This window comes from Ictalurus furcatus, chromosome 16 (genome assembly GCF_023375685.1).
Source record: "Ictalurus furcatus strain D&B chromosome 16, Billie_1.0, whole genome shotgun sequence".
Lineage (NCBI taxonomy): Eukaryota > Metazoa > Chordata > Actinopteri > Siluriformes > Ictaluridae > Ictalurus > Ictalurus furcatus.
This window is the reverse complement of record NC_071270.1, coordinates 11,023,535-11,127,740: the sequence shown is the minus strand read 5'-3', so window position 1 is coordinate 11,127,740 and position 104,206 is coordinate 11,023,535. Positions and strand designations below refer to the sequence as shown.

At 37.9% G+C, this 104,206-nt stretch overlaps 3 protein-coding genes and 1 long non-coding RNA gene across 11 annotated transcripts; 1 reads left to right on the top strand and 3 right to left on the bottom strand.

Moving 5' to 3' along the window:
* Positions 1 to 2,250: 2,250 nt before the first annotated feature.
* On the bottom strand, positions 2,251 to 45,439 carry trim3b (tripartite motif containing 3b). 3 transcript variants are annotated; one of them, XM_053644616.1, is made up of 14 exons: positions 44,978 to 45,439; positions 42,133 to 42,200; positions 22,816 to 22,997; positions 20,721 to 20,961; positions 17,125 to 17,276; positions 16,504 to 16,684; positions 13,990 to 14,722; positions 13,665 to 13,765; positions 12,218 to 12,385; positions 9,531 to 9,699; positions 6,653 to 6,712; positions 6,190 to 6,260; positions 5,875 to 6,015; positions 2,251 to 3,301 (listed from the first exon to the last, which is right to left on the bottom strand). In XM_053644616.1, the coding sequence occupies exons 3-14, from the start codon at positions 22,959 to 22,961 to the stop codon at positions 3,149 to 3,151; spliced, it is 2,316 nt and encodes a 771-aa protein (XP_053500591.1). In that variant the 5' UTR covers positions 22,962 to 22,997; positions 42,133 to 42,200; positions 44,978 to 45,439; the 3' UTR covers positions 2,251 to 3,148. The 3 variants fall into 3 exon arrangements, with proteins under 3 accessions (XP_053500591.1, XP_053500590.1, XP_053500592.1); XM_053644615.1 differs by lacking the exons at positions 42,133 to 42,200; positions 44,978 to 45,439 and adding an exon at positions 26,894 to 27,168; XM_053644617.1 differs by lacking the exons at positions 6,653 to 6,712; positions 42,133 to 42,200; positions 44,978 to 45,439 and adding an exon at positions 26,894 to 27,167.
* Positions 45,440 to 45,495: 56 nt separating this feature from the next.
* Positions 45,496 to 61,413, bottom strand: fhdc3 (FH2 domain containing 3). Its single transcript, XM_053644614.1, has 12 exons — positions 61,058 to 61,413; positions 59,806 to 60,231; positions 56,670 to 56,731; positions 55,533 to 55,632; positions 53,730 to 53,815; positions 53,407 to 53,507; positions 53,051 to 53,121; positions 51,197 to 51,304; positions 51,025 to 51,095; positions 50,822 to 50,939; positions 50,576 to 50,740; positions 45,496 to 47,679 (listed from the first exon to the last, which is right to left on the bottom strand). The coding sequence occupies exons 2-12, from the start codon at positions 60,151 to 60,153 to the stop codon at positions 46,492 to 46,494; spliced, it is 2,418 nt and encodes an 805-aa protein (XP_053500589.1). The 5' UTR covers positions 60,154 to 60,231; positions 61,058 to 61,413; the 3' UTR covers positions 45,496 to 46,491.
* Positions 61,414 to 64,301: 2,888 nt separating this feature from the next.
* arfip2b (ADP-ribosylation factor interacting protein 2b) lies at positions 64,302 to 90,188 on the bottom strand. 6 transcript variants are annotated; one of them, XM_053644645.1, is made up of 10 exons: positions 89,691 to 90,188; positions 84,820 to 84,930; positions 81,581 to 81,637; positions 78,125 to 78,233; positions 75,836 to 75,931; positions 75,444 to 75,556; positions 72,440 to 72,661; positions 72,019 to 72,176; positions 70,989 to 71,163; positions 64,302 to 66,160 (listed from the first exon to the last, which is right to left on the bottom strand). In XM_053644645.1, the coding sequence occupies exons 2-10, from the start codon at positions 84,916 to 84,918 to the stop codon at positions 66,005 to 66,007; spliced, it is 1,185 nt and encodes a 394-aa protein (XP_053500620.1). In that variant the 5' UTR covers positions 84,919 to 84,930; positions 89,691 to 90,188; the 3' UTR covers positions 64,302 to 66,004. The 6 variants fall into 6 exon arrangements, with proteins under 6 accessions (XP_053500620.1, XP_053500615.1, XP_053500616.1 ...); XM_053644640.1 differs by lacking the exon at positions 75,836 to 75,931 and adding an exon at positions 77,189 to 77,251 and having other exon boundaries at positions 89,691 to 90,183; XM_053644641.1 differs by lacking the exon at positions 75,836 to 75,931 and adding an exon at positions 77,189 to 77,251 and having other exon boundaries at positions 81,605 to 81,637; positions 89,691 to 90,182.
* On the top strand, positions 88,810 to 93,269 carry LOC128620039 (uncharacterized). Its single transcript, XR_008388056.1, has 3 exons — positions 88,810 to 89,072; positions 91,528 to 91,594; positions 93,230 to 93,269. It is a non-coding gene; the product is annotated as an uncharacterized LOC128620039 (long non-coding RNA).
* The last annotated feature ends 10,937 nt before the right edge of the window (positions 93,270 to 104,206 follow it).

Genomic DNA, 104,206 nt, shown 5'->3' with positions numbered 1-104,206 from the left:
CTCCTTAAAATGTCCACAGAGCATCTCTGATTAATTTTTTTAACATAATCCATTTCAATATTAGGCTTATTATTAATAATGTTTTATATTTGGCTACTTATTGGAGCTGTAGAACACGTTAAAATTGCCATTAGAATGAAGTTGATGTTGTTGATAAGCAGACTAGATTTTTTGTTTGTGAGGTTTGGATTAAATAATGTTCAATTTGCAGACCAGTGGATTATTATAAGAACTCAATAAACCATATGCTTTTGATAACATGGGTTGGGCCCATGGTTTCACTGAGACAAGCTCCAGCGTTGGTTTAGAAAGTCAGTGAGGCTTATTTTGGGGTGTGTGTGGGTGTGAGAGAGAGCTATTCTGAGCCACAGAGAGATGCATAGGTGTTTAAATAACTTTATATTTACAATTTTTAATTACACACTGTTAGAATTGATCAGTGAACACATTGAAAATTTCATGTGCTGTACAAGACTTTTATTACTGAACGATTTGTAATTAACAATGGGTTCTAATTTATGTTCTGGAAGGAGTTAGTGATGATTATCTATAGTGCTGTGTGTGTGTTGGCCATCTCAGAGATGAGGTTCAGCTATTTTACTCTCTTTTTACTAACACCGAATTATGGAAGACAGAAACTGACTATGGATCAGTACTGTTACTCAGAAACTAGTTGCTTTGTCCCAAATACTAGAAAGTCTATGCTTAGTGTCCTCACTAACAGATCAACTATTTTAAGAACGCTACAATTCATAGAAGCCATTCCCATAAAGCATTGCAGGCAAACATCAGCCTTAGCACTGAGAAATAATTGAGAATAGTGAGTTGATTTACACAATTTGCAATAGGTCAGGAAATAAAGTGTAAAAATTAAGCTACAGTATCAGCAGCATGTTTAGTGGCCCTCTGTGTTCCGTGTCCAATTGAACCAAATATGATGACGTGTCAATGTCTCAAACACGTTCTTGTACACTGTTGTAAAACATTTCAGGTGCTTAAACTTCAAAATAAATGTTCACCTGTCTAAACGCAACTTGAAGAGAACATTTGTTTCAACTCAGAATGTTGTTTTAACAAATCAGGATAATGGATTACTTTACGTTTAAATTTTGAAAACTTATGAACTTGAGTTCAATATCCAAAACTTATGACAATTGGAGTTAAAGAGAAGAAACAAGTTCACATAGTGCAATGGGGCTGTCCTGTTTTATAGTGTAAGATTTTTAAAACTTGTGATTGAATCTAAGGAATGGAATACTCGTCACACACACCCACACAAATTTGGGGACCTGCCTGAAGGATTCTAAGGACTTGAAGCCTGATCGTCATGGAAAACACACAAGCGTACAGAGCAGCATGTCCTCACTACTGAACCACTGCTCTGAGACGACTGACATGTCACAGAAATACTTTTCATTTACAGTTATTAGATGTAACAAAACTGATTAAAAATAAAAAAAAAATGAAAAAAAAGTCAACAGTGCTGGTACAGCCTCAACGTGCATAACTTTCCCAGCATTTAACTGCAGTCCAGAAACGGATAAAATGTTCATTAAGCAACAGCTACACACAAAATGCTTTCACAAGACACTTCCTTTAACTCACACACACTCGATATGACTGTAATGAGTGTAAGTGGTAAAAATAATGAACTTCTTTTATGCCCTAAACAGCACCTTATACCTCAAGACAAATGAATGAGGCTCTGAAAAGTGAACAGAAAAATGTATAAAACAAAACAAAAAAAATGACATTACTGAAAGCTTTGGCTGGTGAGAATTATGTGGATTATGTATAGAGAACTGTACAAAACATCAAATAAATAAAAACAATTAAATACTGATAAAAAGACGGCCTTTCCACTGCAACAGTATGCACTATAATGCACCAGCTGTATAAATGGAAATGATTATTTACAAAGATATTCTATATATAGGACTCAATATGTGCAAACACATTGCAATGTGATTAACGCAACATTTATCTGAACCCTGCTTTTTTTTTTTTTTAATCATCTCCTCAGTCACCAAGGTTCTTTTCTTTGTTACAGGACAACTCTAAACATAAAGTCGCATGATGAAATAGAAAAATAACTCTTGCTGTTAACACAGTACTCACTCGATTACTTTGAGCACCTGTACAGCTGAAGCATAAGACCAGATCAGAACATTAATCAGGGGATGACGAGAAGCCAAAGTGTGGTACATTTACAGATTACATATATATTCTCATACACACACACACACACACACTATGCGCATTGATACAAATACACAGGCATAAAAATCCACGACTGGTGTTTGCACTCAAAAGACAAAGTGTGAGTGTATTCTGAGAGAGACGGGAAGTAAATCTGTCAGAGGTTTTAGTTCTAATGTCTTTTTTTTTTAATCTAAGAAACTAGCAAATCTTCAGTAAGGTAACTGGATTTAAAAATGCAAGTGGATAATAAATAACAGATAATTCTGTGTAATTTGGTAATAGTGTTCATAATTATATAACGCATAATGCACCAGTATAATTTATTCCTTAATGACATTTAATTTAAGTATCCCCATTTATTATAAGTGCTAAATTATGAAAATCCCTGAAAAAAAATATATTTATGAATTTGAATTGCAGAATTTTCTAAATTAAGCTGCAGGACAGTGCATGCGCTTATGTACTTGTAAGTTCTGTAATTAGGTTGCAGTTAAATGTTTACATGTTATCGTGGAATTAATTATAGAACCTGTATTTTTAGGAGCCATTTTAAAATTTCTTTCTTTTTTTTTTTTTTTTTTTTTTTTTTTTTTTTTAACAAACATCTGTAGTTACCAAAGTGCAGAAATTATAACACTAGCTTTATGACTGCATGCCGTACACAAATTCTTCTCAATTTTACCAATTTCTTAATAAACCTAGAAGTGAATTATTGTACAATGTGTGCTTATTAGATCACTCTCCCACATCCACTCTAAACATTCATAAGGTCTAGGTCACAATTATAATAATAAAAAAAATAATAATTAAAAAAAGTATTATTTGGAGCACTGCACTGTGAAAGAATAATGCGCTTGTGCTTTCTGCTCAAACTATATAGTTTGGTTAAGGGGTTTGAGCTTAGCTGAACGTGCAAAACAGAAGGAGAGAGAAAGCAACTGGAGCACTACTGCAGGTAGCGATACACTTTAAAGCAGTGGTTCCCCGAGTCTGCAACAACCACGTGACCTTCAGACGTGAGCGCCAAACCCTGTGGCCCATACAGCGGGTCTGCGCTCGTGTTGATGTAGGATAGGAAAGAGCCCGAGCTGTCAAACACCTGAGAAAAGAAAGAAAGCGCACTTTGAAGTTGGAGTTAGGAAAATCACAACTGCCTATACTTTCATCACCATTTCTGCTAAAACATTTAGGGAGGAAAAAAAACATTAGTTACTTGTTGCTGCTGAACCAGCTCTGTAATCATTATTTTATTTAAGATTGTATTTATCCATGAATTCAGTGCACACCACATTGCATGCATTAGACTACATTATCAGCATGATGGCACACTTCATTTTTTAATCAAGAAAACGATTGGTCATAACTAATTACAACACAGTAGAACATTTTATCAATCAATAAGGAATAAAACACAGTGGGGCATGCTGTAGGAAAATAATAACAGCTGGTGCGATGTGTTACCACCCCAAAGTTGATTATATTCCCAAAACAGCAGATCCTGAATTGTTTTATTTCTCTTATAAACACAACAATTACAATATTTTATAAATTAAAGAATGACACAGTATACTTTTCAAATCTATTTAGAGCTACATTTAACATTGTGGAATGTCTGCAAGGCCAGTTAGTTCATGTTATCAGTTGTGATCTAGCAAATATTCTTCACCAGCCTGTCAGTTACCCTCTCTGAGTTAATTACAAATCATGCAGCTTGTCATGTTATGAAGAAACAAACTGCACAGTCTTCAGTCTTGAAAACTTTCATGTGTTGGAAAAAATGACAGTTACAACTTTATCTCTCTCTCTGTTACAAAGCACTGACACTGGAGACTCATTCCAAAAATACCTAATAAACATCACCTTACAAAAAACTACACCATAATAATTACATTTTATATCTACTTATCAAAAGTGCCTGCAATACAAGTCCCAGTGTAAGTTATAAATAGACAAACAATAACCTCTGGGTGGTTCAATACAGGTTGCTCGACCATTTTTTAATTTTCCTACATTTTTTGGAGCGATTACCTGTATGTACTGTCATTGCAAACAACCAGTTTTGTTTTTTTGCTTGGTTTAAATATGACTGCCATCTTTCTGTCATGGCATAGAACAAATTTTGGTTATACAGCTGCTTACAGAAACCTCAATATCTCGGCTCAGGATGGTCTTAGCTCCTTGGAACAAAAAACTGATCTTTAAAAGCACATTACAAGGTAAATGTACATTTATAAACATTTTGCACATTCTTGTTCCTTAGATTTAGAACTTAAGTCCAAATGTAATGCTCAACATTGCTCACCATTCCACTTCTAGGGTCAATTTATCATTGGAAGATTTAGAGTGTCAGTCTTAATTTCTTTTAGGTGGTATCTAGGTAAGTATAGTGTGCATGCAGAACATTTCAGGTTTGAAACGTATCTTTTTTATGTTTGCAATATTTAAAAAATTTCCCTCAATTTAGGGTTGAATATCTCTGGTGGGGGAGCAGATATGAATCTGCTCCCCCTAAACAGGTATTCTGTTACAGAGCTAGGGCCCTGGTCCCCCAACAAAGATATTCAACTCAAAAGTGAGGGGAATTTTTTAAAAATTGCACTCTCACACCCCACATTTAAAAAAAAAAAAAAAAAAAAAAAAAGTCCCAAACTTGGAATGTTCTGCATGCACACTATACTTACCTAGAGACCCCTAAGAGAAATTAAGACTGACACTCGAAACCTTCCCATTATAAATTAACCCTAAGAGTGGAATGGTGAGCAATCTTGAGCATTAGATTGTTCTAAGTCTAAGGAACAAAAATGTGCTAAATGTTTATAAATGTACATGCACTGTGTAATGTGCTCTAGAGATCCGTTTTTGTTCCAAGGAGCTTGAACCACCCTGAACAGAGATATTGAGGTTTCTGTGAACAGAGGTATAACCAAAATTTGTTGTGTGCCATGACACAAACATGGTTGTTGTAGTTAAACAAAGTAAAAAATAAAAAAATCCATGGTGGTTTTGCAATGCCAATATATAGAGATAATCACTAACAAAAATGAGAAAAATTTAAAAATGCTCAAGCAACCAACTTTACAATTATCGGACCACTTGAGATGGACTGATCCCTATTAGAACAACCTCATGTCAACGTGCAGTCAGCACTTCCGTCAGAAAATAGAAAATGATTCATTACAACTTTCATTGTAATTCAAAGAAGCATACTCATGCTGAGTATTCAGCAGCACAGGTGTATACTTTTTTTCTTTTAAATAAATTTTGATGTTTATAAATTCACCGTTCATGTGTGTGAATTCACTAAAGACAATAATTTTGTTGCTTTACCACATTATACCCAATTTTCCTAAAAATTAAGAAAATCTTCATTCAAATGTCGCTTGCTGATGTGCTGGAATTACAGCTCTGTGTTGCTTACATAACCAGAAAAGGATTTTCAGTGTGGTCAATTTACAGACTATTACAGAAATAGCACAATGGGATGGATTACACTGTAGAACTGTAGACAATGAGACACTATTATGTGCTTTTAGCCTTGAACTTTCATTCTAGAGCTCAACCCCTACATGTTTATCCAATGCTCTTTTTTAGGCACAACATTTTGAAGCCAATATGCAGTGTGAGATAGACAGATAGACAGAGAGAGAGAGAGAGAGAGAGAGAGCTTATTACCTGTATCCTGCTGTTACCCCAGTCTGCTACAATGATGTTCCCATTTGCATCAACAGCCACTCCTGTCGGGGCATTAAACTGCCCATTTCCTTCACCATGTGAGCCAAATTTAAAGAGGAACTCGCCATCTGCACTGAACACCTGAGTGAAGAGCAGAAATCTAACTAGCACATCAAAGCACAATCACCAATACACCCAACAGCTCCCTGAAAAGGTCATTACCATGCTGGTGTAGAATGTGTGCAATTTCTGGTCTTATGAATAAAAACATTTAAAAAAAAAAAAAAAAAAGTTAACTTATAAGCATAGCCTTACCTTAACTGAGTGGTTATGAAAGTCTGTAACTATGATTTCATTCTTGTTGTTGACAGCCACAAAGTGTGGACCTGAAAAGACACATGGAGTAACACAATAAGACACTAGACATGAGCTGCGTTGAGGTCATGTGATCTGACAGGAAAAAATTGTCCACCGAGTGATCAAGAATAAAGACCTAAATCAGAAGAGTTAATCAATGTAAGCACAACCATTATGATAAATTAAATTGCTACCTTAAATGATTCAGTGTTGTACTAACTTATACATTATAATAAATAACATAATAGAACATACTAAATTTGTGTTGATATACAGTATGATCAAAGGATTTGATTCAGATTAAAGCCAGGTATCAGAAACATGATGATTATACTCTGATCATAAATTTCAATTCAGATTTCAGTAGTTGGGGATGAAGGTTAGACACAACATGACACGTCGCACTGCGCTCCATACTTACTGAACCCAGGGCCAGATTTACTAAGCTTTTGCTCCTGTGCAAAGTTTGAACCACTTTTTTCTAAAAGGAATAAGGGACAAAACACAAAGGGTCAGGGGAAAAAAAGAGACTAAAAACAAGCAAGGGCATCTGCCAAAATATGACTGAACAAAGTGAGCAAAGTCCATAAAGCAGCTACATTTTCCTAAATTTTCACACACTAAAGGGGGCAGTAAGACATCCACATGCACTTTTAGTTAGGGTTAGGAAAACTGGACAATACAGTAAATGATGACACACAAAAAAGCACAATGAAAGGGGTTAGCTGAGTAAACTAAAGGTGGTTGCAAATGTTTTAGCTTTACATGTCCTCTCCATTAAATGGTTTGGCAGTTAAAGCAATCCAAAGACCATCTAATGATTGTGCTTAGGAATAGCATGAATATTTTTGAATAACAGAGCGAAGGGCAGAACAAAGGCACTTCTACATTCCTTTACACATTGGAACTGAAGCCTGGGTAAATCTGGCCATTAAAATGCTTCCTATATACAGTATTCAGTTAAACTCATTCTGCAACACGGTCATAAAATGGCCTGGGCCCGGCTTGTTGCTTTGTACCATAAAGCAGAGGTTCTCAACTTTTTGCAACTAAAGCCCAACCAAGCCTTCCTTATCATGTGCCCCCCCCACCCCCACCCCCCTCCCATTTGGAGGAGACCAGGTATAATGATTATCTATCTATCTATCTATCTATCTATACCTAATCTATAATCTATTTTTGATAGATAGATAGATAGATAGACAGATAGAGATTTTTTTTTTTTGCTTTTGTGGTTTTTTTTTACTTTTTTAATTACTTTTCATAACTTATGATTTTAAATAAATTTTATGAAACTACATAACGGACAGGTGTGGAACATGAATGATCAAAAATTTTTCTGAACACTATAACTACTTTGAACAAGAGAACTAGGCTGTAATAACGTGTACTGTTTTACATGTTGCATTACATTCATCTTGCGTTTTAAAAAATATTCACATACGAATGATGTAAATTGGGACGAAGGGCGCGTCTCGTTATCCATGACATTGTTAAATCTCAGGCTCTCAGATACTCACTGAACAGAGCAGACAGAGAGAGGTGAGAGTGCAGCGGGAAAGCAAGACCTCGCACTTGCAGGACAGTACTGGCGACATTTGGAAAGTTGATAAGGTTTGTCCAAAAAGTTGCTAGATTTGTCGCTAAGCGCTTTTTATTTTTTTGGCAAAAAAAGTTGCTAAAGGGGTCTGAAATGTGACTAAGTTAGGAACACTGGTCTGCACTGACAGCTAGATAAAAAGCAGCTAAGCTCTGCCTCTCCCCAGCAAAAAGAAAATACAGAGGGAGAGGGAACATGGGGGTTTTTCATTTATGCACATTCTATTTGAAAAGCAATAAAATACACCTAGTACCCAAATGATGCCCTATCTGAGTTTTTCTAGAAAAAAATTGCACCCCCCTGGTTGAGAACCACTTCCACAAAGGATTGTTGTTGTTTTGTTTTGTTTTTTTTTCTTTTGGATATACAAAAGTGATGTATAAGTATTCTCCCCCTTGAAATTTTCCACATTTCCACAGTGTTAGAACCTGGAACTGAAATGGACTTAATTGGGATTTTTCCCATTTGATTTACACAATATGTAAAATTTGATGGTGTCATTTTTTTATTATGACACAACGGTACTAAACAAAAAAAAAAAAGCACACATTTATTGGCCATTCAAAAACATTCAGGTTCTTGGTATTAAACTATTGCAGTGTTGAAAAAGACCAGCTTTCTGGCTTGTCCATGCTATGGTTGTCCTTTGAATACAGTAGCTTCTTCTATCGGAGCTTTGGATCGCAACATTTCCTTCAGAGTTACCCTTGGCCTCTTGGTTGCTTTTCTGACTACCTGCATCTTTACCCAGTCACTGATTTTTGATGAATGGCCCTAATGGATCTAATGATGCTCTGTAGGATGTTCAAAAGTTTGGGATATTTCTTTTTATAACCACACCACCCAATATTTTTTCCCGAAACTTCTCCCAGACCTGTTTCGATAGCTCATTGGTGTTCATGACACTTTTTGTTGTATTCAACACACTCTGGGGCCTTCCAGGAACAGGTGTATTTATATTAAGACACAACACTTTAACTGCATACAGGTTTCCTTTCAATCAATTATGTGTCCTCTGATAGCAACTGATTGCACTAGAACTAATTTAGGGATTTAAAAGCAAATAAATAAATAAATGAAACCTTTTACTTTTTCAAAGTAAACTGATTCCCCCCATTTCAACACAGTGGTGTTTGTGTACACTTGTGACATATAATCCATTTAATGTCCATATTGAACAATACAAAATGTGTTCAAAAGGGTTTATTTATCTTGAAATAAATTATACTGTAATTTATGAGAATTTGTCAAACAATGTCAAACTTGTCAATCTCCACCATTATCTGAGGAACACTTATACATACCACATAATTTAATTATTACATAATAATAATAATAATAATAATAATAATAATAATAATGTATTAAATTATTATTTAAGAATGAAAGGTTTTTGATTATATATAATGAATATACTTATTTGTTCTATATGGAATTTCCAGCTAGGCTTTAAAGAACATTTTCAATATGCTTCACAGTCTGTTTGTTCTGTGTAATGCTGGTGTTCAAAGCCAAACCACCGAGTGAAAACAGTGAATTAGGTTGGTTATTAGAAAACAAAGTCATCACAACACACATCACCAATCATTAAAAAAGCTGGTGTAAAAATCACACAAACACCTAATGCTAAGAACACAAACCTTATGTTAGACTGTAAAAACCTGGAAACCTGCTATTTGTAAATGTTTTTCATAAGTACCTGCAAACTGTCTGTCCAATGAGCCTCTTGCCCCAAACCTGGTGACCAGTTTTCCATTGGACTGGAAGATGAAGACGCAGCATGCCTTGTTATCGACGGCGATGATGTGACCATTACGATCCACTGTAATTCCCTTCGGCCCCATCAACCTCCCAGAACCGATTTTATTCTGAGCACAAAAAGTGGGAGGGAAAAGTCATGCAATATACAGTCATGTGAAAGAATAAGTACATCCCATGGAACTTGATGGCTTTTTGATATATTTGGACAAGCAAACATTTGATGATCTTTGAAACAGCTTCTATTAATAAGGTTGAGATACTTGAACAAAACCACTTAGGAAAATGAGCTGTTTCAATCAATTATTCAACAGAAATAACGATAGATGTGATATTCTTCTGTGGAAAAAGTAAGTACCCCCTTGGTCTCAGAAGCTTTTATTGCCCCCTTTAGCAGAAATAACTTCTTAGAGGTGTTTTGTATAATTGTCCACATGACTTGCGGGAATTTTTGACCTCTTTTCCATGCAATATTCTTTAAGTTGCAATATGGTTGAGGGTTTCTCACATGTACTGCCTGTTTCAAAACATGTCTGCTGTTACTGTGGCCAGAGCAGATTATTCCAAAAGACCTGGTCTTCACCTATATGCTCGTTGGCAAACTGTAGTCTTGCCCTATTGTTCTTTATGACAGCAAAGGCTTTTTCCTGGCATGCCTCCCATGCAGGTGAAATTTGTGCAATCTCTTTTTCATTGTAGAAGCATGCACTTTGACACCAACAGACTTACTAGCAGATCCTGTGATAAATTTTGGGGTTCTTGGAGACTTCTTTTTGCATCAGTTGGTCTGCTCTTTGGCTGAATTTGCTGGGATGGCCAGTTTGAAATCTGCGTTATTTGTAGATTATTTTCCTTACAGTGGAATGATGTGTTTTATTTAATTTGGAGATCTTTTTAAATCCCTCGTCAGACTCATAAGCATCCATAACCTTTTTTTCTGAAGGCCTTACAGAACTCTTTAGATCTTGGCATGAAGACACTACACACCTCGATAGCAAAGGGAACACCAGACACTAGATATGAGAGGGGTATAAATAAGACAGGTTTCACCTGCACTCCCTAAGCAGGTTCTAATCACTGGCACCCAATCTTGAATACCTGATTCTAATTTTATCGATTTGAAGTTGTGATAAATGTAGGAGTGTACTTACTTTTTTCATGTGACTGATCTGTTTTGTTGTTGGTTTTTTTTTGTTAATTTAAATTGTGAAAATTACTACAAAATATCAATTGTGTTTGCCCTTTGTCCAAATATCTCCCAGAAACCAACAATTTCCATGAAGTGTACTTATATTTTCACATCAGTGTATATACAGAATATACAGGAAACTGTCCCTCTCAGCCATGGTCATTGTTTTTTTGGCCACTATTTCACTCAGGAAGAGGGTGTGATATGGCGTGTGTGCTACTGTTCCACACATAATAGATCTGACAAACATAGACCTGTAATTGGTTGCAGCAAGGACATTTTGGCATTTATGGGGAAGAGAGTTTAAAAGAGTGAAAAGAGTTTAAAAATGGAAAAGAGTGAACCATTTAGCTCTGTAAATCAAAACACACATGGGGCTGAGTGTCCTATTTTTGCTATTCTTGTTTACTCCATGGTTATGTTTAGACTTGTGATATGTTTAGTCATTTGCGGATGTTTTGAATTACAGGTTAGGTAAAAATTTGTATTTGCATGCTAGTTTATTTTTAATCACAGAGCTCACACCCAAACGTATTCCTCTTCATTGTAAATCACATGGATGGACTGTTGATAAATATAACCTGGTTGATAAAAAAAAAGGAAATAAACTAACAATAGCCCTGTCTTCTGCTCATGCTTTGGTAGTATATTTATGCATAGTGTGACGTTTATGCCTTATGAGATAAGCATAAATAACTTTTTTTTTTTTTTTTTTTTAAATCAAATCTGTTATAATCCCATTGTACTACAGATCAAATCAGCTGAAAATCTGACCTGGTAATTTTCTAGAACAGCAGCTCTGACAGTGGTTCCAGCTTTAATTTAATTCACAAATTGTTTCATGTAAACATTGTTTATATTAATGCACTAAATTGTTGTTTCTATAGTAACAGCTCGTTCACAGAACTTGTACAGCGGATGCTCTGCAGAATCTAAGGATAATAATAAACGTGTTGTTATTTAACAAAGAAAAACACATGACAGTTGAGTAACCGTGAAGCTTTCTGTAAGGAGGTGTTTATTTCATGTTTTTATGGAAGGAGAGTCAGGTGTCAGCGATTTGTAATACTGAAGATTTTACAATCTTCAATATTACAAATATTGAAATAATTGATTATTTAAAAAATAAAAAATAAATAATAAAAATAAATAATAAAAAAGTGCACCCTCCAAAATTCTATTCTTTATTCAGTATTAACATAGAAACTATCACTCTGTATGTAGACTCCTGTGATATATAATTCAGATTAAATAATAAAGTTTTTCATGTACTGCTCATAAGGCATGAGACAGCTGAGAGATGGGAAAATGAGCACTGATGATGTAACAGAACAGAACTCTAAATGTTTTGTTGTTATATGCTGTAATCTTGTCAGAAATAATGACACTGATAGCTATTATAGACATTTGTACTTTTCTGCAGTCACCCCATTTCGTACCTTAAATTTCCCTTCGGAGGAAAAGATGCTTATCCATCGATTATCATAATCAGCTACTATAATGTCTCCATTGAGGTCTACTGTCACTCCTGTGGGTCGCTGCAGTTGCCCTGGCGAGCGCCCTCGCACCCCGAATCTCAGCTTAAACTGTCCATCATTAGTAAACACCTACACAAAGGAAATATAACAAAATTGGGACTTAATGACCAAATTTTTTTTTTTTTTTTTTTTTTCACAGTGTGTGGATTACTAGGCTTTCCTTATGTTCTCTTTACACTCTGCATGTTGTTAAGTTGATAATTCTTAACTAACCTTCTTTTATCAATTGCAATTAAATTCAATTCAACAAGCTTTATTGGCATGACCATATACATGTACAGTATTGCCAAAGCATTACAGGAATGTAAAACTGTTATTAATAAACAGTGTGTAAAAAAGAAAAATGTATACAATGTTTAAAATGTAAACATTTAAAGAAAAATCTAATGCAATAATGTCAAATCCAATTTTATATATATTTTACTATAAATATATATATTACACTCAATCCTTTATCTTTTATTTGTTTCATGTACTAGCAATTCGAATATCATTTATTGAAAGAAACTGCATGCAAACTCAAACTAAAATAAAATACAAAGTTGACATGAACTACTTTTTGTTTTTGTTCCTGAGTGAATAATTTGATTTACTTGAGGTCTAGACTAGTGTGGAAAATGCAAGGTGGCAGAACCCACTCCAAAGATGCTACAGAATTTTACAAACAATATCAATCCATTTCTCTCTACAGCTAAAATACACTTTAAAAAGTTCTGTAAATATATATATATATATATATATACACACACATACATACATACACTAATTTCACCCTTTATTATAATTTAAATTGATTGGTGTTCATATGATATGGATCTCTTTTTGTTTCATATATACAGAGAAAATTATTTTCATGTCAAAATGTAATTATTATCAGTCATTACAGGATTTCATGGAGTTTTTTTTTTGTGTTTGTTCCTGCGGCTTTTTTCAAAATTTGTGATGCAACTTGAGTTTTTTGTGGAAAACTTCTTGAATTGGCAAAATTGCAATTGCACAAAATTGTTTTGAATTTTTCTGAATGTGCGCTTTGATGACATCTCATGACGCATTTTGGCCAAATCTGCAGAAAATCTGCGGTAATTTAAAAATAAAAAATTGCAAGCCCCTCTGAATATTGCAGAGTTTGCTTGATTTTGTGTTCATTTCTGCGATCACAAAAACGGAAAATCCTGGAGGGAGTGTATTATAAGCTATATTTTATAATTGTGGTTTTTAAAAAAGTGAGATCATGTTCACTGAAGAAAGCACAATATTTAATGTGATTTTTTTGTTAGTGTTTATTTTTATTCCAGTTATTGACCTAAACAGAACAGGTACTGCAGGATAGCTAATAAACTGGACTCACCTGTATACACTGGTTGTTGCTGTCTGCCACTACAACTCTGCCACTGCAGGTGGAAATGCCTTGAAGATTAGTGAACTCGCCCTTCTCCCTGCCTCTTGTGCCTGTTACACACACAGTCAATGTTTCCACAACATTTAAAAATGCAGCAGGGTCCAAAAGTCTGAGTCAACTGCTGACCAATTACGAATCAACTCTTCACTGAGAGAAGATGATGTAAAGACAACATATACATGTGCACTTATTATTACTACATGGCATAAAGACAGCTTGAAATAAATGAAGCAAACTCCTGGAGAGACTATCCACTGGACTTCAGTGGGCTTACCTACTCTGTAGATCAGCTCATCCTCAATAGGATTCTCCTTCTTCTTAGTAGTGCTGTACATACTGGAAGGTCTTCGCACAGCTTTCTGCCTGATGTGTCCTCCGCTTCCACTGGGCGACTTCACCCTCCTCTTCACGTCTTCAGGAGACTGAGGCACGTCGCTAGGCTTCACGCCACGCAGTCTGAATGGACTCCCTCTCACAGGCTGGCCATATAGCATCAGTGAGAAAGAACACTCTCCTTCGCTCCTCAGCGTGTAGCCCACTTCATATGTGCCATTTTTATTGTCGACTACCTCCGCCTCAACTGCTTTGCTTCCTTCTGGCCCCGTGATGTCCGCTTTTAGAAGTGCATTTCCACTTCGCACCAGTTCTCCATCCTTGTCCTTGGTGGTGACGGTGATGGTGCTGTGCTGGCCGATGACTGCGTGCCTCAGGCCCTCGCCGGTGGCCACGCTAGTGTGCCCGACAGCACTAGTGGTGATCAAGACACCCAGGTTCTGGATGGAGCGCCGCAAGCCCTCTGTCTCTAGGCGGCACTGCAGGTGTCCATTCTCATGTGGCCGTTCAGGGAAGGTGTGACACGCCAGAGCACCTGCACGCTCCCCCATCTGCTTCTGCACAAGTAGCACCTCGGCAGCACCACCGTGACTCAGCGCCTGTTCTGTGAAGCTGCAGCTGCTCTCGATATGTTCTTTTGCCTGCTGCAGAGATGACAGCTGGGACTGCAGAACCTATTACACACATCAAAGAGGCAAGAGGGGGGATATGATGCATTTCTCAAACAGTCCACTAAAGGGCAATTTTATATTCATTCAGTGTTTTAATTGAAATTTTTACAATTTTATTCTCTAATTGATACAAACACAAACTAATATCACTATTTAAGTATATTATACAGAAACCATTCCTTACAGCCCATTCCCACATCTGATCTAAGCCATACATCCTCTGAACAAATGGACAATCAAAATGGAGTTAGTTAAGCTACGGTATAACCAACTACACTACACAAAATATGTTAGCTCAGCTTCATTATAACATCTATGTAAATGGCAAGAGTAGCATAACTACACTGAAGCGTGTCATCTCATCTGCCTCATACAAATGGTGATTAATAAAACTGGCCAACAGGTATTTGTTCTTTTATTTTCTTAATTAACGAACAAGCAATTAGCAAACATTTGGCCAGCTATGCACAAGGCTGGTCACCATTATCCATTAAAACCAGCCTCTATAAAAACTTGAACTTGTTAATCCAAAAATCTTTTAACATTTTTACCTCTGTCCATCATCAAAACCAGCATCAAGTACATATTAAAATACTACATTATGGTAACATCCAAATAAAAACACACTACATGCTATTAAAGATGAATGAAGGCGCAGACTCATTTGCAGTCATCACACATGATCTAGAAAAAAAAAAAAAATCTAATTACCAGTCCACATTTCCTCTCTTCCCCACAGGTCACTACCAGAGCACGAACTCATTGGTAGCCAGTAACCATGAAACAAATTACATTATGCTGAAATGAAATATATGACTTAGACTAAAATCTATACATACCTGTGTATATTCATGTTAAGAAACTTAAACCATTAACAATATCAACTACTTGCAAGATGTGATGTGATCAAAACTATTGATGGAACCTCAAAAAATTTTAATTCGTTATCTCCACCTTATATGCTCATAAACTGTTGGAATTCTGGAATCTGATTGGTCAGAAGTGTTAATTCATTTTCTGGAACAGCAGCTCCAACAAAAGTGCTAGCACTAATTCAAATCAAGGTTCATATTAACTTATTCTGATACGTTATTGTTCTATATTAACTCATTCACAGGGACTGGTGTGGTAGCCGCTCCACATACAGTAATGTAAGACTAAATTAGTTAAATCTATGAATCTGATTATAAATGGATTAAAATGTGGAAAGAGGGTTGAAAATTAAAAGATAAAAAGTTTAAAAAATGGATTAATAAGTTTTCTGTAAGGAGATGTTTATTTGAACATGTTCAAGATCAAGGCCTTTGCTGTTACTCAATAACAAGACTATTTTTGGGAGGTTTTTTTTTTTCCTTGTTTGGTTATTAAATTTAAAACAGAAAAAAAGAGAGTCTGGTAAAGGAAAAACTGCTTATATATGTTATAACATAAGATGCCAGGAATCAAGTTGTTTTTGTGGACATTATGCAAGATGTAGAATGTAATTTAAAACTGATGTGTTGGTCTTTAATAAATTCTAAATTGTAAACAGCTGTGGTATAAGTGGAATCAAACAGTTTGGCATGTGCTGTTATTGAAAAAGAAGTAACATAACCATTGTTGAAACAGCACGCACCGTCACGTATGATTCCTTACTTCTTATCTCCAAACACTGACCATTTTATCATCATGTACACGTCCATACAGTTGCATTTACAAAGTATACAATTACTGACTGTAGTCCATCTGCTACATATTATTTATATTATAATATATATTTACTGAGGTAAAACTCTGTTCCTGACCTTCTGCTTGGAACTGCAGATGTTCTCTAGGTCAGTGATGAGGGCAGTTTTACGTTGGTGCAGAACCCGCTCTAGCTCCTCAAACGTACAGCTGATCTCATTCACTGCTTCAGTCTTTCGATCCATCAGCTGCCTGGAGATCTCATTCACTAGTTCTATTGCAACTGTGAGCTGAGGCAACCTAAAGGAATAATAATAGTATTTAGTAGTGCAGTATTTTAAAATATAGTTAAGTGCTAGTAAAGAGCATATCACCAGGGACTGTTTTATTGTTGTTGTTGTTTTGATGTTTACAATTACTTTTAGCATAATTTTAGCATTTAGGCAAACCCAATTATTACCCAATCATTTTAATGATGAATTCCTTTAGAATCACTCTTGAATTAAAAATGTTATACAAACGGCTACTGTATGAAGGTGCAATGCAGGTTGAAAATCTGTTTTTTTTAATTATTATTATTATTATTATTTTGAGGAATCCAGAGAGCTGTGATTTGTATATGGTTTGATACCATACGGTTCTCCATCAGCTTTTATTTGTCATCTTAAAGCATTTTTTCACCTGAAACCGACATTCTTCTGGTTCCAAGAACTTGATTTCTCCATGAGGGAGTGTGCTACCTGTTGCGAATAGCATCCAGCTGATTCTTCAAGGCTGCTTTGTGCTGTTCCAGAACGTCCCTCAGCGGGACAGTGACATGTTCTCGGTGTTCCCCCTCTGTGCAGTCTAAACACATGGCAGTTTCACACGACTCACAGTAAAACTCCATCACCTACAGAGGGAAATCAGTGAACACCTGTACTCAGGGCTCTATGGTAACAATTACTTTTAGGAGCACTTGTGCTCCTAATTACAGAAATTTAGGAGCACAGTCAAAGATTTTGGAGCACGGTTGAAGTTTTGTTTTTTTTGCTTGTTTGTTTTTTGAGAGATGGTAACGTTAATGTGCCACAATATAACACACAAGTAGGCATGAGAAAACTTGAGCTTGTCAATTATGACAGAATTTAGGAACATAGTGTGAGCCATGACAAATTAATTTACCTTCTGATAAACTAAATTTAATATTTTCAGTTAATTTTACAGACTGTATGCAAAAAACAACCGTTAAACTGTTCCAACTTGTAAACAAATACAATAAACCTCAATGTTCACTGTTTGAACTCTGCTCCTCTTAAATATATTTAAAGCTACACTATTAGACATTTTCCTCTGTCATGGTTCTGGGCTGGAGTCAGTTCTTGAACCGCTCTGTGTATATCGTGTAGATATCTGAATAATCTCATATAGGATGTGATTGAGTGAGTTCATTTACCCGTCAGATGTAAAGCACTTTAGTTTAATGGTGTTCATTAGGGATGCTCCGATCAGGATTTTTATGACCGAAACGGATCCAGATACCAATCCTTTTTTTGTTTAAGCTTTAATCAGGAAGTCTATCATAAAAAGTTAAATGTAAGCTCTCTGCTCATGGTCACTGTTAATTGAATTAAAATAATAGCAATGAGAAATACTCTTGGTTAATTGATAAATAAAGAAGCATAAAATATTTATTTTTAAATATTTTAAACAATAAAGAGTCCTAATTAAAAGTAGATTAACACAAGCATGATCCATATTAGGAAAAAGGCTAATAGTCTTCTAAGGAGATAGCGAACTAAGCTTAATATCAAATTGATATTAAATGCCACCTATAGTAATTAAACATTATTTCATTTCTCATTTTTTTATATTTTATGAAGTTATTATAATATCTATTTTTTATATTAAATGATTTATTTATAACTAAGCACATTTTCTGTCTTTACATTTTATTAGTTTTTTTGTTTGTTTGTTTATCAGTTGTTCCTTTTAGATCGGTTCCCCCAGTACAGTGTCCCATGTCTGCTGATAATATTGTGTTTTGGGGGATCAAATCAAAACATGGAAACTGGAGTTGACTTTTCTACTGATATCTGGCAACCCTGAGTTAAATGAAGTAAATGCACTGTGAGTTGGTGTAGCAGGAGAGCGGCAGTGTACTATATGTTTACAGACTGGACAGTTGCTACTCTTGATTATGATGGGTGAGGAATTATTTAGTAAAAAATTTTGGATTAAAACCCACCTTGTAGCGTTAACATTATTATTCATTTACGGCTGTCTCTACTAGGGCTGCACGATTATGGTCAAAATGATAATTCCGATTATTTTGATCAATATTGAGATCTCGATTATTTATCACGATTATTAATTGATTTTAGTGACAACATATTTTTATTGCACTTTCACATTTATTAAGTTTTCTCACGCCACAATATAACACACAAGTAGAAATGAGAAAACTTGAGCTGGTCAATTATGACAGAATTTAGGAACATAGTGTGAGCCATGACAAATTAATTTACCTTCTGATAAACTAAATTTAATATTTTCAGTTAATTTTACAGACTGTATGCAAAAAACAAATGTTAACCTGTTCCACCTTGTAAACAAATACAATAAATCTCAATGTTCAGTGTTTGAAGTCTGCTCCTCTTAAATATATTTAAATCTACACTATTAGACATTTTCCACTGTCATGGTTCTGAACTGGAGTTCTCGAACCACTCTGTGTATATTGTGTATATATCTGAATAATCTCATATAGGATGTGATTGAGCGAGTTTATTTACCCATCAGATGCAAAGCGCTTTAGTTTAATGGTGTTCATTACTGATGCTCCAATCAGGATTTTTACAGCCGATACCGATGCAGATACCAATCTTTTTTGTTTGAACTTTAATTAGGAGGTCTGTCATAAACAGTTAAATGTAAGCTCTCTGCTCATGGTCACTGTTAATTGAGTTAAAATAATAGCAATGAGATACTGTTGGTTAATTGATAAATAAACAATCATAAAATATTTATTTTTAAATACGTTAAAAACAATAGAGAGTCCTAATTAAAAGTAGACTAACAGAAAAATGATCCATATTAGGAAAAAGGCTAATAGCTTTCTAAGGAAATAGCTTATTAAGCTTAATGTCAAATTGATATTAAATGCAACCCATAGTAATTAAACATTATTTCATTTCTCATTTTATTTATATTAATGAAGTTATTATAATATCTATTTTTTATATTAAATGATTTATTTATAACTAAGCACATTTTCTGTCTTTACATTTTAGTAGTTTTATTTTTGTTTGTTTATCAGTTTTAGATTGGTTCCCCCAGTACAGTGTCCATGTCTGCTGATAATATTGTGCTTTGGGGGAATAAATCAAAATCGGGAAGTTGAGAGAAGCAGATGATGTACAGAGTTACTCTCGTCATCATAACGGCTTCTTTGCAGTATTTACACACTTGTTTGGTTGACTGAGGTGATGAAAAGCAGTGTGAAAGTAACTGTTGTGCAGTGTAGATGCATGTTGGAGTTTTAGTTTTTATTCCGATTGTATTATACAACTCCGAACAGGTCACTCGCACCGGTGCGAATAAATATTTTTTCACAGTCGCACAAAGAATTTTTCAGGCGCAAATGCGAGTGAAATCGTTGCACTGTAGAGCCCTGGTACTGCATGTTGTCATGGCAAAGCTATCCAAAACCAAGGGAAAACTAAGACTAGCATGGTTTATCAGGAGTTGATGTTTCAGCTAAATGTGTGTTTCACTTCTATAAACACTGGCTAAAGAAAATAAGAGGATTCAAGTCTCAGCTGAGGTACAAGGCTCTCAGTTTCTCCAGTAACCTGCTTTTTTTTCATTGTTTAAAGTTATGAGAAGCTTCCACTCACTTAATTTTTCACCCTATCAGTTGAACTGGTCCTATGGCTCTGGCATATATTTTTCTAGTGCTGTAATAACTCAACCTTGTTGTCTGAACCTTACATCCACCAGAAGTACTTTCATTCAACCCACGGCATAATCTTCCATGTAGATTTTTAGCCAGCAGTGTCACTTGTTAAATAAGCTTGCTGAGAGCTAGCTATACTATATAATATAATTATATATATATCATATAGTATAGCTAGCTCTCAGCAAGCTTATTTAACAAGTGATATATGTGTGTGTATATTTTATATAATCTCCACATACACGGCTAGGTGCCAGGACACACCTTAACCTGTCACACACACACACACACACACACACACACACACACACACACACACACACACACACTAAACTTTTCATTTTTCTGGGGGTTCCTAAATTTCTTTTCATCTGGGTTCTTGACTGGTAAGAAGCTTACCTTGCCCTCGTGATTTGGGCAGGAAAGAGGCTTCCCGGCAACTGCTGCACTCACAGACTCCAGCATGTTGCATGCCTCAGGACGGGAACATTCCGGATCCCTCTGCAGCACCTCCATCAGATTGGTGATAAAGAAGTTATTCTGCAGTGCTGCTACTCCTTTTTCAGGCAGGATGGAGGTCTGTCGGCACACCGGACAGGACAGGGTCAGTGACTGGGGTGGGATGTAGTTCTGTAAGCACCTATGAGAAAGGAAAGAAGAAAAAAAAAACAGAGAGAAGGAGTGATATCAAGTGAAAAGTAGATGAATGTGAGAAAGATGTATAGTAAAAGAAGAAAAAGACAAATTGGTCAGCATAAAAGCATGAGTCAGAGTAAGTAAAGAAGGGTGTGTAAGAGACTGGGAGGATGTAAGAGAAGGAATCTTTTAGTTTGTCAAACCACAGAGGCACAGGAGCTAAACACTGGCCAAGGACACACCACTGGGAGAGGATGCTGCCTCTCTGTCAAAGCAAGAATTTTTATTTATTGGGTTAGTTTGGCTAGTCGGTGGCAACCATGAGGGAATCCCATGCCCTGGTCATGAAAGTAAGTGGAATTACTTTCATTTGGAAGAACAGGAAATTATTTCAAATACAACTCTAGTATATCCGTCTAATCAATCATTTGACTCACACAGGCATGACTCAAAATACAATCTACAAACAATGTAATAAAGAACAAACGTGATTATATAAAAATTGTCTGGAGCCAATCAGATGTCATGCATCAAAATCAGCATTTATTTCAGTTAGATTAAACAAACATACATTATATGGCCAAGAGTATGTGAACACCTGATCATCATACCCATATGTGCTTGTTAAACATTCCATTCCAAAGTTGGTCCCCCTTTGCTGCTATAGTACTCTCCTGGGAAGGTTTTCCATAAGATCTTGGAGTGTGGCTGTGGGGATTTGTCCATTCAGCCACAAGAGCATTAGTGATGTCAGGCACTGATGTCTGGCAAGGAGGGAGGGTGCACAGTCAATGTTCCAAGTCATCCCAAAGGTGTTCAATGGGGTTGAGGTCAGGGTTCTGTGCAAGCCACTGGAGTTCTACAATAGTCTTGGCAAACCATGTTTTATGGACCTGATATTCTGCAGAGGGGCATTGTAATGCTGGAACAGGGTTGGACCCCTTAGTTCCAGTGAAGGGAAATATTAATGCTCCTACATACAAAGACATTCTATACAACTGTGTGCTTCAATTTTTTTTTTTTTTTGACAACAGCTTGATATCTTATGGGTGTCACATATGTGAGTGCAAAAAAAAAAAAAAAAAAAAAAAAAAAAAAAAAAAGGAAAATTTGCCACAGTCATCTTTGGCCAGGAGAGAATGGGGCAACATTGGCCATGCTCTCTGTGTGGAAGGGATTGCATACTCTCTCCCCTGTCAGTGACAGTGACGCTAGCCAATTGTGAGTTCATGTACTGTATGAGGAAGGTGGTAGATAACACTTTCCTCCGAGTGTGTTATGCTGCCCTGTGATGCAGCATGAGCAACAGTTGGTGAAAAGATGCAGTTGGCTGGTTTTGCATGTCTCAGTTGGCAGCTGTCATATGATAGGGGAGAGCTGACTGGTAGATGGGAATTAGAGGTGATAAAATTATGGGAAAATGGGTGGGTGGGTGGGTGGGGATTAAATAAATAAATAAATAAATAAATAAATAATAAACAGGATTAGCGGTGGCCATGGCTGCACTCAAATAAATATGAATTTACCAAAACTTTGCACTATTTCAATAAAATTGTTATGATTTTTGCTTATATTGCACAAAAGCAAAAATCATTATAAGCAATACTGTTAAAATAGGTCAGAGACTTCCTTTTTACTTTTTGGAAATATGTTCAGTAAACAAGCTTCAAGCGTCACTTAATTTAAAAAAGAGAAAACACTGTTATAGCCTGCATCATAAAACTACTGAGCTATTTTGGTATCTACACCATGTATTTACAAAGTTGAACCACAGGGGACTGGTCTAATCAAATACTGGTAACATCTAAATATCCTCTTACAGACTGTTAGTCTGTGTGGAGTGTGTGTGAAACTGTACCGTTCGCAGAAGGTGTGTAAGCAGGGCAGCACTTTGGGGTTGTGGAAGTGATCGAGGCAGATGCTGCAGACCAGGAACTGCTTGTCTATTTGCCGCACCACTGGACTTGTGCTGCCAGTCTCACGCTTAGCCATGGCAACAGACATTCACATACACGGCTAGGGGCCAGGACACACCTTAAACTGTCACACACACACACACACACACACACACACACACACACACACACACACACACAGAGAGAGAGCCATGGTTAATCATGAATAAAAACCACTATAATAATTAGAGTACTAAAATGGTCTTTGAGCCTTGAAGGTAGCTTTCTTACTTGAATGTGTCAAGAGCCATCCTAACTGCTCGAAATCTTTTATTTTTAAAATCTATGTTCAGCAAGACCAAACATAATTTGTAAAAAATAATTAAAACAATGTACCCCAATGCTTTACCTCCTAATCTCTTCCATAAAAACATAATTTTGTCCCTTGTTCCTTTTCTTAGAACAGATTTTATAGCTCTAATTATTCACCTTCCTTCAGTCACACATCAGTTTCCTCTCTGGCTTCAGTATATCTTTCAACAACAACAACAACAAAAAAAAAACAGGACACCATAATCTAAGTGGAAAGAATGAGAATAAGCACAGAGAGCAGAGGTCTTGACAAATATGGAACAAAAACACACTCAACACTTGTCTTTACAAGCTTACATTACATTTACATTACATTCATTGCATATGGCAGACACTCTTATCCAAAGCAACTTACATTCATCACATTTATACAACTGAGCATTTGAGGGTTAAGAGCCCAGCAGTGGCAGCATGACAGTGCTGGGATTTGAACTCACAATCTTCCGATCAGTAGTCCCACTGAGCTATTTGACACTCACATACTGAAACACAGAGGCCATTGCAATACTGAACAACGTTACCTAATCATGTATTCTGTTTAGATATTTTGGCAACACTTTCATAAAGCTATATAAGGCTACATGTGGGAAAACCTTCATAAAGCTTGTTAAAGTCTTATTCCAACAGGCGTCAAGTCTCACAAAAACTGCGATCAATTTTGAATTTAAGAAGACGTACTTTATTTTCAAGTCAGTGACACAAAAGAGAGTATTGCTGCTACCTGACTTTCAGTGGCACACAGTTTTATCCTCAGTGGAAGAAAAATACCTGTTATAAGAACATGGACTGGGCTCTGGAGAAGGTATAGTTAAAATGCTCTTAGGAAAGAAAAAAAAGTTCAATCTATGACCCTTTGGAAGGAATCTTATAGGTATCATGTAAAATTCAACAACAGGTTTTTCCCTTACAATAGCATCAAGAAGATCTGAACATTTCTATACACAAAGGCCATGGGGGTGCTTGTTCAGTCCCATGTCATCTTGAGGGTGGTCTCCTGTAGTTTGCTCTTGGCAGGTCTGCCCCTGCATGCCATCCGACCCTGGCAACCGATCAGAATGCATCTGTAAGACTTGTTTTCATTTTTCAATTTATCCCATACTACTGCATTGCTGCATTTCCTCCACTGGTATTCTGTAGTTACCCACATCAGATTTAAAACACTCACGCTTGCTTACAAAGCCAAAATCGGTCCAGCACCCTCATACCTTAGGGCACATTTTACACCCCATCTAGAAAGGCTCAAATGGACCCACCATCCCTTAAGGTACATGGAAGGCATGCATCAAGAGTCTTTTCCATACTGGCACCCGAGTAGTGGACTGTACTTCCTCGGACTGTCCAAACAGCTGAGTCACTGAAAGTCTTCAAACAAAGAATAAAGACCTGCCTCCTCACTAAGCACTTGACTTGTTTTCATTTCATGTGGGACTAACCTCCCCCTAACAAGGTTTAAACTTGATGGCATTCAGAATACCTGGCCTAGTGTACTAGCACAAGGATACATTTCTGTTAGAGAGTACAAAGCACATCTGTAAGTTGCTCTGATTAAGGCCATCCCCTAAATGCTGTAAATGTAAAAGTAGAGGGATACTGTTTCAGAAAAGGCTCCAAATAATACACTTTTAGAAATCTAAAGCCAGAAACCATCCAATGAACCCTTGACAAAGCCCTGATTTTCCCCTTTAGCCTGTGTGCAGACTGTCTCCAGCATATCAAGGTCAGCAGGTGATGTGTGCTCCCTGCCCAGAGATGGCAGGGAATGAAAGCATCAAAAGAAGCAAAGACAAATATAGGCCCAACACTGGTAGAAAAAGATAAAGTACAATATATATATTGTACTTTATATATATATTGTACTTATATATATATATATATATATATATATATATATATAAAGGTTCTGTCTAGTACCCTACAGGTTGCTTGAGGGAAACTCTTAAAATATCTGTAGAACCTGACAACTGAGGGTATTTTCATTTCAGAAAAGCTTTCAATGAGGGCATCTGCATACTACAACCACCAACTGTCCAAATAATCTTTAAACAGCCCCTCAAAAAACATGTGGGACCCAGTGTGAGAGCCACTGAAAACTTTGACCTCTTTGCCCCATAAGACGTGTTACAAACAAAGCATTTCTATCTAAATCCAGATGTGCAGGTCTAGCATAAGCATTAGCATGAGCTGTTGTTTGGGCCATTACATTTCTCAGTGGGTCATGGGCAGATTTATTATTTATGCCTCACAGTCTTTCTCTCATATACACACACACAAACAAACCTCTGTCAGCACATCTGTCACAGTTTCCAAATGTGCAACAGGAATTAAGCCCTTATTTTTACACACAAACAGTCATGTAAGAATTAGACTGCCTCAAGAACAGGACAGACATGTGACTAATAAGGGTAGAAGGGCCTCAAATGGTAAAGCGGATATCATACCCCATTACACCCCCTCTTATTCTCCATCAATCTGTTTTGATGGGATGATATACCAAGGCTAAAATAAGACTGGGCTCACACTAGAGAGGACTTAAACAGGGTCAGATACCCCAGTAGATGGTTGGGATTCATGAGATACCAAGTTGAGAGAGAGGCCATGTATACTTTGATGGCTTTCTAGAATAGGCACTGGGAAGAGGTGTATAATTTAAGTTCTCTCAAGTCTAAATACTCTTATTGCATGGGTTTTAAACAAATACTTACAGCAAAGACATTTAAGGGCTTTGTACTTACAGAACTAAACGATCGCTATCAGCATCATTCTCAAGAATAGGATTTTAATTGCTGTGTGCTGGTGACAGAATTAGGATTGGCCTGGTACATAAAGAGGATTGGTAAACCTGAAACCAAAAAGAACCCACTCTTTCCTGAAATAAAATAAAACTACTGCTTGAAAAGTAAGGCATTGTACTGGCCATGCTGGCTGTGACACAGTACTCTTGGCATGAAATGAAAATACGGTCACTGTTTATGAACCAAAAACAGCAACCAAAAACAAATCAGCACTTGACCCATTATTCCACCCTGTAATATCTTGTGCATGCACTTGGTATTAAATTTGTTTGAGATCAAGGACACCCAGATGACCTGCCCATAAAACCCACTTAAAGGCAAATTATAACTAGTGTGTAAGCGGACATTTTCAAGTGAATCAGGATATTCATGCAGGAAATAACTTTTGGTTGGACTTTTATCCATCCGGATTCACTGGTCTAAGAAAAGTAGGTGTACTAAAACAAATACTGAGTCAAGACCTTGTCTGGATAAAACATGGCATGGTGTGATCACATAGTCAAAAGGATTATGGCCAACATGGGACAGTTCATGCACCTGACAAACATGCAAGTCTCAATACACAGGATTATTTACACTAGAGAAATGTAATCCTAGATGGTCTAGTGCATGAATTGTTAGCTTCTGACATACCACAGAACACACACACGCAGACTCACAAAAGCCTCAGAAAGTTAGAGAGAGACAGAGAGGACTGTTGGAAGGATGGTCTCAATGACAATGAAGAAAATGATTTAAAAATACTTGTCATTAGTGGCTATAAAGCAGCAGCTGTCCCTGTGAAAGACCTGCAACAATGGCATTCTTCAGCACCTCAGTCCTGTACTCTGCCCACACACACACACACACACACACACACACATACACACAGACTTACACAGAAGAGTTGGAGAAATCTCAGGCTGGTTTCATTCCTGTTTCCTGTCTTCCAGCTGGGCTCTTTAACAGAACAACAAAATGAGATCCTGTGTCACTGTCACTGCCTACGCCCCCTAAGCTCAACTCTAAACTCTTTACCCTCCCTCTTCTTCTCTCCTTCATTCCGTGTCTCTCTTCCTTCTTTTCCCAGTCTCTCCAACCCACGCCTGAGTGCACACAGGCTTTCTCCAGCCACCACACACTGACTGAAGCACAGCTCTGACGTGAGGCTGGATTTTAAGCCACAACCCACACAGGCTATTCTATTGGCCGGCACAGAACACACACCAAGTGCTCTTCACATGGACTCTTCCCTCATTGGTTAGTCAGCAGAAGCCTGCTGAAAGCATGGATTGCCTCACAGGCTAACAATGCCTGCTGACAAACTGGGTGGGGTGAGACAGCATAAGGGAAAAGGATATAGAGAGTTTGGCCAAAAAATGTCTGGTGAGACAAATATTTCATAACAAGCATAGCCGTTTATTAGCTGGTAAACAAGAAATGGATTGTGTAAATCCCGGTGTAACATTTGAACTGGAGAGATAAAGGAAATGAGAAAGAAATGGCATTGGATAACAGGTCACTGTGCCAGGAAAATAAAAGTATCCCCATTACATCATTGTACAGCATCTCAGGGCAATCCAGTGAGGCTAAATATGTACTGCTGCACTGAAGTTCAATGAAGCGTAGTAAGCTTTCCTGCACCCTCATCCTCAACACGTCCAATTGGTCTGAGCTGATTGTGGGACAAATAAAGGCATCTTCATGGTTTTTAAAAATACATTCCCATAATATTAGTGATTCTCACTATAATGTATAATAATTAGCATAAACCTGAAAATCACTAATAGGTGAAATGATTAAATGCACATGGCAAAAAAAAAGCTTCTCGTCATCCCTCCCTGCCCCTCAATCAACCACAACCTCACAGCTAGGGTCAACCACACTCAAGCCAACCGGGACGGAGAGAAACCTTGGAGTGACTTTTGATGACCACTTGAAGTTTACAGACCACATTTCAACAACTGCATAATCCTGTAGGTTCATTCTGTACAGTATCATTAAAATCAGACCCTATATCATGGCCCCTGCCACACAGCTACTAGTCCAGGCTTGTTATCTCAAAACTGGACTACTGCAATGCACTACTCCTGTCCTCCCAGCCAGCTCCATCAAACCCCTTCAGATGATTCAGAATGCAGCAGCATGCCTTGTTTTCAACCAGCCCAAAAGGAGCCACGTCACACCCCTCTTCATCTCCCTCCGCTGGCTCCCTGTAGCTGCCCACATCAAATTCAAGGCCTTGATGGTCACGTATGAGACCTTGCATGGAATGGCACCCCTACCTAAACATTCTTCAAGAGGTTTATGTTCCCTCCCGCCCCCTGCGATCAGTAATGACCGACACGCTGTAATGCCTACTCAGAGAGGTATGAGGTCCCTTTCCAGAACCTTCAAACTGACTGTCGCTAAGTGGTGGAATTAACTTTATTTTTTGTTTACTCAAGCTTACGATGAATAGACTTTCTTTTACACAAAGTACATGGTCATCCATCATCAGATAGTAAGCATACCTAATAATCTCTGTCTCTCCTTCTGTCGAGCCACCCATGATGATATGGAGATGCCAGTGATCCTGACCTGCCTGATCCATCCTGATGCCCTATCTCTGGATGGAGCTTTCATCAACTGCAGGCTATAGCCTGGAGATTGATTAGGATGGTACCGCTTGAAGTACCATGGCAATGGTTTTGGACCTTAATTCCACATGGACATTATCACTGAGGTTGCTGGGATTACAGTTGCTACTATGGCCTGGGGACTGCAATTACCACATGCAGTTTTGCACTCAGGTCTCTTTTGGTGAACAGTGGACTAGTTCAACAATCAGACTTCATGTTAAAACCATAATGAACTTTCTTTTACTTTCACACTATCCGTTGTTACCCAGATGAGGATGGGTTCCCTTCTGAGTCTGGTTCCTCTCAAGGTTTCTTCCTCATATCTTATGGATTTTTTTTTCTTGCCACCGTCACCACCAGCTTGCTCAATAGGGATAAAGTCACACACTTACAATCTGTATCCTGTGTTTATTTGTTTCTGTAAAGCTGCTTTGAGACAATATTGTTAAAAGTGCTAGATAAATAGAAATTGAATTGAGTTGAACTTCCAACCTGAAACCAGACAGCAGAATCTGTCACTATATTCAAAGAATGGATAAAGACCCTTGCCTGATAAGACAAGCAAGAACCTGCCATGACTGCACAAGTGATAAAAGTTACATAACCTATGATGTCACTGGCAACAACTGTTGGGTGGCACCGGATCTGGGGATTAAACAACGATAGAGTCTGTAAGTCTAGGGATTATTAAGTACTATAAAAATATGTTTGTGATGACAATTAAGACGCACGTTGGGCAGCTGTGGCTCAGGTGATAGGTTGTCCACTAATCATAGGGTTGGCGGTTCGATTCCCGACCCACATGCCAAAGCGTCCTTGGGTAAGACACTGAACCCCAAGTTGCTACCGATGGCAACCTAGTGCCTTGCATGGCAGCTCTGCTTCCATTGGTGTGTGAGTGTGTGTGAGTGTGTATGAATGGGTGAATGAGAACCAGTGTAAAGTGTTTTGTAGAACCACTAAGGTTAAAAAAAAAAAGCATTACATAAGTGCAGACCATTTACCATCTTTCTTTAAACAGAGACAAGCAGATTCATGTTTCTGAAAAACCCAACATTGTTACAAGGGACAATGCATGAACAATCCTCGCTTCAGATGGGAGACTCAGCTCTGTTATTGCATTTAATCCTTAGATTAAAATACACAACTCTCTTAATGCATTGACCCCAAGCAAGGACACACCATCAGACAACTACAGGTCATTTTATCATGGACAGAATGCATAATTCGCCTAGACATGGGCTTTTGTAATTATCATGGAAGAGGAATATTTGATCTATGTGGTCATCTACTTGTCATTTCTTGGCAAGTCCATTAAAAATTTTGCAGCCATTGCCAAGTCACTGCGGCTTATGAACTCATTTAATTAAGACAAGTCCATTCCTCTTTGCTCAGACAGAGACCGTAGGCTTATCTTTATGTGTAAACCTGTCAAGAAGATAGTGCAAAGGAAAGGAGTCTCAACATGAGTGTCCCCAGAGAGAGAGAGAGAGAGAGAGAGAGAGAGAGAGAGAGACAGAGGGAGACAGAGGGAGACTGGCAAGAAGTGAGGCTGACCTTATTGGAATGTTAATCTAAATCACATCTGTGATTTTTAACTTTTATGATTCATACTCCCTCAGTATCAAGGATGTTAGGGTTTTATAACATTGCACCAGGTGGGCAAATTTGTAAAACACAGTTTATATTTAGTCAGTGTATGAAACGGGTATAGAATAGCTTCTGAGGTGCAAACAAATTCATACAGCAATCTATAATTTGACAAATGCCTCTTCATGGTTTCTCAGCATCAGATCAGTGATCATGATGGCATGTATCATCAATGAAAATGTTAGACCGTTCACTTAGCAAATTCTCACATGGTGGACAGTGTTTCGTGGTGCATGAGTGTGCACACATGTCTTCTAATGCTTTACTTTTGCTTCTCCTACCCCTCTGTGGGAATATTCCTAGACGATATGAGGCAGAAATAATCTGATTCTTTAAATAACTGTACGTGTGTGTGTACGTGTGTGTACGTGTGTGTGTGTGTGTGTGTGCACAGCACCATGGACATTAAATCAAACCACTGCATGGCTCTTGGCTCACTCGTGACCATGTGCACCCTGAACCCACAGTTCTAGAAAAATGCATTTCCCCTGACCTCGTAAAAATAATCCACGTGAGCTGGCTGTCTATTTACCAGAGGGGCATGTTGAGTCACCATGCAGATGGCAGGCCAGATGATGGTGTGCTGAGATAAAGTCGCTCATATTCAGCAAAGCTGCCAGGTTGGAATATGAAGTATGCATGGCCATCCTCATTTTAAAATTCAGGAGTGGGTAATTAGGAAATTTGTTTTATGCACATGTTAATAGAGATGGAGGAAGAGAGGCGAGTTCACATTGGGGCAGACAGTATGAACTAAAGATGATTTGACATCCACCTTCCGCAGTAAGAGAGGCATTCAATTATTCGCTATACATGGGGTGGGGGTGGACCTGAAATGCAGTGTGAGCGATACAAGAAGCACAGATTGTCATATAGTGCTGGGATATTCTACTGAATTAATGATGTAAGTAGGGGTGGAAAATTATTTCTGTATTGGAAATAAATTAGCTGTGAAAATCCTCCATCGACTATGCATACACTGAAGCCATATGCTATGCTTGGGGCACTCATTACCTTTCTGCTGCTCTCTCTTTCTCTGCTGAAGCACGTCAATTACCCAGAAACTGACAATGAAGTCTGCAAAAAAAGTACTGGAAAGGTGAACATTTGCAGTGCGATTTTTTGTAACATACTAGACAAAATGACATAAGTGCATAAGATTTAAATAGAAACAGAATGGATGAATGAATGAACAAACCATTTATAACTCTAGAGAACACAAAGACTGGACTCCGATCAAAGCTCTTAGATATGTCCTTCAACTAAGGTGGTACAGGGTTATATTCTTTAATGAGAATTACAAGATCTGATGCGCGCGCACACACACACAGACACGTTTTATTTAGTACACTTGAATTGATCTTGAAATGGTACGATGGGGAAAAGTAAAATACACACTACTGACTACATACATAATGCACAACATGGCCACTTTGAAAACCACCACCTTGTCCTTTATAGAAAATGACTGCTGAAATTTAAAAATGGCAGTACATACAGAAGGAAAATTCCCGTTAATGGCAAACAATGTTAATCATGTAATTCCAACCAAAATACCTCGCAGAAGTGGCATCTAATGCAATGTTGTACATACCTGTGCTAAATTTATATTGGTTTTATTCTAAAAATCAGCACATCAACATAGGAAGCACATAAAAACAAAAATAAAAAGCCCTAAAACACTCTAGAGTGATACGGTACAGTGGGACTACGTTAATACTAAAACTGGAGTTACATCATGGTGCAGTGCACCATGTTGCCTATCAAACTGGTGGAGTATTTGTGCACAGTTACAGGTGAAGTTCAGCTGCAACAATCCTTAATGTAAAACAAAACATGGCAATATCTTGTATTTTTACAATTTAAACTTTAAAAGGCATTCTGTAAAAAATTAGTACAGTAGAGAAGTATTGATTTCTTCTGCTTTTGTACATCTTATACTAAATATCTTAAAACAAAATACAACATAAAACAAAGGCAACCTGAGTAAACACACATTACAGTTTTTATTTATTATTTTTTTTTTTAATTGAAGGTCAACACCTGAAAAAGTAACTGCCCCCTTAAACTTAAAATTTGGTTGCGCCACCAAACACTTCCGATAAGTGGAGATCAGTCCTTCACAGTGCTCTTCTTTGCAGAGCCCACTCTTCTTTGCAGAGCTGCTTTAGTTCAGCAACATTGGCGGGTTTTCGAGCATGAACTACCTGTTTAAGGTCCTGCCACAGAAGCTCAATTGGTCAAGTCAGGGCTTTGAAAAACTGTTTCATGTTTACTCAGGTTGCCTTTTATTATCTTAGATTTTGTTTTAATTTCTGAAACAAACCGTTTAGTATGAGATACACACAAAAACAGACGACTTCACAGTTACTGTCACTGTAATGATTCCCACACAGTCTTCCACAGATCAGACATAACATTAAAATCACCTGCCTAATATTTTGTAGGTCCCTGTGTGCTGCCAGAACAGCTCTGGCATGGACTCTACAAGACCTCTGAAGGTGTGCTGTGGATCCATTAAGTCCTCCAAGTTGCAAGGTGAGGCCTCCATGGATGGACATGTTTGTCCAGCACATTCCACAGATGTGATCGGACTGAGATCTGGAGAATTTGGAGGCCATATCAACACCTGGAACTTTCCTTCATTCAATCATTCCTGAACAATTTTTGCAGTGTGACAGGATGCATTATCTTGCTGAAAGAGGCCACTGCTATTAGGGACTACCACTGCCATGAAGGGGTGTACTTGGTATGCAACAATATTTAGGTAGGTGGTACGTGTCAGTAACATCCACATGAATGCCAGGACCCAAGGTTTCCCAGCAGAACATTGCCCAGAGTATCATACTGCGTCTAGTGGCTTGACTTCTTCGCATAGTGCATCCTAGTGCCATCTCTTCCCCATGTAAGCGATGCACACACACACACACACACACACACACACACACACACACACACACACACACACAGCACACTTTTACATCCACATGAAGTAAAAAAATAAATTTAAAAAAAAAAAAAAAAAAAAAAAAGGTAATTCATCAAGACCAGGCCACCTTCAGCCATTGCTCCATGGTACAGTTCTGAAGCTCACTTGCCCATTGTAGGCGCTGCCTACAGCTACACAGCCTCATACACACCACCACAACTTGGTCCTTGCCAAAGTCGCTCAGATCTTTACGTTTGCCCATTTGTCCTGCTTCCAACTCATCAAATTCAAGAACTCACTGTTCACTTACTGCCTAATATATCCCACCCCTTGACAGGTGCCATTGTAACGAGCTAATCAATGTTATTCACTTCACCCGTCAGTGGTTTTAATGTTATGGCTGATTTATGTATCCTGATGTTTATAGTTATATCACACAACACTAGCACACAATACTGATTGTCTCAGCATTACAGATACACAGGATTAGGGGTGTAACGCAATGCCACCATCTGTATCTCTATAGTGCTACAAACATTTGTGTCTGTATTTAGATTCAGTTTTAAACAAAAATTTATTTTAGTGAGACCGCAGAAGAGAGACGCCCTGTGCACAGTGAGTGGGCTATATGGAGTGGCAGCCCTAAAAATGCTCTATAAATACATATTTCTTTTGTCAGTAAAGAAGTATGGTTTTATTTGGAGCACAGAAAGTGTAGGACAGGATACTGATGCAAACCACTGACATGAGTAAAAAAAAACCCAATAACACCACCACCACACAGTGCACCTCCTATTTGTATATTATTAATGAATAACATAATAGTGTTCATAATGATGGTCCTTTGTCACCCAGCATAGTTGCCAGGGTCGTGGTTTTAACACTAAATTAGGTTTGTTTTGGATCAAAGTAGCTGGTGGAAAAAGCATTTCTGTAAACATAGGACACTGCAAACAAAGGGAAAGTGCAGACAGTGTATCTACAAAACAGAAATTGTTCTGTACACCAAGATATATTGCAAAGACAGAGAGGAAAGGGGTTTATGGAGTGGATAATATCCGTGTATTGCAGATACTACAAATTTGAAATGTGTGTGCATCACTGTGTACTTGTTTGCCATGCAAAGACTGAGAAAAAAAAATGTTTAACAGAAAATTTATTTTATGCTTTTTAAAAATGCACATCTTCCAAGATAAATGTACTGTAAACACTAAACATTTGACAAGAATATCAGTTCTAACTGTTAATAACCTCCTTAATCAATAAAATAATTGATTGTAGAACACATCAGGAGATAATTAATTTGAAGGGACCTCATAGAATGCAGTAGATGAAAAAAAAAAAAATGTAACTTGAATTGTTAGTCTGACTTGAATTTTACAGCTTTAATTTTACTTACATGAGTGTGTACAGGGTTAAAATTGTACTGCAGTCAGCTGCTAGAGGGCACCAGAGAAACAAAAACAAAAAATCATTAAATTTAATGTATTAAGATAAAACTACCTGTATACAGTGTTTGCCATGTGCTTAAACGCTAAATATCATTAGTTGCATGTGTTATTGGTTTTGCATGTTTTCAGGACAGGTGCCAATAGTTCTGCAGGTGACAATAATACTGACAGATCTAATACTGTATAATGATAATGAGTCTTTATTGGTCACATATACGTTAGAGCAGAGTGAAATTCTTTTCTTCGTATACCACAGCCTGTCAGGAAGCTGGGGTCAGAGCGCAGGGTCAGCCATGATACGGCGTCCCTGGAGCAGGGAGAGTTAAGGGCCTTGCTCAACAGCCCAACAGTGGCAGCTTGGCAGTGCTGGGGCTTGAACCCCCAACCTTCCGGTCAGGAATCCAGAGCCTTAACTGCTAAGCCACCACTGCCCATATAAGGTATGATGACATGTTACAGGCATTTGTAAAATGTATGTTGACCTGCACTGTAATTCTTACTTGTAATTCCTTTGGCCACTGGAGCAACACTGTTCAGAACTCAAAACTCATGGACCTTCCTTCATTCTTGGCCAAAAGATGTTCACCAGTTCCTTAAAACTACTGACTGGTGAAACCCACTTCCCTGCAATTGTTAAATTGTTCAGTCTCCAGCTGTGGCAGGTTCAGGCATTTCCCCATTCATATCTACACAATGGCAGCTTAACCACTAACATCTACACACTGCCGGCTAATCCTATGAAAATCAAGATCAAATGATTGCAACAGGGTTCATACAAGCTCTAAGGTTCAGCTGCCGAGACAGAGAGAATTTAAATGTCATTTAAACGTGGATTTGACCATCAGTAACTGACACACAAACAACGTGAAGAAATAAACCATGCTTTTACAGTTTAAAAATTCAGTCTCCAGGCACTGGACTACTCCATGTCAACAAATCAGTAGCCATGAGTTCATGAGCCCACACACACCATACACAGTAAAACAGCCTGTAGGTGACTCAGAATAATGCAGCCCATGTTCATTAGGTATTTTATATATATATATATATATATATATATATATATATATATATATATATATATATATATATATATATATATATATATATATATATATATATATGTGTGTGTGTGTGTGTGTGTGTGTGTATAAAGCCATTTATATACTACTGCTGTCCTCAGCACAATATCACAATGCCAAAATCAACCACAATATCAGGGGATAGTGCATGCGATTTTCAGTACTAGTCAAAGTTTGAAAGAGCTACCTAGAGCTCACGTGTCCGCATGCTGCAGAGGCCATTACACTGGAGGATGTATTTATTTTTTTAAAAATTAAATAAATAAATAAGTCAGTGACTTTCAAATTGCTTTTGTGGTGTCCATGCACTTTAATATTTCCCTCTACCATTGCAGAACATGGTTAAGTGACAAAGTCTTATGACTTGACTCAAGTTTCTGAGCCACAGCTACACACACTAAAAAGCTAGAACAAAACCACCTCATAAGCCACACCCTGATAAATATCCAATAACTTTACTATATACACAATAAGTGTTATATGTTTAGTAGTCAATCATACACTTGGCCCACATCTAATATTTCTCTTCTCTTAAAGTATTGGCAGCACAACCCCTTACAGGACACACACTCAGGCTGCACGACACAATAGTTTATATGCAGAGCTTCACCACCCATTGTGTTGAGTAAGTTCTTCTGCAAAAAGGGTATGTGCCAATTTTACCAGTTACTTAAATTCAAGAAAGATTAACCCCAGTAGCTAACAGTTTTAGGAAAGTCACAAACTTTCTGGATGAGACTGGATGAACTGTTTAAAGAGAATTATTTAGGATCACCACCAAAAGGTGCATATTATTCACAAAAATTAAATAACCAAGAATGTTCTTTCAGAGGGTGAATCAAAAAATCAGCTGCAAAATAAATAATAAAAAAAATAATAAATTCACAGATGCCAAACTAAATGTCAAACCACAGATTTGAATCTATTCTTGAACAGAAGCCATGACACGAGACAGACAGTTCCCTGTGCACTATGCTGTGTTAGACAGCACTGAATCACACACACACATGCAAATCACATATGCGCATCAGACAGAAAGAGTGCAATACAAAATATAACAACCCACATACATGGAAATTAACAAATTCACAGCCTGTGATTAAACTATTTGGCAGAGAGTGATTCAAGGAAGGCATTTCAGGCTCGGAGAAAATTTTGCCTCAATACATTGGCGTCAGTAAGGACATGGTAGCAACCACAGGCAGCATTTCACACACACCCTACATACATGATCGCAGAAGGGGCCAGAGGAGTGCAGTGTGTTTTCCAAGAGGAACACTGCATCACATACACCCTACTGTTCTACCTCCTCTCCCTCTGTTGTCTTACATAAGTGGATTTTGGTCTTGTGTGTTACGCCTGTGTATCGATGAAGCATACTGACTGTAAGCTTAGAAGCCAGACACTTGTGTAAATTATTCATCTCAATCCAATACAGATACAAATACAAAAAGAACTAGGTTAACTGGAGGAAGAGATGAGAGAAAAAGAGTAGAGATTGATAACTGCATAGTGGTACAATATATGAGAAATCAGGGGAGCTCCCCAGTGCAGGACTCACGTGAGCGTTTGCAGAAAGACAGCGAGGAAGGAGGGGGAAAAAGAAGAGAGCGCAAGAGAGATCAGGGCAGCATCAGCACAGGCTTCCAAACATGAATGAAGTCCTGTCCATCCTTACACATCCACATTCCAGGAAGCATTTAAAAAGCCTAACAAAAACAGCAAGAAAAAGCAGCGAGGAAAAGAGCTGAAGGAACAGGAGCGTAGAGGGAAGCAAGCAGATGGGTGTGAGCCAGCGTGAGTGTGTTTGAGTGAACGAGAGAGAGAGAGAGAGAGAAGGAGGTAGGGAGGGAGGGAGGAAGCGTGAGCGATGGTGGAAGCATACTGGCTCTGAGGAAGTGAGGAGGGGGTGTGGAAAGCAGAGGCAAGGTGCAGAGAAACCATAATGGCAAAGAGATACTAACAGACTGGAGTGAGAGAGAGAGGGGGCTCATCATCTAGTAGCAAACATTACTGCAGTATAGAGAACTCTTTCAGTGTGCTACTGAAACACAAACAAACAGGCCAAATCTTTACAAATAAGAGTCAATGAAAAGCCAGGTATGAAATATTAGGTCGCATAGTGACATCCAAAAGAGTCACACTTGCGAAACCCATTCCCTGACAAATAAATGGCTCTCCTTGTATGATGAAGGCTGACAGCACTGAAGATCATGTGAGACACGTTGTGAAAGATTCTTTTGTTTGCAGCAGGCCTTGAAGGGGTGGCTCGATTATTAGCATGCATACTCCGACTTTGAGGGATGGATTTGGGGATAGTCGGGAAGAAATAGAGGAATCACAGGAAGATAATGGAGTTCACTGATATGGGGGAAGATGTGTGGTTCACTGGTGTACACAAGCAACAACATGGGACAAAGAAAAGGGTTGTTTAAAACACTTTCAAGTCAAGCTAAAAATATCATCTGTATCTGTCGTGGAAAGATTTGAGCAGTGCTGCACAGATGAGGATCTGGGAATAAGTGGAGAGGAAGCAAACAATATGAGGGCAGAGTGCAAGGCTTTGCCAATGAAGAACAAGAATGGAAGATGGTGTGGAGATAGAAGAAAGTGGGCGGAGCATAGACTCATGCTTGAATATGATTGCATGAGTAAAGTATGTTGCCATAGAGACTGCATCCAGTGCAGCAGAGCTCAGATGGCTGCTTGTCCTGTGTCCCCTCCCCTTTCACCCCTCCCTCCCAGTTTCTCATATTTACCTCCTCTGTCTATTTGCAGTCAGGAGCAATCCCATGCTAGAAGAGCACAGAGCTGCTACTCTCCTGTAAATGTTTGACAGTAACTGCCACACAGAGACATCAAACAACCCAGTGATTGACTGAGAATGAATCTGTTCTCACAAAAGCAATGACACCACAACACATCTTCCCCAACATTACCTCCTGTAGACCACTCTACGACTCAAAATGCCATGAAACAGAAGAGCCATGGATTGTTTTTATACTAGACTCATTCTGTATCATGCTGTTTTTGCTTAACCTATGACATTCCCAGTCTTTCAGTCATGCACATTGATGTGTACAGTTGAATCCAACAACAGTCCCGAAAGAAATCAAGTCAATAACTACATTCTGGTGGCCTTCATAGTTTTGCATAATAATGTACAAGTTTTCAGTTTAATCATCTAAAAATATATCTGAAAATAAGTGGACATAAATGGGCATAAATTTAATTAGAGCATGTTACTAAATGTTGGTTACACTGGCAGTGGATGTAAATATTGGCAACCACAACTCAGCCACACATTAATTAATAATTAAAGTAATTAATTATTTGGTAATGAGTTATAACAACCATTAATAAGTGTGTTGGTTCACACTGATCATTGTGGATCATTGTGGCTGGAATAAACACTGAATAATGCAGGTGCTGGTTATTTAGTTTACTATTTAGAAAAACGTGTCTTAATGACCTCCTTTAATATAACTAAAGCCCAAAATAAATGCATCAATAATTTCCAATGTTTGTGGTTTGTTTATATTAATTAATGCAGTTAAGGAATAAAACCGTTTAAAGCATGCTGTTATAGGAAAATATATGTGAAGGGCCATTAAAAGAGCAAGTGCAATATTTTCCCATAATAGAACATCACAATGTTTACAATGTTATATTTGATGTTTAACTGAGACTTTAACAGTGCTGTTTTATATATTTTATATATTTATATATATATATATATATATATATATATATATATATATATATATATATATATATATATATATATATAAATAAAATATAAACATGTTTACTTTAAAGTAAAGTGTTTCCACCTTATTAGACCAGTGATTGATACTAGAGATATGATCATTGAAAGAACATGGCATGCATTCTTTTATAAAAATTTGTATAAAAAATTATTAAATGCTCATTCTAAACATATTCTCTATTAATTACCTCAAACATCAAAGTACATTCAAAGTAGCAACACCAAGTCCAACAGTAAATTATTCTAGTTGCTTTGACATTAAAGCACATAGTGCATGACCCTTAGTTTTGACCAAATCCAAATTTATCAGAGTGCTGTTGATACAGTGAGGGGAAAAAAGTATTTGATCCCCTGGCTGATTTTGTACGTTTGCCCACTGACAAAGAAATGATCAGTCTATAATTTTAATGGTAGATTTATTTGAACAGTGAGAGACAGAATAACAACAAGAAAATCCAGAAAAACGCATGTCAAAAATGTTATAAATTGATTTGCATTTTAATGAGGGAAATATGTATTTGACCCCTCTGCAAAACATGACTTAGTACTTGGTGGCAAAACCCTTGTTGGCAATCACAGAGGTCAGACGTTTCTTGTAGTTGGCCACCAGGTTTGCACACATCTCAGGAGGGATTTTGTCCCACTCCTCTTTGCAGATCTTCTCCAAGTCATTAAGGTTTCGAGGCTGACGTTTGGCAACTCGAACCTTTAGCTCCCTCCACAGATTTTCTATGGGTTTAAGGTCTGGAGACTGGCTAGGCCACTCCAGGACCTTAATGTGCTTCTTCTTGAGCCACTCCTTTGTTGCCTTGGCCGTGTGTTTTGGGTCATTGTCATGCGGGAATACCCATCCACGACCCATTTTCAATGCCCTGGCTGAGGGAAGAGGGTTCTCACCCAAGATTCGACAGTACATGGCCCCGTCCATCGTCCCTTTGATGCGGTGAAGTTGTCCTGTCCCCTTAGCAGAAAAACAGCCCCAAAGCATAATGTTTCCACCTCCATGTTTGACGGTGGGGATGGTGTTCTTGGGGTCATAGGCAGCATTCCTCCTCCTCCAAACACGGCGAGTTGAGTTGATGCCAAAGAGCTTGCGGGTGTTGCAGGATTTCAGTCCTTCACGGCGTAGTGTGTTACCAATTGTTTTCTTGGTGACTATGGTCCCAGCTGCCTTGAGATCATTGACCAGATCCTCCCGTGTAGTTCTGGGCTGATTCCTCACTGTTCTCATGATCATTGCAACTCCACGAGGTGAGATCTTGCATGGAGCCCCAGGCCGAGGGAGATTGACAGTTCTTTTGTGTTTCTTCCATTTGCGAATAATCGCACCAACTGTTGTCACCTTCTCATCAAGCTGCTTGGCAATGGTCTTGTAGCCCATTCCAGACTTGTGTAGGTCTACAATCTTGTCCCTGACATCCTTGGAGAGCTCTTTGGTCTTGGCCATAGTGGAGAGTTTGGAATCTGATTGATTGATTGCTTCTGTGGACAGGTGTCTTTTATACAGGTAACAAACTGAGATTAGGAGCACTCCCTTTAAGAGTGTGAGAGCTCGTTACCTGTATAAAAGACACCTGGGAGCCAGAAATCTTTCTGATTGAGAGGGGGTCAAATACTTATTTCCCTCATTAAAATGCAAATCAATTTATAACATTTTTGACATGCGTTTTTCTGGATTTTCTTGTTGTTATTCTGTCTCTCACTGTTCAAATAAATCTACTATTAAAATTATAGACTGATCATTTCTTTGTCAGTGGGCAAATGTACAAAATCAGCCAGGGATCAAATACTTTTTTTCCCTCACTGTAGCAAGTGCAACCTCACCAAAACAAAATCTGGCTATGTAGTAAAAACTGTGCGATACTAAACAAAAAGCAACAAAATCATGGTAACATAGCATGACAAATGCTTTTAGGAAATGTTTTCACAGAGCTACTTCCATAATACAGTTTCCTACCAAACAGGAAATGATGTCCTCCAACCAAGACTGCATGAACTTGTTCTTGCTTGCATTTCATTCTCTATTGCTTCTAGATTAATTTCAGCTTTGTCTCAACAGGTTATATTCATTCCGCCTAGCTATGAATCATGCAGTGGAAGGAAGATAATTACAAAAAATGATCTGCAGCCATCACTTCTTAATCACTTTGAAGGGTTCCATTGAAAATTCATTGCATTTCTTTAGCTAAATGGTCATTCAAAATTAATTAGGTTAGCGCTATTAGCCAACTTCTTGAGACATGTGTAAAGCTACATGAACAAATTGTTACTCCCACATTCATCCTTAGTAACGGTTTTATTCTGATCAGGGTCCCAGTGGATCCAAGGCCTTTCCCAGATACACTGGGTGCAATGCAGGAATACAACCTGGAAGTGCATCCCAGGGCAGCAAAAACACACACACACACACAGCAAATTTAGATTAGCCGATGCACCCACCAGGAAGTGGATTTGAAAAGTGGGAGGAAACAGAAGAACAAGAGAGCATGGAGAGAACTTTGCACAGATAGTAACCAGAGCTGAGGATCAAAACACTGGGCGTTGGAGCTATGAAGGAGCAAAAATGTCCATTGTGCCACCCACAGATTACTTTAAATAGAAATCTCACTCAATTAATTTTTAAGGCAGAACTTACCAAACCATTGTGATGTCTCCGTCAAAGCTCATATCTTGAATAAAACTTTGGTAAGCTCTTGCAGTGACCTGTGTGCAAAAGAGACACCATATATGATAAACAGTGACACCAACAAAAGATTAACCATAGTGTGTGAATGCATGTGCGATTGTGCCCTGTGATGGGCTGACCCCCTGTTCAGGGTGTCCTCCGTTTCATGCACCAAGTACCCTGGGATAGGCTCCAGGCTCCCCCGCAACCCTGTGTAGGATAACTGGTATGGAAAATGGATGAATGGATGCATCATAACATTTGCTATAAATTGTTTTCTTTGTTAAAAGGGGCATCTCTGCAAATTGAAAATATATTAACTCATTCACAAGCACAAAATCTGCAATAATTAGCATAAGAAATATTTGTGTGCTGGTCTGAGAACACCCATCAGACTGTGCTGTTGCTGAATTCTGGCAAATAAAAAAAATAAATAAAAAGTCTGGCTTCGACCAATATTGAGGTTTTAAATCTATAATATATTTAGCCGAAAAAGTTTCTTTTTAGAAACTTGCCGCAAAAACAGTTCATCTATCTAGCTGAACCTTGCTAGTTAAGTGTGATTTCCTCAAACAGTGAATATCCTGCATTGATCAAGTTGCTGGATAGCTATGGCCATAGCAAGAGACATAAGCCTAATTCATTCAGTTTGCAATCAGATAGCAGTGATGCTCATGCACCACAGTCAGAATGGCATCTTTATAAATGGTCAGAGGTGGGTAGAGTAGCCAAAAGTTTTACTCAAGTACAAGTAAAACTACTTATACAAACAAAGTACTCAAGAAAAAGTAAAAGTAATAATGTTAATAATTCCTTGAGTAAGAGTAATAAAGTATCCAATGAGAAAACAAGTTACTTTGGATCTGATTAAAACGAAGGGCTGAATCTCAGACTACATGAAGTCACACCTCTCCTTGGAAGTCTGTTTGTTCTGTTTTCATGATATAAAATCTGGGTTCAAGATGAAGCAACATCCCAGTCCTCTGAATCTAGATTTAAACAAGGCAAAAGAACAGACTATGGAACAGAACAGAAGAGAAAGCGTGTGTACAGAAAGAGCGTGTGTGCGTTAGCGTGCGTGTCCCCTGCCTTTGTCGATACACTCGCTTCTTCACTCATTATTTTCCAGGACTGAGCTGCTAAAAAGGTGAGTGGTTGTTGCGGAGGCATTCTGATTGAGACCAGTGCAGCGTATCACAAGACTCATGACTTCAAGTGTGATATAAAATAATTATCGAAACTAACATTTAACAGTAATGGAGGAACACCACCGAATGTAGCGAAGTAAAATACATTTCTGTGATTTAAAATGAACTTAAGAGTATAAGTAGGGCCAATTAAATCTACTCTCAAAAGTCCACGCATAAGCAGTAAACAAAGTGATGCCATGATCTGCCCTGATCCTCCATGATCAAAATGTGGAGATCAAGAGAGGGGTACAAAGAATTTCCAAAACTTAAGAAATACCATGGAGCACTGAAGGCCGTAATCAACAAGTGGAGAAAACGTGGCACCACAGTGACATTATAGAGAAAAGGATATCCCTCCAAAATGAAAAAAATCAAGGGGGAAAAAGAAAAAAAAAAAAAAGGTCAAGATGAAAGCTTATCAGGGAGGCTGCCAAGAGACCTACAGCAACATTAAAGGAACTGAAGAAATATCCGGCAAGTACTGGTCACACTCTGCACAGGACAATAATCTCTCATATTCTGGGCAGGTATTCTATAATGTGTGGGCTGTGGGGTAGGATGGCTGGATGGGAGCTCCTTCTCCAAGTCCATCTAAATCACCCCAAACCATGTGGCAAAATGTGTTATGGTAACATTTTGGGCATATATAATTCTAAAAGATGAGATGGACTAAGTGTATCACCCAAAGAACACCATACCCAAGGTGAAGCATGCTATAGGTGGCTTCTCTTCAGCTGGGACTGGGACTCAAGGGATTCAAGACGGAAGAATCATGGATAGCTCCAAATGATAATCTATTTTGGTAAATTATTATTATTTTTTAAAAATAAATTTCACCTTTCAACATGATAATAAAATGCTGATTTTAATGTTTATCAACTTTTGTTAACAGCAAGACATAAGTAAAGAATGCAGTCATCATTACAGGCAGTATAAATGTAAACAGGTTTCACACAGGGCCATCACAGTCACCTCCTTGAACCCCATAGAAAATCTCTGGTGGGATTTGAAGAAGGCAGTTGCAGCACACGAACCCAGGAATATTACTGAACTGGAGGCCATTGCTCATGAGGAATGGGCTAAGATTCCTCAGGAATGCTGCCAGAAGCTGGTGTCTGGCTATGCATCTCGTTTGCAGCAGATGCTCGCCATAAAGGGGTTGAATAATTTTGGAACTGGAGAAATCATTATAAGTTGCATTTTCAGTTGAATTTGGGGAAACCACTTGAAGCATTCGTTGTGCTGAACTATTTCAATTGGTTGTTTGATTTGTTCATCGCAAACAGCTGAAAGTCTGTAAATTTTGACAATAAACCTGATTTGCAATGGGGGTTGAATAATTGATTGCAACTGTATTTTAATTACCTTTATATTGTATATTTTAAGATTCATACATTACAGCTATATACACTAACCATTCCAAACCATTACAGTTACAAATTAGACCTCTTCCTGTAGGTCTAAAGAGAAGTTGTTTATTAGATGTGCATTTGATTATTTCCTTGAACTTTCTACTCTTCAACACATCATCCACCTCAACACTGCATAACAGCTATGACAGATCATTAACCAAGATGAATAATTAAAAATATGAATCTTTAAAATGTAAAACAAAATTTACTCACCTTTTAATTATAGAAAGTAATACACTGAGAAATTGAGCAAACACGCTCTTGTAGTCCTTCCCTAAAACTCCTCCAAGTCACCTTTTCGAATGATTCTTCCGTCTCAAGTTGCTTCCTCTCTGATGTAGCTCAAATTTCTCATGTCTGCCTCCACCCCCTGACGCACGCGCACACACGCGCACATGGACACACACACACACAGTATTCTGAGTAAGACACTTTCTAAGTCAGTCATAGCATTGTGGTCAGATGTACTTTTGAAACATCTTTCACTTAAAAAACACCTTAAACAGAGAACATTGTGGAAAAGCCATTTTGATTTGATGACCATTGTCTTGAAAAGCCAAGTTTATGACTTGGTGTTATATGTGCAGTTAAATGCATGTCTATTTTAGGTCTATAAACAAACAAATCTCCCCATGGCTAGAGGATTTTCAAGAAGTCTTAAACAAAATGAGCTTTATCTTAATCTCTTAAACCTCTTCAGTGGAAGTGAACTAGTCTGTGGCTGCTTTATGAAAGTATGAAAGAACAGGCACTGAACTGTAACAAAAGAAGAGTGCGTGAGTGTGTGGGGCCACTTTTTTTTCCTAAACGGGTATTATTTCACTGTGCCACTAGCCAAATGAGATCATGCTGTAAACAACTCTGTCACCAAGGAAACAGGACAAGTGCACCCTGTTTCAACCTCACAACAGCAGAGAAACTGGGGGGGGGGGGAAGAAAAGGCAAACTAGAAATAAAAGATGGAAGGAGGAAAGTTATATATTAAGCCCTGTCGAGAGGTCACAGCAAGGACCAGAACATGCAGCAAAACAATCCTCAACTGTTGTGTGGAACGATAAAATACTTTAGACCAAACCAAAAGAAACCCCGACAGCTATTAAGCAGTACAAAGACTTGGGTAGAATATAGCCCCTGTATTTGGAGGACAAAGCCCAAGATGTTCTTGAGTTGAATGCTCATCATCTCACATGTACAACGATATTTAAAAAGACATTTTCAGAATGTCAGCAAGTGGCAAAAAAAGGGATTTAATCACTTTTTATACCGGATATGACATTCCAAAAATGTGATATGTAAATTGTGCAAGCAGGAAAGATGTGCGAAAAATATACCTTCAAATATTAAGGTGGAATGCCACACTTTATTATACAAAAATATACAACAAAAAACATAAAATAATGGAACAAACAAACAAGTGTTTGGTTAATATTGAGGATAGATCCTCAGCAGGAATTTTAAAGTGCATAAAAAAAAAAAAAAAGAGCTAAAACATATGAGGTTTCTTTAAATTAAAAAAAGGAGTAAAAATAAATAATAAAATCACTTTTGTGGACAGGATTCATTTAATGCCACAATGACCACACTCCAAAACAAGTCCATATTTGTCTTGGGTTACAGTGTTCATTGTGCAATGCGTAAGAGCGCACAATCCTAAATCCTTTTAAAAACTGGGAGAAAAAAAAATTAATGTAAAACCACACACACAAAACACAGAACGGAGCAAAAATTCAAGTTTCCGCTTTGCACGAGTCTCCTATAGAAGCAGGCCTTCCTCTTTCCCCAAATCGCTGGAAGAAGGACCTCAGTGACGATGGCTCTTGTCTTTTGATTTCCCGTCCACGGCGTCTTGGGAAGAAAGCACCGAAACGAAAGCTGGGTATGGATTCAGGGTTTTCGCCCACCGAAGCAGACCTTAATAGAGTTCCGTGCGCTGATGTGCCTTGCAATGGAGAATCTCTAATACCCACACTACTAATCACAGAGGTAGACATGCTGTGCTCATATGACCTGCACATGTGTGCTAGTAGAGGGCCCTTTGAGGGCGTATCAGGCAGTGCCCACACTCCATCCTCTGATTCTTCATCTTTAGTGGAACCAAAGGAATGCCTGCGGCGCCGCATGCGCGAGGGTGAGATGTGAGGACTGAGAACAGTCCAAGGTGATCCAAAGCCATTCTGAAGGGCCAAATCCACCTCTTGTATTCCTCTGTGATGAGGAGAGGAAACATCTGGAATGGGGCATCTAATCCGGTGTGGCTCCGTCACGAAGTCCTCCTGTGTTCGATCTGCATCTTCGTTCTTCTTCTCCTGCTCATCACTACATAGTCTTTCAATTATGCTCCTACGACGGTTTATTTTGCTGCTCTTTGGAGTTGCTTTGTCTTCTATGCATGGTGCTCTTTTTGGACCAGCTGGTGTACCCTGTACATTCATGTCACAGGAGATTTTTACTGCGTTTAAGCATTTCTCTTCCTGTTTTTCATGATGAGAGACAACAGTCTCTACCTTTACAGGGCTATCCTGGGCTGTCAGACAGCTCTTGTCCTGCTCCTCGTTTTGTTCCGTCTTGGCAGGAATTTCAAGGATTATCTGGAAGCTCTGGTCCTGATCTTGAAGTAAAACACTTGTATCCTTTTTGTCCATATTAACAGAACTATCCAGAGCTATGCAAGACCTTTCGGCCAGTGGGTGGTTTTTATCCAGTATCTCTGTTGGACTTTCTCTGTTGGATGAGGGTTGTCTTCTGCGGGAAGGACGGTTGCTCAGGAAGCTGGTGAGGATGGACTCCAAGGCCTCCTGTTCTGAGCTTTGCCTAGAGCAGGTGCCAACTGAACGGCGCTTGACTACCCGGCTCAGTTTCTCTCTTTCCCTCTGCTGCCTTCGGCGCCTCTCCGCTGCCTCTCGTTCTGTATTTTCCTGTTCAACACACAAGAAGTTTAACAGTCTGTTAATATTCAAGTTACAAATATTCTAATGCATATTGTGTAATGCAATAATCTTGTTCCTGACAAGTACTTCATGTAGCACTTTGTCAGAATAAGCAAAGCAAGATTAGATCAGATGGATGGTCCACCACCAATAATTATACCATACATGGGTTGAGGCAATCCCTAAATATTCCATATATTATTTTATTTATTTATTTATATATATATATATATATATATATATATATATATATATATATATATATATATATATATATATATATATATATGGAATATTTAGGGATTGCCTTAACCCATGTATGGTGTGACAACACTTAAGAAATGACACTTTTCTACAATGTAAAGTAGTGAGTGAACAGCTTGTGTAACAGTGTAAATTTGCTGTCCCCTCAAAATAACTCAACACACAGCCATTAATGTCTAAACCGCTGGCAACAAAAGTGAGTACACCCCTAAGTGAAAATGTCCAAATTGGGCCCAATTAGCCATTTTCCCTCCCTGGTGTCATGTGACTTGTTAGTGTTACAAGGTCTCAGGTGTGAATGGGGAGCAAGTGTGTTAAATTTGGTGTCATCGCTCTCACACTCCCTCATACTGGTCACTGGTAGTTCAACATAGCACCTCATGGCAAAGAACTCTGAGGATATGAAAAAAAGAATTGTTGCTCTACATAAAGATGGGCTAGGCTATAAGAAAATTGCCAAGACCCTGACACTTAACAGGACAGGTTCCACTCACAACAGACCTCGCCATCGTCGACCAAAGAAGTTGAGTGCACATGCTCAGCGTCATATCCAGAGGTTGTCTTTGGGAAATAGACATGAGTGCTGCCAGCATTGCTGCAGAGGTTGAAGGGGTGGGGCGTCAGCCGGTCAGTGCTCAGACCATACGCCGCACACTGCATCAAATTGGTCTGCATGGCTGTCGTCCCAAAAGGAAACCTCTTCTAAAGATGATGCACAAGAAAGCCCACAAACAGTTTGCTGATGATAAGCAGACTAAGGACATGGATTACTGGAACCATGTCCTGTGGTCTGATGAGACCAAGATAAACTTATTTGGTTCAGATGGTGTTAAGCGTGTGTGGCGGCAACCAGGTGAGGAGTACAAAGACAAGTGTGTCTTGCCTACAGTCAAGCATGGTGCTGGGAGTGTCATGGTCTGGGGCTGCATGAGTGCTGCCAGCACTGGGGAGCTACAGTTCATTGAGGGAACCATGAATGCCAACATGTACTGTGATATACTGAAGCAGAACATGAACAGTATGCAGTATTCCAGCATGATAACGACCCAAAACACACCTCCAAGATGACCACTGCCTTGCTAAAGAAGCTGAGGGTGAAGGTGATGGACTGGCCAAGCATGTCTCCAGACCTAAACCCTATTGAGCATCTGTGGGGCATCCTCAAACGGAATGTGGAGGAGCACAAGGTCTCTAATATCCACCAGCTCCGTGATGTCATCATGGAGTAGTGGAAGAGGACTCCAGTGGCAACCTATGAAGCTCTGGTGAACTCCATGCCCAAGAGGGTTAAGGCAGTGCTGGAAAATAATGGTAGCCACACAAAATATTGACACTTTGGGCCCAATTTGGATATTTTCACTTAGGGGTGTACTCAGTTTTGTTGCCAGAGGTTTAGACATTAATGGGTGTGTGTAGAATTATTTTGAGGGGACAGCAAATTTACACTGTTATACAAGCTGTACATTCACTACTTCACATTGTAGCGAAGTATCATTTCTTCAGTGTTGTCAACTGAAAAGATATAATCAAATATTTGCAAAAATGAGTGGGGTGTACTCACTTTTGTGAGATACTAATACACACACACACACACACACACACACACACACACACACACACATATATATATATATATTTTTAAATATACATAGAATGTTTAGAGGACAGTAAATACTAAGAACTGATTTTCCTTTGTCTGGTTGTTAAACAAGGAGAGGTGGGATAAAAAACAAAACCCTCCAGTGAATGTTAGCCTACTTGTCTGCACTTCTTCTTCAAGGGGTCCAGGCTACAGATTTGTCCATCCCTGCCTTCTGTTTCACTAAAGGTTAGGGTTGCATGATATACCGGTACTATGGTAGTATCGCGATACTAAAGCTTCAAAATAGCACCAATGCCAATGTATTAAAAAATATATATATTATTTAAATAAATAAATACATACATACACAGTACTATCGTTAATACGGTAGTACCATAAGTAATGTATGTGTGGCAGTTAATTCTATTTGATAAAACACCACATCTCACTGCTTTTGCAGAATGCACAAAGGTTACACTTCATTCAACCTAAATTCTTTACCATAATCTTTGAAGATTTCCTGTTTGCTACCAACCAAGCTAACTTTATGCTAACTGCTCTATCTAAAAACTAAAATTAGCCATGTTTGCTAGTAAGTGAACTAACGTTTATGCTAACCCAAAAATTAGCTGTGTTTGATCGCAAGCGAGCTAACGTTGTGCTAATCACTGTTTGTAAATACTAAAATTAGCAGTGTTTGCTAGTAAGTGAGCTAACTTTCCCAATTTCATGATTTCTTTAGAGTTCATTTCAAATTCAGTTATTTAGTCCTAATGTTGTGTTCATTCTGGAAATGTCCATTTTTATTTGCATGATTTCATTTTCATTTATATCTATCCATTACCGTAACTGGTTTATTTTGTAGATTTGAATTATGAATTAACACTATACTGCATGGTATCATGATACTTCAGCTGGTATAGTATATGGTAGTATGGTATATAGTTGTTTTTTTGTTTTTTTTTTAAATAAAGAAAATTGATTCTGACATTGCTCTTAGATCAACATATAGAGTTGTAAAAGTGTTACAAGACTTACCTTTACAGCTCTCTCAAACTTCTCACAGAAAGAGTGGAAGATTGAGCAGCATTCCTCCAGCTTAAAGGTAGCAGGGTCTTCACAGAAATACTCAGCCACTGAGTGACTGATTGAATCCAGCTCCCTTAGAGAGGCCTCCATGTCTGCAAGCTGACTTGTGGCCATCTACATGAAGGATAAAGCTGATCACCACCCAGATCTCAGATTTTACATCAGACTACTCAAGTGACCACAGTGCAGACTCACTTGAAGGAACTCGTCCATTTGATGTTGCAGATCAGGCTGCATGCTGGCATAGGCCTTGGCTTCTTTAGCTTTTGCCATTTCTCTCTTGAAGTCTGTTTCGACTTCATGTTTTTGAATTCTGAGAAGAAAAACAGAATATGCAGAGCCAGTTGGGTGTTCCAGCTTATTTTAAGTGTATAAATGACTACTCCTATCAGAGTTACCTCGACGCATCACCGATGTGTTGAAGCTGTTCTGTAAACTTTAATAAGGCGCAGTCTATCTGTTGAGCTTGCTGAAGTGGAGAAATGATCCAGAATAAGAAATGAACAAACAAAGCCACTAAAGTGCATTTTAAATGAAAAAGTATGGTAATTTCAGTGTGATCTACATTACCATAGCCACATAGTGCATAAGGTTCATGCCAGGTTTGTTAGCTTTGGTGTCCACAAGCCTCAGGAGAGAAGCCATTCTGAAACCTAACGCACGACCAGCGTAGCCATCCTGAACAAATCCAGACAGAAACAAGACTGTCACGTTAAAGGAAAATTCATATCAACACCTTCAGTGGTATCCAAAATTGATTTCATAATTTTCAACACCATGTTAATCTATTTTCACTTTCGTTAATGGTTTCCTGCATTACACACAATGCTGTTTGACAACCAGCTGATAGCTGCGGGAGTGGAATTTAGCATTTGCTTCATCCTTAAATAATGAGACCCAGCGGCACTTTGGTACTTTCGTCTGTACGATTCTCTCAACTCCTCACCTGTACACTGTGCCCAAACACATAAGGTTCCAAAGCTACAATGTTTAATATCATGCTTGTCATTTCTATCTAGTCAGGCCGAGTGTCTGCCATAACTCGTTTGAGAAAAGACAGCACAAACCAACACATTAGTAACAGAATCCCGAAGTGCCTCAAAATAAAAAACAAACAAATGTGTTTCAGGGTTAAGTTTTCCTTTATGAGATGTAGTGCAAACCCATTAAGAAGTTACATGGAGTGCTTATAGTGATCATTATTCTTTCTGCTATGATGTATTTGAGAATCTATGCCATATCTCTTCAGAGGGCTTCCAGTTTATCCTCCTACACCTTCACACAAGCTGTACATTCCAACAGCTCCGTGAAGTGTAGAAACACTGCCTGTCTGCCTGTTTTATCATCAGTTAGTTCTCAAAACAGATGACCTTAGGGATGTGACAAGATTAGTTAGGAGTAGGCATGCACGTTACAGACAGCTGGTGACCTGGGCTTTTCACTCAGGACCCCTTCAAAGTTGATCAAGAATAGAGCACAAAGCATAAAACTACAAGTTTTCAGCAATCTTGAAGACAAAAAAGTTTGCGGATCAGAAGAATCACTTGTGCAAGGAAAAGTGAGCTACAACAAGGCAAACTGCATCCAAGATTATCCCTTTATTTCTGCATTGTGTAACATTACTGCAGAGATCCATCAGATGAATTTATGCTGTTCTGAAGACCAAAACAGGCTCAACATTATTTGATAAGTGAACCTAATTAAATGGAGGTCAATACTTTGTGCTACCTCCCTTTGCCAAGATAACAGCTCTGAGTCTTCTCCTATAATGCCTGATGAGGTTGGAGAATACATGGCAAGGGATCTGAGGGATCCTCTTCACAGTGCATTGAGACAATGTAGACAAGTCCAATTCTAGGTTGATTCAGAACATTTACAGTTGACTGGAACTTCTTAATTATTGCCCTGATGGTGGAAATGGGCATTTTTAATTATTCTTATAGCCACTTCCCATTTTGTGACGCTCAACAACCTTTAGCTGAACATCACAGCTATATTCCTTGGTCTTACCCATTGTTATGAACGACTAAGGGAATCTGGCCTGTGTTGCCTCATATTTAAACCCCTGTGAAACAGGAAGTCATGGTTGAACAATTTCCTGTTCCTAGTCACCCAGGTGTACTAAGAAATGTAAAATATCAATGGAATATACTTCAAATACATTTCTCTCATAGGAATTCATAGGGGTGCCAAAAATTGTTGCACATCTATATTTGTTTTGTTGTGCTTGCAATTGTTTGATATCCATGAGAACAGAGTACTTTTGTAAATTTTTTTAACAAAAGATCAAAAGGTTAAACACTAAAGACAATTTTCACAGCCTTCTTTGCTCATATTTATCAAGGGTGCCAATATTAGCGGAGGGCACTGCTTAATATATATCTAAAACAAACCAAAAAAAAAAAAAAACCAACAACAACTCACAGCATTCATGTAGTTTCCAGCTTTGAGCACGAGTCTAATTATAGAGTGTAGATCATCACACTCCAGCAGCTCTGTGAGAGTAAGAAAGAAAGGTTTGTCTGGCATCAATACGCTAATTAGGAAAATATTCCTCAAATCATGTAATATCATAATCAGTGACAAACATGTTCTATATTTTGGAACAACTCATGAAAAACTCTTCATCATGCACCATTTTGGCTAATTCATCAGAATTATACAAAATACTGATTGTTTTTTTGAACTGTAAAGTATCAAAACTAATGAATAAATAACACTAATGAATAACACAGAAATAAGTATTTAAATTATTTATTTTTAAAGATAATGCACAATACCATTAGCTGCTGCAGTCATGATGGAAATGGATTTTCTCATCTCCTCTATAAAGGGCATGAACTCCTCTCTGAGGAGCAAGCTTTTCAGTCTTTCTTCATATCTGCAAACACAGAATCCATCAACAACTCAATCTGACCCAGATCTCTGGACGGCTGCTGTGAAGGGCTTTTAAACCCTAATAACTGCAGGGCGGAAGCCAGATCAGCAAACCATATTCTGACTAACAATTAATAATCTCCAAAAACACATGCTTAAATATAATGAAACCAAGTACAGATGCTAATTGTTAATCCTATGGAAATTTCGGAGCCATTAAACTCACCCTGGAACATTTACCAGCATCAGGAAGAAGCGGTCTGCCTCTGCAAGCTGAGACGCATCACCATGGAATGACAACAGCTTCTTCACCTGCAAAATTCAGTTCACTTCTTAGCAATGAAAGTGCCAGTGAGATGTTCAGAGCATCCCTTTTGAATGTATAGCAATACAAATATAAATATATACACACATACATATACACACACACACACACACCCCCACACACCTACCAAACACATTCTTACAAGTAAGCAATGGGAGTTATGCTTCAGGTACTTTCCCTTTTAATTTTCAGAGCTACAGTGGATATTTAAAAAGTCTACATGGCATTGTTAAAATGGCAGGTAAAAAAAAAAACTCAAGATAAAATCAGCTCAGATCAGAAAACATTTTTGGGAAAAATAAGAACAATGTTTTTTTTTTTTTTTTTTTACAATAACCTGGTTGCATAAATGTGCACACCCCCAATATAATACTTTGTAGAAGCACCTTTTGATTTTATTACACCGCTGTCTTTTTTTGGGCAAGAGTCAACCAGTGTGGCACATCTTGACTTAGCAATATTTTCCCACTCTTTCTTGCAAAAACATTCTAAATCCATTAAATTGTAAGGGCATCTCCTGTGTATAGCCTGCTTCCGGTCACCCCACAAATTTTTTGTTGGATTCAGGTCTGGGCTCTGGCTAGATCATTCAAAAACATTTATATACTTTTCAAAGGGTAAAAATAGCCCTGAAAATATTAACCCATTTATAAAATAAAATTAACCCAGCATTTTTGTAAAAATGAAAACCATCATTTGGGTTGAAAAACAGCCCATTTTCTGGGTTAAAATTAACAACCCAGATTGATGGGTTAGTTTAGTCCAAAATGAGTTTGGTCCTATATTTACCCAGCTGTTGGGCTAAAAAAAAATTAATTTTTTTTTTTTTTTTTTTTTTTTTTAAAAAAAGAGTGCATAGAATAATCAGTACTTGTCAGATATTCCTGCAGCTCCTTTAATGTTGCCGTAGGTCTCTTGGAATCCTCCCTGGTAAGTTTTTGTCTTGTCCTTTTATAAAATATGGAGGGACGTCCTGTTCTTTGTGATGTCACTTTGGTGCTCCATTTTCTCCATTTGTTGATAATGGCCTTCACAGTGTTCCATGGTACATCTAATGTTTTGGAAGTACTTTTATACCCCCCTCCTGATTGATTCCTGTAGACAAATGAAATACCACGTATGCTTCGCAAGCTGTTTGAGGACCATGGCTTCAGCAGTCAGATGAAACCAAGAAGATGTGAAGAAACAGCTGGTCTTTATTTGGTGTTAATCAGAATAATTTCACTGATGACAGCTGTATGATAATTACTTTTGAACCTGAGCTTGAGTGTGATTGGTTCATTCTGAACACAGCCACATCCCCAATTATAAAAGGGTGTGCACACTTATGCAACCAGGTTATTGTAACTTGTTTATTTTTCCCTAAAATGTTTAATTGTTGTTCAGTTAGTTAGTATGTTATAATTTCACATTGAGGGTGGAAAAAGTTCAGACATGATTAACACAAAAACCTACCATTTTAACAGGGGTGTGTAGACTTATATTCACTGTATTGAGCAAACCACAAAGAGGAATGTCAAAATTTTTCATATTATACTTAATATTGTTCAACTTTTTTTTTTTCCTGAATGGATAATTTAAAATTGGATTAAAGTGGACAAAACATCCATTCTGTCCACCCTTAATTTGTACCCAAGTGATCAATACACGAGAGAATAATGCTACAGTTTCATGCTACATAGTGCTACAAGCTGTACAGTGTACCTCAACATCATCAGGCAGCAGCTTGCTCAGCTCTCTCAGTCCACCAGCAGCAAATCGCATGTTTCCCTCACTGATGTCCTCAACAATGTCCTGAATTGGCCTGCAGGGGGAGTCAAAGCACAAACATAACATTATGAACAGAAATAGTCTTCTGTAGTACTGAACGGACAGGAGGTGCTCAAGTCTTAAATTCCATAACCACATATCCACCTCCACACTTCAGTGATCCATGATTTTCATAAGCTCTAACAGAAATTGGGGAAGAAACAGAAACTGGCAACATTGTTGTTTTGGAATAAATTCCTACAAATGACAGGCTTCAATGGGCCATGCAGAGATTCATAATGCACGGACCTCTGATGATTCTCATGAGAAAATAATCTCATGAGAAAATGTTTAATTTAATATAATGTTGTCCACACAGCAGAGTTAATATTTCAGCTCAAGACAATGTGGTGTCAGTGTGTCGTTACAGCATAATTTGGCCACCTGGATACATAAAACATTTGATCTCTAAGAAAATTGGTTGCTCTTATTAGTATTTCAGAAAACTGAAAACAACTATTTACAGGAAGCAAAATAATGATCAAGGTTAGAAATGTCAGATGGTGTTATTATAATTAGTTAATTAATTATGTCTGTTAAGAATTTAATTTCATTTAGTTGTCTTAATAATTAATTCAATTATAAGTCAACTTATAGGCACTCACACGAGAAGTGTGCTTGCATATGTAATTGAATTTCAATTTTCTAATTAGCATTTGAAGTTAAATAAAGTAAAAAATTATATATATCACTGCTGTACACATCAGTAGTATAGACTGGGACATCAGTGTTTACAGTGTTCAGAACATGTTCACTATTTCAGTATTGAAAGTAATCATTCCAAATTATATGTACTTCCTCATACATTTCCACAAATATAAATAAAGGTGATGGTATATATACACAATTACTTGTAACCTGAATGTAAAATAATAGTCTCTACGGGGGGGGTGACACCGGAAACAATTAATTATTTTTTAATTAAACATTCACCCTTCTGACAAAATGCTTGAGGGCCATGTATGACTGCATTGTGCTCCTAGAGTAAATTATTAATAAGCAAGTATGATCTACTTCTGTACAATACCTCACCTTTTAAACTGCTTAAGGAGAATCCCAATATTCATACTTCTCTTCGAGTTAAGGATCGAGACCTGTCAAAGAGAATGCAAACAAATTCTCATTTGAATATCTATAAAGGCTTGTATAAAAAAAGGGAAATTTTAATGCCACCATCATCAAGGTAATACAATAAAGTAGGAACATGGGTAAAACAAGACAAATATCCCATTGTATAACACGCATCTCCGCACTTCCCATTATTATAAATACTAAATCATCCTGAGCCACTTCTGCCTTACAGTCAGAACTGTTTCCTATACACAGACAAACAAATAAACATTCAGCCATTTCCTAACTGTGTGTTAAGGGATTTTTCAATCATTCATGAATAAGTTCACCAGAAGGGACCATTCCATTCTTTTCCAGGATAGAACCATGGGCTTGGACAATATCGATAGCAGGGCATGCTGTTATGCCATTACTGTAGTTTGATTATTACTCAGTAACTTAATATCCTGAAGTGTTTTTTTCCCCTTCATATACCAGCACAATTTGCCAAAGCTATCTTTTTAATTTATTAAATAACATCATAGCATATCTTGTGTCAATTTATAGTTGCATTTAATGTTGTGGGGAATCTGTGAAACAAGTTAGTTGTGGTCATCACTTACATTCTAACAGATATAAACAGTTGTTCCCTCACCAACACCTCTTTTTTTCCTGCTGGACCAAAAAAATGCAGTTTATCTTGTTACTGGAAAACTACTAAGCTCAAAGTCCTCTGTCCTGAAGATTCCCCCGGTCCTAAAACCCATGTGAACACCTTTAACTCTGACTAAATGCTAAATAAACTTCACCATATCAATAATTACAATCAGCAAGTAGCAGTTACTACATAATAGAACAAGCACATTAATATAAACCTGTCATAAAAACCTGTCATGCTGTTATAGAAAATAACCAACAATTTCTAATCAAGCAGAACAGAAAATTCAGCAGTGTGGTGGTATAAAAACATAAAAGTTCTACAATCTTATGAACAATGAGAGTATCAAAAATCATAGGAAAAAAAAAAGAAGATGTATTGTATTAGAGTCTAAATGGGTGTTAAAATTGGGTGTTAGTTGGACTAAAATCACATTGAAATTCTTATGTACATTCTAATTAGCCTAAATCCAAATAATTTACAATAATCTATTATATGAAATTGTAATATTGAACATGCATGGTACAGTTGACAAGGGCTGCTCCATACATGGAAAAGTATTACATCACAATTGTACAGCACAATTTGTACAGTGATGTGCTTTGCAATACAAACATGTGAAACTGCAACACATGTTAGGTGATCGATTTTCTAGAACAGCAGCTCAGATAGTACATCCAGCTGCAAAGCAGAAGTTTAAATGAATTAAGTTTTCAGGATAGACAGGTTTTGTGGTTTCTTGGTAACATGACCAGCTTGGTGTTACAAAGAAAGAAAAGCTGATGATAACTGCATCTTAATTACAGAGCATTAATTATAAACACATTTTTAATAAATAAAAATGTTAATCTTTAGCAAATCGTTGTGATACAAGAGGAATAAGTGTGTGCATTTATATTAAAATAATTAACTTTGTTGCATCGAGTCACACCAGACCATTATTTTCCTCCAACAGCACCCCATTTGCATATCACATGGCTCTGTGGGGAAACAGTCATACAGGGATAAACAAATAAAGCTTAAACAATGCAACTAAAAGCTCTGTAGTGTTTATATTCCAGCTGAGAAGCTAGCTAGTGAAGTACACTGAGAAAGCTCCATTTTTAGGCTGCTGTCTGTTCTGAAAAAGATCATGACCGTGTCCTCTGTAGGGGTTCAAAGTAGCAGCAATTTAGAACGAAGTTAAGCATAATTTTTCAAAGCTGACGTTTAATTCTTGCATCATCACTGACAAGAACAAGTATCTGAATTTATTGGGAACACATTATAAGCAATGAGAACGTCTTCATGCCGTCATTAACTTCATTTAGCAATTCGTTTAACTTGCTAAAAACACAAAACTAACATGAAAGAGCTTATTTGCCATAGGTAACAGGCTTTGGTACTTTTGACCAGTTTTATAGGTGAACGGACTGACTTTCACAAGAATCTCAGGAACAGTTTCCATCAGTTGTTCCCTTCTAAATTAACTGTTTTGATATCTTCTTTAAAGTGAATGCTTTTAATCACTTCAGCACATCCCTGAGATAATAAAACATTGTAGATCTAGTAGTAAACCAAGATCCATACAATTCTGGTACGTCTTCCACAGAATGCTGCAAGTCTAGGCATCTTGTCTTAGTACTACAAGACAATTCAAGGACCTGAATGACAGTGTTAATGTTGCAAGATTTAGTGCTAATAAAAACAAGATGTAGTGTGCTCTTCACGTTCAACCTTCCTCGGGGATACAGTGTTTCCTTCAAATATATACTCGCCACCTAGTTAATGTTCACATCAAACATCAGAATGAAGAAAAACTGATCTCCATGACTTTTATCGTGGCATGGATGTTGGTACCAGATGGGCTGGTTTGAGTGTTTCAGGAATCAGGAAGCTTTCATGGAAACAGACTTTTCTGCTCACCACGGTTGTAAAGAGTGCTTATTTGAGTTACTATAGAATTCCTATCAGCTCAGACCAGTCTGCTCATTCTCCTCTGATCTCCATCTTCAACACGGTGTTTCAGCCTGCAGGCCCTCTGCTCACAGGATGTTTTTAGTTTTTCCATATCATTCTGGTTAAACGCTAGAGATTGTTGTGTGTGAAAATCCCAGGAAATCAGCACTTTATGAAATGCTCAAACCAGTTCTTCTGGTACCAACATCCATGCCACATGTCACAGTGATCACACCTTAGCTTCATCCTAATGTTCGATGTGAACATTAACTGAAGCTCTTGACCTGTACCTGCATGAGTTTATGCATTTTGCTGCTGCCGCCACATCATTGGCTGATTAGATAACTGCATGAATGTGCAGTTATGTGTTAAAAGTGGACGGTGAGTATATACTGAAAACACTAAAAATGCACTGTATGTAACCGAAATGTGGCACCACAACCTCCTTACTGTTGTTTGCAATCTCCAGCTGACGCCTTTTCCACCTGCCTGAGAAAACTGGTACAAACACACACTACTCACAATCTCTGACTCAGGACTGGTGGTCTGCAGGCCCCACACACTCTTCTTGACGGTGCCATGCTTGGTTGGTATCTGCTGACGTTCACTGTGGCTAAACAGTTCCTCAATGCGCTTGGTGTCCAGTGGAATATCCTCCAGCTTCTTCTGTGATGTCCAGACGTTGCGCTTCCCCACCACGCTATGCCTTGGAATGGTGTCCCAGTTGAAGCTGCGCATCTTGGAGCGCCGGTGAACACTGCGAGAGAACGGTTCGCTTCCTGTGATGGGTGGAGGTGGTGGAGGTGGTGGAGGAGGAGGGGGCGGTGGAGAAAAAAGAGAAGGTTCGATGGACATGGCAACACCATCCATTAGAAATTATGGGTTGGATACCCCAAGTAGGCCCACTTCAGCTCCGAATGAGTGGATGATTCGCAGGATCCAGGTTAGCTGATTCAACAGAAAAGGATGAAAAAATTGAATAGTCAACCAATTTTCAGAAATACATACACTAGAATAAAATCTCATGCTTTCAAGACTATGGTGGAGCATACAAGACAACACAGAGACTGCAGCCAGGACTGCATAAAATTCAGTGTCAGAAAAGCAGAACACAATATAACACACACACACACACACACACACACACACTTTGTCTGACTTATTTATAAAATCAAGTGAGTTTAATTCTGAAATCATAAGTCACAACATAGGCCAAAAAATGTTTCTGCTGATAAAACAGTGATTGGACTGGTAACATTTTGTGGTGGCGAGATGCAACCACAAAGCCAGATCAGTTTATGTAAGACAACGCATGAACAGAAAAATGCTGCTTTTTAAAACAGAATGTCAGGCCTTTTTTTAAGTATCCCAAAAAATTACACTATGGGGTTTGATCATTTCCTACAGCTTACAGTCTAAACTCTATGTAACATATCAATAGGAAATAACAGTTCTCAAACAAACAAACAGACAAACAAACAAACAAACAAACAACATGCATCTCTAAAAAGACAAGAAAAGTACAAGGTGAATTAAAGGACTATTATACTTCAAGACAAATGGTTGAAGGTTCAAAAGACGACGAAATTAACAGTTCGGTTAGTTTAACATTAATTTCTTTTTCGTCGTCTAATCGGAAAGCTAAAGTTCCTTAACATCCACCAAACAACCAGAATCAAACACTTCTGAAGACTGGACAGAAAGGAGCAGGCCAAATACACACACGAAAAAATATCACAATAAAACGCAGCTCATTAAAAGAAAACATATATACCAGAACTGGAACAATCCAATGTAACCTAGAGCCAAAAAACCCCAGACGTTTTAACCGACAAGCATCGCAGCAGAGAAGCAGCAAACCAGCCTTAACACCAGCATTCAAATAAAGAGACGCTTTATCAATTCGCTAAGCCACGCCCCCTTAGAGCCGGTAGTCACTCACCTGCGCGGAAGGTTCCACCCACTGTCTGAGAGAAGCTGCTGTGTGTAAAACGGAGCTCTATACCAGTGGTTCCCAAACTTTTCCAGGGCAATTCCCCCCAAATGGCATTAACATTTGACCGAGGCCCCCCTTTTGCAAGATGTCTTTAAAACACATTAAAAATAGAGACTTCTGAATATATCCCCCCTTTTTTTTATTATTAATAATTACATCTTGCATCTTTACATTACATTAGATAAGGAATTGATTGTGCTTGTGTGGTTGTCTGAGAGTGAGAAAGAGAAAATCATGTATTTATTTATTTTTCACACCAAATTGTTGAGGCCCCCCAGGCGGCCCCCACTTTGAAAACCACTGCTCTGTACAATATACAGCGCCTCAAAACTTCCAGAACTTTCCTACATAGATTGGCACACTGCCATCTCATTCTAATAGACAGGTGAGTAGGAAACTGTACAAATGTACATTAATTTAAATAATGCATAATTTGCAGTGTTATTATGCAGAATTATGAATGCACTACATTTTGCATGATGTGGCTACTAACCAGACACACACACACACACATCACTTTTATCGCTACAACCACAGAGCATTTGCATCTACAAGTGCATATAATATGTCCTCCCTCCATGTTGTTTCTTCATTCTTCAGTCACCTCTTTACCTTGGTCAGGGTCATGGGGTATCCAGAGCCCACCTTGGGAACAGGTGGGAATGCACCTTGGACAGGGCACAGGACTACACACACACACACACGGGCAATTTAGAGTAGCCAATCCACTTCCTTTTTCTGTGAGGTGGAAAGAAACCCACATGAAGACAGAGAAAAGATAATAATGATAATGAGTCTTTATTGGTCACATATACATTACAGCACAGTGAGATTCTTTTTTCTTTGCATGTCCCAGCACATTAGGGTCAGAGAGCAGGGTCAGCCATGATGCAGCATCCCTGGAGCAGAGAGGGTTAAGGGCCTTGCTCAAGCTCAGGGCCTAACCAGATTCCCTGGGGCTTGAACCCCCGAACTTCTGATCAGTAACCCAGAGCTTTAACTGTCAAGCCACCACTGTTTCCAGATGTACAGAAACTGCACAGACCCAAGCTCAGGACCTAACCAGATACCCTGGAGCTGTGAGATGTAATTCTACCCACTGTGCCACTGTGTCACCCAAGTTAGTTGTAACTCTACATTTTTACCTTTTTTTTGTTGTTGTTGCAGTTTTAAGAGTAATTCTGTTTAAAATGGAACACCATTCTGTGTAAACCCTAGAGACTGTTGTGTGTGGAAATCTCAGGAGATCAGCAGTTTCTGAAACACTCAAAACAGCCCATCTGTCACCAATATCCATGCCATGTTTAAAGTCACAGAGATCACTGTTTCCTCATTTTGATGTTTGATGTGAACATTAACGGACACTGTTTACCCGTATCTGCATGATTTTATGCATTGTGCTGTTGACACACGATTGGCTGATTGGATAACTGCATAAATGAGGTGTGCAGGTGGATGGTTAGTGTATATAAATGAAATAACATTCTAAACTGTAAGGTATGTGTGTTTTGGAAAACGCTTTTAACACCATTCTAGTGGTATGAGGGAGTGTGTGGTAGTGTCATGAAATCCATATCAGGAACTGCTACAAGCGGAAACTTTGGTTGTTGAAACAACAGCGACATTCATGCTCCAAAATCTCAAGCACACAATGCATGAATAATGCGTGGCTACAGAAAACTAGCTCTGAGAGCGCAAAATTTGCGTTTTAATGTTTAAACAACTTCGAACATCACTCAAGGAAACTCACAATAAAAATACACAAGGCAGGTTTTTTTTGCAAACATTTCATATTTTATCTTGTGGGCTTTAGTATATCATTTCCATATTCCAGAGGGTTTGGTCAGCGTTAGGAATAAAGGCAAACATCATTCATACACTACTGTATCACAGAGCAGCCTAAAATGTCAATTTTACACAACATACTTCACACAAATCTCTCAGGATGAGGAGAGACTCTCATTTTAGTAATAAACCCTTCTGATAACATCAATCAGAAATAAAAAGGACATCAAGTCAATTTGTAAAAACAAAGTTAGAGTATGACGGAAATTGGATTTGGTCTGATTCATAATTTTAGCACTTCTTTTCAACAACCGTCCTTCATGCTTCTTCCTTGCTACACAGTACCTCTATCCTGACATTGTCTAAAGACTAAGAAATAAGGATGTACAAAACACTTTTGCCACACACACACACACACACACACACACACACACACACACACACACAAACACACATACATACACACATTATTCTAGCAAAATAAAAGTGAGGAAAGTGTAGGCAAGGAGGGAACAGGAATTTTATAAAACAATTTAACATGTGATTGATACAGTATTTCTCCTACATTAGATTATCACGCGTGTGCGGCGCTTCTCACACATGAACATACCACATAAACAGAAATGTACAACTGAGGTTATTGGAAAAGCCATGCAAAATATTCCACGAGGCACAGCCAATATCAAAATACATTATATATATAATTTTTTTTAGAAACATCTTTAGTATTGCTTCTCTGAAGGCTCAACCTCAAAGTTGTGTCCAAAAGTTTGGCCATATCTGTATTTACTTCAAATGTATAGTCCAACTCAGTGTTAAAACTAAAATATCCAAATAGACACATAGATTTCAAGCTATTGGTCTTGACAGGGGCTGATGAACTGTGTGAGCATTTGATACAAATAAATGAATCCCTCAGAGTGTATATCATATTTTGTGTTATTTTTACAGCGTCACATTTCAAGAGGCATGCGACTATTAAATGAAGGCAAAATATAATTTTGTGGGTTCTTCTTGGCCAAAAAAAAAAAAACCAAAAAACAAACAAACAAACAAAAAAAACATAAAAGAGACCATTGGGAAATATGTGGATTTCAAACACAAAGTTACTTTCATTTTTATACAAGATTAAACTTATATAAAAGAGAAAAGAAAAAAAAAAGGAAATGACCACTGAAACCTTAACAGACACCTTAGTGTACAGTTTGTGATGTAAAGATTAATAATGATGCTGATGTTGATCACTGGCAACTTTAATCACAACCAAATATATAAAATAAAATCAATCATACAGATTAACATTACACTAAACTAATATTTCCTGGATTAAACATTGATTGTTAACTTAGCAACAGATATACACACAAAGAAAACATACATAAATTAGTACATACCACAATATTTAATCACAACTGTCCTGTATAAACACACCCACTGACTGGCAAGTGTCCTGGGAGTTTAGTGTCGAAGTGTTGAGAATGAACGACGCTGAAATGGTCTAAATGCAACTAAACTTTTTTTTTTTTTCTTTGGATGTTAGACTCAGTAATATAACAAAACAGAATTAATATTAAATTAAAGCAGGGTAGTGTTTCTTAATCCTGGTCGAGGAGTACTGGGGTGTTCCCTTCCTCTGTCTCACTCAGATAAACCTAGTTCAGACCTGTTACTTTGCTGATGACTCAACTCATGCGAGTTAGGAGCGGGAGGGGAACTCCAGGACCAGGATCGTAAACAATGAAGTAAGGGAGTGACTTATATGATAATTGTACAAGCCGATATCATAGATGTCAGTCTGCTACTGTATCTGCTTACAGCCTCCATTTTCCACAGTGGATGAAATGATAACACTGCAATGACAGTGATAACCAAGTTATTTGGATAGCTCATGGATTTCTTTGCACTACAGAGGTTCGTTCTTTGCCTTTGATAATACCTGAAAATAATGTTTGTGAGATTGATACCAGTATTGTACAATGTCAGCATTCACCGTATCACAGTAAACAGTCATACTGGGTTAGCGTTACACCCCAACTGTACAACACAATACAATACAATACAATATTTCTAACTTGTCTAATTTGGATGAGCAGGAGCAAATGGACAGTGATTACAAACACCTGCAGCTTTCCTTTCTACAAAATCTGACTGGAAGAAGGGCACACACAGGTACATTTCTTTGGGGGGGGGGGGATAACATGGGAGTGTGGTTCTAACCTGAAAAAGAACGAACACACAACATAAAATTTATAAATAACTCATTTACAACAACTGACACGTGGCTCAATCAGGAATCCAATCACGTAAAAGCACTTTGCACCAACTGGATCAATTCATTATTTTTTCCTTCTGCATCATGGAATCACACATTTTTGCCATGCCCCAAATTTCCCCAGGACATTCATGAAATAAACTAAACGTCATTTACAACCAGACTAGTAATTCAACCTTTGAATAATTAGGACCAAGTTTTCTCAGACATTTACAAGTCCAGATCCAGAAGCCAAATGTTGCATGTGGAGAAAAGCGGGGTGGGGGTTGTTTCGTGGGCAATGGGGTTGAGGAATTAGCAGAGAGAGAAAGAGAGAGAAAAGTTGAAAGTCTACTAGAGTTCTGACTGACAACATTTCCTGGAGGATTTGGTCAGTTGTTACTAAGTTTTTGTTCGAACAAATACTTGACCAGCCTTTAGGGTGAAGTAGATACGAGTAGTGCTTATTCTCAGGGTCAAACACAATTTCAGCAAAGAGACAGTCAGGCAGAGAGGAGGAAAGTATGGAGGGGGAAGGCAGTTTGGGATCCGGGCTCCTACAACAGCTACAGGATGGTAAGCCTTTTGCTACCCTGCTGCCATAGTGGCTGGGCTGCGTCTGTCTCATTATTCTAATGCCTGCTCTGTCAGGATAACCTGCAGAAGGACTGAGAGTACTACGAGCACTTTCACTGCTCCTCTAACCAGGAGGGCTTGTCGGCTCCGGGAGGTTTGAGCTTTATGTTGAACTGCTTGAGGGTCTGTTCCAACTGCTGCTGGTTGCCAGCAAAGTAGGCTGAGATTGCGTTGTGGAAAAGGAGAAGCTGTTTGTGCATCACTTTCACCTGGGAGGGGAAGAAGAAAAAACACACAACACAGAGACACAGAGAAGAAAAAAGCAAAAATAAGGTGAGAATTAAAGTATGGTTCTAACGTCTGAGTCTCAAAAGCATTGCAGCACAAAGATCGAGTTAAGCCCAGTTCACACTGCACTCACAGACGCCAACAATCACTTTTAAAACTTTTAAAAGTTGGCCGTCGGATTTAGAGTGTTTGGAAACACTCCTGTCATGTCCAAGCTGCCCCAACAAACACCAACCTACTTTTTTTATGGACAGTCATACTGGTTTAAAATGGATGATCCTTTAACCACAATCAATATTATACTATTACTATATTACGTCTTTACCTGAAAAGACGAAGAGTGAAACAAAAGAGGTAGTGCGGTGAAGCCTTGGTTGTTGCAACATGAGAGACAGGGCACACACTTACAGTTACGCAGAGAACTGCAGACGAAGGATGTGCGGAGCTTTCAAAATTCTGCTCGGTTCGTCCCCAAGCAGTTTCAACAACTCCAAGAAAGACATCTTATGGTAGGCTATGTGGTAAGCTAAGACCATTATTAGATCATACATTATGAAAAACATTTTTACGCAAATGTAAGTTTATAAACAAACTTTCTTCATGAAACAAAATACTGAAAATGGCGTACGATTAGCGGATGAGCCCAATTAAAACCAAAACACGAGAGTAGACTATCCTTACCAGGGGTCAATAGAAACAATTTTATTTACAGTGCATCCAGAAAGTATTCACAGCACTTCACTTTTCCCACATTTTGCTATGTTACAGCCTTATTCCAAAATGGATTAAATTCATTATTTTCCTCAAAATTCTACAAACAATACCACATAATGACAACGTGAAACAAGTCTGTTTGAAATCTTTGCAAATTTATTAGAAATAAAAAACAAAAAAGCACATGTACATAAGTATTCACAGCCTTTGCTCAATACTTTGTTGAAGCACCTTTGGCACCAATTACAGCCTCAAGGCTTTTTGAGTATGATGCTACAAGCTTGGCACACCTATTTTTGGGCAGTTTCTCCCATTCTTCTTTGCAGGACCTCTCAAGCTCCATCAAGTTGGAGGTCTAGAGTGCTCTGGAACAGGTTTTCTTCAAGGATGTCTCTGTACATTGCTGCATTCATCTTTCCCTTGATTCTGACTAGTCTCCCAGTTCCTGCCACTGAAAAACATTCCCACAGCACGATGCTGCCACCACCATGCTTCACTGTAGGGATGGTATTGGCCAGGTGATGAGTGGTGCCTGGTTTCTTCCAGACATGACGCTTGCCATTCAGGACAAAGAATTCAATCTTTGTCTTGGTCTGAGAGTCCTTCAGGTGCCTTCTGGCAAACTCCAGGTGGGCTGTCATGTGCCTTTTACTGAGGAGTGGCTTCCGTCTGGTCACTCTACCATACAGGCCTGTAAGGCTACACGATTATGGCCAAAATGATAATCCCGATTATTTTGATCAATATTGAGATCTCGATTATTTATCATGATTGTTCATTGATTTTAGGGACAACATATTTTAATGTACTTCCACATTTAAATAAACAGACCGCTGCTTTCACCTCCATGTTGTGCTACATTCCTGCTAATGTGCAAATCTTTGCATCAAATTAGACTGATCCTTAAAGTGCATCATCTCGTAGAAGCAAAGCCTAAATAAAATTGTACCCAAAATATAGGATAAGTAAAAATAAAAATGCCATCAACCACATGAAAATATGAAATCAAATATAACAGTATGCAACTAAATGAAAACAATTCAGGCGAATACAGAAAAGGCAATAACAGTGTTTACAGGAGGAGAGACGCAAGACAATTTCTTTAAGGAGATTACAAAAATTTAGGAGCACAGCTTAAGTTTAGTGTGTTTCTTTTTTTTTTTTTTTTTTTTTTTTTTAAGAGAGCTGGTAGCGTTAATGTGCCACAATATAACGCACAAGTAGGCATGAGAAAACTTGAGCTTGTCAATTATGACAGAATTTAGGAACATAGCGTGAGCCACGACATTAATTTACCTTCTGATAAACTAAATTTAATATTTTCAGTTAATTTTACAGACTGTATGCAAAAAACAACCGTTAACCTGTTCCACCTTGTAAACAAATACAATAAACATCAATGTTCAGTCTTTGAAGTCCTCTTAAATATATTTAAAGCTACATTATTAGACATTTTCCACTGTCATGGTTCTGGGCTGGAGACAGTTCTTGAACCGCTCTGTGTATATTGTGTATATATCTGAATAATCTCAAATAGGATGTGATTGGGTGAGTTCATTTACCTGTCAGATGCAAAGCGCTTTAGTTTAATGGTGTTCATTAGGGACGCACCGATCAGGATTTTTTTGACCGATACCGATCCAGATACCAATCTTTTTTTTATTTAAGTTTAAATCAGGAGGTCTGTCATAAACAGTTAAATGTAAGCTCTCTGCTCACTGTTAATTAAGTTAAAATAAAAGCAATGAGAAATACTGTTGGTTAATTGATACAAGCATAAAATATTTATTTTTAAATATCTTAAACAATAAAGAGTCCTAATTAAAAGTAGACTAATACAAGCATGATCCATATTAGGAAAAAGGCTAGTGGCCTTCTAAGGGGATAGCGAACTATGAGTAATATAATGTAGCGAACTAAGAGTAATTGTTATTAAGTGCAAGCCGTAGTAATTACAAATTATTTCATTTCTCACTTTATTTATATATATATATATATATATATATATATATATATATATATATATTTTATATTCAATTATTTATTTACTAATAACTAAGCACATTTTCTGTCTTTACATTTTATTAGTTTTCTGTTTTTGTTTGTTTATCAGTTGTTCCTTTTAGATCGGTTCCCCAGTACAGTGTTGCCATGTCTGCTGATAATATTGTGTTCTGAACAGTTGCTACTCTTGATTATGATTGGTGAGGAATTTTTTAATAAAGAAGTTTGAATTAAACCCACCTTGTAGCGTTAGCATTATTATTGATTTACATCCCCCGATGCTGTGTCTACATGAGCAGGTGAAAGTTCAGGTCATTTTGCGTGATCAATAAAAGATGGCGGTTGTGAGGTCGGAGAGTTGACAGAAGCAGATGATGTTCAGTATTACTCGTCATCATAATGGCTTCTCTGCAGTATTTACACACTTGTTCGGTTGACTGAGGTGATGAAAAGCAGTGTGAAAGTAACTGTTGCACGGTGTAGATGCATTTTGGACCTGTAGTTTTTATTCCGAATGTATTATACAACTCCGAACAGTTCACTCGCACCGGTGCAAATAAATACTTAGTCAAAGTCGCACAAAGTACTTCAGTCGCAAATGCGAGTTTTTCCTGTTCGGCGTGATGAGGTTTAATGTCCTCGACAACCTCTGTAGTGCCATTTAGCATCGTGATAGTGTCATGATTTCCCCTCACGCAAGCGCTGGAGCTCACAGCGCTAAATTGTTTCCGGGTTTTGGCACTACAAAATGACGTCAGCCCTGTGCCGCTCTATGTGATTGGCTGTGAGTGTAGGAAGCGCTTGATTTGAGTGGAGAAAACAGCGGAGTTTTCTATGAGCGGAGGACGAACTTTAAATGTCAATATCGCAGTCGATCATGTTCATTTAATGGGGGGCAGTCAAAATCATAACCACAATCGATATCCGATTAATTGTGCAGCCCTACAGGCCTGTTTGGTGGCATGCTGCAGAGATGGTTGTTCTTCTGGAAGGTTCGCCTCTCTCCCCAAAGACACGCTGGAGCTCTGTCAGAGTGACCATCGGGTTTTTGGTGACCTCCCTGACTAAGGCCCTTCTACCTGATTGCTCAGTTTGGCCGGGTGGCCAGCTCTAGGAAGGGTCCTGGTGGTTCCAAACTTCTTCCATTTACGGATGATGGAGGCCCCTGTGCTCATTGGGACCTTCAACGCTGCAGAAATGTTTAATCCATTTTGGAATAAGGCTGTAACATAACAAATTGTTGAAAAAGTGAAGCGCTGTGAATACTTTCCGGATGCACTGTAAATAACACATCGATACATCATCTATCCTCTTCTTTCGGACTCGTCCAGAAATCTACCACTTTACCCACAACGATGATTTAACATGCCTAGCACCGAGAGCACTGGCTTTTGTTTCTATGGAGTTTTCAGGGATGCTTGCTTCATTGTCATGGCAACGGCTCCTGTCCAGATCAGATTATGTCAGAGTTTGTTGGAAAATCATACCACACTGCTCAGACATTCCTTGACCGACAAACGCTGATTGAACATGTTCAGTCGGTGAAAACAAATGCCGACCAACACCAACAGACGCCGACAGGGTTAACACGCTAATCCGACAAAACCCGGAGAGACGGTATCTCTGTGCAGTGTGAACTAGGCTTTAACTGGTAGAGTGAGCATACCACTGAACACTCTCTACCAGCCCAGGTCATCTTAACTTTGCAATGCTTCTGAAACACTGGCCATGTTTTTATTTCATCATGCATCAAACAACTAATGCCAAGTTTTAATACTGACTCAGGTTATACTGCTTTATTCAAGAACACATTATTTAAAACTGTAAGTATTTAGCTGTTTGGAAACTCCTTTAAGTGTTACTAAAAAAAAAAATAATGGAAATATCTGACAAAACTGCATTGGTTTCTGTTGAAAAGTACAGTTCAGGGTAACAGACTTCTGTTCTGATCCCAGTAAGTATTTTACGTGTATTTCCTCGTTTGTAAGTCGCTTTGGAAAAAAGCGTCTGTTAAATGAATAAATGTAATTGTAAATTTAAGTAGCATACAGTTTTCAGTACTTGTAAAATATAATGAGGAGTTTTGAACACCTTGTTTTCCTCCAAGAACTTGAGCTTGATGGAAACGTCATTGCGCAGTCGCTCATATTTGTCCTTGTGGATCTGAAACTGCTCCTGCGCCGCATCGATACGCGCTATGGTCATTGCGTCCCGAGGTCCCATGTTCAGTTCTTCCAGATCGGCTCTGTAAGCGTCAAACTCCAACCTGCATGAGAGGGGACACACAAAAAAAATAAAACAAATCAGACACAAAAGGATCAGAATCACACGCAGAATCAACACTTATTTTTCCAGCCTTTTGTTAGCCCGTCCCAAATTTTTTGAGACGTGTTCTGGCCATGAAATTACCACAATTAAACCTTATTTTTTTCTTAAAATGGTACATTTCCTCATTTTAAACATTTGAAATGTTTTTTTTTTATGTTCTATTGTGAATAACATCTGGGTTTATGAGATTTGCAAATCATTGCAGTCTGTTTTGATTTCCATTTCGCAAGTGTCCCAACTTTTTTGGATCCGGGGTTGTATTATTTATTAAAGAACGACAGATATTTTAGCACAGAGTAGGGGTGTTATGGTTGGAAATTCTCATGGTGTATAGTGGATAGAGAACATTAAAAGGGAAAACGTACGGAGACGTGTCTTTGCACATCCTTGTGTATACAACACAAAAACAAAAGAAAAAAATGCTCCAATTCTTCTTTCTTAGTAAGATAATTTTGAGAACAACTTCCTATAAAATTTCTTAGTGACAGTATTTATCATGTACTTATAAGCTGAAAGAGAGAGTGGCTGCAAGGACAGGAACCACCAAGCTTGAAAAAGAAAGAAAAAAAGAAAAAAAATTCAGCACTGCAGGGTATCTTAACCAAAAATAAGATATTATGGTCAACAATGCCGTGTTCTTCGGTGTGTTTGATAACTTTTGTGTATGATAAAATTACGAGATAGCAAATTTACAACAGTAGCAGATTAATTAATTGCACAAATTTACAAAAATATTATTAGGATATAGTGTTTCACAGCTACACTATCAACGTTTTTTACAACAGTATTGTACCTTGCATTCTCATACATCTTGATGGTCATGAGTGTGTCCTCCATGGTCTTGTTGACGAGTGTGTTGATGCTGGAGACGAAAAAGTTGATGGCACCCAGCAGGGTCTCACCGTTCTTACACAGCAATTTTTGAGTTTCTGCATTGTACCCAAATTCGTCCTAGAAGCAGCGAAACACAACGATCGAACACTGTTTCCCCCCCCAAATAACCTCCACAATATAATTTATGTTAATCACAAATTTTCACAATCTATACTGAGGATAGAATCACCAGGAAAAACAATGTTGTCATTATAAATCATAATTCAATTCTGAGGTGACTGATCTTAATAGCAATCAAAATTCCATACAATACTGCATATCTAAATGATCACATGACGAGTCAGTAGTGATGTAGTCTGCTAGTAGTGAACGCAGCTCACCCGCAGTTCGGGAGATTTCTGGCTGAGGTCAGCGAACGTGTCTCCGAGTGCGTGCTGTGTCTGCACCATGCTGTAGAAGTGATTAGTGAGTGCACGTGCCAAGCGCAGCACATTCTCATACTTGCGCTTGGTGTCTCGCAGAACCTCAATCTGAGCCTCCAGCTCCAGATCGACAGTGCGAGAGCCACGGCCGAATCGCTCCGAGATCATCTGTTTAGTGCACTGGAAGGGGACAGACAGCGACGGGGACAGACTAGAGTCAAAAGCAGTTCTCAAGTGAGACCAGGAAAAATAAGGAAAATATTGGAACATTCCAGATTCTAAAATCTTCATTTCTGCAAAACACATATCAGATGAATAATCTGTTCCAGCCCACAGACCTGCTGCTGCGTAGCATTAACCATTTGCCCTCAGATGACTAACAGCATTATGGACTTACTTAGAACAATCTACACATTAGAACACATTTATTTTGCAGCAAAGCTTCCCTCACTGAAATGCAAAAAAGTTTAGTTGTCCATAAATGTCACTTCCATCTTGTACTGCACTGATTTCAGTGTGTAGTTTGACTAATATATATATATATATATATATATATATATATATATATATATATATATATATATATATATATATATATATAAATTGGACAAACAGTTGTGTTAATGTAAAGTTTTACTCTGAAGTTTATATCTGTTTAAATAAGTTAAAAAAAAAAAGGTACTGAAAGTTTGGTTTTAGCCCATCCGATTAATCAATTAATCAAAAAATAATTGGCCGATTAATCGTGGAAAAAAATATTGACCGTTTAATCAATTCTGAGAATAACTGTTTTAGAGTTTTCTACATAAATACACTAAAGGGTTCACAAACTTCAAGCACCCCTGTAGCTGTAAAATAGGGGACATGTTTGTGATGTTTTTCTGTAGCATGTTTTTGAGGAGGATTATGTTTTCCAGCATATTCACAGCAGCAGCACTGTATATCCTCTTCCCTGCATGGTTTCAAATTTATCCTGCTTCCAACCCACCTGATCCAGCTTAGAAAGTGATGGGGAATTAGACAGATCAGATGGATCAGAAGATTCCCTCTAAAAGTTGAGTTCTCAAATGTCATCATATACTACTTTTATTTAGACATGGAAAATACTTAAGTAACTGTACTTCATTACTAAACTTAAGTATTACTTTGGCCGTATTTTTGCTTTGAGTATTACTGAAATTGTATATTTTTACTCTTGATAAATAGAATACTTACATACTCCTTACGTTATTTTATTTAGACCTTCAAAGTACTTTTAGGTACATTTAAAAAGTAGCTTTTTTGACTTTCCTTCACACTTTTAATTAAGTAAGATTCACTTTATTTATACTTCCACTTAAGGATCATTTCTCAGTAGTTTTTCTACCCCTGTTCTTACTAAGAACTCGTCAGTTGTCAAAAGAGTTAACACTTGTGGTAACACAAGTCCCGCCACGGTACTGGTGCCACTCAAAATGAGTCAGACTACTAGTACTAACATGAACTTCTCAGGAAGACACTATTTCTACAGCATGTGTATTTGGAAAGAATTAAAAAAAAAAAAAAAGATTTTTTATTTTTTAATGAAATGCACCATGTAATATATTGTTGCCTAATTCAATGCATCTATTCCCAGAATATTCGGGCAGATATAATTTCCAGAGAAACTTATCAAAAGGTTCGAGCAGATAATTTGTTCCCCAGGATACGGCAGACTGCCATTCAATCATAACATGCATCAAAATGAAATGAACCTACGATAAACACTTGAGGACTGGTTTCACTTTATCGAGTGTGTGCGTGTGTGTGTGTGTGTGTGTGTGTGTGTGTGTGTGTGTGTGCATGCTTGAGTAACAGTATGTAAGCTTTAAGTGCATTTACTTGTAACAGATTCTTTGTTCTGTCAGTCCTTTTTTCTAAGAAATTACACAGATGACACAGTAAGCTTTGTAAAGTTCCCAAAATAATTAATTCCTACCTACATTTACATGTATAGTATTTGACCCTTATCCAGAGTGACTGAGCAGTTGAGGGTTAAGGGTCTTGCAGTGGCAGGTTGATAGTGCTGGGATTTGAACTAGTGAACTTCTGATTAGTAACCCACTGTCTTAACCACTGCCCTATAAACTCTGCGCACACAGGGCAGAGGCAGGATTTGAACGCCAAAACCCAGAGGTGTGAGGCAAACGTGCTGAGCCTATCTGCTCCCAATGTTGGTTGTTTTCTTTCTTTTCTTTTTTTTTTTTTTAAAGAATATCCAGTGCCAATATCAGATAAAGTGGTTAACTGGATAACTCTAATAAACATTTTTTTTGTCTTCTATGAAATGCTTCTGTTTTTTCTCAAATGATTAGTCCACTTATAGTAAAAGGATCAAGCTTTGAAATGAAATTGTAAGGATCTCATGTGACTCATAGTGGTTAAGAAAACTTTTTTTTTGTTACTTAAACTGACTAGAAGAGACTCTTTTCAGTTTAGAAAGTGTTGACCCGTTTCAGGCTCTGTCACTGCAATGTAATCAATGTACTTCATTGAAAAGGAAAAATTTTAAGCACATACCGAAAATAATATCTTAGGGTATGGTACTTTTTCTCCCCCATTCTTGTTTTTTTTTCATTATTATTTATTTAAACTGTTCCACTCCCAGTCTCTTTTCACACTCATCACAGTGGCAAAAAATGAATGACTAAATAATAATCACACTCTCACCCCTACAAAGTGAAAGCATCGCTTTCCTTGTCCAAATTCGTCATGACTGTTTATTTTGTCTAGTCATAATTCAGTGCCCCCTGCAGGTCATGATACTTTTTATTGCCACTCTAGTGCACTTTGTTCACCTTATACTGAATACTGTTAGAGCATAGAGGACATAGAAACCACTGGATTAACACACACTTTTACTTCCAACTAAAATTTAACTTTCCTGAGTGTATTTGCATTTTATAATAATTTATCTAATGATTGGCTTAAGAACAGCTCATACCTTATAAGTGTTCAGGCCCCATTTCTTCACCATGTCAAACTTCTCCACAGCGACACCTCTAGTGGCCTCCTCTGCCATCACGGATGAACTGTTGCTGTGGTGCATGCTGGATCCTATTATGCAAAGACGCAAAGCAATGCTCAAGCAGAGTCTCAAATTTCGGCCTACAACTTATCTCTAAGCTCAGATCAGTCTCACAAACCTTTATCCCAATCTTTAACCCAATAAAAAGACAGAAACTTAAGTAGTCCTATTTAAATGTAGCCACCACTGCAGCAGAGAGAAAGCGCTACAGAATGTCGGTAGGTGAAAGACGAGAAGGGTGCAAGTGAGAGTGAATGACAGAGTGATGGCTTGCCAGAGATCACAATGATGGAAGAATCCCGGGGTACCTGGGATACCGGGGAAGTCGTCTGATTGGCTGGCTATCCGGATGGCAGCAGAGTGGCTTGGGCCAATGCTAACTCCCCTGCACTTCATTCGCAGGTCTGGAGGGGGCAATTGGTGAGGGGTCAGGTAAAGGGTGTGGATGGGCATTTGGAGTTCATAACAGGGAATCGGAGCAAGGAAGTGATGGTGTGGTTTAGATGATGAAGGGGGTTGGATTCATGGTTACATTTTTACATATGTAACATGGTTCCATGAGTGAAATGAAGGGCATGGGAAGGTTATGGATGTGTGAGAGGATGATGATGATATAAAAGAAGAGGAACAGGGAGAAGAAGGAAGAAAAAATGGTCATGAAGAGAAGATGTACGACTATGAAAAAATGAATGCAGGTTTAAGTGAAACATGACAAACAGGTAAACCTGAAGATTTCACTGATCACATCGTAATAACTCCCTGAACACCGTTATCTCCGAGCTTAATGATGTATTATAGTGACAACTGTGTGTGTGTGTGCTAGTCTATCAAGATGTGTTCCTTGGAGTTACTCATATTACTCTGATAATCTTATTACTGTACATTATTGTGTATTAAGATTGTAGCATTTGTAAGCTTACTCCAAACTACATCTTGGTAATATGACTGCCACATCGATATAACCCTAAACAGCATTGTTTCTCACAGTACTTAATTGAACTATAATGCCTTGAACTTGTGACTTTTGCCTAAACACTTTTTTTTGTGAGAAAATATTTCTAACCATGGAAATCAAGCACATATTAAACAGCCCACTTATTATTTATATTAAGCTGAAAATACAGAAATTAATTTGAAAAAGAACTTATTATATGCAGCATAAAATACTATAAATCCGTACATTTTGTATAAGACTATACGGTAATATCTGGTCATTATGTAATTTTAAGAAATTGGGGGAAAAGCAAGTAAAAGCCATATGATTCTACAAATGAAAATCATCCTATTTTCCCAGAGCCTAGTAGAAAAGAGCTGGGAACAATAATAAAATGTTATCATTGCCAATGACTGACCTATACATGCATAACAATATGTGCCACAAATCACATGCCTTCAAATATTTTATACACAAGACGCTCAAGGTTGATTAACGTTGAGGGGGCTTAATATTGCTCTCTGGGACGATTGCATGATGGTCCTGAAAAGTTAATCTGAAGTTTGGCAAAGGACAAGAAAAGGTGCTGGTGATTCCAAGCAGACTCTAAAACCTAGAGGAGAAATTATAAAGAAAAGCAAAATCCATCTGCCCAGAATTCCCAACCTTCAGAAAAGAGACGTGAATAATTAAAGAGAGAGAGAGACTGAAAGAGTGAAGCTGTAACCTTGTCCATCGACAGGGATTCGTCTGTTGTCCATAAAGTCAGTGTTGAGGTGAATAACAGGGCCTGAGAGAGGAAAGAGACAGAATGTGCTGACAAAATCAGCCACCAGAGGGAGTCAGGAGTTGCTATCGCATCGTCTCAATGAACGGTCATTCCCAGATCAGTAATGAAACATTTTTATTCCAACACAATACCATTACAGCAGCACCTAAGCACTGCATCTATGCAATAGGGACATTTCTATCAGCAAGGAGTGGGATTAATCAAGCTATTGATGTACAGATATTACCACCTGTAGCCTATTAGATTAATACGCAATATCATGGTGGGCAAATATGTTAAACAAAATGTGAATTCTACTTGTCTGACAGATGCTCATGCCTAAAATGTCACATCTATATGAGAGGTGTTATGCAATGCAAGTATCTGTATCGGTTTAGTGCTCCAAATATTCACATCTGTATCTGTATCCAGATTTGAACCAGAAGTAGGCGTGGTCTAGATAGAAAGATTTTTGTTTGTTTGTTTTTTAATTAACTCAAATGTCAACCCCACCACTATGCTCCTGGAAACATTGGCAAAAATCACTGAATTCAAAAATGACTAATAATATAGTCACATAAAGGACAGTCCTGTAATGTAATGTAAGTAATGTATTTGGGGGGGGGGGTAGCAGTGTAGACCTTCTGGAGAGAATTCAGCACTCTTCAGGGCTAGCTGATGAGCTGGAAAATATGCATTTGGAACACATAATGCGAGACATGATTCATGTTTAGTGCCGCAGCATGTCCAGAAAATGGCCTCAACTCGAATCTGAGGCTCGAGAAGCGGAACAGGACAACAAGACAGTGAGAACAGCATGGTGTGTGCGAGAGAGTGAGAGTCAGAGAGAGATGGAGGATAAGTGAGTGAGAGAGAAAGACAAAAGGAGATTACCTTTGATAGAACTAGTAGGAATGATGCCTTCTGCTGTGCCTCCATAGCCACCTGATACAATGCTGGTCTCATTGAGGTTAGGCCCAGATACCATTACCTGCTGCAAATCCTACACACACACACATATATACACACACACACAGACAGAGCGAGCGAGAGAGAGAGAGAGAGAGAGAGAGAGAGAGAGAGAGAGAGAGAGAGACAAAAAGATTACGCTGTCTGTGGCATTCAAGTCTAACACGTAGCTAAAAGGAAATCTTGAACTGCATTAGCCTATTATGCACAGGGGCAATAAGTTTGTGTTAGGTGGGTGTTAGGAAACCATTTATAAAAGAATGAAACATTTCATTTTGACATAACTGACTTCTAAACAGACTGCAGTTCAGACAGGATACCATTTAAAAAGCGGCCCGGGTTAAGACTCTACACTAGAAAGCATCTTATCCGTGACTGCAAACAGTGACGAATAAGATGCCATTTGTGCTCTAATTACATCAGCAGTGCAGTAATGTGCATCTGATGCAAAAAAAACAAGCAAACAAGCAAACAAACAAACAAACAAAAAAACGTAATTCCCCCACCCCCTACAGAGCGGGCCAATCATTTCCTCATCCCAAACAAAGGCAGGTAAACATCACTGCTGGGACACGCAGCAGTAACATACAGCATGCAGCCACTTCCCTTCATCTACAGAGAAAAGCACGCTGTACATCACTGCTGGGCTAAGCCCGGCATTCCTTCTGAAACAAAAAATATCAAATGTACGCTCACTGCACTGTCAAAGACTGACAGTAGATTAGCTATGGGTATTAGTTATACAAGGTTACGAAAGACCAAAAATCCATTGGAACCATCAGTATGTCCTGTGCATACCATGACAGATCCAAAGAAATTTTTTTCTTTAATGTTAAGAGAAATAAAAAAATTTCTGTAAGGTTTAGCTGCTGGTTAAAGCTGCTGTAAGCAACTTTTATCATCTATCTTATCATTATATCCAGTTATGGCCTTTAATAAACAGCTAAAATTGTTTTGGTGATTAGCCTGAGCTTCAGCCGAATTACTCAAATTTAAACATTCTTTAAAATAAACAAACAAACAAACAAATAAATAAATGTCTTAAATGTTCTGTATAGCATAATTATTTGCTGGACGTAATTTAGGGCAGACATTAACATTAGCTAGCAACGTTGTTTACAGCAGCTTTAACAGTACAGTACAGGTTTAATAGCAGGATGCTTTTCAAAACAGACATATGGAGTACTTTTGGTTCAGCTGACCATTATTCAGAAAAGATTGAGATGGTCGCACTGAATTGCTACCTACGTTTATTTTCACCATTTAACAAAAACAAACTCAGCAGCGCTCCGTTTTTAGCCCTGATAAAGGCGTTAACTTTTTGTCAAAAGATATGAATTTGAATCAAGAGCTTGTCATCGCTGACTGTGCACAGTAATTATTTCTGATTAAAGGAATGAGGAGTAAAACAAGGCATTTCCTGACCAAAAATCACCAGCCAAGCCAAACAGTGTGTGTTCAGTGGCAGCTTAATTACAGCTGCTGTCTGTGCGTGTCTTTATAAGACCTGACCCATGTTGTTTCTGTTCTCTGCTTGACACAATTTGCTTCATGTTACATTTTATTTGAATTTTTTTCTACTTTCAGGAAGAAAAGTACTTACACTTGTCTTGAGCAGCTGTACAGAGATAAAGTGTATTACTTTTTCAGAACTGTTTATCTGCAAGGACACCACAGCACTACTAAATACTCATTGGTGTATAAAACAGTTTCTCAATAAGCTAAAACATTGTACTTATTTTTTGCCTTAACTTCGAGAGAGAGGGGGAGAGAGAGCGAGAGAGAGATATGAGAGGACGCTGGTATAAACAACTGTTTATAGCTGCTATAACGTAAGTGATAAAAATAACTAACTTGTTTCACAGACATTCCACAACATTAACTTTAAATGGATAAATATAACTATGAATGGATAACAAAAATTCATCTATAATTAAAAAAAACCTGTAGCGTAATTGGCAATGTGCTGTAGTATAAGAAGAATAAAACACTTCGAGACATGATGTTATTAGAAAAAAATTATCAGCCTCGGGGGGTAATGCCTAACACCACCCGGTCACTGAATATTTTCCTAAAACTAAACACTCCCAGAATTTTTTTTATTCCTTACTTTTGTACGTTGGAATATCAGGTAAATATTTTATTTCCTTTAAAAATATTAGTAGGTTAATTAGATTTTTATCAGGGGCTGGTGTTTATGAGTGACCATCACCAGAGATTTTGTTACCAATAAAGTTAAACACTAGCAAGTATTTTTGTGATCTTTTTATTTATTTGGTGTAACTGGTCGTGCAGTTGTCTTCTCACAATTGAAAAAAAAAAAGTTTTATTGAGAACAGCAAAAAAGATTGCAATCATCTAATCTTTTCTGCACCTTGTTGTTTTCCCCCCATTCAGTCTTCTGTTACTGGCTGCAGTGAACCTCAGGATTAAAATAATAAAAACAAAGAATAAAAACACTCTGAAACTGAAAACTGTGAACTCAGCGGCAAAACTGTAACATGGTTTTGAAATAAATAGCAGAGTTTTCATTTACACATTAAAGTTTTCGTTTACGCTCCGCAAGTTTAAGTTCACCATTCTGGCACAAATCTCACGTGTGGGCGGGGCTTCACAGTGCTTGACTCTCATTGGCTAGTGAGATTTGGAAGGACAGCTCCCTGACCTGGAAGTAGAGACTCCAGTGGTGTGAATTTTGGAGCGTGTTCTGGATGCGGTTCGCTGTACAGTTATAGTGTTTGTACTTTGCAGAGGAAATGAATTACTTACTTAATCAATATATTAGATCGTAATTAATATTTGATCTTTGAGTAGTCACATAACACTTCTTTTTTTGTTGGTGGTTTTTTTTTTTTTTTTTTTTTTTAGACAAGAGCTCTCAGGAGTGGCATGGCGTGTCATCATCCTCCTCCTCCTCAGCTCTACACTCGAGCTGTTGATCCAAATCTCACTAGCAAATGAGAGTAAAGTGCTGTAAAGCCCCGCCCCCACTTTAGGTTTGTGCCAGAATGGCGACGTAAACTTGCGGAGCGTAAATGAAAAGTTTGAAAGCGTAAACAAAACCTCTGGCAGCGCACCCATAAACCATGATCAGCTTTTAAGGAAGCTTAGAAAGCTGTTAACAAAGAGTGCTGTTTATTTGAAGACCATGTTAAATTACTGCCACTGACTACAATGTTTTAAAAGTTACGTTCAATATTTTTGGCACAAATTTAATTCCACACACTCACATGTACCTCTTAAGAATTTTGAAAGGCATCCTGTGATATCAGTTGAAATTAGGGGCCAAACAGCAATACAGGGCCACACACACACACAAACACACACACAGAGAAAGAGAGCCTCCGTGGGCTCAGACCCCTCCACCAGTACGCTCCTCACCCTTTGGTCTGGAGGACGCCCTACCTTCTCATTTAGGCCCCACTGTACCTTTGGAGCCTGCAGACATGAGTGGATGACAGAAAGACATACAGAAAAGAAAATGAACAATGTAGAAACAAAAACAAGTGCCCATAAAATAAAAATAATAAAAATAAATAGTGGCATGAAATATGATTCAATAATTTCAGCATAAATGAACAAAATACTGAGAGATACAAGTGATCAGATTTATAACTGATTCATAAATTCCACAAATGCAGGGCTGTGTGCTACATATTTTGCAAGTAACTCTATGTGATTGGAACCAGCACGCCCAAAGAATGTAATTTTACATACTAGCATTTACAAGCAGAAGAATTAACTATTAGCAAAGCTTGATTTAGAATAGCAAATGTGAGCAAAGATCACACAGCACTGATCTGGGAATCTAAAGCAACAGTAATTTTCAGCAGAACTGGGAGACAAAAGAAAATGATGACAACAGAAGAGAATCCTGTTGATGATAATGGATAGTTTCATGGACATTTTAACTTGTGGAAACCACCCAAAAATTATTTTAATATACTTGTGTCCCAAATGTAAATAAATAAATAAATAAATAAATAAAAACATTGACAGAGCACTAAAAACAAATAGCAGTTCCAGTCTGAATGTGAATAATGAAAACTGCTGTTGCATTTAAAGGAGCCAAGCATATCCAACAAAAAAAATATAAGAAAATGGAAAATAATAAAATTCTTAAAAAAAAAGTAATGTATTTGACTTCAGATTTCAATCTGAAAATCCATACTACTCCTACAACTGTTACTACTTCAACTACTACAATTACTACTACTCCTCCAACTATTACTACTACTCCTACAACTATTACTACTACTACTCCAACTATTATTACTACAATTACTACTACTACTACTCCAACTATTACTACTACAATTACTACTACTACTCCAACTATTACTACTACTCCTACAACTATTACTACAATTACTACTACTACTCCAACTATTACTACTACTACTCCTACAACTATTATTACTACAATTACTACTACTCCTACAACTATTTTTACTACAATTACTACTACTACTCCAACTATTACTACTACTACTCCTACAACTATTATTACTACAATTACTACTACTCCTACAACTATTTTTACTACAATTACTACTACTACTCCAACTATTACTACTACTCCTACAACTATTATTACTGCAATTACTACTACTACTCCAACTATTACTACTACTAATACTCAAACTATTACTACTACAATTACTACTACTCCAACTATTACTACTACAATTACTACTACTCCTACAACTATTACTACTACTACGACTACAATTACAACTATAATACTACTTCAACTACAAGTACTACTACAACTCCTCCTCCAACTACTATTTCAACTACAATTACTTCAACACTACTACTATAAATACATAAATTACAATAACTACTACAACTACACTACTACTATAATAACAACTACTACTTCAACTACAATTACTACTTCAACAACTACATCAATTACTACTACTACTACAACAACTACAATTAATCAACTACAACTACTACCACTACCACTACTTCAACTACTACTACTACTACTACTAGTAGTACTGCTACTACGAGCTTTATCATGGTCAGATCTGCAGTGGATCTTGGAATCTATCCCATGAGCACTCTGGATGAGACGGCAGTACATCAGGTCACCTTTCTCACACACATTCACACCTAGGGGCACTTTAGCATAGCCAATCCACTTGCCATGTTTTTCGGAGGTGGAAGAAAACTGGAAAACCCAGAGGAAACCCACATGGAGAACATGTATAAGTCTACACACAGTAACCCAGGGGAATCAAACTGGGGATCCTGGAGCTGTGAGGTGGCAACAGCACTCTCACCATGCAGCCCTTTTATTCATTTTTCACACCTTTTCAGAAGTTATTTTATAAATATGGTGATATTTAATACATAATGCAAGAGATGACTGAGCTGCATGTGTGTGTGAGAGAGAGAGAGAGACAAGTGGAAACAGCACATAAATAGTAGCACAGCGTCACATCTGCACAGCCAACCATGCCATAATGCACAGAAAACATGCTGAGTGTCTAATTTCTTCTAAAATCTGAACAGTAAGAAATATGAAAGATGTTTGCCTCCCTGATCAAGAAATTCGAGGGCCCATAATTTACACACTGGTATAATTTCCCCTGTTCTTTCAAAACAGCACAGAAGAAGAGCCATCTGTCTCAGGCTAAATCAGCCAAGCATCTTTATCACACGGCTTTACAGCCAACACTATTATATTTCTTACAGCCCCCCAGGGTAATTAGCATTGTTTGTTACCCAATTAAGCTGCCTCTGACTTCATGCGTGCCATTTGTGCACCGCAAACTGTGAAAACATGTCGAATTATACAATATATTAAAAATATAATCCACAGGATGACTCCAGCACCACAAAACTGGCAAAGTTGGAGCTACATGAGTAATAAATAAGACCAATCAACTGGTCTGAAGAGACATGAGAACACTGGTACTAAGTAACACGTCAAACTCAGAACCATACGTCTGAGCATGAAACTCGAGCTAGCAGCTCAAATAAATCCGCTTGTTCTTTGAGCAAACACAGGAGGTGTTTACTCAGAGTTCCTCTCCCGGATGTCAAGGCCTTGCAGTTGCTTCACTCAGGCGTGTCTTTAGACAATGCAGCCACTTCACCTTTTGTTTACCAAGGTACATTTCCCCCATTTCTCCTGTCAGCATATTTTTATTCACTAAACCCAAGCAGGAAAAAAGAAACAAATTAAAACATCTCACTCTACTATTAGAAATGTGTACATCCTTAACTTGCTTACATTCTATGTTGTTTTAAATCAGTGGATAGAAACTCACCTGATACATAAGACTAAAAAGTCTCAAAAAAGTTTCCAAAAAGTCTCTCTTGTGCAAGTGTGCACGCTCACATACTCACTCTCTCTCTCTCTCTCTCTCTCTCTCTCACACACACACACACACACACACACACACACACACACACACACGAGTAAATGTTTGATCCACCTGCTTGCTGCAGATTTTCTCTCAGGCCATTAAGGTGAAGTTGCACAATCACACATGGCACAGACTTTTTAAATACCACAAACTTATCACCGTCACATGCCCATTGCAAAGCTGTAGTAACTGTAATGGAGACCACTAGGAGAGAGAAACAGCACGTCCCCTCACCTGTTCAAGGCCATCATCCTCGCCAAGAGTCCTGCTGTCCCCGTTACTGTTGATAGGGATCTCCATTGTGGCTGCTTTGCTCATGATACTGTCGGTCATGCTGGTCCACCACTGAAGGACAGGAGAGATTGGACAGAAAGAGAAAGATACATTAGGGAACAAGGAGTAAAGCAAGGAGGAAGAAAGACAGAGAAAGGAGGGGAGGAAAACCTAAGGCTAAGAGCTATGTTGTATATTTTGCATCTGCGCAAATTAATGGCTAGAGATTAGCACTCAGTGACTCGCTAACTCTCTGGCCTGGAACGCTGACTGCTCGTTTAATCAGTGATACACCTGAAAGAGAGTCAAATATCTTTCACCTATATCCCTGTTTGTCTTACCAGTCATCAACCCACACCACTCCTTATCCTGCTAACAAAAGCTCAAGTCACTTTTTCAAGAACCGGTTTCTGCAAACAGATTTTAGTTTGAGCATTCAGCTGAAACCAAACCCAACGTTAAAGAAACAAGTTCATAAGAATGCAAACTCCTCACGTCAATCAATGACCAAAAAAAATAAAAAATAAAAAATTCACAGGACCACCGCCTTCTTGTAAGATGTCAAACAGTTGCACAATTGGTTGAATGCAACTTAGCGTAAAACTGTCAGTTGAAGCTTAACACAACACTAACACTACAACATTCCAGGACGCCAGTTACAAGAAGCAGAAGATCAAAGCTGTGCGTGCCTTGTTCTCATCTGCGAGAAGAGCATTAAGGTGAAGGAAAGAGCCTCTTGATTTATACATGTGATTCCGACTGGAACCTCATGAGATGCAATTCCATGAAGAAGCGATGGCAAATAAGGAATATACAGACCTTCCTAATGCAACTCTACATTACCGAACATCATTATGTGAGGCTGTCAGGATTGGAAACACTCACTTCTTCAAGCTGAGCATCATGGGATGTCCTCATACCCTGAGGAGGCCCATCACGATAGCTACTTTTGTTGGACAATATATTGTCCCAGAAATAATTGCGATAAACGATATTGGTGTCATTTTAAGACCATTTTATGCCACTGATAATGATAATATAACAGCATAATAATGCAAGTACACGAATGAACCTTTTACTCTTTAGAATATTCAGACATTGGAAGAAGAATGTCAAAAAACAGTTTTCGTCTTCTGATGAAAATATCCTTTAAAATGTAGTCAATATTCTGTCTTGTCATATATATTCATTTTAGTTAATATTACTCTGACTAAAACGGCATCGAAGATTAGTCAACAGCATTTTAGTTGACAAGAAAATGCAAAAATTAAACCAGTGCTATTGCTTGCTACACATCAAATACGAATGCACAGTTTTTTCATTTGAATGTGCGTTTTTATCATAAATTCGGCGAATAGTTAATAATAATAATAGAAGTTCTAATTTGAATTTGACAGCCCTAGAGCAGACGAGAGGACAGAAGCAGCGTGAATGGCTAAAATGTAGGTGACATTCATTCTTATGTACACCCCCCAATTCCAAAAAAGTTGGGACGCTGTGTAAAATGCAAATAAATGTAAATAAAAACAGAATGCAATGATTTGCAAATCTCACAAGCCCACATGTTATTCACAACAGAACATAGAAAACATATCAAATGTTTAAACTAAGTAAATGTACCATTTTAAGAAAAAAAAAAAGTAATTTTAAATTAGAAGGCCACAACATGTCTCAAAATAGTTGGAACGGGGGCATCAAAAGGCTGGAAATGTAAGCGCTACTAAAAAGAAACAGCTGGAAGTTAACTGGCAACAGGTCAGTAACATGATTGGATATAACAAGAGGATGTTAGAGAGGCAGAGACTTTCAGAAGTAAAGATGGGCAGAGGTTCACCAATCTGCAAAAAACTGCATCTACAATTTGTGGAACAATTTCAGAATAAATGTTCGTCACCTCCAGAACTCATTGTCTGTGAACACAGTTCGCTGTGCCATCCACAAATGCTGGTTAAAGCTCTATCATGTAAAGAAGGCGGCATATGTGAACATGATCCAGAAACGCCACCGTCTTCTCTGGGCCAAAGCTCATTTAAAATGGACTGAGGCAAAGTGGAAAGCTGTTCTGCAGTCAGACGAATCGAAATTTGAAATTGTTTTTGGAAACCATGGACACTGCGTTCTCTAATCTAAAGAGGACTAAAGACGAGAGGGACCATCCGGCTTTTTATCAGCGCTTAGTTCAAAAGCCTGCATCTCTGATGGTATGGGGGTGCATTAGTGCCTATGGAATGGGCAGCTTGCACATCTGGAAAGATGCCATCGATGCTGAAAGGTATATACAGGTTTTAGAGCAACATATGCTTCCATTCGGATTCCATCCCATCTTTACGTCTGAGAGACTCTGCCGCTCTAAGATACTCTTTTTATACCCAATCATGTTACTGACCTGTTGCTAATTAACCTAATTAGTTACAAAATGTTCCTCCAGCTGCAACTTTTTTGACACGTGTGGTGACCATCAAATTCAAAAGCACCTTATTTTTTCTTAAAATGGTACATTTATTCTGTTTTAACATTTTATGTTTTCTATGTTCTATTGTGAATAACATATGGGTTTATGAGATTTGCAAATTACTGCATTCTGCTTTTATTTACATTTTACACAGCGTTCCAACTTTTTTGGAACTGGGGTTGTAAACAAACACGCGTGTAAACACAATGGGCGATATTGAGGTCAGCAAACATGAACGATATCGTGTCCATATTATCGTATGAGAAGTCGATAGCGTCACTAACGCTTACCCTCGAGTCAACAGAATTTCAGCTCATTACAATCTCACGCGTGGGGCGGCACAGGACTGGATCTCAGACGCCGAGCTGAAGTGTTTATCAGTAAAGTAAAGCACTGGCCAGATGAAATGACCTTTAATGAATTCGCACTTACTGAGATGATGAGGGCGGCACAAAGAAAAGTGCTCTCGAGCAAATGTGGAGCGTAGGGACAGCTTGCAGCAAACGTGGAGATGGTGTAGTCCATATCCACATCTTTTATGATTACTGTACGCTCGAACTAGCTGAATGTGATGATGCGCTGGTTCTCACTGACTATGTTTACATGGACAGCAATAATCTAATTATTGACCGTATTCTGAATAAGACAATATTGTGATTAAGGTGTTTACATGAGTTGTTAGAGAACATACCTTTCATGTTCAGGTTTACATGTTATAGAGCATAGATCAAGTAACGGCATACGTCATTACGTCCCCACTCCGTTCAATCCAGAATTTCACGCATCAACATACAGCTCACCTTCGTTATGGTACCGTATACAGATTCGTGTATTTCATTTTTAATTTTACGAAAGCTTCAAGAGCTGTTAATTATTTGTCGTGCTATACGTGCAAATAGACGACTGCTTGAAGACATGGGCTGCGTCCAAAACCGCGTACTTACCTAAATACGTGTATTTCATCTACTATACAGCAGGTAAGTACACGGTTTTGGACGCAGCCGTGCTCTCTTGTTTGCTGTGAAACTGAGGAGCTCTGCCATGCGTGTACGTGTCCTGTCGCAAAATGTGGTGAAAACTCCCACACGATGTTAATAGTGTGATTAAGGTGTGTACAGGTCTGTAGTGCACTTTGTTAATGCGACTAAAACAGGAATACTCCACGTCTTATTTCAACTTGTGTTTATGTTGAGTATAACTTTAGCTGGATTAAGGTCATCAATAATCGCTGTTTACATGCTAGTTTCTTCATCAGAGTATTGTCTTAATCTGGTTAATATCGGATTATTGTTGTCCATGTACACGTACTGACTACTGAGTTCCCATCAGAAGTTTTAAACTCATTACAGCTGAGCATGATGCAAACATCAGATACTCCTGCAAGCAACACAAGCCACTTTTGAAGGGATTTGGGATTTAGGATTTGTGGTGTTGACATTCAAAATGAAGTCAAATTTGGTTTGGTTCACAAACAGGATTTCAGTCTACAACCAGAGAGGTTAAGAAAGGATAAGCCACTGGAAAGCCAGAAGGTCTGCTCATGCCCTTTACACAAGGCCGCAGCTATGGTTACAAGTTAACCTCCCCTTGGGCAAACAACATTAGCATCAGGAAGCGTTAACTGACCCAACCTTTAGTAAAGCCTTAGACGTGGGCGTGTCTCGAGCTCCTTTAGCGTCTTAAACATTTAGTCATTAACTTGTTGACGGTATGTTAAGAGAGGAAAGAAACACTGAGTGGAATAAACAGACACAGGGAGCAGGTGAGCCAGGTGTGGACGGACACGGACACGGACACACACACACACACACACACTAACACTAACAGAGTGAGCGCTCCTGCCATTTTGCCCTAGACACCGAATTAAAGTGGATTAACTCCCGTTGCCAGGGACACAAGGGCTCCGTCCTAAACCGCACACCTACACAGTGGCCTACTGGTTTAATGTGCTACATCCTACACCGAGACTAACTATTTAGGAAGGGATTATGGGTTGTGGACGGAGCCAAAATGACACCTGGTTTCCTTGTACGGATTCTAATGAAACGCTTATCTTTTCTGTACAGCTCCAGAGAACGAAGTCAGTTGGAATTATGAATAACACGGAAGCAAACATTTGGCTAACAAATGTGATTTCTTGCACGAGACACCATGTCCAACTATCTCCTTCTCCCGCCTAGGGCCCTCGGTCTCTGTCTGTCCATGCCAATTCGCTATTTTTGTCCATCAGGAAAAACTATGAAGAACGCAGCAAGCCGGCAAAGTGACACGTTATTTCTTCACCAGAATGCACAGTTAAAGTTTCCACAACATCCGTTTTGTTTTGTAATCAACGCTGAGAGAATGCATAATGATAAATGATAATAAACAGTGCTCTTACCTGAGCGGTTCCAGGTTTGAGATTTGCTATCGGACGAGGCAGAAGACTACTTTAAACCAAACCATGCGCGAGCTGACGCTGCCAGTCCAAAATAAACCCGGAATTCATGCAGTGATGCATTAGGAAATGCTAAGCGTGTTGTTTTTTGTATGATTTTTTATTTAATTATTATTATTTTATTCTTAACAGTGATTCCTCATCTTCAGCGGATTCTCCTTATCCCTAGCGGCTTGTTTGTAGCTCTCATTTGGAAAAGCGATCCCGCTCCCCCCGCCTCTTCAGCGGCCCATAATGCATTTCGGAGCTGACGACGCCGACAGAACCTAACTTTCGCTCAATCCCAAATAGCGCCCTACTCCCTATATAAGTTCACTATATAGGGATGTGCAGTAATGGCCTCTACAGGCTTTGTTTTGTGGGAGTGATATGGGATTCAGCCTTTTCTTTTGATAGTGTGGAAGGAATGCGTTCATGGGGTACAGCTGCGGCCATGTTGAGAAGGTCATTTTCCAGCCTGTAGATGTAAAGTTGTGTGTGTGTGTGTGTGTGTGTATTAGGGATGTCACGATACCAAAAATCTAGTAGTCGGTACCGATGCCACCAAAAGTACACGATACTCGATACCACAGTGTGGTATAAAAATAAAAAAATAAAATAAATAAACTCTCCTGGAGGACATCCTCCTCTGGCTGATACTGGCAAAGAGTGAGAGAAGGGGAGGGGGGGTATTTTAGTTGTCAAACAGTGTCCTGCACTCCTAAACATACACGCACACACCCACCTTATACTCTGAATGCAAGCATTAGTTTAAATTCACTGATATGGTGGCAGACCAAAAAGATTTATTAGAAGCATGAACATGTGAATAATTATTAGTGGCATTAGGGTACATTTAGCTGACAGGACACGGGCTGAATGGTGATGCATGTTGGCCCATTAAGAGGTAGTTTATAACATTGCAATGCGTTCGCGTCGTTAACACACAACTGGCTATCGCTAACATTACATGGAGCATAACGTTAGCTGGTTTCACGGCCACAATGCCAGCTGCCTCAAACAAACTTGATATAGGACCGTCTTTCAGGTGCTTTGCCAAATTCCAGGTGTTTCCTCGCTTTGTTTGAAATGAACAATAGCATCGGTTGCACACCAAAAACTGATACTAGCTTTCCTCTCTTTTCCTCTCAACGAGTTGGGCGGAGCTAAACTTGTTAAGCTAAGCTAATCTTTTGTAGTTTTTCCCGTGTGCTTGTAGGCGTTCCTCTTCTTCTTCACTTGTGGACCGACTAAAACACTTGCGCGTATTTGCTGCCCCCTTCAGGTCCGGAAGAATCGCAACTTTGTTACTTTCGTTACAATCGGTACCAACGGAAATGCCGGAAAACAAGTACCGTCACGTTTTAAGAATGTTGGTACCGACTTGGTACTGAAGTATCGGTTCTCATGACATCCCTAGTGTATGTGTGTATATATATATATATATATATATATATATATATATATAATTATTTTATTTTTTTGAAAGCCGTGCAAATTGTACAAACAAGAAAACATATAACTAAGCATGACAGGGATATATCAATATCTAAAACTATATCTATATCTATAACACTGTAATACTTGGTTATATGTTGGTTATATGTTTTCGTTTGTACAATATGCATGGCTCCACTGATCTATATATACAGGTGCATCTAAAAAAAAATGGCTACAGAAAACACATTGACAAATCGTCTTTATAGTGTAACTCTGGGGTTTTGATCCCTAAAAGCAGAAAATCAGTCAGAACTTATCCCGGATTAAGTTAAGATGAAAATAATTTTTCATTAATTTTTAGTAACCACTTTATCCTGGTGAGGAACACTGTGGATCCAGTGTGTAAACCCAGGAACACTGGGTGCAAGGTGAGAATACACCCTGGATGAAAAGGCAGTCCATCACAGAGCACCATGAATACACACGTTTATACACTTCTTCACACCTAAGGATAATTCACCTACTGACATGTTTTGGGAGATGGGAGGAAACCAGAGAACCCAGAGGAAAACCACATGGACATGGGGAGAAGATGTGAAACGCCACACAGACACTCCACACCTGAGCTCAATATTTTGTCTTTTCATGTTTCCCAGTTCTCAAGTTCTGTCACAGTAGGTAGACTCAGTAGTCAATAGATAGAAGGTCCCTGCTGAAAAATAACCCTCATAGAATTTGTCATGGTTTTAATGGAAACTGTAATGGTCCCTCTGGGTCTCTACTGGTAATTTGTTTTCCTCTATTGGTGGAAAGTTATGTTTAGTGATACCATTAAGTACCAATAATGGTAATATTTTTAATGGTTAGCTGATGGTTTGTAATGATATTTATAGTGGAAACCATTAGAATTTCTGTGATGGTTTCTATTGTCTTTTTCAGCAGGGGTATCCACCCAGTAACTCTCAGAGATAGATATTCCATCACACCTGTGCTGGCAAGATTACAGCATCTTTGCATTTAGTCTGTTCCTGCACCGTTACTCTATACTGGTTGTCAATTCATTATACATTCAGACTTTACTTTTTCAGATCACACAATAAAGGTTGAAGAACAGCATGAACAGCTTGTGGCCAAGTCTCACTTTTTCTTCAGCTGGTTACTGTAGACTTGTACCTAAGAACTGGTGCTGTAACTATATAAACACTGTCCTGAGTTCATCCCAGGACTCCTATTCAGAATTTTCTCATACTGAACATTCTTTCGGGGGGCTTGGTGGCTTAGTGGTTAGCACGTTTTGGGGTTCGTATAGTGCCTCTGCCCTGTGTGCATGGAGTTTGCATGCTCTCCCTGTGCTTCAGGGGTTTCCTCCAGGTAATTTGGTTTCCTCCGCCAGTCCAAAGAAATGTAGGATAAGCAGTACAGAAAATGGATGGATGGATGGATAGATGAACGTCTTTTCAACACATTCACTACTGTTTGACTTTATATTATACAGTTGTAAAGAAGTAATGATGCCAATATAATGCCAGCATCTGGTGTCACCCAGAATATGATGGGTTCCATTTTGAGTCTGGTTCCTCTCAAGGTTTCTTCCTCACCCTGTCTCAGACTTTTTGCTTTCCACTGTCACCAATGCTCCTCATTAGGTATCTAAATCTACAGATTTGTGCTTTATGTCAAGATTTGTTGTTAAACGTGATATCCAAATTAAATTCAGTTGAACTGAATCAACCATGAACTTTCCCAATATGAATTTGCATGTCTAGAATACCACCAGCTAGGAGATCTGAGATCAGTCAACATTTCATTCAGGGCAGAAAGTATTGACTCCAGGTACACCATCATGAGATGCTTGTAAGTTTATTTAAACTACATTTACATTTGTCTTGGAGATACAGTACTTTCATTCCAAACTTACAAGTGAGGTATTATACTATCCAAGCATATAGCTGAGGATCTTTGGGCAACACATCCTTATTAGCCTTGAAAATATATTTGTGACATTAGCATTAACATATTCCTTGAGCTCCAAAGTTTTAACCGTGTCGTTTTCTGATCAGTAGGTGGCAGTACAAATTCACGAGTAAAGGAATGTTCAAAAATGTAAGCATTTATTTATTTATTTGCCTTTCAGACCTTTTTCAAATTCAAGGAGATTATTTGTTTGAAGCACTTTGTAATGGAATTCGCTGTAAAGTGCTACTACGCTTGTGTGAAAATATTGCATACATAAAACAATGAGTATTTGGAAATATTTTATCTCTCATTAGCTTAAGGGCAGGAGAAATGTATATCAGTAATAAATAATATGTAAATATGTGACATTTTTAGTGGAAAACGTATAATGATTCACATTCACGTCCCCAACTGCTGACATGGGAAGACTCCAGCCTTGAACTCTAACAAGAAAATCATCAGAATTTGGTGTTTTGAAACTTTGCACTCTCCGTTTTAAAGATGATGAGTTTAACTTTTATTCATCCATCCGTCCATCCATTTTCTATACCGCTTATCCTACTGGGTCGCGGGGAGATTGGAGCCCATCCCAGGGAGCATTGGGCACAAGGCGGGGTACACCCTGGACAGGGTGTCAGTCCATCGCAGGGAACTTTTTTTCATTTAGTCATGAATCTCAGTGGTCATTAGAATGAATTGAATATTTAAAAAGTCACATGTTACATATTATTTATGACTGATATACATCTCTCCTGACCTTAAGCTATAAAACGAGTGATAAAATATTTCCATATACTAATATTGTTTTATGGATGCAATATTTTCACACAAGCTTAGTAGCATTTTACAGAGCATTCCACTGTAATCCAGAACACATGATCAAAATATGTGATGTAGAGTGTAGAGTTTTTGTCAACCTCAATCCTTTTTTGTGTGTGCATTTTATATGCTATGCATGTATGTGATTGCAGAACACTGCACAATCCTGAGAACAGCATGTGTCTGGAGAAAGAGCTGGCAATGTGACATTGCCTTGCCTTCCTGTGAGCAAGCTGGGAAAGTGCTGAAGAAGCAAAATTTAATCTATAATCTGTCATGACTGGTTTCCTTTCTCTTACTGTGGATGAAGGAAAGTGACGGACAAAACAAAACTGCACCTTTGTCTTTGTCATAAACCACAAATGTTTTTCCTTAATGCCTAAGAATGGGGATGTAGCCATTTGTCCTGTTTCTCACCATCACTGACTCTTACTGACTCATGCATTTCCAGTAACTCACTCAAACCTTGGTTCATACTCACAACTGGGAAGAACACAACAACATATCAGTTTATACCTGATATAAAATGTGTGTTTTGTTTAAATTTAAAGCTTAGAGTAATTATATTAACACAAGGGGTATTTAGTTAGTTTTGTGGTGGTGGCAGAAAAAAAAAGAATAGAAAAAAATAATAATTAAAAAACCTACAACTAATCATAAAAACTATCAACTATAAAATCTAACTTTAAATAAACCATATTTATATAGCATATTACATACTGTATACTTAAATAGCAAATAATAATAATAATAATAATGGTAATGATAATAATAATAATAATGTAATTAATATTAGCAGTGACAGAAAAAAAGAAAACAATAACAATCAAAAAAATTAAGTGTGTAAAAATAGAATCAAAATACAAAAAAAAAAATTGTAAAAGTAATGTAAAGGTAAGAGATGTTAGAGTGTTTCAAATTTTTTTTTTCTTTTCTTTTTTTTTAAACTGTGCTAGTTGGAGTCTGAGAGATGTTTAATGGTAATGTGTCTCTGGTGCAATAAAACCAAAGGCTGCTTCACCAGTCTTTTCCCACAAGTTTCATATGTGGAATATGGAGAAGGCTAGCACTATGATGATCTTCTAGGCACAATTTGGAGCACAATTTATCAGACAATCCGAGATGTATGAAGGTGAACTATATATATATATATATATATATATATATATATATATATATATATATATATATATATATATATATATATATAGATAGATAGATAGATAGATAGATATAGATATATAGATATATAGATATATAGATATAGATAGATAGAGAGAGAGAGAGAGAGAGAGATTAATATTCTCATTTCTACAGTACATTTTGCACAAGTTGTACTTTGCTTGTGGTAGCAGTAGGAGGAAATTGTGTGAGAGGTGCTTTACAGTAATCAAGATGAAAAAAAACAACAAAACAAAACAAAGCAAAAGCATGGATCATTTAATTCCAGAATAACACTGAAGGAATTTGCTGTAACACTTTGATTTCCCTCAATGCACTCTAAATTTCAGAAGGTTTATGTTGGAGTTATGGTTATGTGGGTGGCTTTGGTATTTATTCCGAACACATAACAGCTGATGCATGTGTGTCTGTTTGTGTTGTGTGAGTGGTTTATAAACTATATCCCTCAGTCTGTACAGGATTTCTGAGTTTTTTTGTGTGATCCTTGCGGCCAAAAATGCTTGACTTTGCTGCAGCTTTTTTTTCTTTTCAAAATTTACAGTGTGTGGAGTTTTTTGTGCTTTTTTTTTGTGGAAAACTACTTCAATTCGTCAAAATTGCAATTGCACAAAATTGTTTTGTACGCTCTTTCGCAGTGATGTTTGTTGGTAAATGAGACCTTTTAGCTGTACTCATTCTGGACGCATGTGAATCGAAGAAGGCTTTGGCTGAATACACGTTGTGATTATGTGTGTGTGTGTGTGTGTGTGTGTGTGTGTGTGTGTGTGTGTGTGTGTGTGAATGTGTGTGTGTGTGTGTGTGTGTGGCATGTTTAGTTCAGCATATGGATTTCATGTGAGTACCTTTCCATTAATGTGCTATGATGTGCCCCCACTACCTGTGGTGAACGGAGAAGCCTGTATGTAATTAGTATTCAGGTGCTCTGCTGCCATTATGTCTGTATGAATGGACATGTTTTGAATATCAAAGGGATGAAAAAGAACCCACAAATACATTAAACTCTGTGGATTATTCTGGCAATAAAAGAGGTCTGTTTTCCATTAGTCTTGAGCAAATTATGTGCAACAATTGTTTATGTGGATTTTGTCAATAGATGTAATTATTATATCCAAAGTAACAGTGAAAGATTGACAGCTTTCTAATTAACCTCATGAACCTCATAGAGTCAAAGGATTCATTCATTCATCTTCAGCAGCCACAGTAACCTGGTCAGGGTCGCGGTGGATCCAAAACCGGAGGATGATCAGTGTCAGGGCAGCATGCACACACACACACACACATTCCCAACTGGGGGGAATTTAAAATAGCCAGTCCACCAGAGTTGGAAAATATATGAGCAATTGTACTTTGTTACTGTATACATTGTTTTAAATAAGTATTATTTTTGTATTTATGCTTTAGTTGATTAAATTTCCAAGAGGGAAAAAAAATACTTTTTTTTTTTTTTTAACACTTCCCCCCCCCAAATTCAATCCCAACTATGGATTATACTTAAGTGAAAGTATAGATTACATGTTTTTACTCAATTAAAAGTAGAAGTATCCAGCCAAAGCATATGTACTCAATTGAAAGCAACGAAATTACTTTTGAATGTACTCAAGTATTAAAGAGTAATGAAATTATGTTAGTCATGTTTTAATGTGGAAAGAACCTTCTAGTTCGTATCTAAAACTGTTTAGATAAATATTATTTATCATTTTAAAGCAACTACAAAAATTTGCCCCAAAATACCATTCAATCTCTGTAAATGCAATATTTAGAATTAGCTAGAAATTGACTTGCTACCTAGCCAATTATGTTAGCTACAAGATTACAGTAGCTAGTCCAACCTGGCCTTAGCAATGAACACAATGAAATTAGCATACCTAAATGTACCTCAGCATGCTTTTTCAAATTAAATGGAGCATTCATGCTTTCTAGGGAGGCAAAGGAGACATCTCAATTTAAATGAGTCATTGCTTACTACAGCATATTAAAACATTTTATTGAGGTAGTGCCAGGGTCACTCATCCTCAAGTTCCACACTTCAGTCCAGTGGCTTATCCCTCTTCAAACACACATGGATAGCTACATTGTGAAGAATGAGAAGGTTACAGCAGAGATGATATGAGAATTTTAGCTTTAATTTCCTCATATTTTCATTTAGATGTGTTAAACAACTTAGAACATGACACCTTTTATTTGAACCGACTCATAGGTGTTTCTTGCTGCCCAGGTGTGCCCTGTTTTAACTGACTGTTTAAAGAATTAATAGCTGTGAATGTCTACTCTACATTTTTTGCTAAAAAGGATAAACCAAAAGGAAAACCAGAGAGCTGTCTATGGGAGCAAAGCAAGTCATTTTGAAGCTGAGAAAAGAGGGAAAATTGAGCCATCAGAACCATTGCAGAAGCATTGGGCATAGCAAATACAACAATTTGGAATGTCCTAACAAATAGACTGAGAAAGTAAGGTAAAGTTTGGTGTTCCACAAGGTTCTGTTTTAGGCCCACTGCTTTTTTCTTTATATATGCTACCTCTGGGTCAAATTATTCGTAAACATGGAATTAGCTTCCACTGTTATGCTGATGACATACAGTTGTATGTTTCAGCAACGCCAGATGACAGACACCAGCTTAATAAAGTTGCACTTTCACGTGTTCACTCAGGTTTGTTGATGGTGGAGTGGCTGGCTGCCTTATGTCCCAGGGTGCCCTCATGTCTGTATTACCTTCTGTCTCTCCCTGTTAGTTATGCTGTCATAGCTAGTCTTGCGGGAGTCCCTGTTTGCACTCCTGAAAAGTACATTGTCCTTAACCATTACGGGACAATAAGCATACCTAATAATCTCTCCCTCTTTCTCCCTCTCTATTTCTGTCGAGCTACACATTATACTCCTGAGATACCAGTGATCCTGACCCCTTCTGCTCTCCAGAACTGCCTGATCCATACTGATGCCCTACTTCTGGTTGGAGTTCTCATCAATTGGAAGTTACATGCTGCTTCTAAGGATGGCCCCACATGGACAGTCTAAAGATCGTTGAGATTACTGAGGATGGTACCACTTAAAAACCATAAAGATGGCTTTGGACCTCATTTCATATGAACAGTTATGCTATGATGGCTTTAGGACTACAATTGCCACGAACAGTTTTGCACTCAAGTCTCTATCAGTGAACAGGTCAGCCAAAGAAAACAACAGAAGTTGATGACAGAAACATTGTGAGTGCCCAAAAACAACACTTAGTGACAACACCAACAACCTCCACAGGGCAGGGGTGAAGGTATCACAATCCACCATTTGAAGAAGACTTCAAGTGCAGAAATATAGAGGCCATACTACAAGATGCAAACCACTCACCAGCAGTAAGAATCAGAAAGCCAGATTGGAATTCGCAAAGAAATACAGAGATGAGTCACAAAAGTTCTGGAACCAAGTGATGGAAAGGCCAAAGTGTGGAGAAAGAAAAGATCTGCTCATGATACAAAACATACAAGCTTATCTGTCAAACATGGTGGAGGTAGTGTCATGGCTTGGGCTTGCGTGGCTGCTTCTGGAATGGGATCACTAATTTCTAGTGATGATGTAACTCATGATGGTAATAGCATGAAGATTTCTAAAGTCTACATATGTCTGCCAATTTACAGAGAAATGCATCCAATATAATTGGGAGGAACTTTATCATGTAGCAAGACATTGACCCAGTACACACTGCCAGCACAACAAAAGACATCATCAAGGGGGAAAAGTGAAAGGTTTTAGAATGGCTAAGTCAATCACCAGACCTCAACCCAATTGAGCATGCATTTCACCACCTGAAGAGGAGACTGAAGGGAGAAACCACCTCAAACAAACAACAAAACATCTTTTGATCTCAAACGCAAATGTCTTCAATGTATAGTGAAAACAATAGACTTGGCCTTGCTGTTCCAATTTAGAACAGCACCCACCTTTTAGAGGGGACTGTAAATAATATTTATTTCAACAGTTTTAGATAAAAAAATTAAAGTTACTTTTCACACGACAACTTTATTTCATAAAAACCTTTACCTTTTACTTCTTAATATTGAAGCAGCAACTATTTTTTTACTTTCAATTAAGTAGATTGATGGCTTCTATTTTTAATTGAGTACGATTTTGACACATTATCTTTAAATATACTTAAGCATAATTTCTTGGTATATTTTCCACTTCTGCAAGCCACCTACTGTCTACAGCCAGTAACCTGAGCTAAAGATCAAGGACCCTGGATCTGTGAGTTGGCAACGCAATGCTGTGTCACCATGTCGCCCAGGTCAAAACATAAATTAAAATCTTATTTTAGGTGCAGTATGTATATATTTTAACCCTTCTAGCTCTAAAATCATTCCCACCTAAGGTTAATCTCAGTGATTGTGAATCAAGACCGCATGTGATCCATGCAGGATATTGATGAGTGTTCCAGGCAGTATTTTCGTACAGGAACAAGCACAATCACAGGATGTAGTGTTTTAATCTCGCTTATATGTGATTCCAGATTATCCACTGACCATACTATGACCTTAACCAAAATACATCACATTATTGTACAATAACATACCTACTTAATATTTAATATGTAATAAAAATAACTAGTCTGCTGCATAGTCTACTACATATGTTGCAAATTGTATTTTAAAGTACAAAAACTATTATGTAGCAATAATTACACTGACCGTAACGCTTAGATTTTTTTAAATTATTATTATTATTTTTATTTATTTATTTTTTTTGCAATACAGTTTTCAATTTGGAAATTTGTAACTAAATATGGGACAATCCCAGGTACATGGCAGTATTTGATGTTAAGATCCATATTTAGACATGACAATCATTACCAATTAACATTCAGGTAAAAGTTGGATACGTGAAGAATTTTACAAATATTATTTCACATATTGTGTACATTCAGTGAAGCAGTTTCATGACTTACCACTGTTATGGCAACACTGGGTATTAAGTCCTGAAATATACCTGTTCACATTAGTTATTTATTTTATTTTTTTTTAAATTAGCAAACTGTGGACCAAGTAGTAGTTGTAAGTGCATCTCTGGAAAATAAATTCTGAGTAATTATTGCATTGTGGCACAAAGTTGAGATATCTTGCATCAACTTGCAACTTTCATGCATGTTTTTATGTACTTTAAAATCTTATATGTAATTGATGTATGCATAAGTACTGTATGTATCAGTAATTACTTACTATAACTACATACCTATATATAACTACTACAGTAATAACTACATAATTGCCTATTAAATACTATAAATAAACATATTAATACATAAGTCCTTATCATACTGTAAATAAAGTGTTAATAAAGTGCTAAAATTACTTTACTGATGCTCGAAAAACTGGAATGCTTGTGGATATCATTAAAGCACTAAATCCTCTGAACAACAATACAGTCTGCTTTAAATTGGCATATATACCTTGTATCTATACGCAGCTGGTAACAAACTAAATATGTGAATATGTTCCAGGAGTAAGGACAGAAAGTGCCCCTTCTGGTTCATATTCCTGATAAACACTCCCTGTCATTTGCCCTCTCTCTCTCTCTCTCTCTCTCTCTCTCCCTCTGTGTGTGTGTGTGTGTTCTAAAATCTGCATGCTATCACAAACACCAGATGCTCTCATTTCATCCATTACACACACCCCCTGTCTTACATACCCATGTTCTCCCATACATTTCCACACTATGCAAGGCCTGGAAAAGGGGAGTAATGGCCTCAGCCAGACTTCAGACAGAATTTGTCTTCCCATGAGTTTGCTTAATAAATAATTGCGGAAAGTGTGCATGTTGTATGATGCTGTGACAGGCAAAATAAAAATTTTAATGCTGAGTTGCTTGGATTTTCCCATGTTATCAAGGGCAAAATGGAACTGGCTCTAAAGGTAGGCCTTTAAATACAGCCACAGGTGCACTCTCAATTAACTCCTAATTATGCCATTAACCAATCAGAAGCTTGTAAATGTCATTATATCAATTCCTATAATCTTCCAGGCTGTTTAAAGAGTCAGTCAACTTGGAGTATGTAAACATTTGACATTCTGGAATTCTGTTATACTGAATTAAATCTTTAAAGCTGACTTTAAAGAAATCTGTTTCTATTTTAATTAAAATGACCTCTAATGTGAAGTAGATGCCGTACTTGGCTTACCAAAATAAATCTATGGTAACATGAAATAACTTGTGAAAAACTGACATTGCAAATCTTTAGTCTAGGTAATATATATATATATATATATATATATATATATATATATATATATATATATATATATATATATATATATATATATACTCAGCAAAAATGAAACATCTCTTTTTCAGGAGGCTGTATTTGAAAGATAATTTTATAAAATTCAAATAAGCTTTACAGATCTTTATTGGAAAGGGTTTAAATAAACCCTAAATAATTATTGCACATGCAGCTGTGGAACAGTCCTTAAGACACTAACAGTTTACAGGCGGTAGGCAATTAAGGAAATACTAACTCAGACAATCAACTGAGCTTCCCCCATTTTTAAAAAGAATACAAAACCACTCACCATATCCACTATAAACACACACACAATAAATTTTCAGGCTTTGAAAAAACAAAAAGCTTTCCAAAAAGCAATTAATCATAATAGACACATTTTTATAAAGTTATAAAGTGATCTTCAAAATATGGCACATGCTATTTGTCCTCAGACGGTATTTGTACACAATTTGCACCCATCTTAGTCTTTTCTCACTCATTGCCAATTATCACACAATATCCACTAATCTAGCTTGCTTAATACAGGGTGTCCCAAACTTCTCCATACATAGGGGAAATTAACAATTTTTAGCAAAATGTAATTATTTACAAAATATGCTCTATATGATTGCCAGTTCTTTGTAAACACACACAGATTCGTTTCTCCCAGTCGACTTGTTTGATCCAGCCATGAGAATGATTTCAATACTTTTGTCAAAGGCATTCTTAAAGGCTGTCTGAAAAAAAATTGGAAGACTTTTTACTAAAAAGTGTTCATTTCCCCAATATTTGTCATTTGCAACCAGTATTTTATGGTATGTAGTACACTGAACCAAAGGAAATAAAAGCTAGGGGTAATGTCACATGATCAAGTTTCTCTTAAGCTTCACATTAATTGCACACAGAGCTTCACCCTGTTGACCCAGAGACACTTTACAGTCATGCTAATCCTGTTAAAAATGGTAACAACTGCATTGCTGTTACCGTGTTGTTTAATGTCATTCACAAAGCTGTAAGCAGAAACTGCATTATACTCAAAACTGAAAATGACATTTGCTTGTAGTAAATTTATCATGCAGGTTAACCCCTAATGTAAAACCCAGACAGCAAATGCAGGGTGAGGTTGCTGACTTTACCAATGAGGTGTGAATGTGCTTCTTACTTTTTTCTGGCTATGTGCATGTGGGAGGATCTTCTAGCTTGCTGATATGCCATGGAGACCTTCTGGAGAGGTGTTTTTAAAAGATTCTCTTTGCCAAGACTATTACACTTTTACTTGCTCCTGCTTTTCTGTGCCTTTTCCCTTGATGGCGATGAGTAATGTGGAGTTCACGTGTGATCTTTTTTTTTTTTAACCAAACAGACCACATGCATGTACAGTCACTGTAGTAAAGTGTTCACACGCACAAGCTTAGCTGACCTGCCCAAAACCACATGTGCAGGCATACACATAAATGTTTTAAGACAACCACAAGCTGATGTCTAACAACTATTTTTCAGAACTATGGAAAATTGTGAATAATCTATATTCATCACCTCATGAAGACACAGATCAGCTAAACAACACGTTTTGCCACCATGAAAGTCTCCAAATTTGACCTAAATTTTAAAAGTGAATAATCTATGAATAAGTTAATTTTTACATCATTTCAAACTACATAAATAAAAGTAAATAAATAGTTTAAATTATAAACCATATAATGTTTTTTTCTGCCTTAATTACTAAATGTGGAAAAGTCGGTATAGTACATATTTGACAAAAATATACAAACACATCAGTCAGTTGACCCCAAAAAAAAGTCTGTCTGAAGACATCAGATCATGGAAGGTGTGCCTTTTAGTAAATATATTTTTAATATTTTTAAACATAATACATAGCATACGCATTGAGGCACAGCCTGTGTATAGGTTACGTTATGGAGGGATGCAGTATAAAAAGGACAGTTAACCTGTTATTTCTCAATTACAGATACTTTCGATCAGCAGCTACATATACATATTCATATGTTTTATGAATCTGTTATGATTCTACAGAAGACAAAGACTGATTTCTCATGGATTTATTTGTGTCACCAAACGGCAGAACAAATAGGGTTCAAAAATGGACTGGAAAGTACATTTGTGCAGCATTTAAACAGTTTGTAGAGAATAAAACAAACTATTAAAGTAAATGTAAAAACAAATAAAATAAACCAGTTACAATTATCTAACTGTTTTAAGACATACATACACAAAATGCACGAAAAGTTCATACAGTTACCAACCAGTCATGGGTGACATATCGGATACTTGATGAACATCCTTCTAGTTTGAGGGCTTTTTTTTTTTTTTAACACATATTCAGAAACCATGAATTACTAATAGTAAATTTCTAATAACCTGAAAGACTGAAATAATTCATAGATATCTACAAGGTGTCCCAGAATTCTCCAAACATAGTGGAAATTAACACTTTTTAGCCAAATATAATTTATTTACAAAATATCCTCTACATGTTTGCCATTTCTTTGTAAACACACACGGAGTCATCTCTCCCATTCATGATGAACTTGTGTTAGCACATCTGGTTTTGTATTTGCATGTCCATCACAACTTTGCAACAGCTTCCTGATCCAGCCAAGAGAATGATTTCAATATGTTCTTCTTTTGTCAACGGCATTCTTAAAGGCTATCTGAGAAAGAAAACATAATATAAACTAAGTATGATTCCTTTCAGAAGACATTTTGCTAAAACGTGTTCATTTCCCCTATGTATGGAGAATTTTGGGACACCCTGTATAATAACTAAAGTCAGTCTTCCATGATTCCAGAAGTCCATGATTTTTTAAATATCAATAC

Coding starts and splice junctions, on each gene's coding strand:
- fhdc3 (XM_053644614.1), bottom strand. CDS start 60,153: ATGGATGGTGTTGCCATGTCCATCGAACCTTCTCTTTTTTCTCCACCG. Junction 50,940..51,024: donor CACATCGGTGATGCGTCGAG/GTAACTCTGATA, acceptor TTTTCTTCTCAG/AATTCAAAAACATGAAGTCG. Junction 50,741..50,821: donor AAATGGACGAGTTCCTTCAA/GTGAGTCTGCAC, acceptor TCCTTCATGTAG/ATGGCCACAAGTCAGCTTGC.
- trim3b (XM_053644616.1), bottom strand. CDS start 22,961: ATGTCTGTTGCCATGGCTAAGCGTGAGACTGGCAGCACAAGTCCAGTG. Junction 16,685..17,124: donor CTGGATGCTATTCGCAACAG/GTAGCACACTCC, acceptor TTATTCCTTTAG/GTTGCCTCAGCTCACAGTTG. Junction 12,386..13,664: donor GCAACAACCAGTGTATACAG/GTGAGTCCAGTT, acceptor TCCTTTGTGTAG/GTGTTTACTAATGATGGACA.
- arfip2b (XM_053644645.1), bottom strand. CDS start 84,918: ATGACCGACAGTATCATGAGCAAAGCAGCCACAATGGAGATCCCTATC. Junction 75,932..78,124: donor TCCTACTAGTTCTATCAAAG/GTAATCTCCTTT, acceptor TGCCCCCTCCAG/ACCTGCGAATGAAGTGCAGG. Junction 72,662..75,443: donor GGGGCCTGAACACTTATAAG/GTATGAGCTGTT, acceptor GTCCCCTTCCAG/TGCACTAAACAGATGATCTC.